This window comes from Ptychodera flava, chromosome 15 (assembly GCF_041260155.1).
Source record: "Ptychodera flava strain L36383 chromosome 15, AS_Pfla_20210202, whole genome shotgun sequence".
NCBI classification, from domain to species: domain Eukaryota; kingdom Metazoa; phylum Hemichordata; class Enteropneusta; family Ptychoderidae; genus Ptychodera; species Ptychodera flava.
Window position 1 is genome coordinate 24433356 of NC_091942.1, and position 101127 is coordinate 24534482.

A 101127-nucleotide genomic window follows, 5' to 3' on the forward strand; every position below is an offset into this window, starting at 1 on the left:
CCGAACAAGCAAACATGCAAAGAAACAAAAACACAAAGACTTCTTCGAGTACAGTTCGCCTTCTGAGTCCGGACCTCAGCGTAAAATGTTGTCAGTGCCGAGTCTAGGGTTGCCGCTAAAGTTTGCCGATCTCCTCGGTGGCGTATCCAAATTTGTTGCTTGCATAGTCGCTGAACACAAAATTGCATTCCTTGTTGCCATTTTCGTTCGTTTGCTGTTTACCTGCATCAAAATATCGTCTAACTGTGCCGGTGACAGCTCTGCATGACGTTTCGCAGCCATAAGTTGCCAACTGCAAAGTACAACAAGCAAACGACAATTTGTTTTGCGCAGAAAGGATGCGCAGTAAGTAAAATGACGTCATCCATGTAATATCAAATGCAGAGGGCATCATCAAGTTCGCAGAGGGCATCATCACATTCGCAGAGGGCATCATCACGTTCTTTTACATGTCACGTGAGTCGTGTTTAACCAATGGCAGTGCACGCTGAATGAGTGAGGTGTAATAATTAAATAATAACACATGAGAGCGAGGGCAATATCACGATTTATTGCCTGCCCAAGGGATGGTGGTCATGATCGAAATATTGATGATGCCCGAGCCGTAGGCGAGGGCATCATCAGTATTTCGATCATGACCACCAGCCCGAGGGCAGGCAAAAAATCGTGATATTGCCCTAGCTCTCATGTGTTATTATTTTTATTACACCGAACAAGCAAACATGCAAAGAAACAAAAACACAAAGACTTCTTCGATTACAGTTCGCCTTCTGAGACCGGACCTCAGCGTAAAATGTTGTCAGTGCCGAGTCCAGGGTTGCCGCTAAAGTTTGCCGATCTCCTCGGTGGCATATCCAAATTTTTTGCTTGCATAGTCGCTGAACACAGAAATTGCATTCATTGTTGCCATTTTCGTTCGTTTGCTGTTTACTTGCATCAAAATATCGTCTAACTGTGTCGGTGACAGCTCTGCATGACGTTTCGCAGCCATTAGTTGCCGACTGTAAAGTACAACAAGCGAACGACAATTTGTTTTGCGCAGAAAGGATGCGCAGTAAGTAAAATGACGTCATCCATGTAATATCAAATGCAGAGGGCATCATCAAGTTCGCAGAGGGCATCATCACATTCGCAGAGGGCATCATCACGTTTTGTAACACACCTCATCCGCAGTCTGTATTCTAATTCGCCAATTGATAGTCACGTGGGATGCGTTCCTTTTGTGCTGATCCACGTAAACGACGTCATCAGGCATCATTCGTTTGAACTGTTGCCTGCCAGGCATCAGTTCTGAAAAATGATGCCCGCTGACGTCAAAAACGATATTTGATGCGAACGCGGACCGGAATGTAAACAAAGATGTCGTCTGCGGCCGATCGAAACGGTAATCCAGAAATTTCAATCAAAGGTGAATTGAACGTTTTGCAGAAGTATTGCGGTCTTTTTAGGAAAATTTTTTTCTTACTGAACCACTCCAACATATTACATCATAGACCTACATGCGACAAGTTTTGTGTATAGTATGTTCTTATGCATCGCTACAGATGAGGTGTGTTACAAAACACATATTGACTGGCTATGAGGGCAACAGCATACGTCTTTAACCCCTCGGGCCTGTGAGTCATCCCCAAAAACAGACTGTTTTCCCGAGGCCGTAGCAACAGCATACGTCTGTACCCCGAGGAACTGTGAGTCATCCCCAAAAACAGACTGTTTCCCCGAGGCCGTAGGCCGAGGGAAACAGTCTGTTTTTGGGGTGACTCACAGGCCCGAGGGGTTAAAGACGTATGCTGTTGCCCTTATAGCCAGTCAATATGTGCATACTTTTACATGTCACGTGAGTCATGTTTAACCAATGGCAGTGCACGCTGAATGAGTGAGGTGTAATAATGCTTTTTAAGTGTAGTAGAAAGGGCAAAGGGCTATTAACTACGGATGTGCCTGTGGCAGCGAGCAGACTGCTGACCAGGGGGGGGGGCCTACTGACTCATTCATTCTCTTTTTGTCGATAAATGAAAGTATTTTCATCTTTAATATTCCATCCTATTTTGACCGATGTAATATCCTAACCTATATCAACAGGCAAAGACTTGGTCTGCGCGCCAACTTTGCTAAACGTTGAAGAAATATTGGAAGCACGGCCATATACTCTATGCGTGGGGAGATGCTGATGTCACAGTTTTTTCGAACAAAAACGGGGATGTTCATGTGATAACAAAGGCGATAAGGGGTGGCCCATTTGATTTCGGGGGGAATGGAGGAAATGGGTATGGTGACAATTTTTATACCAACCCTGGCAGCAATTTCTTTCATGAGGCTGCTTCAAAGCAATTTTTTCACTAGTTGAGTCGAAGCATTCTATTTTTTCAAAATACAAAATTATTCTATCACAATCTTGTAAAATCGTGCCGTTTTTAACATTTAATTATGTGGAAATATCCATGTCTTCACACTTGCACATCACACACACAGTTAATTGTTAATTTATTCTTTGATAACTTTTTACGAAGGATTTATTTAAATATATTTAAATATATTGTTTATTTTGATCCTATCAGTAAGTTTACAAATCTTATCCTTTACATTTCCAGTCGTTGTTTAAAGTATACTACCAAGGCAACGTGAACAACTGCGATTGAAGACTTTGAGTTAAAGCAATTACACACCCAATGAATATCACAAATCATACATATTTACTGAGATATGAATGGCATATTAATATTCTTTTCTTCATCATGAAATGTCAGATCAGATAGCATACAATATGACATTGACATTCACCGACTGTTTTGTTTTTGCTCCTGAGACCACTGAATGCTGCTCCACCACCCAAGGGTGCATCACAGCAATTTTTGCAGCCTTTCTAGAAGCAATTTTTTCCCAGCATTTGACCGGCAACATTTTTCCCCCGAAAATCCTCAAGTCCTCCCCCCCCCGAAATCGAATGTGCCTCCCCTTAATCAGTTGAATACGCAAAACTTTTCGGACATATTTTTATATCAGTTTTTAAACACGCATGTGGTTTATGTAATATATCATCATCGGGCCTCGGCCTGGCCTTCACATGCGTGAAGCTTAGTATTAAAAGGATTCTTCACCCTTGCTCTTTCAAATTTTGTTTTAGTTGGTGACATATTTCACATGATTATCTAATTTGCTGAAAACACGGGGGAGGGGGACACACGTCACGACGCCCCCATAGAACTGACTGACCCGTTGTGATGATCGAAATGATGCCTCTCTTTCGTTACCTTTTCCGCTCTTTGATGTCGCAGAGACAGTGGCAGAAGGAAAGTTGCGATTAACCGCTCTTTGAGGGCGTATTGCATGGAGCCCGAAGAACGAAAGTTTGGCCAAAACGCTCTTTGAGGGCGTAAGCATGGACCCCTGAAGAATATTCTTGCGTGCCCTGGACTACGAACAGAGAAAAGTCAGCGCCAATGGTAAAGCGCGACCCTATGTCAGCATTTGATTTTAATCAGATTGAGACTAAATCAATAAAACTGCCTTCGTTCAGTAAAGAAGAGAGCTTGTCTGAGCCCGGTGTCTCTCCTCTTTTTGAAAAGGTATGTAAGAGATTTGGCATCGTTATAGAATTAATTACAAAGCTGTACCACTTTTAAGAGTCTCATTTAAACTCGCTAAACTTGCAAACGTCAACGGAAGACAATGGAAGACGTTGATCGTAAAATGGTGCATGTCACATGCTGGTTGAAGGACACAGAGGATAAATGTTTTATCATAACACCATATAATTGAACTGATACATCGCTGGGAAGATAATTAAATCAAGCGCTTCATACAAAACTAATCCACTGCGTTGTAAGTGTACAGTTTTGTGATGAAATTCCCCTTATCCAGTTCAAAATGAAAGTAGTGCTGAACCATGCCGCACAAGGAAATCCATTATCATCAACTTTAAATGTTCCATCGACAACAAGTTTGTTGAAGAACTGCCTTCCGACAAAATATGGAGATTCTACTATCTGTGAACTTTCCGTGTGTGTTTTGAGGATAAATAGACCTCGAGCTCCGTAATCGTATGAAAGAAAATCATCCTGGAAATTATGGGTTGTATAAAGGGCCTTAAATTCGACTATTAACGGTCGATGATGTCACTTTAAAGGTTGGCTTACTTATACGATTGGCCCCTCCCTAATCGGAGATGAACCGCCACAAAACCATTTATTTTTGTCTCCTATCGAATCATTTACTTTTTGATTTGACTCTGACGACCACCTTCTGTGATTTTACCCGTGACATCATCTCTTTCCCTCGCCGTGGTTGTACATTATTTCGTCGGCAAATTTCGCCTAGGCCAGGTCATTTGCCACGCTAGGGAACTTTGTACCGTGCTGCAGAGAGTATGATGTCACGATTATATTTGTCTTGAATCTTAACACTTCTTATTTCATTTAAAGGCTAAAAAATACGCGTTTTGTAGCATTCCTTTTCCGAATAGGGTAGGTAGGTAGATAGATAGATAGGTGGGTAGGTAGTAAGGTGGGTAGATAGGTGGGTTGGCAGGTGGGTTGGTAGGCATGCTTATATAGGTAACATAGGACAGGTTTACACACACACTCTGCTCAGTTTGTTTCCGAGAAGGCTAGGCAATTGCATAATACTATAGATTTGATATCTGCTTGAGCGGGTTTGAACTAGAGTAAGATCTGATTACTGGTGACACGTCATCGTTTGGTTTTTAATATTACATATAATGTGATAAGAAGGCGGATGCTTGAAGACATGGGGAAGGATATGCGAAGTCTTTTTGAAACTGTCGACATTGCTTCATGCATAGAGGTAGCTAATACATCTCAATGATACATCAGACACATCGTTATGAAGCGGTTCCTGAATACGTCACTCGACGATTACGACCAACCTTTGTGATTAGGGAGAACCATTTGATTTCGGGGGGGAGGATTTAGGGGAAAATTGTCAGCAGTTGAAGGAGAAAAAAAACTATAATCCCATTGAGAAAAAAAAACGGCCTGGGGATAGAAGAAAAAATTTGCTGTCACAGTTACGGAAAAATTGCTATCATGCCCATTTCCTCCAACCCTTTAAAATAATCCTCCCCTTAGCAATGGTTGTTGACGCAGAAACGGGCAACATGAAATTTGTTGATTAAAATTCTTACCAGCGCCCCTCCACATGTCGTTCAGCTTGTACTCTTCCTTTTCAAGAGAGAGGACACAGTATGTGTGAAATGTGACCAGGTCTGGGAAAGCAGTCGGGAGACAAAGGCCGTCCAATTGTACAGAAGACTAATTTATTACTAAGATAATAACAGGCGGCGGCTATACTTTTAGTGAAAACGCAGCAGTAGGGCAGATGGAGATGGAGGGACTGTGGTCAGTGTGGTCAGTACAATATTGGCGCCACGGTGAAGTCTAGTAAAGTGAAGAGTCCCTCTTAAAGATCGAAATCTCTCCTGATCACCCTGATTCGGGAAGGCGGGATTCCCGTTAATAAAACAGTTTGGGTGGGAATAGTATATGAGTCACGAGCATAGATGACTATAAGTGATTGTCTTAGCGGACAGAATCTTTGGGTAGATGTCAATCTCCTTAAATCAGATATAGAGTACGGCAACGTCTATACTTATTCTCTTGCTGTCGCCTCTCCCACGTAAGTGCATGAAGTATAGACGTCGCCGTACTCTATATCTGATTTTAATCAGATTGGGTAAATGGAATAAATAGTTAGCCGTACCTCAAAGCTGAAATCTAAAAAAGAATGTTATCTGGGTATATCTTGTACAAAATTATGCTGATAGTGGCGAGTGATACGGGAAAAATATTTTCTTAAACATTGGTCGTGAACTCTCAAGTAATGTTTCACCGGATTTACGGCCATATTGATAACAATATTTGAACCAAAAAAACAACAAAAAACTATATATTGCAACATTGCTTCGATTAATCACAGTGCAAGTTGAAACGACAATGTGTAAAATTATCTTAAATGATATGGAGATCATGTCGGTAGGGGGTGGGGTTGGGTTGGGACTGACCGCGCTGCACCAGGTGAGTTGCCACACTAGATAACGTGAGGAACTTCCGCTACATCTTCCGTATAGATATATCATCTTGCAACGTGGTAAAGGGACAGTAGCTCGAGCTTTTGATCATATTTTCTACACTTTACAATTTTTTATATAAAATAAGTAGGTTTCCTTTTTCTTCCCTTGTGTCGAAATGCTGCCATCTTCGCCAATTACGTGACGCATTGTGTACAGAGGGTACTGTTATTGTTGACATCAAATGAATTCCAATACAGACAAAAAATCACTTGTTAAAGGGGCTGTGGTTGTGACTAAGATGATGTATGTCTTAAGGTAGAATGCGCCTCGGGGACAGATATTCGGACTCTCAAACTTTTTCAATTCTTTTCTGAACTACCTCTTGTGGGGGGATTATTTTGAAGCTCTTTGAGTAAGGAAAACTTTCAGCGTCTTAGTTTGAAAATGTAAAATTTCATTGTTCTCCATATAGTTAACACAGGGATGACGACCATTTTGAATTTCAAATATCGCAAAATTTTGAGTAATTTGTTTCTGTAGTATCAAAATTTGCACGATAACACCCCCCCCCCCCCCCCCCCCCCATATTTTTATTATTGATGTGGTCGAAAGATTCCTAGAGGAAAATTTGAACGAAAGTTTAAGTCTTTTTCTTTCGAGGCGCAGACTACCTTAAATGTCAACTGCAGTTTTTTGTTCTACTCCCTAAATAATTTATAAAATACGCTGTACCTGTGTTAACTGTGTTGTTATCGTTGACAAGTTAACTCTGGTCTGGACTAGAATTCAGATGCAAACAATGGCAGTGCGTTTAGACACTGTTTGCAAGCCAAATACAGTGTGTAGTAGGCGTTAACTAGCCTGCAAGTCCCTTGGCTTAAACCCTTAACAAATTCGGTTATTTCAAGTCTCTTATTCGTATTGATTATACTTTTTTTATCTTTTGCTACTTTTCGGATGATCGTTTTGGTCGGGTCTGGGTTCACTCTACTCGAGCTGCACTAACTCGAGGATAATATCGCTGAGATTTATTTTATTATGACATAATGAAGCCCACTGATTTAGAGCGAGTCTACATGTTTTGGCGAGTGGAACGAGAAACATACAAAACAAAACTGTTGAAAAATGAATCATCAAAAGTTACTGCTAGTGGCCCTTTAACAGTAATGTTCGACTTCACCCTCATTTTTGATATGATTTTCTGGAGTAGAAGAAGAAAATATGTCTTACAAACAGAAAAAAGATAACGATGCGTACATCCTAAAGTTATGGCAAGTTTGATGTTATCTAACTTACGAATGATGCATGGTACGTGCAGAGTTCACAACGACGTTTAGACTGTTTCATTTCGAATATGCATTAATCCTGTTTCAAAAAAAAAGTAATACGATATATTTAGACTCCTTTCACATGTCTTCACCAAAACTGAATGACTTGAGGACAGTATGACTCATAGATTTTTGTATTCCCTGTTTTGGATTTCCTCGAATAGATCTCATTGGAATATTGATACGTCTATATATGTTTATTTCTTGCAGGACAACTACCGGTATATGTAGGAATCTTTTTTCCAGCTTATTGGAACTGGGCGTGTAGCTTGTTCTTTGTCCGAGTCGGTCCACTACAGCGAAGAATGGCTAAAGCAACAGCCACGAAACTGCTCTTTCAGTGTCCTGAACGGAGACTTTTCTATGCGACTGCGTTTTATGTTCTGGTGTTCTTAATATTTTTCTTCCAATACTGGCCTTTCCACAGGCCCTCCGCATCTTTCAACATTCAACGTGGTGTACTTGGCAAAGCAGAGGAGACAACGGACGTCATCCGAACGATCCAAATCCCACATGAGAATTTAACTCATTGCAAAGAACACCCGGATGCGGGATCCAAAGGCTCTGGGCGTTTCGATGACTTAAACAACGAGCAGCGGTTTCGCCATTACGATTCAATGAAAGGGCCAAAATCCTTCAGTTGCGCTGAACTTTTCGTGGACAGCGCGGAAATAAACAAAAGCGCTGTGAGATTGAGGAATAAATATTTGAAGTCGCGCATCATTAAGGATAAGGATTACAAAGGGTTGGCGAATAACTGCACAAAATTTACATCAGAGAGGGGGGGGTACTTTCAATATAGTGTGTCTCAAGAGGAGCGAGATTTCCCCCTCGCCTACGGAATTTACATGTACAAATCTGTTCACCAAGTGGAGCAATTGCTGCGGACCATATATCGACCGCACAACGTTTACTGTATTCATGTGGACCGCAAGGCATCGCCCAACATTCACAGGTCCATCAAATCGTAAAGAAAATGTTCTTGCTGTTCTGACAGGATTAAAGGGAACTTCAGACCACAGTACGAGTAGATGTAGTAAATATATATAGATCAGGCGACACAGGAATTAACGTTGCGCTCGAAACTTTATTTCCCCAGGTCAGCCTGATGGCTGCCTGGGGCAACTCTTAGCTCCGAGAGCCTGGAGATATGCTCACTCCAAGGCCCCCAAAGTCCGACTCCCAAATTTACAATACTTTGTCGACAAGAAAACTTGCCAACGCTAGTTTCACAATGATTAATACGTAGTATGCATGAGACATGTCACAACGCCATTGTTTTAAATCCAAGCTGTGAAAATATGAAAAGTGATACTTAACAGCTACAGTTCTGATAAAAGTTCGACTACATTGTCTTTCTATTGTCCAACCTTGCGTGAGACATTCCATGCATAATCATAGGAATTCACGAGACACGCGGGTGCCTGGAATGGCGCTGCCATTGAATTTAAACAGAAGAGACTTGAAAATGTAATTTGCCGCCAATTTTGAAGAATTACACCTCCGGTAAATCGTGGGAATTCAAGCCCAAGTGGCGAAATGTTGAAATTTGGTGAATTACTAGAATGAAGATTTACGGTAACCGGTACAAATTATCGCAACATTCACAGGTCCATGCAGGCAATCGCGAAGTGTTTCGATAACGTTTTCATCGCTTCCAGGCTGGCAAGGGTGACATGGTGTTCCATCCAGGTCGTTAAAGCCGAGCTGTACTGCCTCTCAGATCTGCTGAAACGTCCCTCCAAATGGAAGTATTACCTGAACTTAAGCGGTCAGGAGTTTCCGTTGAAAACAAACCTCGAAATTGTCCGAATTCTGAGAGAATATCGCGGACTGAGCGATGTGATGAGTGTTCTGAACAGGACAAACCCGGAGAGACAGAAGTTCAGGTATTACATCGGCAAGACAAGGATGGTGAATTCAACAAAACTATACACCATTCCCAAACCTTTCGAGGGGCCAATTTTCAAAGGGGAACTGCATGCTGCGCTGAGTAGAGAGTTCGCCACATACATAGCCACCTCAAAGAAGGCGCAGTCGTGGTTCACCTGGTTAAACGTAACCCTATGCCCCGATGAGTATTTCTACCAGACGCTGAGTCGTCTTCCCGACGTTCCTGGTGTAGTGGGAAGAAATTGGAAAGGTTCCGTGTACGGTCTGTCGAGGGCTAAACTTTGGAATGGTAGTAAATGCAAAGGAAAAATTGTCCGACAGATTTGTGTGTACAGCTGGCGAGATTTGCCGTACCTTGTGGCACGCCCCCAACTTTTTGCCAACAAGTTTCATGCAGACTTTGATAGCGTTGTATTAGAATGCTTGTCTGAATTCGTACAGAACCGCACTTACCATCCAATAAGACTTAATATCCCATTGTACAGAAACTTTACCACATTTCGGACCCGCACAGCTCTTACGGGCCCGAACGATTGGATGCTGACGGACCAATCAAATTGCCCTTGAAACGATGTACAATGTTGCTCTTTCCCGCGTGGCAGAAGTCCCTCTGAAGTCAGATCAGTGACGGAAATTTTACTTCTAACGGCAACAGCTAACCTTCCAATTGAGCGTTTTACAGAATGTTGTCATATACCGTTTTCTTGCAGCAGTTCGAAATATTGAAGCGCCCCCACAAGTGGTAAACCAAAGTGTACTGTAAAAGTTTGAATATCTGTCACCAAGGTGCAGCCTAATTAGACATAGAAAATGTTGTGTGTTTCCTTTAACATGCCCTCGGGAAACAGGGAAGGTCGGTAGGGGACTTATTTTCGGTTTATGATAAGGAGAGAATTTCTCATCATTAAGATTAAGTGTCAACTATGCCGCTTATTATTTTGTTTGTCAATGGATCCTAGACGCCCAAATTTACGTGGACAGCGTGTAGATTTGTGTAGATGCTTGTCTATCTTACTGCTTCTGACCCCACCAACCGTCGTTGTGTTCTGATTTATTGCAAGGTACCGGTTTCGCCTCACGGCGAAAGACAGTGTTAATTTTTTTTCTAGTATTATGGGAGTGCATACATTTGTAGCATTTCCGAGTTACGGTGTTTCGTTAGGCTACATAAGTACCAAAACGTTAGCAATCGTGCACATGAGCTCCGATTGAGTAGTCATTTTTCTCACCCTGTTTTTTGTCAAGTTTTGCATGACAGACAAAATAAAGGTCAAATCTTCGTTTCTCAGGACTGGGGAAGTGTAGACTTGTCTGACCTGTAAAGGGTTGTGCTTATCGGAGAGTTTTCTGGTATGCAACGTAAACTGTAGGTGTCTATACCTAGCAACAGTTTTATCTAGCCTCTATGGCTAAATGTACTCTGTTTTCATCGTCTTGTGTCTTCCTGTTGGCTTCGGCTAGAATCCGAACCGTTATCTTCATCGTTATCAGAACAATCACTATCAAAAAAGACATCAAAAATCTCTTTATCATTACTCGGAATGTTAACACCCAAAGCAAACTGTATATATGCACAACGTCAGTTTGATCTTTCATGAGATTAAATACACATACGAAGTATTCTTGTACAAAGAATTCTTATACAAAGAAAGAGCCGAAGTTGCCTGTCCTGTTTTTCTCTAGGGTCTATGGTTTGTCTAAATTGTAATTTTCATGCCAAAGTTATGAAGCACTTTCGTGATTTCTTAGAGTACACCAAGCCCGTCACCCCGGTATAAGCCGATTTGATCTTTATCACATTCCTCGACAAGCGTGCACAGGATATGCAGACCCAGTGGCACAGTTTTGTGGCACCTACAGTGCACATATTTCGGCACAGCCCATCGCAACATCGAATAAATCCTTGCTCTCTCTTTCCATTCAGGGTGCCATACTGGCACAAGACCACTAATTAATTTCCCATAGGCCACCACAGTAGCGTTGAGCTAAATTTTCCAATTTTAAAACATTCAGCGGCACAAATCCTCTTGACAGGTGTTAGGTCAATGCCAGCTTGACTACTGATGGATGGCCACGGAAATTTTGAGATGGCGATGAAAATAGCGCCCTCAGTGGCGTTTTTGACAAAATTCAGGCTGATTGGTATGATTTCTATGGGCCTAAGAACTCCCCATATTACCACAGAATGCTTCCGCCATTATTTACAGCAGTTTGCATTTTGATTCAAGCAGAAAATATCTTTATAAAAATACTTTAAATCAAAGTTCAAACCAAACAAGTATCCATGCAGGTATCAGAACTTCAAGGTCTGCACTATTTTTTTCCGAAATTAATTGGTCTGTGCCAATAGCCCAAGAGAAGAGCTTTCCACGACATTATTATGTCAACGGCTTCATTAGAAATCGAAGTGAGAGTTCCTCCGAGATAGATGGATTGAAGTTGACAATGTCAAATATTTATCAAATGTACCTATTGACTTGTCCTGAATTGGTTCAGATAATGGATTTCTCCGTTGATTTACACCTGCACGCCATCTAACATCATCATTGATTACGTCAAGTACGTCGTTTACTTATTTTGCCTATCTCGCTCTCGGTAGGGTTAATGAGTCTACATGTCATGCATGTCGGGTTACTCATGACATTGTCTTGATACATATTTGTCACTCGGAACAGCAGTACTTTTTACATTTCGATTCGAAACGATGTTCAATCAATGAATCCTCACAATTAAATAAACGGTTTGAGTTGGTCACAAAATGTCATCACCAAAACAGAGATTATAAATCGAACTTCAAGACTACCGAAGACCACAGTATAATTTTACGTCCCAACCATGTAAACGAGAAAGGAAGGAAAAGAAAAACTAGTCTGTATGAAGATAGCAAAATGCGTTGAACATAAGTGACATATATGATTACTTTGTATTGATATAGTTTATCTTTCTAAGGTTTGCTTTTGCACTTTAATTATTTCCTCAAAACACACAGACACGGTGTCGTAGCCTGACTAAATTCCAAGGGGCAAAACCTTGATAAGGGGAAGCTGCCCGCCGCCCTCGGGTTACGGCCCTGATATATTAGAGGCTACATGACACTGGATGAAACTAACTGGAACCGCATTATGTGAAACAATAGTCTCATTTTTAAATGCGAATTATGAGGACACGAACATTTTTCGACGAAGTAGCTCAAAGAGACGTAAGATTTCTTGTTTTTATGTGGTAAGATTTCTTGTTTTTATGTGTTCTTTTATAAATAAAGTTTCGTCACGAATGGAAAATGTGGCTATGTGTTTTTCCCTTTCTGTCAAACGGGATCACAGCACCTTGTCAACATGTGTGTGCCTTTGTCAGTGTCCGATCAGGTGAGTATAAACTCAACGGTATTATTCAAAACGAATTTAACCTGACCCAGTTTAAGTTCACCTGTACTGTTTATTTCTGGCAGGCAGCCTGCAGCCTACCAAAACCTGAATTGAGCTCTCTCTCTCTCTCTCTCTCTCTCTCTCTCTCTCTCTCTCTCTCTCTCTCTCTCTCTCTCTCTCTCTCTCTCTTTTTTAAAGAAAGTAAAATTTATTTACAAAAAAGTTACTTTGATATTAGATATGTCTTCCATCAACATGAAGCGTAATGTCAACATCACTGTAAGTAAGTAAAACAAACGAAAAAAGCAAAAAAGAATACAACCAAATAGATTGTTTCCTTGATCTGGAATCATATTCTTTTTTCGTAATTCCTGTAACTCAGAGCGAAATGCTTACGGTAGAATATTTCGACTGAATAACTCAGCCTTCATCAGCTGCTGTATCACGAGATGGAAATACCAGCAGTTTACAACGCCCTCCTGCGGTCAGTGGACCGGCTACGTCATCGTACCAGTCACAGTGACACAAGGGCTGATGAAGACTGAGGGATGCTAGCTTTTGTCAAAGTTGAAAGAAAATGATGTTACAATGACGTTTCCTTGCATCACTCCTCCATGCAAATCAACATAATTGACTACTAGGAAATACCCTTGACGAGTACTCTATCCCCAAAATGCTAATGCCAGTGTTCCATGTCCACCTTTTTAATTGTCTTCCTGAAAGTGGCGTCCATTGCCACCTGTACTTGTCTGCCACGCATTACCATGGTGTGTCTGCCGTTGGGTTTCTTTATCAAAATGTGCTTTATCGCAATCTGTCAAAACCTGTTCACCGTGCACCTTGTATGTATGTATGTATGTATGTATGTATGTATGTATGTATGTATGTATGCACCTGGTATCGTCTAATGTTATCTGTATTATTGTGCATATTCAGTAGCCTTTATTTAAAAAAATAGAGGTCGGGTTGCACGGCATGCTCAAGGTGCAGGGGTTAAAAATTGTCAACTTTCTCGTCAATATCGGGTCACGCAATATAAAGAGAAAACTTGGTCATTCATCAAACTGAAGTCACTTGGTGATTTGCTGCAAGATAGACCACACAATGGAGATACGTCATCACATGTTTCTATTGTCTAAATCGAACATGAGGAAACTCCTTTTTTTGTGTTGTACTTGTACGGTTTAGTCCGAATACTGTTACAGTATTCCGTTAGATATAGATTCATTTATTTAGGTCTAATTGCAAGGTACACAACAAAGATATGTAGGTGGCTAGGTACAACTTTCCGTAGATGGGAAAAATATCCCTGTTTGCTTGTCGTAGAATCAAGGGCCAGGGACAGCAATACAATACATTGTATGAAAGCGTAAAATGTACGATAGACAGAACAGATCACATCCTATTCATATCTGTTCAATTATCATCCTTGTCCTAAGACGTCATGCTGAGGTTTATCCTCGAACATGGCTGAAAGCGATAATATCTGGCGTAGGTAATTGGTTTGGGTATATGCTCTTGAAATTTGTTTTTCTCGTTCGCATAAATAGTCGACGAGGTTATCGATGTGCCCAATGTCAGAACATGAAAGTATGTGGTTCCCGCCATTACACTCATTCTTCTCAGTGAATGTTAAGTTTGTGATCAGTACCCTATTAGCGATTTTTTTGGCTTTGAACTCAACATCGAAATCAAAGCCACCGTCCTATCGCTTCATTGCGAAATGGGCGGGCCTTCACTTAACTGTCTTTTGAGTGAATAATTACAACATCTTAGCAGTTCAAACGCTTTCTACGCCACAGATATGTTACTAAGCAATGCAAATTACAATTTCTCATTGCGTTTACAATGGTCTATTCACCATGTTTTCTGAATAGCAACGCCTGGAAAGGAAACAAGGATTTCTCTCATGGGGCAGAACAGTTAAGAGGCAGGGCCAGTCAACAAGGTAGCTCGTGTAGAAGGGTGTTCGCAACAGCGGTTTCTTGGTGGCCTTTGCCCGGCGAACAAACCTGGGAAAGCGTCTATTTTTGCTAGAGAGCAGGCGGCAGGGCGTAGGGAGATGGCAGAGATGGCAGGCCATCGTAATGGGGAGAGGTCCATGCTACGGGCAGTTTTCCTAGTAAGGAGTGCGAAGAGGGGCCCGGGGTACCTTGTCGACGGGAGGGAATTTTTCTTTCAAATTTTAGAGAGAGGACAGTGGCTCATTACTATCACTTTCCCCTCAAAATTTTAACTAATAAGAATAATAGGCCTATAAAACATATCTGCTTGTAGTATTTTGTAATCGATTGGTCATCTGCCCCTACAGGAATCATGACACGTCTTACATGCCGTGGGCATGCTGTGATCTGTCGCAATCACGCTTTTGAGGATAATATTATTTTTGGGCCCCCATATTCTTTTGTACGACGTTCGGGTGAAACGTATAATTTATATCGTTGTTGGTCGTGACTTTTTTTAATATTGACTTTCAACTAATCAAACTGCAAGATGGCAAAGGAAAATCTCACGTTATGAGTCGCTATAGGCGCGATGTCAAAACTGTCTTAACGGTTAGGTTGTGATGATTCGCCAAAGGCCGTGACCTTCATATGACAATATACTTGACGTGACGAAGTCCACCTCACGTCCAAAAAATGTGCCCCCCCCCCCCCCCCCCCCCCGTCCAAGACATTTTGCCGCTTATACTCCATTCTGTGCATCGGGTTACGTCTTACCTTTGTTCCGCAGTGGTTTGCAACCATCTCCGATGACTAAGCCTGTGGCGTTCTGTATCTCTCCACCTCATCAACGAGGGACCTATAAGACTTTGTGTAGACGATGTGTATGGTTTATAAAATCAGTCATGACAGCAGAAACAGTTACTACATATTTTCATTTGACTTTGAAGACGAATTTTGCCAGTTTTACTCAAAATAGGTTTTTGTGTAATTGTTTCTCTACTTTCAAGATCCAATGGTAATGACTAGTCTGTAAATGTTTCGTCTTCATATGAGAGAGAGAGAGAGAGAGAGAGAGAGAGAGAGAGAGAGAGAGAGAGAGAGAGAGAGAGAGAGAGAGAGAGAGAGAGAGAGAGAGAGAGAGAGAGAATTATAAGACTCGGTGACGAAGAAAAGTCTGAAAGGTGGTTGCAGTATTGTCACTATTTTACGAACTATAATAATAAACTTTGTGGCTGATCAGAGCCATAGCGGATCAGTTATTGCCGCAGTCGAAGAATTAGTGTCCCCCACCCCCTCCCTGCACTCCCGACCCCGTCACTTTGTGCTGACTGAATCTCTGAAATCTCATATTGTCCTGAAACATAGTCCCGAACCATTCGTTCTCTTCGACCCAAAAAGCAGTTGTATCGTTATAGAGCAAAACTAGAATTATCCTATCTCCTTGAAGGTTGGCCCTATAATTTATTTTGCAAAGTTTTTCAGACTTTTTCAGATATTATTTACTAAAACTTGTCTACACAATACTCTGACAAATATCTTCATTCTTCACACACATCTAATAGCTTATCACCATAGACCTCTTTAGGGTCTATGCTATCACCAACCGCGTTATCTAATTTCCGACCCTTGAACAAATACTTATATATGGGCGCCCCGGCCAAACTCTGTCTGCGGCGCTTTTGCAACAGCTTGCACAAGCTGTCGGTGCAATGGAATTCTTAAGTTCTAAAGATGTGCATTGTCATGTTTTGGTTTATCTCAGACTTACTCAATTCCATCGGATGTCCTTCAAACTGTGGCCACGTTAATAAAGTGATGAAATCCGGGTTGAACTTCAAGTTGTTGCCGTGATTCAGATCCCCCTCTATTTCGAACGGATGTGACTACTCATTTCAGTGTTTCCCACTCTTTTGTATATGAAGGGCAGAGTTTATACATGGTGCATTTTGAGGCAGATCGTCTATGTAGCCGACACGAACACGAAGTGTCTGTTACCGGCTACCAAAAACTATGAAAAATAGTAAGAATGAGCTACAAAATCACTATTAGTTTTAAGTTGAAGGTAGAATAAGTCTGTGCTAAAATGGACTGTGTGCATGATTTTGAGCGTGCGAATTTAATGTGACCGACGCCTAAGGCAAACAACATGGCGAAAATTATTATGGCATCATATTCAACAGAAGATGACAAACTGACGAAATTCTATTCTCTTTGCGCGATGGATGCACCGTTAGACCCTGAGAGGTCGCAGTTGGAATTGTAGGCAAGCAACATTTTTTTAAAGATTTAATACATAGTTACAGGTAGAACATCCACACCATTATTCGAGATTTTCATTTTCCAGTTTCCGTTATGCGATGTTTTGACAAGGGGCTGAAATTATTCATACAATTCTCGCTGACCGCAGCTTCCCATTTTGACTACCCCTCCGACATCTAATGGTCTATCCCTGAGTTCGATGACCCAGGAATCTTTGTAAAGTGAAAGTGTAGTTTTGAAAAAGATTTCTCGCATTTTGTCGTTGTTGTTGCTGCTGCTGCAAATATTGGCATGACTTTCAACTGCTTCTGTTTGACGTCATTATGATTGCAAAGAGACACGTCCCTGTGTCACAATTATACTTTTAAGTGTGCACTTATCGTATAATTTTATTCATTTATGGTCTACATTTCGCTGTGTTTCTAGCTCGTGTATGCATCATCGACGCGTTGTTCACGGTATATCGGCATGTTCAGCGTCCTTAAGTTTCGGGAAGGTCATTTCTTAACAATACCGTTTCGGTTTTTTTATCTTTGAGGGTACCCCACGCATGCATGTGGCACACTTCTTCTGTTTACTTTTCTCCTTCTCAAGATAAACTTGCTCGGAACCGATAAAAGTGGCAGAGAAAAAAAACACAATCTGTGTTGAAAGTTCGGGAGGTGCAATCGGGTATCGCAAACACACCGGTAGTGTACACTTTGGCAAATCAGATAGCAGATCAACAATCTCAAGAAGACAAATAACAACTTTTTATGGCCCTGCAACACCCCCTTCGTCACTTGAGAGTGGCGGAATACCGAGATAACAAGTTGACTACGTTAGCATCATTAAAAGGGTCACACCGACACTATATCCCTTGCGTCCTGGATGTGGTAACACGCATCAAACTTTTCCCCTTGATTTGCATATTGGTATTGTCCATTCGCGGGGGTATATCAGCTCGGCATCCGTCCGGGCTTCAGCAGTCTCTCGTGAGAAGTATTATTAGTGGTGGCCCGAACAGTGGAACACAAAGGCCTAAAAAACCATACTGTGAAATTTACTTTTGAAGCGCTAGCGACCGAACGCGGGAACACCAGATAGAAATTGGTATCGACCAGACGACGTGATGAAGCCACTGCTTCTGGTTCTCGTCGCCTGCGCGGCTGTGGCGCACGCGAACAACGATGGGTTTGAAGAGTGGGACGCAACGCATACCTCAACGAACCAGAACATCCCCGATTATGTGGATCCACTTTGGTAAGCCATCTTTTGGATTTTTTGGTGCCTACTTGATATTTAAACTGACAGGAATTTGATACACTTGATATTTTAGGGCATTTCAATTTAGCTTTTGATCCTCGGTGTTTGCATTTAAACAGAAATACGGCTAAACATCACTTGATTTCGTTTGCATGGAAATGGTAATGATGATGAAGAAGGCAGTGGTGGTAGTGGTGGTCATGGTGACGTCAATAACGATAACAACAGAATGATTGGTTATTGCAATTCTAACCAGAATTGGGAAAATAACTGAATCATTGACAAAACATAAAGCAGATAGTATTGGAACATTTAAAAAAACATGCTCTAGGTTCTAGCATGCCGTTTGAAACCTCCCTTGTATCCGAATAGCATCAATGAAAGGGTTTTGCAATTTTCGCGATCAAACCACAAGTTTGAATGAAACGCACGGTGGGAAACATCATCCAGGTTCCCGACACACCTGTGTCGTCCGAATGAACTTTATGGGCAGGGGACATAACTCGTCGCGTATCTGTTCTTATTCCCGGTGACATTGATCATGTCAGGTCCGACGGTCAACAAACATCCCCACTATGTGCTACTGAACAAATATTGGCGAACAAAAATTTGACGTAGGTGTGAGATGTTATGAGTGGTGATTACCTAAGGGAGGACCCCTGTCTAAATACAACGACTAAATATGCCATGCAGGTTGAATAACTCTGCGGCAACCCCAGAGAAAGTTTCGCACGATTCTATGAGACCACAAAACGCAGTTTTCTCAAAAGGAAAGTGGTTAAGGAGGGATATTTAATAGTATAAATTCTTTACTAAATAGTTTTTGTTGGTATTTATCCTGATTTCATTTGCTGATACTCACACGTGCAATGATTTCAAAAATGGTTCGCATTATCGTATAATACGGCAGCAACAACTTTTCGCGGGAGATGAAAAATGAGACGCGAGCGCACCGCCGCCGAATCAACAGGTGTCAATATCCCCGTCGTCGACGTACGCATGTAAATAACGCGTCCCTGGCATGGGGTCAGATTCCCCGCGACAAACAATGAACCCGGTCTTTTACAAAGCGGTAGAGAGTGCGATTTTCTTTACCATCATGGAACTGAACAGACTTCCTATCGAAGAGGAAGTGTTTGCGTAAGAGACAAGAATGCACTTCCTTTGGCCTTCTTTTTCAGCGCTACCGGTTGTACGCCGAGTGGAATTCTGTAATGTACACAAACAAATACAAACATTCCGTTGTATCGGTTGAACGTCTCTCAGTCTGTATGGAGGTAGTACAATGGTCTCTGATTGATTCCTATAAAACAACGAAATCCGTGCGGTTGTTAAACCTGATCTATCATTGTAGTCCGAAAAAGTGTAAATTGTGAAAAATGTACCAAACATACCCCCCAGGAAACGTTTTGCAACATGTGTTGAAACTGTTCCGCATGATGAGCTGAGACAAGGACACGGAGAGATTCAAAATCGAATCAAAGCTTGTGTGATTACGCAATGCAACGAGTTTAGCGAAGGCTTCTTGGTAATCATTCAATGTGATTGACGTCATATGCCAGAGATGTATATGCTCCGCCTGTAACTTTCAATTGATGCAATTCTACACTTCTGCGAATGGTTACCATCTTCCCGCCTCTGAGAATGGCACACGACGAACAAACGTCAGAACCCTGAACGATGGATATCTCTGACTTGGTATATTATTTTACTACAGTTTGATATATTACGCAACGTCCGAGGAATCTTGGATAAGCTATAATATATGTACGTTACTATAGGTCATCTCACGCGTGAGGTCATCGTTAGACGTGATGAGTAAGACTTCCGGACTTTAATAGCGATTGCATACTCGAACCCAAGAGATCGCGGGCAAAACGCATTATAGTGACAAATTAAATCAGAGAGAGAGAGAGAGAGAGAGAGAGAGAGAGAGAGAGAGTAAGTTTTCTCTTGTGGTTTATGGTTATCTTACGAAAAAACTAAAGCTCTAAATTGATGCCTAACTGTTTGTTCCATGTTTGTTCCATGATAATCAAGCTACAACGGAAGAAGGGCGTACGTGTACGAGCCTCTCCGATGTCAGCGGTTAACCGCACACTGCTGATCAAGTGATAACAGATAAAAACAGCAACAAATACGAACGTCAAGTGTCCACGTTACCATCAACAACAACAGCAACAACAGTACAGGTCTATGGCTGATTACATGTACAAAACTTCTTCAGACAGAAACACCTGAGTGACATCATCACGCCTTCACACCATCCAGTTTTAACGAAATTCGAACATGATACCGTGACATTTTCGACAATCAGATATCATATGTACTGCCGGTTTTCTCAGCGGCTGATTTTATGGTTGAAATATAGTTTTGAAACAATAAGCATGCAAAACTAAACTTTGAAAAAATACATTCATTTCACTTTTTTGCTCCTTCGCTACACACAAGGAAACGGTAATTAATAACTCACCTCACGACACATCAAATTACAAAGATTCCCTCGTTTGAATGACCGTCTGTATGTGTGTTTGTGTGTGTATATGTATCTATGTATATGTGTATCTATGTATGTTTGTATGTATGTATGTATGTATGTATGTATGTATGTATGTATGTATGTATGTATGTATGTATGTATGTATGTATGTATGTATGTCTGTATGTATGTATGTATGTATGTATGTATGTATGTATGTATGTATGTATGTATGTATGTATCTATCTATCTATCTATCTATCTATCTATCTATCTACCTATCTGTCTGTCTGTCTGTCTGTCTGTCTGTCTGTATATATATATATATATATATATATATATATATATATATATATATATATATATATATATATATATATATATATAAAAGAAAAATGTGCATCTTAGCAATACTACTCACAGGTCACTTTAAGGCGAATGTTTACAACAATCAATGTACAAATAAACTGTGTTTACGTCCCCTGTACTGGGCCTTGAACCATGGGAGACAGGGTTGATAACACCACCATCGGAGTATCGTTGTTGCATTGTGTGCAAATGAGTCAACATCCTGACGTAGGGGTGATGCTCGATAAAGTCGCGAAATCGCACTAAAATTGACCTCGCGGTGCCCCGTGGCGAAATTGGAAATTTCAAAAAGGTTATTTACAGTGCACGGTACGAGAAGTACGACCCCCTAGGCCTTGAACTATAGGTCTTGTAAGAATGGCAGCCGTTTATCACACTGTTAGGGTGGGCTAGTTATTGTGTGTAAATGAGCTGACGCCAATGACATCGTCGTCGTTTGTCTAAAATCGCTGAATGAATTACGGGACGGACCATTAGATCTTGGGAGGGGGGGGGTGGTCAAAAACAGAAAAAAAAAATTTTCAGAGCAGAAGTTAGGAAAAAAAAATTTTCAAACTAGTTTGCAAAATAAAAAAAAATAAATAAGAAGACAAGGCATAAAAAAAAAAATCTGCAAAAGTCTTTAAAATTTTGAATTTTTTTTAGATTTTACCGACAGAAAGCAACTTTCTGTATTTTTTAGTACATCCTCCTGGCACATTTTTAATTTTAATTTATACATTTAGAGTGACTGTATCCCTTATACTGGAAGTTGTATTATCTTATCTTTTCAGGACTTTTGTATTCTGATCACTTGAAAATTATGAAATTATAGAGCCTGTTTTCTACTTGTTTCCTGCGTTCAAACCAAGCAGGTACACTAGGTAAACATTGAAACTATGGTATGGTTGTCAAGACAGAAAGTTGTATTTGCCTTTTAAGATCAAGGTAAACAGATGCAGGCCACATCAGTTTCATTTTTTTCACAGCATTTTATTGCAATGATGAATGCAAGAATGGGTGAACAAGTAGAAACACGTCAATAATGATAAAACAACATATCAAGTCATTGTGTATTATTTTGCTTTTAAAAAGGCATTTTCAATTCTTTTTTTTCTCAAAAAACAGCCTCAAAAACAACAGCAACACATGTTTTAACATTCAACAATACACTACGTAGAATGCCATCTATCCAACAAATCCCAACACAAAAATACACAAAAGGGTTGAACTTTGAAAGTTTCTCGATAGCAAATACTGAATAAATCTGCATGAATAATCGTTTTTGTGTAGCAAATTTCAAAGAAATTGGACAAGCCCTTTCAGAGAATACAGATTTTTTGACCATGAATAGCATAAATTGCCCTAAAAAGACAAATATTGAAATTTCAACACATCTATACACATCCAATCAATTTGGACATGCTGCTACAGAGAAATAGATGTTTTGATCAAAAAAGGGCAACAATTGCTCTAAAAACACAAATATGCAAATTTAACTATATTATTTAGCTTATTTTAGCTTCTCAGCTTGTCAAAATCAATTGTAAATCATGAGATATGCATGATGTTGGTGGGGTGAATGTAGGCATTTCACCACACAGTAGAAAGGGAAGCCAGGAAACCAAATAGTCAATTTTCAAAACTATAGGAAGCTACTGAGGAGCAAGAAGACCAGTTTCAGAGGAAGATGTGTAATCCGAAAAAAATGCTCCCAAAGTGCCACCAAATAACACCATTTTTATCTCTATTTTTCAAAGCTCCAACAGCAGGAGGGGGACACCCCCTCCTGACCTCCCCCCGCAAAAATACTCCCAAGTGCCACCAAATACACCATTTTAATCTCTATTTTTCAAAAGCTCCAACAGCAGAGGGGACATCCCTCCTGACCATCCCACCCAACCCCCCCAACCCAACCCACCCCCCGCAAAAATACTCCCCAAGTGCCACCAAATAACACCATTTTAATCTCTATTTTTCAAAAGCTCTAACGGCAGGAGGGGGACACCCTCTCCTGACCTCCCCCCGCAAAAATACTCCCCAAGTGCCACCAAATAACACAATTTTTATCTCTATTTTTCAAAAGCTCCAACGGCAGGAGGGGGACACCCCCTCCTGACCTCCCCCTGCAAAAATACTCCCCAGGTGCCACCAAATAACACCATTTTAATCTCTATTTTTCAAAAGCTCCAACGGCAGGAGGGGGACACCCCCTCCTGACCTCCCCCGCAAAAATACTCCCCAAGTGCCACCAAATAACACCATTTTAATCTCTATTTTTCAAAAGCTCCAACAGCAGCAGGGGGACACCCCTCTCCTGACCTCCCCCCCCCCCGTGACCGTGGCCGCTTGGCACCACATCTTTGCCCTCTTTATCTTCAGACAGCGACGAACTAAAAAAAATTATAAATCTGAAAATTTACTCTGAAAAAAAAAATTGCACAGCTAATCTCAATTGGAAAAAAAAAATTTCAGAAATTTACAATAGTAAAAAAAAATTTTCACAATTTCATTGTGCCACCCCCCCCCTCCAAGGTCTAATGGTCCATCCCTTACATGAAGACGACTTTCAGAAATATAACTTGAACTCACTTTGCCGACCAATGCATGATGGCCGCGACTTTTTGTCAACAACAAGATCGCGATGCTCTTTTGTTCTCTTGCGTCAACTTTAAGTGTATATAATACATGTGAGTGGAGGACTACCCCGCAAATAACAAAATCTCTTACTATAACAAACGAGAGATATTGCAAGGAAAGTATCCATGGCCGAAACTATCGTTCAATAGACACTATTTACAAGTGATTTAGCGTCTCCGCTCTCAGTGCTGAGTTGTCAGTGATAGTGTTCGTGGTCGGAACTATTTATTTGTTATAAGACTCCTCCATCGGAAGAAGAAAACGTTTTAATCATGAACAAAAGGGCAACAAAAGTGCACATGCTTCAGGCATGTTCGAAATACACTTTCTTAGGTCTGCAAGTCAAAGTAGGCCGCGCTGAGATTCGGGATCTGGTATCGCGATCACGTGAATGAGCTTTTCACTCATCTATTAAGGTAATATGCGCCTTGAAAGTGAAACACTTAAACTTTTGCTCAAACTTTCCTTAAGGAATCTTTCAACCATTCCCTTTCAAAACCAAGAATAAAAATCGGGGGTCACCGCACAAATTTTGGTTCTAGAGAAACAAATAACCTAAGATTAACCGATACTTAATTCAAAATGGCCGCCATCTCTGTGTTAACTCTATGGAGAAAAATAAAAATTTTCGTATTTTGAAGAACTAAACCTGTGAAAGATTTTCTTACACCAAGAGCTTTAAAATGAACCCCCACAAGTGGTATATCAGAAAAGAATTGTAAAAGTTTGATCTGCGTATCTGTCCCCGAGGCATGTTCTACCTTAAAATTACATTATTATTGACCCAAATCAAATTCTTTATCAAAGACTCCCCATAACAAGCGTCAACACGAGGCGGATTACTTGACAAACAGTGTTATCACTCTCAGTCAACATGAAATATTGCCCAAGCTTGAAAAAAAAACATTTGACGGAACACAAAGTTGTTATAAACAACATCACACCACCTATTGACGCCTGTCAATTTTCAACGAAAGCCATTTGTCACGTTTCGTGTTCTCGCAAGGAAATTAGGTCAGGTCTGATTTTATCGTTGCTATACCCTCCCCTCGCCCCGCATCACAAAAGGTGATAGAAGCTATATCTAAGCTTATATCCAAGGCCTGCTGTCTAAGACGACTTTTTCGTAAAGCGTCAAAGTCCGAATTGAAAAGTTGCCTAGGCATGGCAGTTTTAATGGTGAAATTTACCCGTTGAAAGTTCTGATTGCAATTGTGTCCAAACACTGTAATTTTCTTTGTATTGAATTGATATAAACGCTTATCAAATTCCTAGTCGACTTCTGATAGTTGCATGGTTCATCTTGCCTTCACACTCTGAGTCTCAATGATTATTCTTCAAAATTCCTTCCAAATCTGATGACGACCCAAAATATTGTGGGAAAGAAACAGTCCTGATTTCAATCTGTGTCACTTTTTGATGGCAGCTAATTCGAGATATTTGCCGCATACATTTTTATTTAGTTAATTTTCTCCCTAAGGCCTATACTTCCATGAACCCCTTGCTGACAAATATCTGCGAAGAAATTGAAGGAAACGCACAGTAAAACAACAGTTTACTTCAAAGCCGCCTTTACCTCATGAATGCATTTTTCACAAGTGAAAGTTTGGCGTATTATATAATTAATTATATAATAATGTATAATAATATAATGTATAATTTTACATAATACTTTAAGAGCAAGATTTTGCACAAAAAATGCACTTTTCTTCTTGATTTCACGGATTTACATAGATTACGATTAAAAATGGATAAAGAATCTTCTTCATCGCCAGTTTTAATTTTAAAACAAGCTTTTGTTTTCTTTTTGTTTTCTTTCCAGGTCAGAAAGAGTTTGTACATACACGACATCCTGGGGATAGTGAGTATCGACTATTTGCAATTCTCAATACTGATACAGTCGTTCGGAGTCTGCATGTGCAGGTCATAGGACTTTGGTTATGAAGATGGTAACCTGCGCACGTGGATCACAAGGACACGACTCTATTCTCTCCATCATACAGTTAATATAATTTTTACCGCCTGATTTACGAGTCAAATTTAGACTACATATGGATTTTCGTCTTCCCCTTGCACTGGTCAACTTATTACATTGTGTATACTTTCAGGCAGGAAATACACGAGAATGACCTCTAGGTTTCGCGTTTTATAAATTTTGGGGGAAAATATTTCACAGGCATTATACCGCCAGACCCATTCAACGCAAATACTAACAGTGTGACCAAATGACCAAATATTTGTATGCGTTTTAATCCCCAAGTTTTGTCTAATTTTCAGCACGTCTCAGAAATGTTGTTCGGGATGGACTGGAGCAGTAGCTCGCGGCTGTCCGACACGTAAGTTTCGCGTATTTCTGAGCTCCTAAGGGGCTTTTATATCAAAACTTTACCATACATAACGATGACGATGCTGAAGTTATTTTCGTATTCGTTTTCGTATTCGTTTTCGTATTCGTATTCGTATTCGTATTGGAGTCACTGACAAAATTTTTATTTTTAGTCCAAATTTCGTACGTATTATATAAAAGTTCTGTCTTTACAGAAGTTAAAGTGCTTTTTATATGACAATATATCAATACTTCAATATTTGAGAATGTAAGTTGAAAAAGATCCAATCTTTTTAGGCCCTAGATTGAAAGATATCGTTGCTATAATTAGAGGAGAGATTTTAAAAACAAACGGCCAGTACACAGCACTCCTTAGCTGGGTAGTCTGTTGAATAGATCGATTTTCGGTTCGATCTATCGATCCCGTAGTCGATATGCGCGCCATTGTAACCAAAATACTCACTAGGTTACAGTGGCGGGCATACTGACCACGGGATCGATAGATCGAGCCGAAAATCGATCTATTTAGCAGACTACCAAGCTATAAGCGCCTGTGGGCCAGTAGTAGTCTTTGAGGAAATATTTTTTAAACAAACATCATTTTCGTATTCGTATTAACTTCTATCACACAAAACCAACTTAAACATTCTGTTGACATCATTAGTATCGATAATGGAAATTTAGCTGACCCGCCCAATTTGATGAGTTGTAAACTTAAAAGGTAATTTTCTTGTTTTAAACTGATATCTCTGAGAAAGTGATCGTCACAACGACAGTGAATGCAGGGCTCAACGTTATCGCATGCCCCTAAGTCGATGACATGCTATATTTAGACTGCTGTCGCAAAGAAAATATCATCTCATATGATGTGGGAAAGCGTCATAAAAGAAACGAGATGAATAAATGGTATCATAGGCCTATGTCCCGATCGGTACATTTGTTTCCCTAATAAAGATTAAATTAATGTGTGAGCTGTTGTCAGAGTCTTTATTTCAGTACGGCCCATCTCTTTTTCTTTCCTTGCGTTTGCGTCAACTGTCATTGCCAGAACATGTTGATCAACTTGCGTTATGATAAGATACACCAGAATGCATGGAAATTAATTTGTATCGCGAAATATCGAGAAATACCTGTATTCTATGATAAATAGACTTCAGCTAGTCTAGTAGCTGTCGCAACTGGCTCGATCGGTTTCCGTCATTTGTTACTGTGCGATCCAGTTTTAGTGTTACGCAGTTTGCCCCGCTCTACAACTCCGTTCTGCAGGTCACTCCAAAAACTTTCAGCAATACTATTTTGGGGGACCAATTAAGCCGCTAGCCGTAGATAGCTACTTTTTTCAACAAAAACTCTGAAGAGAAATGCAGCAACTATCATCTTTCGATAGATATTTTGTAGGCAAGAGAACAAAACTCAAACGTATATGCGCATTTAATCCTAGCTGTGATATCGCAGCGGTACTTGTGGCGTGTATCGAACTCGCTCGGGTCATTGAGGTCATCGCCACAGTCCCATCCATGGTCTGTTTCTCTACTACCTCCATGGTTCTACATAATTGCAGTCGCTACCCGGCAGATTTGCCATGATATTTCAACAAAGTTGCTTGCTATTTAGATCTAGCTGAAAACAAAAACCTTTATGAAAGAGGATAATCCAGTCCAAGCTTGATGAAATCGATGCTTTGATCTGCTTTCCAAAGGACGATTTCCGGAAATGGTCTAGCCGGTCACATGCCACTATGGGACGATTCAGAATTTACTTCCAGGGGAGGGGTGGAGGATTTTCTATTTTCTCGGTGATTTTTTTCCATGGCCCCCCCTAGTAAATTATAGAAAAATCTATGGCCCCCCCCCCATCTTTCCTGTTTTTTTTTCCATGGCCCCCCCCTAACATATACATGCATGCTTATACGGTACATTATAGACATATCTAGTCTAACAAGTTGCAGGAACTGTAGGGCCTAGTGGACATTAATCGATGATATAACAAATCATTTCAGGGTTATGTGACTATAAAAAGAATGATTTGCAGGGACTGCAAGTGGCACACTTTTGGAAAGGGTAGCAATAAACATATCTGGTTGTAAATTTCTGAAGAAAAGTTAATTACTAAATATGAATACTTTTTTCGTTATGTCTCACTGATACATATGATGCACACAAAGACAAGCAAGATGTCAGTTAGAAATGGTGAACAGAAAATCAGAGGAGCAGATAATTGGCAAAGTGATATATATCTTGAAGTTTAATGGTACATCTCATTTGCAGATATCCAGATATTTCTGGAAAGTGAGATGTACATGTACATGCACACGTTCAGCATACATTTTCATTTGATGATGCTGAATATTTGCAGACTCACGGTGAAAGTTTTAAACATTAGGAATTAAAATTGGTGAAAGCCAACTGTTTTTAATTTTCTCTTTTTTTCTAATTTGGTTGTCATAAAACCAAGTTGCTGCCACTGAAAGCAACAATGCTGAGGAATATTTTAGAACATTTCTTGAACAAAACACCTTATCCAAAACATGATTCACATGTTATTCTGCTCATTCCATTCACAATCCAATGTTCATATTAAAATGCAGATAACCCTGTGTAAGTCAAAATTCACATTTTGTCAGCAGTATTTTTCAAAATTGACAGAGCATTCATATTTCAAATTTTTTTTAACAAACTTTAATTTTAGAATAGTCATGATGCGCATGTTTTCAGATGACACGAAACAATACATGTTAATTTGTTTTTTTGCCTTTTCTGCCAGCCGCCACTGTGAAATCTTTGATTATACATATCAGAATGAATGGGACACAAAAGTATTAGCATCAATACACAATGTGTAGCCTATCCACATTTCTCCTAGCCTCATACACACTGAGATCACTTCTTGGACTACAGCAAATTTCTTGTGTACACAATATTTCAACAATCCGACACATAGCATTGGTGCAGTGCCACATGATCTTCTGGATGCACATACAGGATTATTGGAAAATCAACCCTTTTGTAAATTTTTCACCATATTTTTGACAGTAATACATAATATTTTTATTTTCAACATTAAAACCTATTCGTTGAAAAGCACCTTGAAGATGAGACGGCCATAAATTTATTTTCAAAAAATTCATAGTAGATGTAAGCACTGTAAAAAGTTATGTAGAACATTTAAAAAATTTAGAAAGGGTAAAATTGATGAGAATGAAACATAGAAAAAAGGAGCAGAAAAGAAGAGTAGCAGTAGCAGTAGTTTACTCAAAGGATGAAGTGGGTGTATATTTGGGGTAAAAAACCTCAATTTTTGTATTAATGATAAAAATTAATTAAGTCGAAAACTAGACAGTATTTTCTGAAATGTAATATTTCACTTGAAAGGATAGTATTCATGTAGTAAAAAAACAACTATTTTACTTGGCATTATCCATCTTCATTTTAAAATTGTAGGGGTTTAAAGACTAACACTCTAATAATTGATTAAAATCATGATCAGCAAAATTAAAATGCCTCTCATTCAAAATGCCTCTTATTAAAAATGTAAGAGCTTTATTGCCAAACAAAACCAATTGATAGTTGTTGTGTTATATAGCATTTAAAAAACATAATGTGAAATTTCAGAAAATTTGACCCAGCCGGAGTGGAATTAAATTCGTTGGAAATTTTGAAATTGGGAGGCAAAAGAAGCATAAATTTGCATAAATTAACACTTCTTTATCATGCAACTTTCAACTGCTTTACAAGCTACAAGGTAAACCCAACCTTAAAAAGACATTTGCTGTAATTTTTAGCATTTGTTCAATGTTCATCTCTGTGTATCAGCATTTGTTTGTTATTCTATCACTACATAGAACACCCAATGCTGTATTTAGCAACATACCAGTGTGAACATAAATGACCATTGTTATTGTTGATAAATGAATTCTAGTCTGGACTTGATCTGACATCTCTTTTCAACAAAAACAACCCTGACTGTTCACTGTATGGTTTGTATTGACACGCTAAATACTGGACATTCATAACGCTTCAGGGAGGAGAACAAGATACTGCAGTAGATGCATAAAACAAACCACTGTGAATATTACCGAATTTGGCAGCTAAAGGAGTTTAACTAAACATGTTGAGTTCATCTGTCACCCAGGTAGCGTCTACGGTGCTCTTTTGTAGAGATCATAAATTCTGGGCAAATATTGAATTGATGTTTTTTTTCCTTGCCCCCCCTAAAAGATTGTGGTATTTTTGTCTGGCCCCCCCTAAATTTTCTTGGGAAAAATGGGTGGCCCCCCCTGAAAATCCTCCACCCCCCCCCCGGAAGTAAATTCTGAATCGTCCCTATAAACGCAAATGTTCATTACGCACGTGAACGCATGAAACATGTTGCAGTTACTGGTTGCTTGTTTTCCCTTGTCAGCTATATTTTGATGACATTTTATGCTGGGATTATGATTGGTTCAATTGAAATGATGTGACAGCACTAAAACTGCTTCTGATACTTGATTGGATTGTAGTAAAATTTATCATTAAATTCATGCGATATTTTGACAGATCATTCAAGATAACATCAGCAGACACATTGGCAGCGCTGTGCAGTGGAGAGAACGCGCTCAAACCTTTGAGTAACTCCGCTCAACGGCTATGCTTATTCAATGCGTATTTTGGGGTCGCGGCCTTTCGGGACAATGCTCCGTGAACACTGAGCGAATATAGGCCTATGTTGTATTTGATCACGTATACGGTATGGAGAAATGTCTTGAAAAAAATTCAGTCGCAATCTCATAAAATTTGGTCGCCTATGCGACTGAAAATGGTCGCTACTTTGAGCCTTGCTTGAATGTAATACATGAATTATCGGTCGGTCCGGTTTTATGTTATTATTGCTCACATCTTTACTCTGAAGATAAACTACCTATTGTCATTTATTTCTGTTACTTTCTCCTCTGTAGCAGCACGTACAACTTTGTCGTAACTTGCAATTTTGTAATTTTTGCCTTACCGCACTCCCTGAGTTTTGTAAAGTATTGTATTGTTATTATAATTTATTTCAGGTCTACGTAGAGCCATATCAAAATCAAGTAAAATACTTGAAATACAAATTGTAAATGGATATGATCATTCTAAAGTGAGTCCAAAAGGATTACCGGATATAACAATTTTCACATTTTTTTATTCAGATGGTTGTCCTGGACACAGGCGTACGGAACGTTTCCTAGATCGTCGTCGGATGGGAAGTGACGGACACTGCACTGTGAGGCCGAAGGCCGAACCTCGGTACTGTATAACTATTACAGTACCGAGGTTCGGCCTTCGGCCTCACAGTGCAGTGTCCGTCACTTCCCATCCGACGACGATCTAGGAAACGTTCCATACGCCTGTGGTCCTGGACAAGTCCCCCGTTCATCAAAGCTTTCAACAGTCACCCGTTTTGCAGCGCCTCACAAAAATCTGCCCTCCCCGCAAAACAATGGTACAGTCCAGGGCAGCTCCTTTGCATCCGCTCTCACGAGTCCCATTACTTGGCACTGACCACCTGATTTCGGGGTGCATCCAGCTGCCCGGTCAAGAGACATTGGCAAGTGAAGATGCTGCCTTACCAGATTCCAACCGATTTTAAGTATTTTTTTTTCAAATAAAATGAAGTGAACAAATTCATTAAAATCTACAAATGCAAATTTATGTAAATTTAACCAAATTTGGCAGATGAAATTACGAATCAAATTATCACAATATTTTAACCTCAGTAAATATCGTATATTGCACGTTTCATACCTGAAACCTGGACTAGAAATAACAATTTCTGTCAGTGACTCCAATACGAATACGAATACGAATACGAAAACGAATACGAAAACGAATACGAAAATAACTTCAGCATCGTTAACGATGCTGAAGTTGTTTTCGTATTCGTTTTCGTATTCGTTTTCGTATTCGTATTCGTATTCGTATTGAGATCACTGACAGAAAATGTTATTTTAGTCCAGGTTTCAGGTATGAAACGTGCAATATACGATATTTACTGAGGTTTAAATATTGTGATAATTTGATTCGTAATTTCATCTGCCAAATTTGGTTAAATTTACATAAATTTGCATTTGTAGATTTAAAGAATTATGTTCATCTCATTTTATTTGAAAAAAAATAGTTAAAATCGGTTGGCATCTGGTAAGGCAGCATCTTCGCTTGCCAATGTCTCTTGACCGGGCAGCTGGATGCACCCCGAAATCCTCCGAAATCAGGTGGTCAGTGCCAAGTAATGGGACTCGTGAGAGCGGATGCAAAGGAGCTGCCCCGGACTGTACCATTATTTTGCGGGGAGGGCAGATTTTTGTGAGGTGCTGCAAAACAGGTGACTGTTGAAAGCTATGATGAACGGGGGACTTGTCCAGGACAACCATCTAAATAAAAAAATGTGAAAATTGTTATATCCGGTCATCCTTTTGGACTCACTTTAGAATAATCATATCCATTAATTACAATTTGTTTTTCAAGTATTTTACTTGATTTTGATATGGCTCTACGTAGACCTGGAATAAATTATAATAACAATACAATACTTTATAAAACTCTATCGCTCAACAACACACTCATATCAGGGAGTGCGGTAAGGCAAAAATTACAAAATTGCAAGATACGACAAAGTTGTACGTGCTGCTACAGGGGAGAAAGTAACAGAAATCAATCACAATAGGTAGTTTATCTTTCAGAGTAAAGATGTGAGCAATAATACCATAAAACCGGACCGACCGATAATTCATGTATTATATTCAATCAGGGCTCAAAGTAGCGACCATTTTCAGTCGCATAGGCGACCAAATTTTATGAGATTGCGACTGAATTTTTTTCAAGACATTTCTCCATACCGTATACGTGATCAAATGCAACATGTATTCGCTCAGTGTTCACGGAGCATTCAAGTTGTCCCGAAAGGCCGCGACCCCAAAATACGCATTGAATAAGCATAGCCGTTGAGCGGAGTTACTCAAAGGTTTGAGCGCGTTCTCTCCACTGCACAGCGCTGCCAATGTGTCTGCTGATGTTATCTTGAATGATCTGTCAAAATATCCCATGAATTTAATGATAAATTTTACTACAATCCAATCAAGTATCAGAAGCAGTTTTAGTGCTGTCACATCATTTCAATTGAACCAATCATAATCCCAGCATAAAATGTCATCAAAATATAGCTGACAAGGGAAAACAAGCAACCATTAACTGCAACATGTTTCATGCGTTCACGTGCGTAATGAATATTTGCGTTAGTGGCATGTGACCGGCTAGACCATTTCCGGAAATCGTCCTTTGGAAAGCAGATCAAAGCATCGATTTCATCAAGCTTGGACTGGATTAGCCTGTTTTATAAAGGTTTTCGTTGTCAGCTAGATCTAAATAGCAAGCAACTTTGTTGAAATATCATGGCAAATCTGCCGGGTAGCGACTGCAATTATGTAGAACAGACCATGGATGTACAAAAATAGAACAGACGTATCTTTGCGTTCGACTCCGGCGATCGACAAACACTGGGATTTATGCGCATATAAGTTTGAGTTTTGTTCTCTTGCCTATAAAATATCTATCGAAATTTGATAGTTGCTGCATTTCTATTCAGAGTTTTTTGTTGAAAAAATAGCTATCTAGCTACGGCTAGCGGCTTAATTGGTCCCCCAAAATAGTACTGCTGAAAGTTTTGGAGTGACCTGCAGAACGGAGTTGTAGAGCAGGGCAAACTGCGTAACACTAAAACTGGATCGCACAGTAACAAATGACGGAAACCGATCGAGCCAGTTGCGACAGCTACTAGACTAGCTGAAGTCTATTTATCATAGAATACAGGTATTTCTCGATATTTCGCGATACAAATTAATTTCCATGCATTCTGGTGTATCTTATCATAACGCAAGTTGATCAACATGTTCTGGCAATGACAGTTGACGCAAACGCAAGGAAAGAAAAAGAGATGGGCCGTACTCAAATAAAGACTCTGACAACAGCTCACACATTAATTTAATCTTTATTAGGGAAACAAATGTACCGATCGGGACATAGGCCTATGATACCATTTTATTCATCTCGTTTCTTTTATGACGCTTCCCACATCATATGAGATGATATTTTCTTTGCGACAGCAGTCTAAATATAGCATGTCATATTTTCGTGACAATACAAAAGCCTCTAATATTTTCAAGGTCCAAGGTTTGCCCCTAAAATTTCGACTTAGGGGCATGCGATAAAGTTGAGCCCTGCATTCACTATCGTTATGACGATCACTTTCTCAGAGATATCAGTTTAAAACAAGAAAATTACCTTTTAAGTTTACAACTCGTCAAATTGGGCGGGTCAGCTAATTTCCATTATCGATACTAATGATGTCACAGAATGTTGAAGTTGGTTGTTGTGATAGAAGTTAATACGAAAACGAATACGAATACGAATACGAAATGATGTTTGTTTAAAAATCTTTCCTCCAAAGACTACTACTGGCCCACAGGCGCTCCTTAGCTTGGTAGTCTGCTAAATAGATCGATCGATTTTCGGCTCGATCTATCGATCCCGTGGTCAGTATGCCCGCCACTGTAACCTAGTGAGTATTTTGGTTACAATGGCGTGCATATCGACTACGGGATCGATAGATCGAGCCGAAAATCGATCTATTTAACAGACTACCCAGCTAAGGAGTGCCTGTGTACTGGCCGTTTGTTTTTAAAATCTCTCCTCTAATGATAGCAACGATATCTTTCAATCTAGGGCCTAAAGAGATTGGATCTTTTTCAACGTAGCTACATTCTCAAATATTGAAGTATTGATATATTGTCATATAAAAAGCACTTAACTTCTGTAAAGACAGAACTTTTATATAATACGTACGAATTTGGACTAAAAATAAAAAATTTGTCAGTGACTCCAATACGAATACGAATACGAATACGAAAACGAATACGAAACCGAATACGAAAATAACTTCAGCATCGTCCACAAACATAGAGGGTTTATATACTTCCGCTCCATATGACGCGCAAAATACGAAACTGGTAGACTGTCTCGCTTTTGGATCCTTTGAGTGGCAGTAGAGAAATTCTTATTTCTACTCAGGTAATCTATATGAATAGTTGTTTGTAACATTGATTTTAATCGTCAGAGTATATATTCACGCTTGTAGTTGTGGTTAGTTTCCTTCGTGGAACCATGGAGGTAGTAGGATATCATGGTTGACCTTTAGTCTTACTCGAAGGCTGCATCATGTATAGCTCACGGCACAAGTGCGTCGACGACTCTCTAACTAACTCCGAGGCCGAGCCGGATGCACTCGTGATGCACCTACACGAATCATCCTAACAATCTTCTTAGGTGTATCACACATGCGGATCAGTCGTAGAGCTAGAGTATACCGCTGACCCATTCATTTTACACGGGCCGTGACACGTTCTTTGCCAGTTTCCGGTGGTAACCGGAGAAGTCGGCCAGTTGCAAACTCGGCCAGCGCCGGTACCGACCAAACTCGGCCAGTGGGAGAAGTCGGCCAGGAGAAGTCGGCCACTCGCCAACAAAAGCAATATGATTGCATACGTATTCTCTTCTCAGTTGAATATGCCAAACAATTTTAACTTTTTACAACCATAGTTTTGTTATTTTGTCGGTTTAATATTCAGAAAACAACTCGAAGTCGAAGAGCTCCCACGTCCACCCTGCAAAACATGTACGGTCTGCCTCAGTATTTCTGCAGATCGGACGCGTACCGTATTAAAGTTCAGGCAAACATTATGCCATTTCTTCAGTAAAATTCATGGCTTGCTATGACGAAGGCTGCAAAACTCGCTACCACGATCGCGATACACCGCCATCTTTAATTTTGCCCAATGTGTGTATATCATACGTGCGTTGAACTGTGATCTGTGAAGTTTGCGCCCATCTTATGAATGACATTTAGATTGCTTTCGCATATAACTTTAGTCAGACTTCAAACAAAGAAACACTATTATGGAGCATATATTCTAATTGGGTGCATACTGTACTGGCCGAGTTCGCCCACTGGCCGACTTCTTCAACTGGCCGAGTTCGTAACTGGCCGACTTCTCCAACTGGCCGAGTTCGTAACTGGCCGACTTCTCTTGTATTCTTTCCGGTCACGCAAAAATTGCTTGCTGCTCACGCTGTTTGTTACTATTGGAAACAACAGGCTCACGTTGTTTTTATTTTGCATGACGTATACCTGTACCCGCCCTTTTCAACAAATTTCGTTGCAAATTTCGAACTTTTGCGTATGCTTTGACAGGCAAATATACCTACAGAAATTTGTGAGCCCGCTTTTCCACTAAGAGGAACAAAATTTGTTCGGAGTTGGTATCGTCTGCTTGTTTTTCACTTGTCGACTTTCTTCGGCAGCTGTGTGCACTACACCGTGTGAAAATGGTGGAATTTGCATCAAGCCGAACGTGTGTGAATGCCAGCCAGGCTACACTGGTAACACGTGTGACAGTAAGTATATATCAGTTATATCAAATAGAAAGAAGTAAAAAAAGGGAGACATTTATTGTTTTGTTTTGATATCAGATTTTTTCTTTTCTTCTTTAATTTTTTCATGAATTTCACTCATTCTGGATTTTATCAACTGGGTCTTGCTTGACAAATTGTAGATAATGTTCATTTTTGTTGATATTTGAACAATTTTTGTATTTGCACTTAACTTGGTATTTTATTACAGTGGTAAAGTAGTCAAAAAGAATGTATTTCATTCTTCACTGATTATGTTGATAAATCTTGGCGGGTCCACAAGAAAAGATTTTACTTTATGTAAAAGTGTCAACTAATTAACAGATAATAATCTGATTGGAACTAAAATCCATAGAAACTACCATATTCAATATCGTACATGGCTGTCTTTTCAAAATTATGTATGGGGTGGTCAATTACTAAATATAAACAAGTGACTGAAATAATTTGCACCATAGTTCCTCACTCGTTGTGTATAATGAAACACCTGTGCACTTTGTCTGTGATTTCAGCTATTGAGAAAGGTCTGTGTTGGACAGAATGGATGAATTTAGACAGCCCACAGCAAGGCATAGGAGACTATGAACTTCTCGCTGCACTCCGCAAAGAGTAAGTTGCATCTTTTTGGCCCTTGGATTACCACTTTGCACGTGTGAGAGCAGAGTTCACCTTCTTGCAGAATCAGTAGTTTTTCATCCACAGGGAAGAACAGTACAGCTTGGTTTGGAATTTCAGAACTCTTTGTGGAACCTATTTTCTAGCAAAAATCAGCGTGAATAAAGATACCCAAAAGATCACTCATGGTAAAAGCTGCCAAATCACCCCATTTAAGTTTGTAGTGTTTGCAAGACAAGCTGGTGAAAATGCTCAGGCTAGCATACATGTTTCAAGGATTTTCAAACGGTCAAGTCTATCAATTGTATGAAGGACCTCACACGAAGTTTTAGCCAACCTTTGTTAATTGGGACATTTTATCCTCAACTGGTTTTAGCCAACTTGACCTGACAGTGACAGTTTAGATGAACTTGGCAGGGTAAGTGTTGGAGAAGTCAAATTTGTTATCAGTAGTGCTGATAAAGTCAACCGTACTTTTAAACACTGACGTAATTTGCTAGGTCGCTATCTGATGAGAAGGTGCATGTAGCCCTGCATCACTTATGATATTTTCCACCAACCATCTTTTTTTTTGTATCAGGTAAAAGTAAACAAAACCATAAAAAATTAATCTGCTCAAAAAACATTCCTCCGTCTGTAGATACGCTGTCTGTAAGCATTCTGTGCCAGTATCTATTGAGTGTGAGACCACTGGCGGAATCAAAGTGTCTGGCAACAGCAGGGAAAATGTCGTGTGTGACCGCCGTGTCGGCCTGACGTGTGACAACACACAGACTACAACCTGTGAGGATTATACAGTCAGGATGCTCTGCCCCTGCAAAAGTTCCAGTAAGTTGATAAATATAAACATTTCAAATTTGTCCAGGGGACTTACAGATTTGGTCGTGTCTGTGCATCCATTCAAGCAAATTTCTCAGTAAATGCCTGGAGTGATTTCTTTCAAACTTGGTACAAGGATTACTCATACATAAGCCCATTGATTTGTTTTGTGATACAATCCAATGTGACCATCATTTCTATCAATTGTTTCCAAATTCATTAACCAAATGGGGACTATTTCATTGGTAATGACTTGTTTATACATCTGTATATTACTGGTAAACGTATGTGTGGATCTATAGATAGATGCATGTGTTTGTGTCTCAGTCTGTATGCATAAATATGCACAACACAGCAAACACATGAAAAATTATTCTGCTATCGTGATGAGCTACCTTTTTACCTGTTTTGCTACATATCTTGATGGAATGACATTTTTGTTTTCTCCCATTAGACATTGACAGTAAAACTTGTTCATACTCTGGAAAAGAATATGACCCAGAAGAGATCACCACTCAAGGCTGCAAAACATGGTAAGTTCACATCTCATTCACCAGCAATATCTGTTATTTAGGAAAGATATCAATATTTACATTAAATATCAACGACTTGAAATATTGTATATATATGTTTCATGGTTTACATTTAAACCTGCCGAAACTGTGAATTCATCAATTATTGGTTTCGCTGCTTGTATGTGTATTTCTTATACTCTTACGGGATTGTAGTTCACAGTTATCACAAAGTCTGTTCAGTTTTCAATGAACTAAAAGACCAAACCGTCTTTCAAAAGTGCCATTTGATTTTTTCTGGTAACCTTTTCACTGCCAGTACTGTAAAAGGAGATATATTTATATAAACATTATCCTTTCTGTTGGTAGATATTCTGAATTTCAGTTTCAGATAGTTTTAGAGATGTCATTAGCTCAAATGAGATAATAAATAATTGGATTGCAACAAGATGAAAGACAAAGGTTTCATCATTGAACTTCTTTCAAAAGTTACATTACTAAGTCTATCTGTGTTATCTCTTCAAAAGCACCTGTCTCACTACAGGAAGATGGTCCTGCTCTGATGATGTCTGTGTATCCCGTAAGTTTATATGTCTTCGGCAATCTTATGATATGATTCAAAACTTAATTTTCATCAATTTGGCAAAAAACTATGAAGCTAAGTCATACTGTTCTATAGTGGGTGATCCAGTCTTGGCTCCATGCCATAGGACAGCAGAAGGAAGAGCTGTTGTCTTCTTCAAAGTGCCAGAGTATTCAAAATCCTGTAAATATTTCCACCCCATTTGATGATACATTGGTAAGTCGAATGTAATGATGTCAACAGCAAAGACAATGGGATGAAACCATTTTTGGATGACAGTACTTGTCACATGAAGGGAGGGCTCAAATTGAGGGCAGATGCCGTTTACATCAAAAGCACAACTAAAGAGCACAGCCCGCTGTATATATAGGTGAGGTTTTGCTGAACAAATGGGTGTCTTTGTAGCCATGATAAATCTGTTACAGGTTAGATTTTCAGTTGTTATTATTGCTTTCTATGTATTCTTGAACTTGCCAAAAGTTTTATGATATTTCCACCCGTTCTATACTTTGATTCTTGTGCATTCCTGTAAAATGCAATAAATATGCCATGTTGCTCTATGTACATGCATGCCTGGACTCCCTCACAGTCTGTTGTTTGCTATGCAGCTCTATCTGCAACCATATAGTGGTGCGCCCTTAAAAACAGTTTTAGCAAGTCGAGGTTTACAGAGCCAGCCAGGGTAATGCATAGCTCCACTCGGCTCAACTGCTGAGGGCACTTGCAAGGTCTGAGGCATAGAGTCCACAGTCTGTGGAGAGTCTAATGTATGCCTTTTCTCTGCTGTCTTTTCAATTGACTCTTTGCCTTTTGTTCTGTAGCACTGGGACATGAGGGCGACACTGGTCATGTAAGGTATGGAATTTGTCTCCTGGGCGGTAAAGTGTACAAGTCCTTCCAGACTGCAAGTTACGGCGCAAGCTCTTGGTACGTGTGAAAATGCTACTTTCTCTGGCTTAGTTTCATCTAAATTGACACCTGGCAATGTGCAGCAGCTTGGAAGGATATAACTGGTCGGTTAATCATGATTATTTACAGCAAGTTAAGGAGTCTGAAATCATGGCTATTCTTTACCGGATTGGCTGTTTGAAAATACCTGTAATTCAATAGGAACAATGAGTATCAGCCAACCAGCAGGCTAGAAGCTTCCGAGACGCTGCACATTAGCCCTAAAATGATGATGTGTCTGTTGAGAACATCCTTATGCCATGGCATATGTACATTAAGGGATTTAAAATATTTCAATTTTTGTTTGTTTTTTTAGCTACTATAGACTATAGTCTATAGAAGCTATTGGGATGGGTATCCGTCCGGCGTCCGTCGTCAGTCTGTATGTATGTATGTATGTATGTATGTATGTATGTATGTATGTCCGTTTGTGAGGCGTCCGTCCACTCAAATATCTTGAGAACCGCAGTACTTACTGATTTGATATTTGTTGTGTAGATGAAAAATAGATTTTGAGAAACTATTTTTTTAATTTTTTGATATTGTTGAAAATAGGCAAATTAATGCCAAAAAAGGTGTTTTTGGTAAAAAATCTTCTTCTTCATAACCGCTGGTCAGACAGCTTTGTTATTTGGTATACAGGTCCCTAGGGGTAACCCAACTTAGATTTGTTCAAATTGTGATGAAATATGCAAATGTGTATTTTTAAGGAATTTTTTTGTCATTTTTGGTCAAAATTTGACTTACAATGTATGTAATTCTTGTACTGTATAAACCCTATCAATTCACCCAGAAAAAAATAATTAATATGATTTTAAATAATTGAATTAATTAGGAAATCATCAAAGCCAAAATAATTTTAGTGTAGAATTATCAGAAGTTCAACTTTTTTTGACAGTTCATAGTGAAATGCTTACCATCTTGGAGGATTAAAACATGTAAAGGCAACTTTCCTGAATCCCAACTTTGACATATTCTGAACCGTCATTTATTGTGCCCTGTATGTTATCTAAAAGAAATTGCTCAAAATAGTCAATAGAGATAGAGATAGAGAAAGTTCTAATTTCCATTATGGTTGACTTGGTAAGGATAAAATAAAATTACTTTTTGAGGAAAAAAATAGAGTGGTCAATTAAAAGAGTGGTCAAAGTGATAGGGTTTTTATGGTAAAGCTGGGCTGTAAGATTCCTCATGTGCTATTTATAGCAATTATGCAATCTGTGTAAACAGTGCAATGAAAGTTACATGATTCCTTATAATGCTTTTGATGACCTTGAACTTCTTAAGTTTCAAACATTTGTCTCTTCAGTGTGCTTTCTCTGAGTATGTACAGTCTCAACTTATTCAACAGATAACTCACTTACAATGTTAATCAAAGATATCCACCTTCTTCATCAATACATGTGTCACAAAAGGTTATTCTCTACATAACACAGCAGAGCTCTGTCACCTGTTGAGTTGCTTGTTTTTTCAAAACCGCTGGTCAGACAGCTTTATATTTGGTTTACAAGTCCCTAGGATGACCTAAGTGAGATAATTTCATACAGTCAGGAAATACTTAATTTTGTATCCATGTCTATAGTAGCTTCAGGGACTTTGGCCCTATGTTTTTAGAAAACGTATAATCATTGAGATTTTCTGTCTTGTGTATTTCATTGTGAGGGATACTGTTGAGAGGTCATTCCCACAGGTAAATGGTGTTTTTGTCCATGAAGTCACTCCCATAAGTGGGCGAAGTATTGAACTCAACTGGTTGTGAAAAAAGGGAAATCTATAATGACATAATAGTGTTTTGTGTCTTTGTTGATGTGGAAAAGTTGATATCAAATCACTGTTACTAATAATATTCACCATCAAAATGCAAATGGAAATGAACATTTTATAGAAAATTATCAAAAATGATTCTTGTTGTAGTGCAATTTTCATCAACTCATTTTGCACATGACCAGGGTACAGTCATTACACTAGGAACACACTTGTGTATGACTTGTATTCATCAAAAATTTACTGAATACTTTGTTCATGTTCGGCCGTGTGGCAGAGAAACTTATGCTCCATGGTAAACCATATACCCTGGTGCAAGCCATCCAGTTCTTTCACTCAAGAGTCTCTTGGTGAGCTACATGTAGCTATGTTACTGTACATTTAACAGAAGACCTTGGAGTAAGATAATTTAGCATTGTGCAACATCATTTATCAACCCACAATGCTGTTGGCTCACTATGATGCGGTGTAGACAAAGCAATCCAGAGCAGCAACATTGCATATAGCATATTTTTTGTGTAATACTTTGTTTCAACCTTGTTTTCTCGCAGCATGTGTCTCCAGAGTGGAGCATGGTCATGCAATGGTGGTATGAGCAGTGCCGTCAACACTGGTCGCTGTTCGACAATTGACGGCACCCAATACGAGACTGGAGACATCATCAATAATGACTGCAATAAATGGTGAGTGTCAGGCTGAGGTGTAACTGGAATAAATTTGAAAAGTATAAGAATCTTCATTTTAAGACAAGCAGATAGTGTATGCGTACCAATAGCAAATATCATACAGGAGTGTCAAAATTTTTTCCCTAACATTTCTGTGTACTCTGTTTTCAGTATCTGTGACAACAGCAAGTGGGAATGCACTGACCTACTGTGCCCAACATCTGGCATTCTCAGCCTTGATAACTCTCTCTGCAAAGCTGACGACCAGCTCTTCCAAGATGGCCAGGTTTACCGCAAAGATTGTAACGTCTGGTGAGTGACTTCTTGAAAAGTCAGGGGAGAGACTTCCTTCATTTCAATTGTTTTCTGATCTACCACTTGTTTGGGTTCGTTTTAAAGCTCTTGGTGTAAGAAAACTTTTCATCATCTTACTGTTTCGAAAATATGATTTTTCACTATAGAGGTAACAAAGGGATTGCGGCCATTTTGAATTTCAAATATTGAGAAATCTTGAGTAATTTGTTTCTCTAGTACCAAAATGTGCATGATGACCCTAGATTTTTATTTCTCATTTATAATAGGGAATGGTTGAAATATTCCTTGAGGAAAGTTTGAGCAAAAGTTTAAGTCTTTCATTTTCGAGGTGCATACTACCTTAAATCAGTTCAATCTTGCACACGCGTGGCTGAAGAAGCTAGAATTAGAATGAGGCTTAGTTTTAAAGTTGCTGTTAATTAAATATGTAGGTATCCTGCCTAAAAAGGAAACAGGAAGGAAAGGGGCCCAAGGAAGTCATTTCCAAATCAGGATCTGCTAAAAAAAGATTAACTTAATGGTACTCCAATGGTAGGTACTGTACAATCATTTATTCTGTGTCACACAGTTAGGTTATTTAAATCTTGTGTCATCAGCTCTAGACAAGTTGAAGTTCAAATTTGTGATTGGAGAGGAAAACGTAACTTGCTACCGCGAACTCAGATGATTGGATTTGCTTACTCATGATACTTTAATTTCCTGTGTTGGCAGTGCTTGCACTGGAGGGACAATTGTGGCTCCGGGAATAGTGGTGGCCATTTTAGTATTTTAGATAAAGAGTAATGTATTGTATTGTCATTCCAGTTACATTTTTTCAAGATCTTCTGAAAAATAATTACCGTTGGTGACCTTATGTTTTTCAGGCAAATGAGCCAAACAATGCATAATTGGTCGCTAAAGTTGGCAGATATTCAGCAAAACACTTCATGGTGGCAATTGATTTGCATACCATAGCAATGTCACCTGGTCGTAGATATCATCAATATCCAAGACCATGGCAGCCACACAAGAAAAAGTCAAATAGAAGGGTTAAGTGAATTTTTCTTTTTTTTCTGGCAGTGTCTGCACAACGGGTAAATGGGACTGCTCAAAGTATGACTGCGAAAGCCTTACTACTATCGTTCGACCAGAATCCTGTACCGACATTGACGGTATTCAGCACAACCATGGCCGCATTGTCAACAGAGACTGTAATACCTGGTAAGTCAAGTGCAAAAATCCCCCCAATGTGACCTTGCACCATTACAATCAGAATATATTACAAGAGACAACAAACTCAGTAAAGAGAAATGCAGATGTACATTTCTTCGATGACTTCATTCTTTTCAACCCTTATACCCCCATTTCCCTGTGTAAAGATCCTCCAACTTTACTGTTGAAAATTAGATATCAAAGCAGATCCAATGATATGTGTAATTCAAGGTGCATAAATAATTTGCCTAATAGAAAATGACAGTAACTATACAGTCATCTTGAACCTCTGTTTAGTGGTGGTACCACATGTACGGAATGGGGAAGCGTACCCTGCTAGAGTGCCATACCCGTCAAGATTGACTCAAAGTGTCAAATGTAGTGTAACTCGGCAAAGTGATCATATTACTGTTGTGAGTGAAAACCAGGAATGATGCCACTCACTATTTTAAATAAAGCAATCATCAATGGAATTTGGTCAAACTAAGGTAGTGTAAGAAACGGTCAACTTTCAATGTAAGTCAAACAGTACATGTACTGTAGCATGTTGCTGCTATGATGAAGTTGATATTGCCACTCGTGCTGCATGTAAGTCCGTGTAAACCTCACTAACAGCCACTGGAACTGAGCTCAACCAGTTTCCCTGTATACATTTACCATTGAAATGCATGGAATCTTTGTGTCTTATTTGCAATTGTTCAGCGTATGTCTCAATGGTGAGTGGGGATGCACAAGACGCTTCTGTCAACCCGAGATCTACCGGAACTCAATCTGCATGGACACGGAAACCAACAGCCCTGTGAGCAGTGGTGAATTCATTGTAAGAGACTGCAATGTCTGGTAAGGATACACAATCACTCCTTCAAAGCACTTTCAGAAAAACTATTTGAACAAAAAGTGGATGTTTTTCTATTTAAAGAAATGTCAGAAAATGTAACATTCTTGTATTGACCTTGAGTGCTACCAGTAATTCTCACTGGTTACAGAGTTTTTCCTGGCTGTCTATTCAAAACTACAGGGAAATTTTGGGACATTTTGAGAAAACATTTATGTTGTACATAATTTGATGATGGACAGGTTATATCATATGCTTATGATTTACTTGTTGTCATGACAATGTGTTCTCTCACCAAGCCCATATTTTTTTTGCTTACAGTGTCTGCAATAGTGGCACCTTCACATGTACCAAGGCTACTTGTACAGAAGGTGAGTAAAATAAGATAGTCTGTGCATGGCATAACTCCATTTCTGTTGCTCCTTGCATATAAAAATTTACTTTACGAGATGATGATACAGAGAATTACACATACATATAAGCTCCATTCTTTTGCTCCTTTGAGTGATGGAGTAGGTGATTTTCGAACTAACTGGCCTCCATGAGTGGCAATATCAATTGCACCATAGTATTGATGTCCACTTGCTGTCACAGGTAACTGCCTTCGTCAACAAAGAAAATACGACTCCACCACACCACTGCCTGGTGCCTATCGACCAACCTGCCTGGGAGATGGCACATATGCACCAAAACAGGTGAGAAACTAGCAAAGTTAATGTTTATCCATTCATGTGATCAAGAATTTCCATGACATGTTACTTGTCACCCCCGCTTCACTGTATATGGGTCAGTCCACCATATGGAAGACAATAGAAATGGACCAAACTATGGTAATGAAAGAGTTGATGTAGAGTGGTTGAACCACACTATATGTATGTGTATTCGTTAACAAGTTGTATGGACTGTAATCTGATCACCACATTCATTGGGTCTTTCTATCACCTGTTCACTATTTTTCAGTGCACTGTACTTAATGTGAATGAGCAAACTGAGTAACTGAAATGACCAATAACAATTCTGTAGTGCTTACACGGAAATTTTTGCTCTTTCCACATTCCAGTGTAACCTTGACAGAACTCTCTGTTTCTGTGTGGACAAGGATGGCAATCGTATACAGGGATCCTCTACTGAAAGTGAAACCACTCTGAACTGTTCACCGAGTAAGTTCTTCACAATACACAAGTTTTGTTTTGTTTGTGCATACATGTTCTCATTACAGAATTGTAAACAGTCAATCTATTACATTGATGGGAACTGAAAGTTCATGTACTGTGGTCCTCAAGGATTGATGGTCTCTGTCTGTGTATCTAAAAATGTGTTTCTATGTTTACTTTACGTAGTTTTTAGCTTTATTTGACTGCTAACACACCGAGCCACCATAGGGAAACCTACATGTAACCTATGCAAACACCTAGCACACGGCCTCTCATGTCTTGCAGACATATGAATGAATTAATATATAACTAGTACAAATAAACAAATGAATGAATAAATAGACAAATAATGAATGAATAGACAACTCCATTTAGAATCTCGGCTATCATCAATGTCAGGCGGCTAAAAGTCTTATTTTTCATCTAGCATTTTGTTGGGATCTATGATATTGAAATCAGGACCAACAGAATGGAGAAAGTGCGTATTGAAACAATATCCATGCGTGTGACAACTCACTTGATTATATATTCTCTCTGGTTTCAGATACAAATGAAGAGTCACAGACTCCAAGTGTTGAAGGCAAGTTACTCATGTCAAAGTTGTTTTTGAGTTCATTTTGAGTTCAAGTCCACGTGGTTAGGCTGCAGTAACCGACATGATGTTCTGGATTCTGATATGTATTAGTGTGCAATAGATTGCATTGCTATGTGCACTGTACCTTCACTTTTTAAAGGAACATTACATGTAGCTGTAACGCTTGATGATTTTTTCACAGTTTTTGTTTTGTAAGTCAATTGAAAGTTCAGGTTCTATTTTCAAAGCATGTTGAAACAACCTATTATTTGGCTTGCCAACACTGGGTCTATACACATGTACGTGTAGAATGCACTTTTACCATTTACATTTGAATTCTAGTACTTACCAGAGTTTACTTCTCAAAAATGATAATGCAATTTACACATGTACAGGCTGAGCACTTGGTAATCTCAACATGCTTTGGGAACTAGAACAAAAAAGTGCAGTTGACATTGAAGAAAAAAATAGTGAAAAAAATCAGCTACTGGCCCGTTAATATTTAAACTTCCAAGTAAGGTATAGGGAAATCTATACAATACTGCGATATCATTTAATGTGCATTCTTGTTAACAAAACACCACATTCTATATAGCTACATTTTAAAACTGACAGTTTACATCCATGAATGCTTTTGAAACGCACCCCACAGAGCCAACCACAACGCAGAACTGCCTGACCCAGCGTAGCATTGCAGAGAGCACACCTGGTCTGTATCCACCATCCTGCGAACCAGACGGCAGCTATTCCCCTCTCCAGTGCCACCTGGCCACCTGGATGTGCCACTGTGTGGACGTCAATGGTATCACAATTAAGGGAACAGTGAAACACATTTCTGAAGGCAAACCGGACTGTGAGCGATACAGGAACAGTGAGTGATGACACCCTGTTTTCCTGGAGACTTTGAATCATTAATGTGAATTTTAGTCCCCTTTGGGTTTGACACCAAAATTCACCTTATTCACATGTTACATACATACTATAAAGGTACATTTGAAGAACAGAGCTGAACTTCTGAATGGTAAAAATAAGTGCATGTCTAAGGGTTCCTTTAATTGTAAATAAATACAAACATGCCCCCTAAGATGTCGTAAATTGGTTCAAGTATCCTTCAGCCTTGTCTTATAGAGTATGCACAGTGTATATTGTACATTATTACAGGTATGGTCACAAAACTAGGAATCTAGCAAAATTCTGATACCAGCTGAGATTTGGAAATGTGAATTTCTGGACTGATTAATGGTGAGGTTGCTGAACTTAACTACTAGGTGGGCCAAAATCTTTTCATGGTTTTAATTTTAATTGTTCTTTATTTCATTGTAGCAAACTTGAATGAGAAAGTTGAGGAAGATACAACCACGACGTCCGTAGCAACACCATGCTCTGTTGCCTGCACTGAGAGCCAACGTCTTGGACTGCCATCGCCCAACTGTCAGCAGGACGGTAGCTTCACTCCGATGCAGTGCACTGCACAGATGTGTTACTGTGTGGACAGACAGGGTGTGCTCATCCCATCTACCATCACACCGATCAGGCCGAACATCCGAATCATCAAGCCAGACTGTGAGCAATACAACAGAGGTGAGTTGGAGTGTACATTTAGCATTGGCCTCTTTCCTCCCAGTATCTGTGCTTTACTGTAATAAGTGTTGATCATGATTTGACATGAACTATGGGCACATAACATTGATTGTTGCTGATATAAAATGGCATTAAACTTTGAGTCCATCATCTTATTTTCATCAACCTATCAGTGGAGAAGAATTCTCCTTCAAATTGACCTTTGAATGTAGATGAGACTTTCAATAAAATTTTGATCACAGATTGACATGATATTAATAACGGCTTGTCGTCATTACTGTTAGAAAGCATTATTTATTCATAGAAATATTCAGCAAGTACACTGCAAGTGAGTTGGCTTCTAAAAATATTACATTTTAATATTTTCATCATCTGTAAAACTTCAGATGCCAATCTTACATGTATGCATGTGATTGACTGCAGAACCTGTTACTTCAGTGTTTTCTGAAATCGGAGATCCTGGTCTCAATTTCAATTTCTACTGCCCTTTTTCAAATTACAACATTGAAAAGCAAAGTGTGTTCCATGATGTAACAGAATCTGGTGTGATTTACAACTGTGTTTGTTCTTTGATTATTCTGCAGTGAACTTGATCAGTATGACTCCTGTTGTCACCGGTCCACAGACCACATCCCAGGCACAGACAACCGTCACTTGTAAGTCTCCACTCACTTTATGTTCACTCTAGAGAATAAGACTTTAAATAGCATTATGTTTTTTCTTCCTAAGTGAGTAAGTCTCTCACAAAAATGATGCAGTGATACAGAGATATTTATTATATGTAGTTTTTTGAGCTTACATGGTCCAACTAGCCATATGAAAACAGGATTGTTCAAAGACAGACAGATAATAACAAAATGTAGCTTGTTCAGAACTGTACAGAATGTGCATGTGATCCTTGAGATTTTAACATTTTCTGCCCTGTGTGTAGCACTATCAGGTTTTGTATTTGATTATTTCTAAGTGGGAGTGAAAAAACGGGCTGGCATAGGTAATCCAGATATGCATGTACGTGTATGTGAGGATGAGAAACATGACTTTTCATTTATTCAGTCTATGCACAATGCATCATTCATATCTTTTGCTCATGGTTTCCTTAATAGTCATTCAGAGTTCTGATACAATTCAAGTAAGATCTGTCATGCAGGTAAGGACAAGAGATAACATTCTCATGCTTGTTTCACAACTTTTTCCCTTTCAAAGACGAACCCTGCTTCAGACACAGTGAGCTTGCCACAAACCTTGACCTCACACCGATGGAATGCAACCAACAAAATGGCAAATTCATCCCCAGACAGACCACAGCTGAGGCCACCTACTGCATCGACAAGAACGGAGTTGCAGTCCCTGGCACAGTGACTCTGAACTCTCCCCACAACTCGGCTCCAGACTGTGAACAGTATGCTGACTGTGAGTGTTGTCTTTGACAAACTCCAATTTTGAATCAGACAAAAGCATATGCAAGACTATTCACTGCCCGTCAATCATATAATTATTCTGCATGGTGTTATTATCTTTTTTGATTTGAGTGAACACCTATGCCTAAAAAACTGCAATGGAATATTCTGTTTACATTTTAACCTTTTCACCACCATGGTTTGCCCCAAACCATTGTTATCCATGATGATTGTAGACCTCTCTACAGGGAATTGGGGGTGAACAGGTTTAATGTGTGAAATCTGTCTTTCAGGCAGACACTTGATGTTAATCTACCCTGCTACTTGAATTTAAATTAAAGAGTACTGTGACTGTGAAAGTTGAGGAAGAAAAAAGTTTGATTGCAGTTTTCTTTCATCGTAAAATGAATCATTTCTGATCAATGATACTCACAGTACATCGGAGAATTATACCAACATTCCTGAATACTAAAGAAAATTGTATTTCCACTGTACTGAATATAACTCAGAAGTGTATACACCCAGTGGTTTGTCATTTCATGCAGCATATCGTTCATAAATATTTTTTAAGTACATGTGTAAATCACCTCAACAGGACAAAATCAACACGCCAACAACATATGCCTGTGTTATTTATTCAGCACATTCTTGAATATCTCTCTCTCCATCTACATTTGGTTTCAGTGACCCTCACCGTGGAAACCAGTCAGACAGCTACCATGGTAACACCGATCACATTGTCGACTCCACTGGGACCACAGACAGTGTATATCATCCCAGAGCCAAACACCACCATCTCTTCACTCACTCTGCCAAAGGATTTGAACACAAACAGTAAGCATTGCACACAACAAAATTTTGTCCTTGTTCTCACCTCAGCCATGGATTTTGATATATTTGAAACTGTTCATGTATTAAAGAATGTAGAAATAACTTTATGTTCCATGAATATTTTTGAATTGGAAAAATTTACTGACAATATGACTTGAATGAGATTATATTTTTATATGTCCCATATATCAAAGTCTACCAATAGATATTTGCGTCAAAAGCAAAGTTATTTTGACTGTTGAAATTAGGACATTTGATGCCACAGAGAAAACACGTCTCTTTATGGGAAACTCTGAGTTTTTTACTAATAATAGTGTGCAACGTGAGGGGCCGTAGGTAGCAGGGTCATTACATATGCAAGAAATTCTGAATCATTCGGTGCTGATTGGTTTGAATCTGTAAGACTGACAGATTCCAATGAACCAATCAAAGATCATCTCTCCTAAGAAGTTAAGGTTGCAGTGGATTGGCTAGATCTCAATGAAGTGAATACATTTTTGTTAAATTTTCTTCTTTCTTCCCTCTGACAGACATGACAATGTGCACACATCTGCAACTGATGGCCATCACACTGGAGGTACCCTCGCCGACCTGTGAACCCAACGGCACCTTTACCCCGCTGCAGTGTACCGCCACTGCTTGCTACTGTGTGGACACGCAGGGTATGACGATCCCAGGCACTGAGACCAAGATCACTTCCACTATATCCACAAACATCAACAAATCTGTATGTGAGAAATACAGGACAGGTAAGTGGACCATGTAAGCAACTCTAGAGGGCAGTGTTTCTGCTGCACCTATGCTTTTGTCAAAGCATGGCATACCTGACACAACATAACAACAGTGACACTATATACATCATATGCAGTTGAAATTGAATACAGGCCACAGTGCTACAAGACACTGACGTGGCATGGCTAGCTGTTTGTAATTCATATGTTATACATACATCAAGTAAATTTTGAGCACCTACAGTTGTATACAGTACTGCATTAATGCTGCCAATCACTAGCTTAGATCATGATTTCTCGAAAGTTTCACAATATTATTTAACAAAATGTAGATTTTGTAAGTGCCACTGGACAGAATGCATTACATCAAAAGATCTATTCTTATTCGTTTTAATGACCAGACTGTCAAGGTTAAGGTTGAAAGTCTTTAAAACCAGTAGTTGATTCCATTCCCTTGTGTTTTGTACTTATTCCAGTTACTATCACTCCAGTCAATTTAACCATGACCTCCAAACCAACAACCACAGTTACCTGTAAGTCAATATCACCATCCATTCATTTTGTGAGCTTCATGTCAATTTGGGAAATACCAGTCCAGGAATTTATTGCTTTGAATTTTTCAAAAGTATTCTGGCTGGTTTACAGTTATTAAATGTGGACTATTTTGGTTATATATTTCAACATTACAATAATTCCTCTGTTTTGTTTCCTGTTTATCTCAAGTTTGTAGGCCTAAATTACCACTATATGACACCTTTGTCATCTACTTCTCCAGGGTTTCATCTGTAATTTGACCACAAAACCCATGGTACTTTACTGTGAATGTTTATATGGTATAATATGGAAATGATTCAAGCCTTCAGCCTTCTTTATAGTGATCTCTGGATATGGGTTCTGATTTTACTTCTTTATCTTGTATTTCATTGACTGACTCCTGGTGTTCTCTCTGTCTTACAGCATCACCAGACACAGTTCTGACCAGCTCTGTTGTCAAAAGAATGGACGTCAGATTCCCAGGTATATAACAAAGGTGAAAGTGTGTGTGCGTATGTATATACATGACATGTATAACTGTAGGCATGTGCATATGTATGTGTTTGTGTGTGAGGGAGAGAGGCAGACAGACAGTCATAAATAGATAGATGGACAATAGTCTGCAAAGGATAGAAGACTAAGGAAATACATACAGTGTATACTACAATTCAAAGATATATTTATATTATATCTAAATTGAGAGAAAATATGGATTTTTACTGGCACTGATAATAATGATAATTTACTTTGATGAAAGAAAGAATATTTACATGTATTATTGACAATAGATTTGGAAATATTGAACATGAATGCAAAGGGAGAGGCCAAAGTTTTCAAGCACACATATAATGATGAGTCACCTTCTAATGTATTGTCTATATAGAGGGCACACCATGCCAGCAACACTATGATTTGATCAAGACAAACGAGATAGAGACTAGCCTGGACTGCTATGCCAACGGTACCTTTGTCACCAAACAGCAGAACCTGACATCTGGTGTCGTCTACTGCGTTGATGTCAACGGCATCACAGTCCCTGGTACTGTACTTGTCAACAACACCGGTGAAGTCCCAGCTAACTACTGCCAGATTTATAGCAAAGGTGAGGGGAGAACAAGTCACAAAATGGCAGAAACTCCGTGTAATGAAAGAAAATTCAGTTGTAGAAGTGTTACGCTTGTCTCAGAGAAGACTGACAAACATTTTATGATCCCTGAACCCAAAATATGCCATCGCCAATTGCTTATTATACTCCATATCAATTACACGCATCTACTTCTGCTCTCAATATCCTCTGTTTACAAAATACGGTTAACAATAAAAATTCACAAGTCCTTTTCATTTTCAGAAGTTATGTATGGATCACATTAGCAATAAACCCTAGCAAGCATAGAAACAAATTCATATTTTTGGTACATAGAAACAAATCCATAGTTTGGCAATGTTGGTCATTCTCAACTCATTACTTGACAAGAATGTAGATTAGTGAACACTGACAACTTTTTGTGTTTATCACCAGAAACCTAGGGAGTCATTATGGTCAGGGAAAGAATACATAGCTAGAGGGCCCAAGGAAAAAGGTTTATGTGTACATAGTCTTCTCATACCTATTGCCAGTACTTATTATATTCCTGTACTTAATTAACCATGAGATTGTGAATTATCTGTGTTTTCCTTCATCTAGTCAATCTGACTACCAGTCTGCCAGTGATTCCAAACCCGGTGGTTCGTCCAGTCACCATTCCAACACCGCTCGGACCCAAGACAGTCTACGTTGTTCCGGACAGCCCTCTGGTGGACACCCTCCTGCCACTGACCACAAACACAAATGTCAAATCAAACATCACCTACAGTGAGTAGAGAAAGTGATATCACTGTCATTATTCAAACATTTCCATGCCAAACTTTTATGTCATTGATTTTATGTGTTGAAGTCAATTTTATGTTTAAATGTTGTGAATTGAAATTGTTTACATCCAGACTGCAAATATGAATAAATTTGCCGACATGAAATTTTTCTTTAGTGAAGACGTGACTCTAGTCACAGGCATGATTCTTAAATGGAAAGTTCTCTATTTTGACAGCAAATCTGAGTAGCATGTGGTGATTTCTGTCGAAAGGGATAGAAGCGCTGACACACTTTATAACCTTTTCATTGTCAAACATTGGTACAGTCCCATTGTTTACAGTAGGGTTAGTGGACTTTTATACTAAGAAATAGGGATGAAAGCATTAAAATGGATCACATTTATTTTCAGCTATCCCACCATGCATTCGCATGACAGAATTCACTGCAGCACTGGACTTACCATCCCCGTCATGTCACCTAGAGAATGGCACGTTCACACCGCTGCAGAGCACCAGCGTGGCCTACATGTGTGTGGACACCCAGGGTACAATCATCCCAGGAACCATCGTCAAGAAGACAGCGCAGACAACAACTCCAGACTGCGAGAAATACAGAAATGGTGAGTGTTGGTAAATGATTTTTCATGGAATTCCCTGGCTAGGATAAAGCAGAATCCCTCCACAGTGGATAAAAGCGACAAAGGCTTTCAGTCAAATATAAACTCCCAAGTCCAAAGCTATGTGCACAGCACTACAGAAAAGGTGCCCTAGTTTCATACTTGATTTTCTGCAACGCTGTACTGTACAAAGAAGGTCATCAAACAGTCAATTGAAATAGTATGTAGCCATTTACTAGTTGTGTTGTCATATATAATCATTCAATTTGGAAACTAAGCATTTGCTTCAAACTATATTATGAATCTTTGAGATGATAGGGCTTTTGCTGCCTTGGACTTTTTGAACCAGGTGAATGGTGATGATATGTAAATATGGGTATTGAAGCCTCATGTCATGTGTGATAGAACCTGGTATCGGCAAGGTACAGGTTTCCTTATGCCTCATTCATATGTCCCACACGTCATGCTCAGGTTGGGATCCATCCAATTTGTGAGCAGCCCATAGCACATATCAGTATCCAGCACAAAAAATTGAAATTGTTTTTACAAATTTTCTGTTCAAACAATTGAATGACTCATCATCTTCTTCCTGTCCATTCTAGTTATCATAACACCGACTGTTACTATGCCGATGAAGAAACCCGTGAATTTGAAATCAATGACCATGCCAAGAAACGTTCAAGATAGTAAGTCAGAAACTTTGTTTTGAATAAATAGCTACATCATTCATATACAGTAGCTCCAAGTCAAACGGTATTTGTGTTAAGTTTTGCTCTCTTGCAATATTATGACAGAAGCAAGGATGTTGCTTTTTTGAACTTCTGGCAGAATACAAATTCCCCAGCTGATCCAATGGCTTGGTTGATAGAATATGCCAAATGTGTGTGGGAGAACTGTTTGTAAGTCAATCAGTCACCTGTGTGTGAATGACTCTCACTTTACTGTTTAATGCACCTTTCTATTCAAACATATTTAGCTGATGCAAATTTGCACCCATTGACTTTTGTTTTTGTACAAATATGAAACCCAAAATTAAAATCTTTGAAATAAATTTTCCCCCAGCCACCTGCAACAAACACGAGCAGCTCTCAGAAGAGCAGAACATCACCCCCCAGACCTGCCATGCTGAGAACGGTACATTCACTCCCCTGCAGTGCCAAGATGATGTCTGCCACTGTGTGGATATGTTTGGTGTTGCTATCCCCGGCACTGTGACTGTTGTCACGGCAACAACCCCGGCACCAGTCTGTGAACAGTATAGAATGGGTAAGTCTATTTTTTTCTCAATTTTTTTTGTGGTCAAATTTGACATTTTCACTTGTAGTAGTGGTGCATGTCATGTTTATTTTCTCTTTGATTATTCCAATTTATAAAGGTTTTTCATGTGTACACATTTTTGTTCACCTGCGTACCTGCCTTCTACACCCATGCAGTGAACCAATAAGCCATTGTATTTGTACCCGATATACATATATCTGCTTTACTACACTAAATCTGATGCACATATGCACAGGTTTACTTTTTTTCCAGTTTCTTTCTTCCTACACTGCTTCCAATCTTCCAAATGTCCCCATGGTCTGTACCATATTAGCTTCTTATTAGAATATACACCCTGTATTATCATACTAGTATACTCATCATGTCTTTGCGTTGACTTATAGCCCTATATGCTAGGGAAAGGAGTGAATTACATTTATTTAGGGAGGTATGTTTAACCTGTTCACCCCCAGTTCCCTGTAAACAGGTCCAAGATCACCATTGATAACAATGGGTTTGGGTAAAACCATGGTGTTGAAAGGGTTAAACAACCTCCTTAGTACCTTGTATTGAAGGTATTACAGTCAGAGTAATTTTGATAAAACAGTTATCAAGTTCAGGAAAGTCATATCACAGTTGGTCGGTTGGATTTCACGCGCGTGAATACTATGTGGCAGGTTGTAAGAAAACTGGAATATCTTTAATCATCTGCAAAATATGCAGCATTTCACGGACTTACAACATTAACTTTGATATTGGATTGTTTTTCACAGTCAACCTGAACGCCACCCTGACCATGCCGGCAGTTCCGTTGATAACACCAATGACCATCCAGACACCAGATGGCCCTGAAATTGTCTGGACAGTGTCACAGACTCTGAACAACATCACCTCATCAGATGTCAACACTACAAGTAGGTCACAAGTCAGTCATCTGTAATTCAATAAATCTTATTTGAGATAGAATATGTCCTCTTGGATACTTTTTCAGAGCCATATTTTTAACAAGACTTTTCTTGTCTGCTGCTGCAATTTGTGTAGACTCACTTTGAAGGTTGCTGTCTTGTTTTTGTGAAAATTGAAAATGTAATTTACTCCGTAGAGTTAGCGTCCATTTTAAATATTTAAATATTGGTAAATCTAGGTAATGTGCTGCTCTAATCCCCAAATTTTCACCATAACCCGAGACTGTTTTCACGATTAAGAAAGAAAATGGCCTAGAATTTCCTTCAGGAAAGTTTGAGCAAATGTTGAAAAGTTTCAATATCAGTGCACATATTTCCTTATATAGCCATTGGACATTTGTGACAAAGTTTGCCAAAACATAGCACTCTGTTAAAGAGAAATATAGAGCATGTGTAAGATTTTTAAAAAGGGTTCATATAAAAACAAAAATAATGTGAATTATTTAAATATTGTTTTATTTCATTGCGGAGTAAATAATTATTTTCACTCCACAGGAATTCCAGTGTGTAGCAGACAGCAACTGATAGCCCAGCTGATGAAGGTTGAACCACCGACATGCACCAAAGATGGACTATTTGTACCACAACAGATCAGTGAATCTGTGACTTACTGTGTGGATGCCCAGGGTACAATCCTCATTAACAGCATCACTCCAGTCCACAAAAACACCCAAGTGCCGACATTGAATTGCTATCAGGCAGAAACAGGTACTGAAGCAGTACAAGAGTACTTCAATTTGTTGTCCAGTCATAATTTACATCCAACTAAATGAAAGAAGTGTGTTTTACCCCTTTCTGCTGACAATGGTAAAACATTTATTTTCTAGCTTAGACCTAAGGGTCATGGAAATCGCACAATTCTCAGTCAGAAGGAATATACAATTATTGTACAAAAGACAACATAGATGTATAGAATGAAATGTATGACTTGACTTGATAGTGAAGTTACATTCATGTGCATTCTTCATTGCAGTGAATATCACTCCAAAGTTGACAACCACCACAAACAACCCTAGCAGTGAGTATTACAGAGCCCTCTATAGTTCAGTTTAGTATAAATATGAAATTGGTGCAGGTATAGTGTGAAAGACAATATTAGGATGACCCTTTTATTTTTTTGTTTCTCATCTCCAGAGGAATACTCGGGCAGGGCGGGCGGTCAAATAAAAAAACAAGTACCAAAAAAAAACTATTTCTTTCAGTTCAATGTTCTGTCCATTCAGTCTGTACAATTTTTAAGTACAAAAAAGATGCATTTGTTTCAGTTTAATGTTCTGTACATTCACTGTCTTTCAGTTCAGTGTTCTGTACTCTCTCTCCTTTCAGTCTGAGTCGCTGCAATCTCACAATTTGATGATGGTGATGCTGTTGCTAGGATGATCGCCTCAGAGGCGGCGCAAATAAAAAAAGTTTTTTTATTTTCATGTCGGAGCTGAAATTTACGGTCAGTCGGGAGATGAGAAACACAAAAATAAAAAATGTCGCCCTTATAGATTTTGAAATGGAAAATGCGAGAAAATATGGAAGATGTCAGACACATCTTGATTTGTATATTTCATCGGCGAAGCTATATTTTTTACTTCACAGCAATTCCAATTTACAGGAAGATGTCAAACTCGTATGTAAAGATAATATGGCAGGATCAGTTACGGCATCATTGTAACATTTGAAGAAAAAATATTTGATCTTATCATAGGTCCATTTCAGTGTGACTTATTTTTTTGCATTTCAGTTGATGAACCTTGCAATAAACAGAAAACCAAGACCAGGGCACTGGGACTGCCAAATCTGACTTGCCACCGTCAGAACGGTACATTTGTACCGCTGCAGAGTCACAGGGACGTTGCCTTCTGTGTTGACATACGCGGCGTTGCCATCCCGGGCACTGTCTCACCGATTGAGGAAGGAAAGACGACTGAGCAGACCTGTGAGAAGTACAGATACGGTAGGCGTTCTTTTCTGACGCTGATTATTCCATAATGTGTTTGGGGTTGCCACGCTCATGATTTGATGTGTTTCCTTGAAAATAGAGGTGAAATGGGTAAATTTGTTTTCAGAATGTGCTGGTTGCTGGAAAAACACGTTTTTTACAGAATAAGCAGGGGCCTGATATTTTCCTTTAATGATCATACGCGGTCAGTTTCATTTCTTAAAGTGTTGCTTTTCTTCTTAAAGTGTTGGTTTTCTTCAATCTTTGACAGTGAACTTGGAGACCACCGCTGTCAGTCTTCCCACACCGAAGGTCCAGCCGCATGTGATTCCAGTAACTGTGTTCACTCCGTATGGACCCAGGACTATGTACATGCCATTGCCGACAGAAAAAGTCACCCTTGATACCACAACATCAACCAGTGAGTTTTTGCATATTTTTGGAGCATTTTACAACTTTAGAAAAACAAGTTCCCAATACAAAGTTTGAATAAACTTGCTGCAGCTGTTGAAATTGCTGTTCAAGTTTACTTATCATAATACTAAAGTACATTATTTGTGTGGAGTTATATCCAACACAGAAGGGTGATTAAAGGATACTGGGTCAAAATTACAATACTGGATTAGGGAAAGTCATGACAAGTACTGAAAGCATTAACATTATATACAAAATCAGAAGCTTCCATAATCTAAGTTATGACCAAATTTACATTTGAAATATTATATAAATATTAATTAATAACAAAATTATATGTTGCAATTTCTGATCTCTGTTCTGTCATTATTTTTCTACATTTCAGCTGTCCCACCATGCATCAAACAACAGCAAGTCGCCCTGACCCTTGGTGTGGAGCCACCAACCTGTCGGCCCAACGGTACCTTCACCACCCTTCAGTGCACCCAGAGAGCCTGTTACTGTGTGGACACCCAGGGTACCCTTGTACCCGGCACTGCCGTACCCATCACCCCATACACCAAGACCATGAACCTCAACTGTGACCGCTACTGGAACAGTAAGTGTGATGTGATATGTCTCTCCTGTTTTCCCCTTTTCATGGTTTCACCCTCTGCATCCGTTGACTGTGGTCAAGTCCATTGTTTTGGATAGGGCAGTCGGCATAGTTCACTAGAATATAGGGATGAGAGGATGAAAAAAATGTTTTACATGTGCTGCATCCATTGATAAAGTGTAATGAAGTATTTGGAAATCGTCAACTATGGAGACGATTTTTGTTGAACTCGACAATAAATTATGTAAGTGTTCTCATAACAGCCAGATGAAATTTTTCAAAGAAGGAAAAGTAATTTTTCAACAAAGTGTTTTTTTTCCAAGTATCTAATATGAATACTATTTTCAACATCTCAGCTACCATTGTGAACATCACCACAACAAATAAGCCTGAATCTAGAAATGACAGAAACACTGAAAGGAACCAAGACGTACCAAGTTCAAGTGTGGAGTGTAAGTACATGTACTTCCAAGTTCTTTCATGTCATTCCGGTAATAAAACCGGAGAGAGATGTTACCAAGAGAAACTCTGATCTGACAGATGATTTCACAGTGTACCACTTGTCAATCTTAAAAAAGTAACAGTGTCCTACACTTAAGTTTTACGCTCTCTGAAGTAAATTATGGATTCATTTACATCATCACTTACATGTTGCACACATGCCGGGCGATTTTGTAAGTACTTCCTAGGGTTGTGTTCATATGAAGGGTTCCCATCTTTCAAAGAAACAAAACAGTGTTGGAATGAAAATTCGTATCCTATATTTCCAGGACCCACACACTTTATTTGTCAGAGGGACATTTACTGTTTTGAAAGCAGAAGTTTGAATTTGCTCAATAAATAAATTCCACATTACAGAAGCTCCCCTCATATTATATTGCCAGTGCAATCTTTACTTTTTAAATACAAATTTTCTATGAATTAGTAAATATGGATAATCATACATGTTAGTCTACACAGTGTTCTCCGCAGCTTGGGAAAACAGAGGATGGCTAATTTACAGAGCAATACATGCTTTGCATACTTCTTTGTTGTGAAAATGTATTCTTTTCAATGTGTATTGATAATATATATGAAGAGATTGCTTGAAAAAATGAAGGCTGCCAATCCTTCAAAATCCCCATGTAGAGAACCTTGTTGCATGTCTTCCTCAGTACTTGTATCTTTTCCTCACAGTGTGCTCTCGCACCAGACAAACCACAGAGTCAATGAACTTGCCAAACATGAAGTGTCTCAACGACGACACATTCAACCCACTGCAAGCAACCAACAATGTCTACTACTGTGTTGACATTCAAGGCAGAGTCGTCCCAGGGACCCTGATTCCAATTACCCACGGAATGGTGATTCCAAACTGTGACGTCTACAAGAATGGTAAGGCCATCTGTTTCAGATACCGCAGAGAGTATTAAAACAAAAAACAAACACTGTTGAAACACCAAGGAGAAATGCTATCATTCAAAGAAATGCTTAGATATGTTTCAAGTGAACTTTTTCATTGTATTATAAAGTGTCATTTCATCAGCTGCTGCAAAAAATATGATTGCTTCTTTTGAACTTGAACAATGTGTATAAAAATGCAATAAAATTTGAAATGATCAAAGATCTGGTTCAATCATTTTAGCATAGATTAGCACAGAGCAGTGAGATAGTAGCTGATTGGCTGGGATAAATTGTGAATAGCAGTTGATGAAACGTTGTTTGTAATTGGCTGAAAGAAAGGATACCATACAAACAATGTGCAAGAGCTTTAATCAGTGGCCATTGTCAATTCCCTCCTGAAAATCTTTCACCATCTTAATGTTATAATTATATATAGAATTTGAGCTCAAAACTTTTCCATGACAGCAATTTAATTTGGGACTACACGTATACTTTCCAAGAATGAAAGAGAAAGTGGAAAACTTATGTGGCAGAAAACACCATCAAATATCCAAAAATGTACTCATTGTCAATATAACATTGTCAAAACCACTCCAACTTTTTCTCTATATTTTTGCCATGCAGTCAATTTCACCACCACCACTGCTGTACCACCAATGCCAGTGTCATTGCCAGTGGTCATGCCCATCACCATCAATACCCCATTCGGGTCACAGGTCATCTATGTGGTGCCAGAGACAGAGACCAACCTGACAACAGTCACCGTGCCAACCGACACTCCCATTGTGGTGCCCATTGCAACCAACACTAGTAAGTACTGCCAACCAATCATAACTGGGAGACCGGCTTTTTTCTGGGCATATCCCATAATACTAATGACATGTAGCTTTTCTATGGAAATCTACATGCTGTAATATCTACATCGTTTGTCATTGATTATACTTTAATAATAACAGTGATTAAAATTCATGGCCCACATTTCTAGAAAATACATCTTACTTCATTGTGTTTGAATGTATTAAGTACCTGAAACACCAGATATTTCGATACATACAGTGGCATGAACTCAAACTACTGAATGTCAGTTGCCTGTTCTTAATGTTTGATTTCAGTCAATGAACAAAAGTTGTCTGTGTAAAGACAGTGTATGCAAAGAACTGACGCATTTGCATGTTAAGATACAACATACAACTTAGAGACAATTCTTTGTTTTTTAGTTTGATCTGCACAATTTTTAGTCCTTGACAAAAAAATAAGCTTAGATTTAATATACAGGTAACTGCCCAAATTTTGTAAATTCTGGAGTATTTCTGTGAAAGTAGGATTCTGCACAGTTACACAAATTAGACGTCATATAAAAAGTGTTTAGCATTCAAATACCCTTCTGGTTCTGCATTTGCAACTGTTATTGCATAACTGATAGTTCTCCAAACTATTTTCAGCCATGCCACCATGCACACGAGCCCAGCAGATTGCCAGCATGCTGAAGACACCCTCTCCCACCTGCCAGGACAATGGTTTGTTCCAGCCCATGCAGTGCACCAGGGATGTATGCTATTGTGTGGACATCAACGGCGTCATCGTCCCACAAACTATCAGATCAGATTTGGAGAACCCACCAAAATGTGACAAGTACAGCAAATGTAAATATCATCGTAAAAAAAATCATCGAAGAAATCTAAGCCTGTAAATGTACCTTGCCATCTTTAAGGTCGGCCTTATTCTCCTTTATTCGGGATAGCTAATGTCGTATTCGTATTTCAGTCACCAAAATGAATTCAAATATGGCAACTTTGTTACTGAAAGTGACCTTAAATGATCAGCATGATTTACGCACAGACCTCATGTGGGATAGAAAATCAACAAATTCTTGTCAAACTAGAGTATTTTTGGAATACATTTGCAAAAAACAATTAGATAATTCAAGCTTGAACTTTTAAAAAGAGTTAAAAATGTTATAAAATCGATATGGTCACCAATGTTAAAACTATGCAAAAAGCACAAGGAATCTACGACTGACCATCACTAGATCTCTACAATTTGCTGTGTTTGTATCCATGCACTTACTGTACTCAGGAACTTAAAGACCATCAGTTAAGGTTGTATACGCCTCGAAAGTGAAAGACCTAAAACTTTTGCTCAAACTTTCCTCAATGAAACTTTCAACCATATTCTCAGCAAATAGAAAATAAAAAATCAGGGTTTACTGTGCAGATTTTGCGACTGGAGAAACTGACATACTGTTTTTCTTTTTTTTTCCCCCCCACAATTGTCAATTAGTGTCAATCATCAATACAACCACTACGACTGTTGAAAAGATCAATGAGCCACAAACCCAGTCATCATTGGAGCCTGTGGAGAACACAGGTGAGTTAATGTACAGCTGATTCTAAACCTAATACATATTCATGTGCGATTCTTTGCCCCATTTCTGTCAAGCTGAATTTTTGGTGAAGCCCTAGTGACAGGAGCAGCGCAGCCTCTTACTCATTTCACTCCAATTTTAATAAGTTTTGGTGTCTTTGATAGTAGCTCAAATACAGTTGCTTTAAAAATCTTCATACATACCCTGTGGTTGCTTGTAAACACAACACTAATTCACATCCTCCTTATGGTAGAAATCAGTACTCGCCTAAGGGTGCATTTATGAGTGAATTAACGCAATCATACCCCCTAGTATGGTGTTAAATTGCACTGCAGCCTAATATTCTTCAGTCTTGCTCAAAAGTGAAGTAGTTACTCTAGTTAAAATTTTAAGTTGTGAATTGCCACAAATTACACCTCTATTTGAAACAGACGTCGCCCTGATACTTTTCTGTCAATTTAATGATGTCATATCCTGTCATGCGCATATTCAACTTTCCAGCTGACAGGCAACATGTTGGTACTGCAGTCACATGTCTAGATCATGCGATTGATATTGAAGAATACTGAATGGCTCACATTTCTTTCCTGTATAGCACTTAACAAAGCTGGATTTTATACTGTACTCATCTGAGTATAGGCCTGTAGTTCAGCAACATAAAACACCAAGACTTTAGAATATATTAAATAATGGACAGAAAGTTTTGTAGATAAACTTGAATGCTTGAACGAAGGAGGAAATGTCAAAAGAATTTATGACCATTTCCCTTACCATGTTGAGAGATATCTCTTGGTCAGTCTGGCATCCTTGATAATATCAATGTGTAATAATGTGTGGTTTAAAAAGAAAGCTTTCATAAGGGAGTGTTCATTTTGCCTTAGCAAAGTCAAAATATCTAGGGAAGTAGATAATGACATTACTTTGAATTGTCAACAAAGAAGATACTGTGCCCTCTGGTGACCAGTGGTGTAATACATAGTGTACTGCTGGACACTTTATTTGTTGAATTAAAGTTATTTTTTGAGTCACCGCAGATTTGATGGATGGTTTACCGTGCCTGTATTTGGGAAGGTTGTATAATCATGGAGAGCGATGGATGGCTAATCCATGTGCAAAGTGCACATGTTTGAACTCAGAAACCACATGTGTTAGTGAATCATGTGAAATACCCCAATGCAAAGATTCATATGTACCAGAGGGAAAATGTTGTCTGAAATGTCCACCAAGTGAGTACATTTTTATGTGTCTTTTTCTCTTTATTTTTAATCTGTGTCCTTTTTTCTTTTTTTTATATTTTTCTCATTCTCTTAAGCTTTTTTTGCATTTTTTGATGACCTAAAAATTTGCCTCATAATAATTATGCAAATCAAACAAATGACAATTTTCTTTAAAGAATGTTAAAGTTCAAGAAGTTTTACATATTTCTTAATTTTCTCTTGTTGCGCCCCTCCATCTATGTTGATTTTCAAAATTCGATATGGCGATGTTCTCTTGTTTGCAAGGCTCGATTTCCTTGACTTTTGCACAAGTGCTCATGGATAGAATGAGATTCACAGTGGCGGCCAATACGGAAGGTTCTCTCGCAAAGAGAAAGCAAACTGGGCTTTGCGTAAGTTTACAAGCGCAGCTGAGCACATTGTGTACGTAGATCAGGTGGGTGTCCTTGAAAACGAAGATCGAAGCAAGTTTTTGATTCCAAATTGACTGTTTTTAGCAGGGGAAACTGCGCCCAACAAAACTGTCATGGAAGTCGGCAGTTTCGCATATGGCAGTCAGCAGGGCTCTGGTGGGAGGCTTAGAGACGGTAACACACAGCCTTGCCACGCAGAGCTACATTTACACCAACGACACTTTGCAAAACGGAAAACTTCGAGAAGTGTGGTGTAAATGCATAGGTACTTACAATCAAAGCAATGAAAATATAAGCCCCTTATTGAAAAGACTTGAGAACAGTGTTTTCTACAGTATAACAGGGTATCTCTACTTTTTAACTTACATGGGCATGATAAAAAGTGATTGTAATGATGATGCTTCTGACGATGATGATAGTGGTGGTGGTAACTGTGACAAAATATTGATGTTGCATTACCAGTAATCCGCCTATCAGACAAAAAAATATTTTAATTCATGGTGAAAATTTTATTTTGACACAAGATTTCTTTTGTCTCTCATTGTTGCTGCTTGCAGTGGGCCCTTGCACACGTCACAGAAGACTTATGGAGACTCTAGGTCTGAGAGGCAGCCTAACCTGCCATGACAACGGCACCTTTGTACCAGTGCAGAGACGCCATGGCATCACCTACTGCGTGGATAGTCAGGGCGTTACTGTGCCTGGAACAGTCACCAATGATGTGGAAGGCAGGACCAGACCAAACTGTGAACCCTACAGAACAGGTAGCAACATCATAGTCAAACTAATTTTCAGTTTTTTAGGTTGCTTGTTTTTCTATTAAGGTCAGAGGGTAAACTATCAGATTTTGACAGACTGATCAGAAACAAACTAGATAAAGGGAGCCACCAGAAAATTAACGGTTATTCTGCCAGGTTTGTATGTCACCATCACACCAAGCATGGTTAAAATCTATGAGGTTTGACCTCCCTTATGTTGCATTTTTTAACAATGACTTGAAGTCCCTTGAAAACATATATGTAGAAATTGTAAACGTGATTTTTACTGTCTAAATCTTCTATAACACACCAGGCCAAGTATGTGGAAATATTTATATTTGTATGCTTTGGATCAATACTGCTGTTTACTGACTTGGCAGATTTGGCAGTGATAGGCCTGGCAGGGATAATGGTTAAAATCAACACAAATACATAAAGAGGGCTATGGTACTGAAGTACAATCACTGCATTGTTGAGAATTTTCAGCAACTTAATGGTTGTAAATAACATCTCAAGGTATCTTTCTTTGTGAGGGAGCCAGCGCTCTGGTTGCAGCCAACAGGTTATCAGCCTTCAAGGTATACTGTCACCTGTTCCAATTTTGCCTCAGTTAACATTGAAAGAAAATCTAACCAATCACAGATTTTAAGTTGGTGGCCATTTTTTAAAAACAGCGCCCTCACATGGGCATTTTGAACACCAAAGAACACCTCTTTGACCATATATGGGCATATTTAGACTCAGGTGACTGTATACCTTTAAAGTAGCTTGATCAGTCAAGGTGAAGTTTGAAATCTGAATAAAGGCAGTACATGTACGTGCTTCAAAAGTGAAAGACGTAAACTTTTGCTCAAACTTTCTTCAATGAAACTTTCAACCATTGTCTTCCCAAATCAAGAATAAAAATCAGGGGTCACCATGTGAAGTTAGGAATTAGAGAAATAAATTACCCAACAGTTACGGTATTTCAAATTCAAAATGGCCACCAACCCTGTGGTAACTCCATAAAAAAAAAAAAATTTTGGATTTTTGAAAAACGAAAGTGAAAATTTTTTACTCCAAGAGCTTTAAAATGTACCTCCACAAGTGGTAGATCAGGAAAAAATTGTAAAAATTTGAGAGTCTGAATATCTGTCCCCGAGGTCGCTTTCTACCCTACTGTAAAGTGAATTTTGTCTTCTTCTCAGTCAACCTGAACACAACCATCAATGGCACCGTCCTGCTCAATCCAACACTGAAACCAGTGGTCACCAATGTGACCGTCATCACACCAACCGGACCTAAGACGGTGATAGCAGTGGTGACGACCAACCTCACCATGGAAGACACCCAGGTCCCGACTCCCTTCACTGGGCCTGTGCTTAATAGTGCCAACAACGTCACTGTGTGCAGCAAGAACACCACCCCGACCAACATTGTCGCCGTGACAGTGATGACCGAGAATGGCACAAAGACCATCTACACCACCAGACAGACCACCAACAAAAACAACAAGACATCACCTATCCATGTGCCAGTCATCACACACACCAGTAAGTAGCATGGCGTTAACTCTCCGTAGAATCCTCAGCATACAATGTGACATGTTTTGTCATAGGTTCATAATATCATAATTTGCATTGATACAATTAACATATTTCCATTGTTTAATAGAATAGTGAGAGTGATCTACTATGAAGTTGTTTTGAATTACATATCAGAATATTTAAATGAAGGGGATTCATGCATAAACTGTTCAACTTATAAATTATGTTGGCATATTATTTGATTTATCTGTTTAATATCAATTTCAATATATTACGATCACTTAAAATTGGCCAGCAAAGGTTAAAACAGAAGAGTATAATTTATTAAAAGTTATGGTTTTAAACTTTTATTGCTTGTTTCTGCATTGTACAAGTACTGATGAAAATTATCATGTGTCATTTTCCTTTTTTCCAAAAAAATAATAGCAACTCTGTCTTCTCTGATGGTGCTCACAATGAAGGTCCATCCCTTGTGATTTTCACTGTCTGTATATCCTTGTGTTCTTAGTCGTTCCACCATGCACAAGACACCAGCAAGTTGCCAAGGTCCTCGGAGTCCACCCACCGGCCTGTGAGGAGAAGGGAATGTTCTCTCCATTGCAGTGTACATCCAGTGTCTGCTACTGTGTGGACATGATGGGCGTCATTGTCCCAGGCACAGTGAGGCGAACGTATGATGACGATAAACCAAACTGTGAGCAATATAAGAATGGTGAGTGTGCTACTGTCTGATTCTGTGTTCCATGTCTTGTGTGGCCCCCATCATGACAAAATACTTCAGTTTCTCTGTAATTTCTTGTTTCTCTCGCCTGAGCTTATACAACCTGGAGAGTAGGTTTTTCACCGGTGAAGCCCAGTTTCCACATCTGTTTAAGAACTCTTGGTCATGTTATTAGATACGAGATTTAATTTGATTAATTAAGCATAAGAGTAAGCTCATAAGAGTAATAGATATATCTGTGATACTTGTCAGCAACTGACCAGTTTGGTTTTCTAATTCTGCTCAAAATTAACCTAGTCCAAATTATGTAGGTTTAAAAAAAGCAATGAGGATGCCAGCTGTGCAAGTCACACTTGTGTCTTCTTTGCTAAGGATAATTTGATAAATTTATAAACCACATGTTCTAGGGAAGATGCAAATCCACACATTCTAGGGAGATGCAAATCCACACATTCTAGGGAGATGCAAATCCACACATTCTAGGGAGATGCAAATCCACACATTCTAGGGAGATGCAAATCCACACATTCTAGGGAGATGCAAATCCACACATTCTAGGGAGATGCAAATCCACACATTCTAGGGAGATGCAAATCCACACATTCTAGGGAGATGCAAATCCACACATTCTAGGGAGATGCAAATCCACACATTCTAGGGAGATGCAAATCCACACATTCTAGGGAGATGCAAATCCACACATTCTAGGGAGATGTAAATCCACACATTCTAGGGAGATGCAAATCCACACATTCTAGGGAGATGCAAATCCACACATTCTAGGGAGATGCAAATCCACACATTCTAGGGAGATGTCAATCCACACATTTTACAGATTTCACTTTCAACAACTACATGGAATATCAATTGTTTGATGTACATCAACGCAAACCTCATGCTCAGTAGTTGTGTTTTTGAAACTTGAGTTCTTGTCACACCTCTCATTTCACATATCACCGTTTCCATCTTGAATTTCAAATACATGAAAGTTTACTGTAGCATTTGCACATTGTGGAAACCACTTTTCTAAAGTTTTGGTCTGTGTTTTTTTCTTTTCATTTCAGTTGTTCTCATCAACATGACAGACACCACCATTATGAAAAAAACCACAACCCTGGTTCCAACATGTAAGTACCAATCCTCCTTGGAAGTACATGTACATTTACTATCAAAATCTGCTTGTTTAGATGTCAAGAGAGCAATACCTATTTTCAGAAAACATATTATTCCCCATTTTGAAAAAGTAAGTCTTCCCCTACTTTTTTATTTTGTTGCATATCTAAGTCGTACATGTAGATCACAAACTTTCATAGTAAAATTTCTTTTTTTTTATGTCCTGCTTTGTAAATTGTAATTTCTGCATAATCTTCTAAAAATGAAATCGTTAGTTCTGTGTACATTTTTTAGAAATTAATGACTTGTATCATTTGTTTGTTGCCCAACAGCCACTGGTCCATGCACCTATCACCAGCAGTTGTCCACCATGTTCGGTGTACCCAAGATGAATTGCCATGCAGAGAATAGTACATTCACACCAGTGCAGTGTAGCGGCGATGTCTGCTACTGCGTTGACAAGCTCGGTGTCTCCATCCCCGGCACGGTCACTGTCACCTCCGATGCTGTATCCATGAAATCTGACTGCGAAAAGTACAGAGATGGTGTGTTAATTTCTATTACCATTTGTTCTGATTGGAAAAAAATAATTTCGTTTCCTTTTTTGTTAAAATCATATTGAAATGCCTGGTGTTTAACTTGTCAACAGAGCCAGTATGTGTGTTATTTCCAAAGCACTATTATTGATAACTGAATTTTAGTCTAGACTTGAATTCAATTTGCTCCTTGAAAGTGAAAGACTTAAACTTTTGCTCAAACTTTCCCCAACCATACTCTTTCAAAAATCAAGAATAAAAAAAAACTGGGGGGGGGGGGGGGGGGGGGGGGGGGTCACTGTGGAAATTTTGGTACTAAAGATAGAAATTACTCAAGCTTTACCAATATTCGAAATTCAAAATGGCCGCCATCCCTGTCTTAACTCTATCATGTCTATGGAGAAAAATGTAATTTTCGATTTTTGAAAAACTAAAATGGTCAAACTTTTTCTTACACCAAGAGCTTAAAAATTAGCGCCACAAGTGGTAGATCAGAAAAGAATTGTAAAAAGTTTGAGAGTCTGAATATCTGTCCCCGAGGCGCATTCTACCTTAATGATGACACTGCACATCTTACAAAATGCATAGTGTTTGCAATGGAAAATACTTTGCATTTCAACACATCCTACAGTGGATTTCACTTCAGTGCCACAAGTCAGTGTATGAGACAGTATGTACAATATAAACGATTAGCTTGGGTATCACCAAACATTTTACAGTCACCGACTCATTGACTAGTTACAGATAACCAGCATGGGGCAGCTTTGTCTTGACGGATAGCAGTTGATTACACTTCATCTACAGTGTTGTTACAATTACAGCTGAAAGTTAGAAGATATTTTCTCAGCTAAGACTGTCTCACACAGAGTTGTGGCACCAAAACCTCCCTTAGAAAGAAGAATAAGAATATGTATTTTTTTCTAGAACAGAAATAATAAAAATATTATCCGAAGTACAGCTATTATCCCTCTAAACTTAGCATGATGTAATTTGCAGACAGCCAGATGATTTTCTGCATAACAGTTGTAATAGGTAGATTTGATTATAGCATCATTCCCTGTGATGAGATACCCTGTCATACATTGCATTATCAGGTGTATGCCTTTGGTTTTTGTGAAAATTCTATGTTTGATGTGAGCAGTCACTGAGCACACCTGATCATGGTTGACCAATAAGGGTCTGCGTCTTATTTCCACAGTAAACCTGAACATAAGTCTGAATGGCACTGTTATCTACTCACCGTTCACCCAGCCGATTGTGACAAATGTAACAGTTCTGACACTATCAGGACCAGAGACTGTATGGGGTGTCGTGGGAACTCTGTATAATCCAGTGAAGTTGAGCAACACAACGCCACCTCTGCCGGACAGCCCCACCAGCTCAAACCTGGTGCCAATCCTGGCGAACAGCCCAGCGGGACCCAAGACGGTCCTGATGGTACACCCAATGCAGAGTGAGCCAGTAATGAGCCCGTACGACAACTCCACCAGCAACTACACCACCACCATCAGGACACCAAGTGGCACCATCACTGTCCTTGTCACTTTCAACACCTCCTGGGCAACAAATCTGCCCTTCCACGAGTACACCATCGCTATACTGAGGTCAACCCAGATGGCACCGGTTGCACTGAGCCGAAACGTCTCTGCTGTACACCCACCCCAGCAGTTCAAAGTCTCACCACACAGTATCCAAAGCGTCAACAATATCAAATACAATGCCGCCCAGCGGATAAAGGTCCATGGTAAGACAATTCCATACTCTACTTACCCTCTGTTCCCAGTCCTTGACAAACCCACCATGACCCAGACAACCACCAACCTCTTCACCGGCAACACTCTCAACAAGCTTGTGCCAGTGGTCATGATCTCACCAAACGGACTGGTGACCGTCCTCATGCCGGAGACCACACTGCTGACCACCACCAACACCACCAATGCCAGGAACCCCAACGCAACTGAGCCAATGGTCATCCCAATGACCATCATGACGAACATGGGACCAAAGACTCTATGGACTCTCGTCAACACCACCAACAAAAATGCTGAATTGATGAAAAACGCGAACAACCCAGTGGTGGTGCCATTGGTTTCTAACACAAGTAAGTGAACTCAAACCACACCAAAAAAAACCCAAAGGTGATAATTTGATTCAGAACCGTAGAGGAAATGTAGCTGGTAATGACATTTTTGAAGAAAAGGTACATGTTATCTTAAGTAAGAGTGTCTACAGAAAAGTGGCCATCTTTGCATGATAGTTATATTTGTTTATTACTTAATATTAACATGAATAAGCAACAAAGGGACACATACCCTGAGAAGAATATTGAGTCCCAATACAGCACGGAGTGTACCCTTCAGTCTTGACTATAGTTTTTTAAACAATCTGTATTTTGTTGTTTCCCTCACCAGCATTGCCGCCATGTCTGAGACAATCCGAAGTTGCCAAGGCTCTGAATGCCCCCTTGCCGACCTGCGAGTCCGACGGTCAGTTTGCCCCACTACAGAGGGACGAGGACATGTCCTACTGTGTGGACGTCAATGGTCTGGTCATTCCTGAAACCATCATCCCAAAGTACATCGGAGTCACGTACCAGTGTGAAATATTCAGGGGAGGTACGGTGGTTGTAATGTCACATTACACATAAACCCCATGCATTGCAAAGTCTTTGCTATCTATCTATCTATCTATCTATCTATCTGTCTGTCTGTCTGTCTATCTATCTATCTATCTATCTATCTATCTATATCTATATCTATATATATATATATATATATATATATATATATATATATATATATATATATATATATATATATATATATATATATATATATATAAAGCTCTTGTTATTTGACAAAGTCATACCTTTGACAAAAGCAACTATAGGTGGAAGGGGTAACCTGTTTTTCACTGAATAGCATTACAACCATTTTCTTATCTTTGGTAAAATTATAATTCTGGGCAAAGAAGTTGTGGATGATAAGAATAGTGAATTTTCAATACACATGATGGCCTTCCACAGGCCACTATAGGTCCTGAACCAACATGCTTGATCGGTCATGCTGCTTTATGGAGCTTTTGAAAACTTTAGGAGCAAAGTTTAACAAGATTTTAGCATGCTATGGTAGACTTGAAGTCTTATTGTAGAGTTTTAATGAAAGCGATGTCAATACTCTAATTCTGGTATATTCCGGCACAATATTCAGTGTTTTTCTCAGGTAACCATTCTGTATTTGTGATAAGTATCTAGTCTTATAACTTGCAGTAGATTTGAAGTGATGACTAGTAGCAACCAGAAGTAATTAATTTTGTATTGATTTTCAAGAAAAAAACGCTTTATTCTTAACATGTCTTAATTCTTTTACAGTGAGCTTGTTAAACACCACAGAAACTGGCACAGTTGTCAAGACGAAGATTATCACCCATCCAAGAGACCGTAGGATCAAGAAGAAAATCACAAGAGGTATCAATTAACAGATATTGTCCCATGTTAATTATTCATGATTTCTGATCAGGCTGACATTAAATTGCAGGCTCAGGCAGGAAAGAATTACCATCGTATGTCATGATGTGGTTTTTGAGTTTTATTCCTGACACATATTCACTCCTTGTTTATAATACTTTGATTGTAGTGTTTCTCGGTTAAATTTTGGTAAATTCCTACAGTTTTCTACATGGTTAATTTAGAGAAAAAAAGATGGAAATAGTTGGAATCTTCTTTTGCCACAGGTATATGGAACTTTTAATGGTGTATGAGTTTAAAAAGTTATCTGAAAAAAAAGTTAGATTTGTCTTGGTTGAAACAAAGCAAATACATTGTAAACAAACTCTTATTCCTGAAAAAAATGATTTCCGTTTTATAGTTGAAGGACCATGCACACGCCACCAGGGCATCGTCAGCAACAATGCCGATTTGCAGAAAACCCTGAACTGCCATTCCAACAACGGAACTTTTGCGCCCCTCCAGTGCCCCGACGTCGACACCTGCTTCTGCGTGGATAGCCTTGGTGTGACAGTGCCGGGTACCATCACCAGCCTTGGAACTGGAGTCAAAGCACCAAACTGTGAACAGTATAGAAATGGTAAAGTGTGCATGGCTGTGTAACTTAATATTGTGTGTGAAAAATATCTCTGACCTTGCAAATACATCACACATAATTTAGTTTTCTTTTAACGTAGAATGCGCCTCAGGCACAGATACTTGGACTCTCAATTTGTACAATTCTTTTCTGATCTACCACTTGTGGGGGCTCATTTTAAAGCTCTTGGACAGATAAAAACTTCACCGTCATCTTTCTTTGAAATTCCAAAATTTAATTTTCCCCGTAGATCTAACACAGGAACTACGCGAAATATTGCCAAACGTGAATGGAAGTGCTCTTCTTGATTCCCTTAACCTGTTCACCCCTATTCCCTGTAGACAGGTCCACACTCACCATTGATAACAATGGGTTTGGGCCAAACCATGGTGGTAAAAGGCTTAAGTGGTAAATTTTCTTTAAGGTAGTACATGCTTCCAAAGTGAGACATTTAAACTTTTGTTCAAACTTTCCCCAATGAAATTTCAACCATTCTCTTACCAAATCAAGTATAAAAATCAGGGGTCACAGTGCAAAGTTTAGTAGTAGAAAAACAAATTGTCAAACATTGATATTTGAAATTCAAAACAGCCACCATCACTGTGTTAACTAAATGGGAAAATAGACAATTTTCAATTTTCAAAAAAACTAAGAGGATGAAAATTTTTCTTTCTCCAAGAACTTGAAAATTAGCCCCTACAACAGGCAGATCAGAAAAGAAATTAAAAATTTGAGAGTCTAAATATCTGTCCCCAACTCGCATTCTACCTTGACTTATAATATACATGTGGGTAGAATTGGGGATAAAGAAACAGGTTTTAAAGGGATGTTGTTGTCCCAGTTTGATTAAAAAATATATTGATATGTCATGCAAAAAATATCAGACTCTGATTCCAGTTTCACCCACAGCAATATATCGTACATCTACATAGGCATATAGGTATGTCTCATTCGACGAAAATTTGTCATGCAGACACATGATGTGTAAAAGGAGCCATTTTGTGCTCATTCCAGGCTCCTGAATCTGTTACCTCGGCTTCAACCGGAGATGAAATCTGAAAACATGTCCATATTTCATGTGCAGCTATACCTGATCAAAACATGTTTATCACTCTGAACAATGGATCGACTGTTAATACAAAAATGACACGTCATTATGACTGACAGAGGTCACAGTTGTCCAAAAATGTACATATTTACAAAAGATGTGTTTTAGATAGAGATCATGTGATTTCAAGAATTCCAGAATGAATTTTTTAGCACAGCAGGCAGTGATTGACTTTACATGCCATCCAAATGACAGCAGAATAAGATGTAAATCCAATTCTATGTTAAAAGCCAAACTACATGTAGACTGATGAAAATATTTGGACTAGCTCATTCCCAAAATAGCGAAAAATTAATCCTACAGTAGTCAATTACTTTGCTGGACAATACGTAGTTCAGATGATTGAATGTTTTGATAGCTTTTGTGTCACAATCATTCAAAGTGCAAATTTAAAGTAATTGCTTAGATCGTGTAAAGTCAGAAAAAAGTCTATAATTATCACCAAAGTTTGGGTTTGACAGCAAGTGTGCCATGGGTGAAATTTTATTTGAAATCTGTACTGTGTGAACACAATCTCCTGATCTTTGTATTTTCTGAATTCTCAGTTATGCTGAACCAAACGGTCGTGGGAAATGTAATCCTGCCTCCACACATCCTTCCAGTGGTCACCAACACAACTCTCTTGACCCCCGACGGACTGAAGACAGTGCCCACACCTGCCTTGGTACCAACGAATGTCAGTCTCACCAACAATATGACCTGGCTACCTTTTGACCTTCCCTCCAATGTCAACAGTGCCAACCTGACCACTCCACAGAAGGTCAAAGCCAACGTCACAGTGATGACACCAGTGGGACCAACGAGGGTCAATGTCATGGCCACTTTGGTAGTCACCAACAGCACCATTAACACGACTACTCTTAACAACACTGAAGTGAGCAACTCCAATGCGCCACTGCGGATCGCGACTCCAGTTCGCATACCAGTGATTCCAACAATCACCATCAGCCCACCAAAGGTGTCGCACATGCAGAATCCAAACAGACTGACCAATAGTGTCACTCCCAACATCGTAACGCTCTACACCAACATGTACACTGACCCACTTATAAAAACAACACTGACTGCACCAGTGACATTTAATGTGAGCACGCCGCTCCTGCTGACCCCGTACGTCCCTTACAACACCACCACTACGTCCACCCAGACACCGTGGTTCGTACCGCTGCTGTCAGCCAAGTTTGTGAACATCACCACACCCTTCAACATCAGCTATGCCATCAACACCACCGAGGTTGTCATCGGCCCAGTCACTGTCATTACTGAGAAAGGCCCCAAGACCACCATCACGCCCTACCTGAACAGCTTCGTGATCAAAGTCGACCAACCAAAGACCAATTACACTGACAGAGTGGTCACAAAGATCCAAAACACCGTGGTCACTCCACTCAGCTACATGACCCCCTGGGGAATGAAGAAGACATGGACGCCGGTGGTTGTGCCATCCTGGTTGGTCAACATGACACAGACATCAAACCTACCAATGGTTACTCCAACAACTATCACTACCCCCTCTGGACCTAAAGTCATCTACACTACCCAAGTACCTGATGCACTGAACATCACCAAAACAACTCCCATTGTTCTCTCATTGGTGACAAACACAAGTAAGTGCATTTCCCATTTTGCAGTAAATTTATTTTAAAACCTACAGCAGATGTAGAGAAAGAAGAAAATAGCAGTTAGAGATCATAGGTTAATTTGCATGACCAGATATTCTTTTTTATTTCATAATATCATGTTAGAAATGTGTAACCATATTGCCCTCTAGGAAATTTTGAATATTTCTTTTGTTTTTCCCTGTCATTTGTGGAATGTCATGAGAAACACAACCTGTAATTACTGTAATTACAATTTCATTGTCTGTCCACTAACTAATCCTACATGTGCTTGCTTGTAGAAATATATTTTGTAATGTAAATGAAAGTATCTAACCTTTCGAATGATTTGAAATAAATCAGACAGTAAACATCTTAATGGTCAGTGTATGTAAACCCATGAGTAATAGAGTTGGATAGGTTTGTTTTGAAAAATCCAAAGGACAACTGAAAAAAAAATCGCTGCATGTTTCTCTTCCTGTAACAGCTGAGCCTCCATGTATGAAAATGAAGAAAACTGCTGAGACCATCGGAGTGACTCCACCGTCATGTAACGAAGACGGCACCTTCACGCCGTCACAGTGCCAGGGAGAAGTCTGCTACTGTGTGGATGCTAAGGGTGTCATTGTGCCAGACACCGTACAGTCACTCGGGAGACCACGGACATGGTGTGAAAACTACAAGACAGGTAAAAGTGAATACAGAACAGAGATGTGTTGATCAAAGGCTAACATAGTGCGTGCAGCATACTTGACGCTGCAAATTCATCATAGTATATTTGGATGTACTGAAGGGCTAGTAGCTGTAACTTTTGATGATGATTTTTTATTCGTTGTTTTTGTTTTTATTAAAGTCAATTGAAAGTCTTGTCCCACTCCCCAAAGTATGTTTTCTTCACCAGGAGTACTGCTGCTATTTAGCTTACCAACACAGTGTCTGATATGTAAAATGCAGCTTTAATTCTATCCCATACCAGAATTCATCTGTCAACAATGACAATGCAGTGTAGGCTGAGTTGACAAGCTGAATACTGTGTGTCCCGAGAGTAAAACAAAAATCTCTAGTTGGCATAGAAAACACGGAATGGAAAGAGTTATCAATATTACAGCTACTGGTCTTAAAAAATTCTACAGTTTAGCTGAAAGTCGGTATTGCATTAAGGGCATGCAATTTAATCCTCTTTCTACCAGGCTCCGTAGACAAACCATAGAAATAAATAACACTTGGGAGAAAGAGGATTAAGCTCATTGCTGCTGTTTGTACTGTTTTGAAGATATAATCTGTCATTAAAAAGATAAAAATAGACATGCGGAGAAAAAAAACACAAGATCACCTCCACATATCCTCACACTGTTCAACCTAGACTAGTTGCTTTGTAACAATCTTATTGTCAGTGTAATATTTCCCCATACCACCCAGGCCCCCAAATTTCAAAATTTTGCAACAAGGTGCGCTTATGTCTATTTTGAAATGATTTTGCTTCACATTTGTGCTTGCATTGTTTTTCTTCACTTTCTTCAACAGTTTCTTTGATTGACATTTCCACCACTGAGATCAAAACTGAAAACCCAACTAGATCATCTCAAAGTGGTCAAACCAACAGTAAGTAATTTCTGTATTTTACAACAACAAACTCTGTCTTATCTTCCCCATAGCGATAATATTGTTTTGTTATTTGCATTAATTATTCAAGTCTCCATCTACAATGATATAGCCTCCATATCTACAAACTATGACAAGAAATATGTAATTACAGACCTTCCAAACTGTTCCAGAGATATTTTCCCAGCCATTTTTATTAGTCCCCACGGACACTGTCCGGGGGACTTACAGGTTTGGTCATGTCTGTGCGCACGTGCGTCCGTCCGTCCATTCACACAGATATCTCAGAGATGCCTGGAGCACTTTTATTCAAACTTTGTACAAGGATTACTCCTTATGTCATACATATGCATGTCAATTTGTATTGCGATCCAATCCAATATGGCCGTGTGACAGCCATTTTATTTGAAAAGGGGGACTATGTCATTGATGATGATTTTTTAAAACGAGCTCTGTTTCTAGAGCGGCTGTACTTATTAGTCCCCATGGACACGTCCGGGGACTTATGGGTTTGGTCATGTCCGTGCGTCCGTCCATCCGTCTGTCTATTCACGCAGATATCTCAGAGATGCCTGGAGTGATTTCATAGACAGTGTTTACGGGTGATGATTTAGACTCTGTCGGTTGCATTCCCACTTGACTTTGACCACCATCTGCTTTTTGTTGGCCCTTTGAAAACACTAAGTCCGTAGTCAGAAAGTATTTTCTTTGAAAATGGAGTCATTCGGCCGCTCAACGAACATGTACAAGGCATGCATCATGACATGGAAAGCGTTCAGCGACATATACATTGAAGCCCCCAGGCTATTGGTTTTTTTGTTAATAGAGCATGCGATTAAAGGAAAGTCCCCGGCACCAAGTTCTACAGAAAGAATGCCCAGCTCACTTAAGATACTGATTCCCAGGTACTTCATCGTATGCATTTTTGATATATTTTACGCAAATTAAAACCCACTTGCGTAAAATCATACGCAAGTTTTGAAATTGTAACGGAAACGATGGATATGGCTAAAAATGCTGTATCAAATTTGATGAAACATGGTACAGATATTGATCTTCCAGTAGTGTTATGGCATGCAATTAAGATATGTAGAAGTATCATATCAATTAACTGCTGATTTGCATGAATTTTCGTAATAAAGCTGATATGGCGAGAAATAGTTCATCAAATTTCATGAAACTTTGTACAGATGTTGAGCTCACATTGCTTAAGCATTGAATAAAGACGCAATGCAGTATCATGTTAATCAATATTTAATTTACATATGTAATGAACTTTCCTAATTAGAGTGATATGTCCAGAAACACTTCATCCAATTACATGAAACTTTGTACAGATGCTGATCTCACAGTGTTGTAATACAATTCATTGACACTTGGCGGTATCGTTTATGAAATGTGGTACACGTGATAATCAGTCAGTGTTATAATAGAATGCAAAAATGTTTGGCAACATCCTGTCGATTAATTACTAATTGACTTATTTAATGACCTTTTGTAATTAGGGTGGCAGCCCACATTGGTTTTACATTTTCACCACCATGGAACTCATTCTTAATCTTAGACCCAATTAATGAACAGGACTCTATCCTCTCTAAGGACTTCAAATCAAAGTACAGTAACCATTTTTACAAGTGGGAACTGTGTTGAAGTCTGTGGACTAAAATGCCCCTAACTCTCTGATACTAGATTCAACACTGTGTTATTATATGAACAAAGCATAATTACCTAGAATATGGATAGAGAATATTGAAATCATTATTCTTTCTTCTCTGTATTCTATAAGTATAAAGCAGAAGTTCTTAAAGTGCCATATAGTTTTAGATCTACATTTTTTGCTCTATTCCATTTGACTTTTATTTAACCATCTATCGACTTTGGATGCTGCAGTAACATGGTGAGAAATGTTAGCTTGAAAAATGTAAAAAAATCTTTTTCTTTCTTCTTTAATAATCATTGATATAGTAATATCTGATAAACTTTAAACAAACTTTTTCTCACTCTATCCAGACCCTAGAACTGGTACATGTTATCGGGATTATGGAGGGATGCGAGGGTGACACTGCAGTTTGTACTACTGTATTGGGTGACAATATTGGCAGAGCAGAATGCTGCTGTATGCTTGGTACAGCTTGGGCAGAAACAGACAAGCCTGTGAACCCTGTCCCACTATGCACTCAGGTAAGTCCTGAGGAGTTAATTTTCCAGTGTATAGGCAGTTTTCCTGTAAATACTGCTACTACCTCTACCGTTGACTTGTTCATTTCTTTGCACTATAATAACCTTTTGCCTCTTTGTGAATTTAATCAAGTACAATCACATTAAATTCCTCTTTGTGAATTTTAATCGAGTACAGTCACACTGATTTGTACATGTGTTATTCATCTTAAGTTCACTTCTATTTGAAAATAGAATTTATGTGATCAGGGACTTTAAGGTATAGTCACTTGTAATATAAATATGCCCATATATGGATTCAAGTTGCGTACCTTGGTATTCAAAATGTCCACGTTAGGGCGCTGTTTTTAAAAAAAGGCCACCCGCTTAAAATCTGTGATTGGTTAGATTTACTCTTTCAATGGGAACTGTGGCAAAAATTGGAACAGATGACCGTATACTTTTATATGTAATATGAATAAATGTTCAATTTGAAAAGTACTACTACTACTAATGATGATGATGATGATGATGATTTTCATCATTATCTATTGTCATCTAATTGTCACTTTGATTATCATAATCATCAACCTCAAGAGCCATATGAATTGATATTAAAGGTATACGGTCACCTGTAATCTAAATATGCCCATATATGGTCAAAGGGGGCGTTCCTTGGTATTCAAAATGCCATGTGAGGACGCTGATTTAAAAAGCGGCCACCCGCTTCAAATCTGTGATTGGTTAGATTTCTCTTTCATAGTACTGTGGCAAAATTGGAACAAGTGACAGTATACCTTTAAAGAAGACTGAATTACCGTAAGCCTTACTCATTGTTTGAATGCGCACTAGTGAAAATATCAATGCCAAAATGTAAGGAGGTACTTCAAACTTCCCTACTCATGTATACTCAGTTAAATAATGTGAGAGAAGAAAGACTTAATTGTAACTGTCTTTCATGGACAAATGAAGTAGTCACTGAGTTGTTTACTATTTTGAAGATGCTGTGAAGTACAGTATCAGCAGTAAATAGTAAAAGATCAAAATAATCTTAAATGAATATGCCACTCGTGTTATAATCAACAAGTAGTCAAAAATGAAAAGTAAAGAAAAAAACAGGAAAACCAGATAAAAGTTGAAAAATATCAATGAAACTTCTAAAAGATCAAGTTTGTGAAAACATATCAAGATTTTTCAACCCCATAAATATGTAATAATCACTTCAAACATGAAAGATGACAAGAGAAGATTTTTAGTTCTATTTGGTATATGTATAAATACCAAAAGAGCGTATATGGTGAGTCGGTGGCATCTGTATGTATGTATGTAAGTATGTGGGGATGTACATCCAAAACCGCCACACCAACCATCGTAGTATTTGGTGTACAGGTAGACCAAGGTGTTGAGATGTGAATTTGTTCGAGTGAATATGTCAATAATATGCAAATGAGGTAAGAAAAAGTGACAATCCTGGAAATAGTGGGAGTGGTAGTATTAACTGAAACAGCCTACACATCTAAGGGAGAGGTGCTATTAGGCATGACCTCATTTGTATATAGTGTACCTTCTATGTGTGGGAGTGGTGGCAGTAACTTAAACAGCCTACACAATCAGTCATTTCCTGTCATTGTTCATGAACTGTTACATATTGGCAGACCTGCCCAAACTAAGAGGGACGGTGTTGAAACATTCCTCTGCTATGCATGTTCCTAAAGTTGACCTCCAGTACCTAAAGTTTCAGACCTTACTTTTTATCATTCTTGTTTTTTGGTTTAAATATTTCTTGAATGGACCAATTCAACCAATTGTGAGCACACTGTCCTTGGGCTTTTTTTAGTACAATTACAAAGCTTTGTATCTATAATGCCATTATGGGACAACTGCATCTAAAAACGGTGCATTTTAATATGCAATCTAAAGTAGTTATATCAGATATAATCAGACATTACATAACACTGAGTCAACAACTTCAGACACCAATAGGTTGGCCAGTATACTTTATGCCAAGTAGCCTCAACTCTTTTCTTATTTTTAACCTCTCTGCTGGACTTTGACTATACAAATAAGGAAATGATTTTGGGGGTAATTTGTTCCTAGTTTATTAATTTGAACTCAAATATGGCTCTTAGTATATTATAGGTCTTATTCTGTGAAAATTAGGGCACCTAGAAGTTCGAGGCGAACGATTATCTGTATGAGTAAAGTGTCTAAGGCACGGCGGCACTCTTCCCTACACAATCGCGTAATCTCTATCTCTAATTACCTATTGCAAACAGCTTACGAGATGGTAAACAACTTTAATGAGATGTAAAAACCTGAGAAAGGCCTACTATTCTCGGGTATTTGTGCGCTGTTTTTTAGATGGGAGTGTCCCGTCATGGCAACTTGGGATGTAAGGTGAAATAGTCAATATTTGTATTTGAAAAACAGTCTGCAAAAGACACGTGTGTGTTGATGATTATAGCAGATTTTGCTTTGGTAAAATATTCTTTATGGGATCATGCATCATTGATATATGGAGGCGTACCTCACAAGAGTTCAGGTGCAGAATTTATACCGCTGATTTAACATATCCTATCCTTGTCCTTGTTCTCAGCTGAAGATAGGCAGCTTTGTCCACAAGCTCTAGCATTACATGGGATTATATAAGTGAAATTGGCGGTAAGGTTATTGCAAACATGTTTATGTCTGTAATTAGAGGCATTGTTGTACAATGTCAATATGGTGACTTAAGTTTTGTGCCTATAGTTTTCCAGAATATTCATCTCTGTTATCATTTGAATTACTATGACCAGTTCTGGAAGTGTTATCATAGTATTACGTTAACGGAAAGTACAGTTTACAAGGATGCTTCTGATACATGATCTGTAATGATCAATTATGAACCTCAGACATTGTGTACCCCATGTAAAACTGTACTTATCCATAGTTACCATCAAGGGACTTAAAAGTCATGCTTACTATCATGTCAAAATATCTGTGAATGTCAAATTTTGCAATTATGAACCCTTTCTCATAGTACAGGATTTCGGCCCAATGCAGCTTTAATAGCTTTTTATTCCTTGAAGCCCCCAGGCTATTGATTTTTGTTAATAGAGCATGCGCATTGAAGGACATCCCTTTAAGTTCAACAAAAAAGACTGCCCATCTCACTTCAGATACCAGTTCCTACCGTATGCATTGTTGTTACATTTTACGCAAATAAAAATCCAGTCGCGTAAAATCGTACGCAAGTTTTGAAATTGAAACGGAAACGCTTACTGTCTTGAATTTCTTCAGAGAAGGGTATGAAGAACGTCCTATGTAGAGATATCATTTTCAGAATAGCCAAAAGTATACTGTTCTAACACTGGGAACATGCCCTTGGTATTCTTTCCCTACAACTATTCATCAACATATGTCACTAGTGAAAGTGGAATTTAAAATATACGGTGTGAAGGGATTTTTAAATCTGTATTTGAACTTTAAATTTAAAAGTCAGTGTTTAAACTTGCAACTACACTCCCTATATGTCTATAACATTATGTACATCACTGTTAAAAATTTTATTATTACATTTCCAAAATTGTTCTGCCATTGAAGTTCCTTCCTCTGCGTATTTCAGATATCAATGAATGTGAAATGATGTCAGAAGTATGTGTGGGAGGAACCTGCATTAATACCTTTGGCAGTTTCACCTGCTTATGTCCTATGGGTTACAAATTGGATGAAACTGGGAGAGTATGTGTGGGTAAGTGCCAATTAAGCCATCCTAATACAACTGAATCAGTTGATTACCTGATATTGAATTTGCATACTGAAACTGAAACCCTTTTACCCCATGTCACTCAGTATCAGATCCTGTTTTGCTGCAGATAATAACTGTCTTAGGCCAAACTAGGGTGGTGAGAGGTTCAAATTGTTGTTAATTGTTTAATGGTTTGAACCCTCTCCCCTGGTGACCTATGACATGTGCAGACTTACAAAACCCCCCTCCCTGTGGCAATGGTAATTAATGACAAAAAGGACTTCTACTTTGCAACATCATATAAATTTGTTTATTGCCCTCATGTCATTTTCAAACCATCAAAACATATCTTAGGGGGAAATTCATAGAGGCCTAAGCAAAGTTGATAAAAGGTATGTAAATGTACTTTACACGTGCATACAGTAATCAGCATATGAGTCTGCTTTATTATTACGTGTCTGGTTTATTATTAGTCCCCGCCCGGACTGACGAAGTCGGGTGGGGACTTGTACATGGAGTGGAGTGCGTCCATGCATCCGTGCACATTGTCCACTGAGATATCTCAGACATGCCTGGACTGATTTCTTTCAAACTTGGTACAAGGGTAATACACTAAGGCAGATGTATGCATGTCAAAATGTTTCAGGATATGGTCCAATATGACCGCCAAGTGGCCATTTTGTTTCTTGTCTGTTGGCATTATGCAGCTTTAATATGAACCAATTTCAAACATGCACATAAAATTATTTTTTTTATACTATCAAATAAGGCTGTCTGGCGGCTATTCAGATCTATTTTTGCATGTTCACAGCTGTAACTCAAACATTTCTGCACCAACTTCTGTCAATCTTTACACAAAGGTAATAAACGCTGGCATACATATGCATGTCTATTTTTGTTGTGATACAATTAACAATTTCTCGTGATTCGATGTGAAAATTTCTGAATCGTAAAATGAATCTGAATCCGATGCGACGCAGCGCAATTTTCTGAATCCCATTCCATACATGAATCTGTATCAGTGGCAATGCAAGATGAAAAGCAGAGGTGAAGTGAGAGTCACATTCGGACCTGCAAATTAAAATCATACGTGGCGAATCTTTTTTTTTGTTTTAGACCTCATTCATCATGATGGCAAATTGAAATTTTGCCTGAAAGTGAAGGCAAACTGATTGGTAAAAAATCTGTCACAGATTGAGATGTCGTGGTTAGGACGTCGCCATTTTGAACCCAGTGATTTCATTTTACACTTAGAAAGCACTTGCGCAATTAACCATTAAAGTTTTGTGCTTTGAAAAGCGGATACATGGGTAATCACTATTTGTCTAAAATTATTTCATAAAATAAAATAGAAGTAATAATTTTGATAATATAAGTTCAAAATTCCGTGAAGAAAAATGAAAATCCAATCAAGTGACAGTTTTAGGTAAGGTCAATGAGCCATTGTGACATTATTCAGCACACTGTACTCAACCCAGAAGTCAAAAACATTGATGAGTACGCCAAAAGTCTATGTAGTGTCACCTAACTTCAGCAAAAATGGCGAAAAAAGGTTAGATTTCTTCTTTCGGAGCTAAATTTGCTGATTTGCAACGCAAATCAACAAGTCTTGAGACCACGAGAATGATGTATGGACAGTATATGCACGGGACTGCATGCTGCACCATTCTGTGTGAGTGATGACGTAGTCTGTTCTAGATGTGATCTGAAAGAACTTCTCTGGGCTGTGAATGTAAACACGGGCCCATCTTTGAGCCGAACCATTTTGCCAAATTTGATTGAAATATTGCTGACTGAAGGGACTCTAAACGATGACATTCAGCATGGATAAACAGTTTCAAGAGATCATAGATCAGACGAGGTAAAGTCTAGTTTCCGTTTGAGCATTTTGATTTGATGTTGGTACACAGAGAAAGTACTATGACATACATGGACGTCAGTTTATTTCGCGATACAATCCAATATGGCCGCCGGGAGCCCATTTTGTTGTGATGTTTCCATGTTTTTGAACCATAACTCAACTATCCCTGAACAGATTTCGTTCAAACTTGGCACACAGACATCGTATTGTAGTGTGCATGTGCATGTTAATTAATGGTGCAAGTGGGGACTGTGTCATCAGCGATGACTTGTCAAACTTAAGATATAACTTGTCACGTCTGAGTAGGAGAAGAAGCTCTAGTTGACGTTAATAACTAAATAAATGTCCCTTTAAGAATTGTACAATTTAGCAGAAAGTCTGTACTGCATTAAGGGCATGCAATTTTTTAAGTTCATTGCTGCTGTCTGTACTGTTTTAAAGATATATTCTGTCAATAAAAAGACAAAATAGACTTATGAAAAAAAAATTACAAAATCACTTCCACAGCTACATGTACTTGTAGAATTTTCACACATCATATTACCGGTATAATTTCTCTGCATTTCTTTTACTTTGGTAATGCAATAGCCTTGATTTGTAGATTTCGCCCACAATTTGATGATAGCAAATGTGATCTTCTTTCAAACTATGTACATCCCTCCATCAACCTCTATCACTCTCAGCCAGTCAGACAGTACGCAAATATCCTGACACCATTTAACCTTGACTAGTTGCTCTGTGACAATCTTAGAGTCAGTATAGTATTTCCCCACACCACTCCTGCCCACAAATTTTAAAATGTTGCAGCAAGGTACACGATGTCCTTGTTTGAAATGATTTGGCTTTACATTTGTCACTGCATTGTTTTTCTTCACTTTCTTCAACAGTTTCTTTGATTGACATTTCCACCACTGAGATCAAAACTGAAAACCCAACTAGATCATCTCAAAGTGGTCAAACCAACAGTAAGTAATTTCTGTATTTTACAACAACAAACTCTGTCTTATCTTCCCCATAGCGATAATATTTTTTTGTTAATTTGCATCATTCATTGAAGTCTCCATCTACAGTGATATAGCCTCCATATCTACAAACTATGACAAGAAATATGTAATTACAGACCTTCCAAAACTGTTCCAGAGATATTTTCCAAGCTAAATGTATCTTTATCAGACTTACTATATCACCAGTACCACACTTCTATAGTATTACCCTACAAAATTTGATATACAAAGAATTGGACTGAAAATAATCCATCATGTACCCCATATAGAGCATAGAATCTTTTCAGTGACAATTTTTTCCTGATGACAGATCTAAATGCAGGGTTGTTTTCAACAATGCTTCTGGTACGCTAAAATGTGAATTCTGCCCAGGAAGGGACCCTTTCCAATACACCCACAGATATAGGAAGTCTCTTCTGTACTGAACATGAGGACATTTTTGGTTCACATGCCTGGACCAGTTTCTGCATATAATTTGAATTTTGACATTTAAAACGCCAGGGCATGACATACCAAATTCTGTCAAACTTGGTAAAAGGACATAACCCTATGCCACTACTTTTTTACAATCCAATCCAACTAGGGCATCAGTCACAGACAGGGCTTTGGTACCTGCATTCCTTGTTTCATGCGCATCATATCAACTTCAATTTTTTGTCACTTCCAGCGACAAAGTCCCAATTACATGGGGGACTATGTCATTGTCAATGACTTGTTGTCTCATCTCTTTCCCCTGCCACAGCGGTTGGCCCATGCACTCGTCACCAGAGATCGCAAGACCTCTCCACTTACCCCCCATGACATGCCACCATGAGAACGGCACCTTCACACCACTTCAGCAGATCAGAGATGTAGCATACTGTGTGGACAACCAAGGCGTTACCGTACCAGGAACACTGACTGTTGTCTCTGACACCAACCCAGCACCCAACTGTGAACCCTACAGAAACTGTAAGGCTTCAATATTTTTTTTGTCCATTTGTACATCTCATATTAGTATGAGACTTTCGCATGATGTACAATGCAGCATACCTGAAAAACACGGGACTCTGTTCTCATTATGGTAGTAATACGTGCTTGTCTGAGGGTGCCTTTCATGGTGAAAAGATGTAAACATACCCCCTAAGATAGTGCTGAATTGTATTTCATCTTATCATGGGCCCAGTATTCTCCAATCTTGCCAGGAATGTGTCCAGTCTCAGAATAGCACTTCTAGTATATATGTGTATCATGTGCGAAGAATATCAGTGGTTACTGTTTTCAAGTGCAATGAGTGAGTGACTGCATGTAGCTAGAGCATGACATTCCGAAAAATCTTGAGTTAGGTTCAAGAATTTTAGTAAATCTGGTGTTCTTTATCAAGAAAGTGAAATTGAATGTGATATGCATCACATACTTAATGATGTATGAAAATGCTGCATGTAAATTTCATTGATGGAATAAAGCTCAAAAATTTAACTTTTGTGAAATCACATTTTCTTAGTCACATAAACGTCTGAATAAAAGCATATCTTACCAGTTAAAAGAGTGTTTAGACTGTCATTTTATGATTGTCTATACATATTAACGTGATGTTTATTGGATTTCTTTTATTTTGTGTTACTGCCAGTGAACTTGAACTCCACTCTCAATGGCACCATCATCATCGACTCTAAGACCGCCCCATTGGTCACCAATGTCACCGTGATGACCCCAACAGGACCCAAGACGGTGTACACTCCGGTGATGACGAACACCAGTGTGCCCTTGATGACCGTACCCCAGACCATCAACAATATGACCACTGTGAGGAAAGTCACCGTCATGACCAGTGAGGGCGCTAGAACCATCTATGCCAACGTCCCATGGAATGTTTTGAATATGACCAATGTGACTAAAACCACAAACACAAGTATGTATATACATTACATGTCTCTTTGCTCTCAATGCTTCCTTCCTTCCCTTCCTAAAAAAACAAAACAAAACAAAACAAAAATTACAATTTTGATTTCATTTCAATGGATACATAGGTTTCTTGTGCATAAATAGCATTTATGAGATTATGTAATTTGCAGAATAACAAGATCATCACTCTTTTTTAATGACATTGGCATACAAACAGAAAAGCTAATTTTAAATAAGAAAAAATGAACACAAATTTGAAAACTATGAAAAGGGGGAAAAGTGACAGTTCTCACTATCAAATGAAACAAAAGTGTATGTTCAGAGATTAGGCAGAGTGTCTCATTTCATTCAGTGCATTTCGTTAGCAACAATCCAATGGTAGCAGACCATTGTAATATCTGATTGTACTGAACGGATGAAGTAAAAATTTTTTATAACACTCCACCATCAGCTGTGCCACCATGCATACGCCAGACTCAGATTGCCAAGGAAATCTTCGGAGTGGTTGAACCCATGTGCTCACCAGTCAACGGTAGCTATGAACCTCTGCAGTACAACCCAGTCACCAGTGTCTACTACTGTGTAGATACCAACGTGTTGCCATCCCAAACACCGTCACGCCATCAATCTTGCCAAGACCAAAATGTGAACAGTACAGAAATGGTAAGTTGAATAGCTCTAGGTTGGGACCCCCCAAGAAGTTTAAACACTCATCGGGGAGATTTACAGACAGAAATTCAACAGGAAGATAATCCTAGTATTCACTATTATTATCCTTCAGCGTTTCCGTTACAATTTCAAAACTTGCGTACGATTTTACGCAACTGAGTTTTATATGCGTAAAATGTATAAAAAATGCGTACAGTAGGAATCGGTATCTGAAGTGAGTTGGGCAGTCTGTTCTGTAGAACTTGTGGTTTTTTCCTGTAATGCGCATGCTCTGTTAACAAAAAAACAATAACCTGGGGGGCTTCAAGATATACACAGCTGAACGCTGGCAATGCCGTAATGCATCCATGGTCGATGAGCAGCCTATATGACTTCATGTTCAAAGAAAATACTTTCTGACTATGGAATTACTGTTTTCAAAGGGCCAACAAAAAGCAGATACTGATCAAAGTCCAGCGGGACCTTTTAAGAATGCACCCGACAGAGTCTAAATCGTCACCCGTAAACACTTCCACCTAACACGCAACGAAATGACGTAATGTGTTACCACAACGTAGACTCGATTGATTCTCGAATTTTTTGCATCAAATTCTGTAGTGTTATTGTCTTTACAGAACTGATTGACATGATGCTTTGTGATGATGAAATACAATGTTGCATAAAGTGCTGCTAAAGTCTAAAATGTTGCAATATCATGATAAATGTCACTTCAAAGCAGGTGCATGTGTTCTATTTTTGTCCCGCATTGAACCACGTTCAGGCAATGTAGTGCAGGCCAAGTACGTCCGTGTCACGGGGCAGCATTTCTCAATGCGTATAAGTTTACGCAGTCATTATTTTTTTTGCGTATTTCCGAACAATTTTGCGTAAAATACGCACGATTTTGCGTTAACGGAAACGCTGTATCCTTGTTGACGCTTGGATTTTTTCAGGGTATTCTTTCACTTTGACACTGAAAAGAGGCAAATTTCGGAAGTGAATTAGAGCCCCAACCATGTGTATATTGATTGTGATCGCAAAACAATTGAATTTAATCACATATTTGGTCTTATTGCAGTGACATTGAACGTGACTGTCACAAAGGATGGACACATGGTCAACAATACAGCCATCTATGTGAACACTGTCAATGTCCTGAACACAACAGGTAAGCTTGTGCAACCTGACATTCATAAAATTGAAATGGGAGTTATGGCGTGGGCAAGTCCAGCAGTAAAGTACCCAAGACCAATTTTTTTCCACCAAGACCAGTTGATTTAGCATGCCTCTTGGCCAATTGAGTAGTGAACCCTGAAATTCTAATGATGCAGTAAAAAATATATTAAGAGAAATAATGTTTCATTGAAATAGAATTATGTATATGCTGCACAATACCATGGATAGAAATCCAATTGTATATTTCACAGGACTGAGAAATGTAAATGTTTTGAATTCAACTATCAGGGTACAGAATTCTAAGTTAATAATTTTTTGTCCCTTCATGTCCTTTGACAGTCTCCCAGACATGTCTGCAGCAGAGAGAGACGGCCATGAAGACACCAGGTGCATACGTACCTTTCTGTGAACCCAATGGTACCTTCACCCCACTGCAGTGCAACCCTAACACAGGTTACTGTTTCTGTGTGGATCCCACTGGGCATGTTGTGCCTCAGACTCTTGCCCATGTCACCCAGGGAACCCCAGCATGCTGGACTTTCAATCGTAATGGTAAGCTTTCTGTCTTTTATTGAAATGTTCTGACATTTCACTTACTGTTTATCAGTGTTTTTATGTTTTGGGCTTTTCACTGCAATTTTTTCAATGCGCTAATACATCGTATCAGCCTAGAGAGGGCGCACTATTTCTTGTAATTTTTCTCCATAGAAACTCAATGCTAGCCGTATTACGATGAAAGGAGAGGGAAATAAATTTACTGATGACTGATAATATTCAGCTGTCGGGTGAATATTTCTTCTTGTATGTTACAAGCATGTGTTACATGAACTGTTGAAATAGGGTAAGCTGTTGGCTGTGTACAGGTATAGTGTTTAAAGTACAAACTGTATGTTATAATTAATTTTTCCTGCACAATTCCTCACACATGTGCAGTGACCAAAAAGACCACGGCCACCACCAATGAGTCCACCACACAGCCACTGTGTCTGACCCAACAACAGCTCTACACACCAGTTCCCGGTGCATTCTACCCGCGCTGCATGCCAGACGGAAGCTTCTCGCCCGTCCAGTGCCAGGACAGTATCGGCTACTGCTACTGCGTCACCCCAGACGGCACTCCCATCCCAGGAACTACTTCCCTCACTGGTACCCCAGACTGCTCTCAATACATGAGTAAGTCGATGAAACCTACCTCAGACTAAAAATGTCTGAATTACATGACACAGTCCATTTTGACTAAAAATGTCTAAAAGCCTTACACCATCCATTTTGATTATTTGGCTCATAGTGTCATTGTCAACCTTAGAGATTGTAACATACTTTTTCAACTAGATTGTTATAATATTATTCGGGAATATTTTAACGGTCTTTACGTGTACTGTGATCTCGGTTGTAGCATTTCGATTTCATTTCACGATGTCACTCTAAGTTACCTGTGGTTATGTACTGTCAGTCTACCCAATCAGTATTAACGCTGAGGTTGACCCTTGACATGACTGCTTAGGTCTACCCAAGGAAGCTTCCATAAAAAGACTCAGAAACCAGTGGTAAAAGAAGGGCACTACCAGTATCTATAATATCTATGAAACTCCTTTTCAAAAACATTACCAAGATGAATTAAATATCTATTTCTGATCTCTCACTAGCTACACCGATCAGAGAAGACAGACCAGGTAAGTTGGCAATACTTATTAAAGTCAAGAATTGTTTAACTTGTGATTTAATCTGATCGCTCCAGGGATGCCAATAGTTTTACATTCCAGTGCAGACTTTCGGTTTCATTCAGCAAACTAAGACATGCCCCCAATGGTTTGAGTCTGCACAGTCCTCCACTTTTTCACAGGTGCAAACATAATTTGAGAACAATTGAATAAAATCATTTTGGTAGTCCAGGCAGCCCATGCAAATAGTATGTGACACTCACATGAAAGATAGCCTGTGGTCTAAGTGCAGGTATGCATCTACATTTATAAACCTTGTCAGAAGTAAATTAAACACAAATTTGAATTCTTGGCCATGTCTGGACCAACACCTGTTCTGAAGATATATTTTGGAATGTACATTCCACTTGCAAATAAAAACATCAGCAACTCAGAAATTACTTTAAATTTGTGACACTGCAACTCAAGTTGTCCAATTTCACAAATGACTGTACTTTTAATAGCTTCTTGTGATATGTAAAATGGTATTCTAGTTTACATGAATAACAAGGGGGCAGTGTATAACCTTTTCTTGACTTGTAAGACATTCACAAGTATTTGAGAATGTAAGGTTGAGAAAAGAGCAAGTATAATACATTACTTTTGTTATTTCATTACAGTTCCCATACCAGCAAGAAGCTGTCAGACGGCCCAGCAGCTCTATGACACCACCACTCAGCTGCAAGCTGGCGCTGTTCGTCCATGGTGCGAACCGGACAGCTCCTACTCCAAGGTACAGTGCCATGTTGGACTCGGCTACTGCTTCTGTGTCGACCCAACCACTGGTGAAGAAATCCCAGGTAGTGAGACCAGGGGTAGACCAGACTGCTCAAAGTATGACCAGACCCCAGGTGAGTTTTTAACCTTTCACCTCTGACCTTTGCTTAATCTATGTCGACCCTTTTTTTGAACTTAAATAACCTTTTCCAGTCTTTGAAAGGGGAAATGGATGTTTATTAAAAATATTTTTTACAACAGCAGAATTTCCATGGACCTGTGTGCAAGTAAATGTTTTATGAAAAACTATCACTTTCTGACAGCTATTATTTTTCAAGTGACGTTTTCGATGTCCCTGTACTAGCTTGCGTCGTACCATATCAATCAGAGTACATTCAAAATTACAAATACAATTTTTCAAGTTCAAGTACTCGGTACTCCAAGAAGTCATATATTATGTCATAATAATTACATATTGTCTGTGCAGTTGAAGAAGTTGTGACAGAGCCACCCAGAAACTATGAATGCTATGATGGAGATGGCAAGGGATATGAATTGGCCCAAAGCAGCTACAGAGACTGTAACAAATGGTGAGTTTATCTCCTTCGGAAAATCAAATCAATGAAGTATACATCATTCAGAATTTCAAAATCTGTGATGCGTTTAGTGTAGAAGACGGAAGCAAAGAAACAATATCACTTGGCAAATCAAATCAATGAAAAAAAAATGAAATTCTCAGGTGGAAAACCCAATAAATGAAAATGTCAGATGGACAATGAAATCAATGATACTGGTAAGGGAAGATCAAATCATAGGAGCTGCCATATGGAAAACAAAATCATGAAACTGCCATCATGAAACATTTTTAATGAAATAATGCCATTTTAATCAAATTGGCATGTAATTCAAGTTGGAAATGGAGCATATGACAATCAAATCAGTGAGGAATGTAATAATTTGAAAAATCAATTCAGAAGTAAATGACAACCTCATTCTCTTCAATATCTGAAATTTGTGAGTGCACCATATGAATAATGGCATTGATTTACATATTTTTGGGTTTGATTCTATGTTGCAATATGTGAAATATTGATAATTTCCACTTCATTTTTAGCTCCGCTGTCAGCGACGCGGAGCTTATCAAATAGGTTGATTTTCCGTCGTCGTCCGTCGTCGTCCGTCGTCGTCGTCGTCCGTCGTCCGTCGTCCGTCGTCGTCCGTCAACAATTGCCTTCTCCTCTGAAACCGCAAGTCCAATTGCTGTGAAATTTTATATGCAGTTCACTTGAGGTGACCTCACTTCAGTTTGTTCAAATTGTGGTGAATTTGCATATTTGTATTTTTGGGGCATTTTTTGGTGTTTTGGTTAAAAAAATCTTCTTCTCTGAAATCGCTTGTCCGATTGCTTTGAAATTTGATATGCAGTTTGCTTAGGGTGACTTCAGTCAGATTTGTTCAAATTGTGGTGAAATTTGCATATTTGTATTTTTAAGGCAATTTTGGTCATTTTTGGTAAAAAAATCTTTAAAATCTTCTTTTTCAAAACTACTGGTCAGATAGCTTTGATATTTGGTACATAGGTCCCTAGGGATGATCTACTTCAGATTTGTTCAAATTGTGCAGAATATGCAAATTTGCATTTTTAAGGCAATTTTTGCCATTTTTGGTCAAAAAATGTATTTCTCAAAAAGTACTGGTCTGATAGTTTTGAAATTTGGTATACAGGTTTCTATCGATGAACTAAGTAATATGTATTGAATTTCTGATGAAATCTGTAATTTTGTATTTTTGTGGCAATTTTTGCCATTTTTGGTCCAAAATGTGTATTTCCAAAACTACTCATCTGATAGCTTTGAAATTTGGTATACAGGTTTCTACAGATTAACTAAATGATATTTATTGAAATTGTGCAGAAATATGCAAATTTGCATTTTTAAGGCAATTTTTGCCAATTTTGGTCAAAAATGTATTTCTCAAAAAGTACTGGTCTGATAGTTTTAAAATTTGGTATACAGGTTTCTATCAATGAACTAAGTAATATATTGAATTTCTGATGAAATCTGTAATTTTGTATTTTGGGGGCAATTTTTGCCATTTTTGGTCAAAAAAGTGTATTTCCAAAACTACTCATCTGATAGCTTTGAAATTTGGTGTACAGGTTTCTACAGATGAACTAAATGATAGTTATTGAAATTATGATGAAATCTGCAATTTTGTAATTTTGGGGCAATTTTTGCCATTTTTGGTCAAAACATGTGTTTCCCAAAAAGTACTGGTCTGATAGCTTTGAAATTTGGTATACAGGTTTCTACAGATGAGCTAAGTAATATATATTGAATTTCTGATGAACTAAATGATATTTATTGAAATAATGATGAAATCTGCAATTTTGAATTTTGGGGCAATTTTTCCCATTTTGGGTCAAAAATGCGTTTCTCAAAAGTACTTGCCTAACAGCTTTGAAATTTGGTATACAGGTGTCTATAGATGAACTAAATTTGATCTTTTGAAATTATGATGAAATCTGCAATTTTTTATTTTTGGGGCAATGGTTGCCATTTTTGGTCAAAAATTTATTCTCAAAAATTACTCATCAGATAGCTTTGGTTGACATGTTCTTAGGGATGATCCTATGTGATACATTTAAAGTATGATGAAATCCTCAATTGTGTATTTTTGCAGCTTATTTTAGCCATTTTTTTTCTGGCCACTTCATTGAGCTATCAAAGATTTCCACCTTCTTCATCAACATGTGTCAAAAATAGTTATTCTCTACATAAACACAGCGGAGCTATATCGGCCGCTAGGTCGCTTGTTTGGATAAAGTGGTCATAAATACAATTCCGAAGTGCATAATGTCTCTTGTTCATTTTGGTTGGGATCCTTTACCCCTGCTATGTCACCATCACCACACCATGGTCCCCCCCATGGTTTTCACTCTATAGTGGTCTGATCCACACATTTAGAAATGGGGTTGCTGGGTGCATGTATTCATCTACAACAACCAAGTAAAATCTCTTTTTCCCTTCTTCAGTTGGTGCATAGAAGGTGGTAGTTGGAGGTGTACCAAGAAGCGATGCCAGAGAGGTAGGAATGGAATTATTTTGCAACTTCAAATTGTTCCCCTTTTTCTCTAATTCTAACATGGCAAGTCATGCTGTCACCTGGCGATTCACAAGTTTGCTTCACAAGTTGGTTGGTTGAGAATTATGGTGGTGGACAAGCAGTGAGTTGTGACATATATATAATCTCATCCATGTTATTTTCACACTGGAAGACTGTACAGAATGTTGATAACACACCATGACTACTTATAAATCCATCGTTCAGTTCAGAGATTCTATAAACCGGTCACTGAACATCAAGCTCGATCTCACTCTGTCTTCAGGTGTTTGCTACCACAATGGAAGAAAAGCGAAAGCAGGCAGCACAATCAAGAAGGATTGCAATACATGGTAAGTGTAAATGTACTTTTCTGCTCTGCCAATAAAGCAGACTGCAATTTACCAATTTCTACATGATCCTTCAGTGTTAACATATACCTCCTTACATCACAGCCATATGAGATCTCGTGTATGTTTGAAAATTTGTCAATTTGGCTGGCACAGGTTGTCATGGCAATATTATCACTGCAGCTTTTACTCATCGGTTCTCTACATCATGCAAGATTTTGGGCAGCTGAGACAGTTACATCTGATTGGTAGATTGTTGTTATTTACAGCAACTTAAGGAGTCTGAAAGACGGGCTATCCTCTGCCTGATTGGCTGTTTGGAAATAATCCTACCAGAACAATAGTTTCAGCCGACAAAGCGGCTAAAAGCTTGCAATACGCTGCACATTAGCCTAATACTCACCCCTGACAAAGACTCATGGTTGGGTTGATTTGCATACTCAGACAATGCTCATGAACAAACTTTGCATAAATGAATTGTCAATTTCTTCAGGAAACTAAGCATATTGCATTACATTCTTGACTAATCTTGCACTCTGCTGTTGCTGATTCAAAGCCTGGGGGTGGTACCTGCCGGGAGAAATGCTAGCGGTGTGCCACACATAAAAAAAATCCATACCCCATTTAAGACCAGAAATCTCATCATTTTAGGACCCCATTTTAGACCTCTATAACCTTTGACCCCGGTAAATAACCATAAAATGGAAATTTACAAAGCATTATGGGGCAAAACTAAACTAAGCTATGGTAGTATGGCTGGGGCACAAGCAAAGCCTTTCTGAAAATGTGTTGCCCCTGGCTAAGTTATGATTTGCTGCAACAGAAAAAAATAAAAATTTTGCGTAAAACATTTACAGGGAAAGTCTAAAAATTTTGGCGAAGAAACGTATGTTTAACTTTAAATTTTGCTGGATGAAATCATGTCCCATTGTAGACCCTGGACGCACCAAAATTTATACCCCCATTTTAGACCACATCGGTAAAAATGCCCTCCTAAAGGGCGGCATGTATATGCATTGGCAGGTAATAGAAGTAACATCCCCCCCCCACCCTACCCACCTCCTGGATTCAAAGTTGTACACTTCTGTCGTGGATGATGTGCCTCCTGTAAAACAATAATGGCATACATCAAGTTCAGAACACAATTTTCTGAGATACTTAATGCTTTCATACCATCTTGTTATCACATGCACAATTTACGGTTGTTCAATGAAATTCCAACAAATTTCATCTTTCCATCTGTAGAATGAAGTATTGCCACTCCCATCTTTGATGGGTCCTCCTTCGATCAAGATCTTTGTTTTCTCAGAGGTTGCCATTAAGAATTGCCAGAAACTGTTTCGCTGATTGGAATTTTTGTACAGTTTGCACAAAACACAAGCCAATGAAACCAAAGTTAATCATGCTAGGGTGAGAAATATGTTGTAACATTTCCTGATTTTAGATCACTGATGAAAAACCCCTCATGGTATCTTTGCAAATTTTACAGCATAATCATTCACCTATAAATGACAAAATTTCTAACCATGTGTTTGCATTACAGCACATGTGTGGACGGTGATTGGGACTGTACCTCAAGGACCTGTGTTTCAGGTAGTGACAGATCATCAAGCAATACTCAGACAGTGAGCAGTGACAGAGAAGTGACAGGTGAGAGGGTATTGATCACTTGATAGCATCCTGTGTTTTGATTAGCTACTATTTATTGAATAGTATACTTAACGTATCTGCTCACAGTTACTGTTATGTTTACACGCTTTTGCTGATAGATGCTTTACCCAACACAGGCTTTACCCAACTGTCACGGGTACAAGTACATGTAGAAAATTCAAAAGTAGTGTATCAGGATTATACAGGATTTCAGTGTAAAAATTGATATGTGGTTTACGATTATATTCAACCCAAGTTCATTTTCACCAATCAGGTCAAATTTGTTAAAGCAGTGAGACATAACATGTCCCATTTGTTGCAATTTAACAAAGACTTGAACATTTGACAGCCCGGAAAACAGAGATACTGTAAAATGGTATTTACTAAACCTGCTATAGCATACCATGCCAAGTAGGTGAAAATACATGTAGATTTTTGCTAAATACAACTTTATACTGATTTGGAAGATTGGGAAGTGATAGGCTTGGCAGGAGAAGAGGTAAAGCAGACTTTTTATTATCTTGTCCCTTTGTTCTATACCTTCTTACAGCAATGTGTCAAAATGGTGAACCACTGGTGTCATGTGCAGTTGATCCATGTCAAGAGAAACCACGATGTGCTACCAACCCGTTCGCTGTCTGTATTCCAAGCCACTGCGGAAGCTGCACCAGAGTGTTCTATGCGTTCGGTGAAAAAGTTACGTGCGAGGTAAGTGGTGTAATGACATCTAGACATTTTTGAACCTGTCCACCCCTAATTTCCTGTAGACAGGTCCACACTCACCATTGATAACAATGGGTTTGGGTGAAACCATGGTGGTGAAAGGGTTAATCAGCTCATGGAAAAGGAATATCTTTTATTAGAATGGCATGGTTGTAAACCATTAATCCCCAGATTTTGGTACATTCCTATTGTTTTCAAAAGGATGGATGGAACCTACATGGGGATGGAAGGGTTTCATCTATCTGGAATATCAATATTTAGTTTTTGTTAGCAGTCACAAACCTTGAGTCTGCCATTTGTCAGTTTTCTTGTTTTCTTTTTAAATCTGAGATATTGGGAGGAGGGGGGATCGAAAATGAAAAAAATCTGTATAGCAGAAATTTAAAAAAAATTGATTTGTAGCGATGCTTTTTTAAAAACATATTCAACTTCTGGTTGGATAAGGGACTAACAAAGGGAAATCTATATACCATGCAAACAAAAAATTGATGTTTTGAAACACCTACAGTATTTGCATATTGGCTTTCTGATCACATACCCCACCACAGATCTATTGGTCCTCATTTTAATCAATGCTTCAACTCAAAGGCACGTGACCTGGGAATAATCTTCTCATTTGCTTCAAATGCACTGCTGGAACTTTGCAATATGTTCAGGGAATGGCTTTATGTTGGGGTTTGGTGTTCAGAACAGTTAATTTACAGGGAAAGCAATTCTGTCAGTATAACAAGTACTTTAACTTGTACCAAAGTGGCATGTGTGTCAACTACTATACCACATAACTATAAATGATGAAATAAGGAAGATACAATTTTACCATTTAACGTTATGTAATTTCCTCTTTTTTTGTATTCCAGGATTTCTAAAATTCTTGAAGATTTCATCAACCCAAGTCTAACCTAGACCCAAGAGATATTCAGCACCCTTTTGTCCAACCTGACTTATATATTTTAGGAAATGTGATTTAAGATTTTCATGTTAAAGTTTTTACTGTTTTGTATATGATACAAAAAATTGAAATAAAGTAGTGTTTTATTTTTGTCATTGAAAAATTGAGATGTTTGTACTTACTGTGGTGTTAGAAATGTGCCGTGTTTGGACACCGGAATGGAATGTTAGATCTGCAGATAGGCTGTATTGGAAATATTCTTACTTCTGAAAAAGCTGGTAAATTTCAAACTATGAATCTTCTTAATTTAATAAATTTCTTTTATACTTTTCTATTACAAATTTTTACCTTCATGTCCTCATTCTGACCACCCCTCTCACGGATGTAGAAAATTTTGGTTACAGGTGGCAAAAATAAAAGTATGGGCGGTTACAAGTAGTGTATGTGCACATTAAGTTTGTGCAAAATGTCCTGATTTTTCGCTAAAACTTAATTTTCACGACGGCAAATTTTTTGCTAACAGCAGGTTGTTTTTGCCAGCTGCCAGCTATTTTCTACAAACCTGCCTCTACCAAATGGTTGATTTCCGTAGTCAAGTAATCTTTCTCTTGAAAATTAGCCTACACAGTGGCTCTGTCTGGTTCTTTCTCATAAAGATTTTCAACTACATTGTACAGGCCCATGTTTTATCTTTTGTAGACAGCAGTATTCTATTGACTACTGTGATGTCAGCAGGTTAGCTCTATTTGAACCCTGTAATAACATGGAATATTTTAAATATCCCAACTAAATAATCTTTCTGTATAGATGCAAACACTGCACTGAGAGATGTGTATCATAAGATTTGAGTACACATCTGTAATTTTTCGCCCCACATACCACAGAGAAATTGCCAAGATTCATTAGGGAACAAATGCAATTTTCATTTACCCTATCCCTGACACAGATAAATTTGATGAAAAAGGTCATCATGGTTCATTAAAATTATAAAAATACAAAAAGGGGTTTCCAAGGAAAGAATGGCAGAGATGGAATGATTGTTATTTAAAGCTGAAATCCTGCTGATATCTGCTTGTGATGTGATTAGTGCAAATGAAAATGAATTGTATCATCAAAAACAGAAATGGACCATAGCCACATATAAGTGTGGTATGTAAATTAACAGAATGGTTGAGAACGAATTTTTCTTCATATTAATTAAAGGGGGTGGTCGTCAGAACTGCACGTGTGCGACCTCTTGTTTGTAAACAATGTATTTCATGCATGATATCTATATGCATCACTTCAACATAGCTACAACATATAAATTTTACGATATTCATTGTTAACAAACATGTTTCAACTTTCAACAATTGCCAACATACATAGGGGTCCCTGGCATCCTTTAAGCAGAGTTCTGACAACCACCTCCCTTTACTGTAAAGATAAAATTAAGTAAAGATGAGTCTGGACACAAAATGCAGACTTGAAATTTGCAAATGATCAGTAGATTCCATTTTTGCAGATTACATCGCTAGAGTCTGAAAAGACAGTTTTTCCTGGAGAAGTCAAATATTTGTATTAAAACACTGAGTTCTGATGATCACATAAGAACAGACAGTGCAGTTCTTTAATGATTAATTGGCACTGTACGAACAAAGTTAATTGCATCAATTTCTTAAACAGTTTGCTACGATTTACCTTGGAATAGGAATATGGTAAGCCCTCTATAACCCTTCCTGCCTGGAAATCAACGACTTTGATTTTTTTTTTATGTACAGAGGCTGGCAGTCGTGGGTCATTATCCTGCAAAATCAGTAAAAATTAGTCTCTGTGTAATAGCCAGCCAAGTCAAATGATACATCAGGTTTGCAGAATCCGTTTAGGGGTCTCCAAGTACCAAGCTGAGCACAAGTACATTACATCTTTGTATAGCAGACATCTCAAGTAGGAGAAAATAGGTTTTTTGACTCAGTTCACTGCTACTGATTCAGCTGAATGATTGGATTCTTTGACAGAATGTACATTTGCTCATGGCGAAAGACCAGAATCTGAAAGACATGCATAAAAACCAACCAAGGGAAGCTTCTGTATATTAGGGTCTGTGGAATTTAACATAGTGAACTTTAAGGGT

The 101127-nt window shown here is 38.7% G+C and overlaps 3 protein-coding genes across 3 annotated transcripts; all 3 read left to right on the forward strand.

Moving 5' to 3' along the window:
* The first annotated feature begins 3493 nt into the window (after nucleotides 1–3493).
* LOC139151618 (beta-1,3-galactosyl-O-glycosyl-glycoprotein beta-1,6-N-acetylglucosaminyltransferase-like) lies at nucleotides 3494–10540 on the forward strand. The gene is made up of 3 exons (XM_070724536.1): nucleotides 3494–3566; nucleotides 7567–8311; nucleotides 8967–10540. The coding sequence occupies exons 2-3, from the start codon at nucleotides 7662–7664 to the stop codon at nucleotides 9814–9816; spliced, it is 1500 nt and encodes a 499-aa protein (XP_070580637.1). The 5' UTR covers nucleotides 3494–3566; nucleotides 7567–7661; the 3' UTR covers nucleotides 9817–10540.
* A 7247-nt stretch (nucleotides 10541–17787) lies between these two features.
* LOC139151619 (mucin-2-like) lies at nucleotides 17788–87096 on the forward strand. The gene is made up of 59 exons (XM_070724537.1): nucleotides 17788–18061; nucleotides 25354–25392; nucleotides 25809–25867; nucleotides 36222–36314; nucleotides 36842–36938; nucleotides 37585–37772; nucleotides 38218–38296; nucleotides 38803–38855; nucleotides 39680–39785; nucleotides 42122–42253; nucleotides 42407–42547; nucleotides 43610–43750; nucleotides 44444–44581; nucleotides 44898–44947; nucleotides 45171–45271; nucleotides 45637–45736; nucleotides 46275–46310; nucleotides 46957–47175; nucleotides 47628–47885; nucleotides 48470–48541; nucleotides 49089–49295; nucleotides 49967–50116; nucleotides 50644–50862; nucleotides 51321–51377; nucleotides 51802–51861; nucleotides 52262–52480; nucleotides 53063–53230; nucleotides 53637–53846; nucleotides 54446–54529; nucleotides 54906–55109; nucleotides 55874–56014; nucleotides 56561–56773; nucleotides 57039–57083; nucleotides 57798–58010; nucleotides 58267–58416; nucleotides 58795–59007; nucleotides 59361–59456; nucleotides 60181–60378; nucleotides 61012–61197; nucleotides 61830–62030; nucleotides 62668–62754; nucleotides 63787–63978; nucleotides 64940–65146; nucleotides 66328–66672; nucleotides 67175–67378; nucleotides 68452–68514; nucleotides 68833–69045; nucleotides 70235–71137; nucleotides 71448–71651; nucleotides 72407–72502; nucleotides 72903–73121; nucleotides 74772–75833; nucleotides 76312–76512; nucleotides 77349–77426; nucleotides 79437–79607; nucleotides 82180–82244; nucleotides 83188–83313; nucleotides 86059–86136; nucleotides 86918–87096. Exons 1-55 carry the CDS (start codon nucleotides 17931–17933, stop codon nucleotides 79484–79486), a joined length of 9591 nt encoding a protein of 3196 aa, XP_070580638.1. The 5' UTR covers nucleotides 17788–17930; the 3' UTR covers nucleotides 79487–79607; nucleotides 82180–82244; nucleotides 83188–83313; nucleotides 86059–86136; nucleotides 86918–87096.
* Nucleotides 87097–88510: 1414 nt separating this feature from the next.
* On the forward strand, nucleotides 88511–99177 carry LOC139151620 (uncharacterized). Its single transcript, XM_070724538.1, has 12 exons — nucleotides 88511–88722; nucleotides 89786–89875; nucleotides 90223–90435; nucleotides 90817–91056; nucleotides 91530–91556; nucleotides 92204–92434; nucleotides 92788–92890; nucleotides 95335–95387; nucleotides 95689–95755; nucleotides 97296–97402; nucleotides 97953–98110; nucleotides 98983–99177. The coding sequence occupies exons 2-12, from the start codon at nucleotides 89821–89823 to the stop codon at nucleotides 98989–98991; spliced, it is 1263 nt and encodes a 420-aa protein (XP_070580639.1). The 5' UTR covers nucleotides 88511–88722; nucleotides 89786–89820; the 3' UTR covers nucleotides 98992–99177.
* The last annotated feature ends 1950 nt before the right edge of the window (nucleotides 99178–101127 follow it).

Excerpts from the sequence above, each read along its gene's own strand:
- LOC139151618 (XM_070724536.1), top strand. The coding sequence starts at position 7,662 with ATGGCTAAAGCAACAGCCACGAAACTGCTCTTTCAGTGTCCTGAACGG. Across the intron at positions 8,312-8,966 it reads GCATCGCCCAACATTCACAG|GTCCATGCAGGCAATCGCGA; the intron begins GTCCATCAAATC and ends CAACATTCACAG.
- LOC139151620 (XM_070724538.1), top strand. The coding sequence starts at position 89,821 with ATGGTCAACAATACAGCCATCTATGTGAACACTGTCAATGTCCTGAAC. Across the intron at positions 89,876-90,222 it reads CAATGTCCTGAACACAACAG|TCTCCCAGACATGTCTGCAG; the intron begins GTAAGCTTGTGC and ends GTCCTTTGACAG. Across the intron at positions 91,057-91,529 it reads AGACTGCTCTCAATACATGA|CTACACCGATCAGAGAAGAC; the intron begins GTAAGTCGATGA and ends ATCTCTCACTAG.
- LOC139151619 (XM_070724537.1), top strand. The coding sequence starts at position 17,931 with ATGAAGCCACTGCTTCTGGTTCTCGTCGCCTGCGCGGCTGTGGCGCAC. Across the intron at positions 38,856-39,679 it reads TGATGATGTCTGTGTATCCC|CACTGGGACATGAGGGCGAC; the intron begins GTAAGTTTATAT and ends TTTGTTCTGTAG. Across the intron at positions 51,378-51,801 it reads ACCAACAACCACAGTTACCT|CATCACCAGACACAGTTCTG; the intron begins GTAAGTCAATAT and ends TCTGTCTTACAG.